General features: G+C 38.8%; 7 protein-coding genes and 2 long non-coding RNA genes across 19 annotated transcripts; 3 read left to right on the forward strand and 6 right to left on the reverse strand.

Annotated features, from left to right (window-relative positions):
* Nucleotides 1-767: 767 nt before the first annotated feature.
* LOC122667506 (myosin-6) lies at nucleotides 768-37,521 on the reverse strand. 4 transcript variants are annotated; one of them, XM_043863786.1, is made up of 39 exons: nucleotides 37,372-37,521; nucleotides 35,625-35,753; nucleotides 35,153-35,296; nucleotides 34,783-34,928; nucleotides 34,532-34,688; nucleotides 34,323-34,381; nucleotides 34,064-34,223; nucleotides 32,967-33,116; nucleotides 32,731-32,867; nucleotides 32,510-32,656; nucleotides 32,282-32,383; nucleotides 29,770-29,827; nucleotides 29,560-29,661; nucleotides 22,034-22,071; nucleotides 21,747-21,873; nucleotides 21,459-21,629; nucleotides 21,226-21,357; nucleotides 21,035-21,144; nucleotides 20,876-20,936; nucleotides 12,173-12,350; nucleotides 11,816-12,021; nucleotides 11,538-11,657; nucleotides 10,935-11,033; nucleotides 6,467-6,679; nucleotides 6,167-6,306; nucleotides 5,793-5,907; nucleotides 5,664-5,708; nucleotides 5,479-5,553; nucleotides 5,185-5,355; nucleotides 4,268-4,411; nucleotides 3,955-4,143; nucleotides 3,427-3,558; nucleotides 3,208-3,278; nucleotides 3,015-3,114; nucleotides 2,133-2,189; nucleotides 1,962-2,018; nucleotides 1,798-1,878; nucleotides 1,617-1,699; nucleotides 768-1,536 (listed from the first exon to the last, which is right to left on the reverse strand). In XM_043863786.1, exons 1-39 carry the CDS (start codon nucleotides 37,372-37,374, stop codon nucleotides 1,422-1,424), a joined length of 4,524 nt encoding a protein of 1,507 aa, XP_043719721.1. In that variant the 5' UTR covers nucleotides 37,375-37,521; the 3' UTR covers nucleotides 768-1,421. The 4 variants fall into 4 exon arrangements, with proteins under 4 accessions (XP_043719721.1, XP_043719720.1, XP_043719718.1 ...); XM_043863785.1 differs by having other exon boundaries at nucleotides 5,479-5,562; XM_043863783.1 differs by having other exon boundaries at nucleotides 5,479-5,574.
* Nucleotides 22,430-23,707, reverse strand: LOC122667507. Its single transcript, XR_006333805.1, has 2 exons — nucleotides 23,515-23,707; nucleotides 22,430-23,030 (listed from the first exon to the last, which is right to left on the reverse strand). It is a non-coding gene; the product is annotated as an uncharacterized LOC122667507 (long non-coding RNA).
* Nucleotides 37,522-46,592: 9,071 nt separating the features above from the next.
* LOC122666789 (FT-interacting protein 3-like) lies at nucleotides 46,593-49,766 on the forward strand. Its single transcript, XM_043862859.1, has one exon. It carries the CDS (start codon nucleotides 46,703-46,705, stop codon nucleotides 49,748-49,750), a length of 3,048 nt encoding a protein of 1,015 aa, XP_043718794.1. The 5' UTR covers nucleotides 46,593-46,702; the 3' UTR covers nucleotides 49,751-49,766.
* Nucleotides 49,767-52,058: 2,292 nt separating this feature from the next.
* On the reverse strand, nucleotides 52,059-61,713 carry LOC122666628 (ribokinase-like). 6 transcript variants are annotated; one of them, XM_043862661.1, is made up of 12 exons: nucleotides 61,621-61,713; nucleotides 61,346-61,435; nucleotides 61,062-61,139; nucleotides 60,729-60,803; nucleotides 59,899-59,951; nucleotides 58,750-58,900; nucleotides 56,019-56,129; nucleotides 55,346-55,472; nucleotides 55,101-55,201; nucleotides 53,652-53,790; nucleotides 52,243-52,295; nucleotides 52,059-52,163 (listed from the first exon to the last, which is right to left on the reverse strand). In XM_043862661.1, exons 1-12 carry the CDS (start codon nucleotides 61,702-61,704, stop codon nucleotides 52,080-52,082), a joined length of 1,146 nt encoding a protein of 381 aa, XP_043718596.1. In that variant the 5' UTR covers nucleotides 61,705-61,713; the 3' UTR covers nucleotides 52,059-52,079. The 6 variants fall into 6 exon arrangements, 3 of the variants coding, with proteins under 3 accessions (XP_043718596.1, XP_043718595.1, XP_043718597.1); XM_043862660.1 differs by having other exon boundaries at nucleotides 55,101-55,204; XR_006333694.1 differs by lacking the exon at nucleotides 52,243-52,295 and having other exon boundaries at nucleotides 53,652-53,809; nucleotides 55,101-55,204.
* Nucleotides 61,714-68,502: 6,789 nt separating this feature from the next.
* LOC122667926 lies at nucleotides 68,503-71,814 on the forward strand. Of its 2 annotated transcripts, XM_043864412.1 has the most exons (3): nucleotides 68,503-68,523; nucleotides 70,998-71,467; nucleotides 71,564-71,814. In XM_043864412.1, exons 2-3 carry the CDS (start codon nucleotides 71,041-71,043, stop codon nucleotides 71,776-71,778), a joined length of 642 nt encoding a protein of 213 aa, XP_043720347.1. In that variant the 5' UTR covers nucleotides 68,503-68,523; nucleotides 70,998-71,040; the 3' UTR covers nucleotides 71,779-71,814. The 2 variants fall into 2 exon arrangements, with proteins under 2 accessions (XP_043720347.1, XP_043720346.1); XM_043864411.1 differs by lacking the exon at nucleotides 68,503-68,523 and having other exon boundaries at nucleotides 70,812-71,467.
* A 2,081-nt stretch (nucleotides 71,815-73,895) lies between these two features.
* On the reverse strand, nucleotides 73,896-82,410 carry LOC122668363 (receptor-like serine/threonine-protein kinase ALE2). Its single transcript, XM_043864943.1, has 9 exons — nucleotides 82,384-82,410; nucleotides 82,133-82,289; nucleotides 81,927-82,040; nucleotides 81,726-81,848; nucleotides 81,231-81,602; nucleotides 80,878-81,135; nucleotides 75,395-75,784; nucleotides 75,075-75,315; nucleotides 73,896-74,847 (listed from the first exon to the last, which is right to left on the reverse strand). Exons 1-9 carry the CDS (start codon nucleotides 82,408-82,410, stop codon nucleotides 74,133-74,135), a joined length of 2,397 nt encoding a protein of 798 aa, XP_043720878.1. The 3' UTR covers nucleotides 73,896-74,132.
* Nucleotides 82,411-82,562: 152 nt separating this feature from the next.
* On the reverse strand, nucleotides 82,563-89,564 carry LOC122667927. The gene is made up of 2 exons (XR_006333877.1): nucleotides 89,094-89,564; nucleotides 82,563-82,625 (listed from the first exon to the last, which is right to left on the reverse strand). It is a non-coding gene; the product is annotated as an uncharacterized LOC122667927 (long non-coding RNA).
* A 6,928-nt stretch (nucleotides 89,565-96,492) lies between these two features.
* On the forward strand, nucleotides 96,493-128,335 carry LOC122669220 (WD repeat-containing protein WDS homolog). Of its 2 annotated transcripts, none has more exons than XM_043865921.1 (4): nucleotides 96,493-97,419; nucleotides 125,107-125,213; nucleotides 126,155-126,785; nucleotides 127,942-128,335. In XM_043865921.1, the coding sequence occupies exons 1-4, from the start codon at nucleotides 96,769-96,771 to the stop codon at nucleotides 128,125-128,127; spliced, it is 1,575 nt and encodes a 524-aa protein (XP_043721856.1). In that variant the 5' UTR covers nucleotides 96,493-96,768; the 3' UTR covers nucleotides 128,128-128,335. The 2 variants fall into 2 exon arrangements, with proteins under 2 accessions (XP_043721856.1, XP_043721855.1); XM_043865920.1 differs by having other exon boundaries at nucleotides 96,494-97,419; nucleotides 125,107-125,208; nucleotides 126,150-126,785.
* A 3,292-nt stretch (nucleotides 128,336-131,627) lies between these two features.
* On the reverse strand, nucleotides 131,628-132,157 carry LOC122669741 (late embryogenesis abundant protein 1-like). The gene is made up of 3 exons (XM_043866582.1): nucleotides 132,104-132,157; nucleotides 131,837-131,971; nucleotides 131,628-131,757 (listed from the first exon to the last, which is right to left on the reverse strand). The coding sequence occupies exons 1-3, from the start codon at nucleotides 132,152-132,154 to the stop codon at nucleotides 131,668-131,670; spliced, it is 276 nt and encodes a 91-aa protein (XP_043722517.1). The 5' UTR covers nucleotides 132,155-132,157; the 3' UTR covers nucleotides 131,628-131,667.
* Between the last annotated feature and the right edge of the window lie 12,022 nt (nucleotides 132,158-144,179).

Raw genomic sequence — 144,179 nt, forward strand, 5'->3', positions numbered from 1 at the left:
GGTGTGTTGCTTGAACCACTTTCGAGAGCTTGGCCATGGCATTCTCTTCCTTTACTTTTGTTTGTGTCTGCTGCCTGCAGGGATATTGTTTTTTGTTATATGAATGATCATGTAGCTAAGAAACTTTTCATAAGTTTAGCAGTTCAAGAAATGTGGCAGAGGGTGTGCTCGGTGGCCTCTGGGGCTGATTTAAATATAAACTCTTTTCTTTCTTAATGCTATTTTCTCTTGTTTCATTGAAAAAACCCAAAAGCATGTAACATCCAAGATCAGGGGAAATATCCAAGTTTTGAGACCCAAGTTTCTCCACCTTCACTACTAGTTTAAACCATCACCCTAGCCTGGAAAGAATCTTTGGGTGTCATCAAATGTCTCATCTGTTCTGCTGAGCAAGGATATGTGGCATGGGACTATTTCCTACGTGCATCTCCACCAAAAAACCCACAATTTAATTAACAAAAATGACCTAATAGTAACTCTGGCAAAATAATTGGATTAAAGCACAACCCACCAACCCCCCCCCACCCCCTTCCAACTGCCAGGCAACTGCACCTCTTTATAATCTCCACATTGGATCTATTCATCTAATCAAACTAATTTATCCCTTCTAAAATCTGTAATGCTGAACATGATCATATTCTAAGCCTTCAATCGTGCAACAGACCAGAGACATCATAATAGAACAGTAAAATAGTTATCATCATTCATAGGAAACAATGGTATGTAATTGCCAGCAAAGAGATCAAAAATCATAAAAGATGGAATAATGATTATTGTTCAACTCAATTGTTTTATTTTTCCATTGATCAATAATAAAGAGCACTAAGTAATGATACATTTCCTTCTACAACTATCACTACACTCAAAATCTCAATTTAGATTGTCTACAAAGGATGCACAGTCATCAATCACCAATGAATTTCCCCTATAAATGTTTTCACCTATTTTCTTGTTGCTTTATACAATGAAAATTGGGAGGGGTCAAGAAGTGAACATCTCCTCCCAGCACAATACAATAACAATATGCTTGCTTTGCCTCCTAAACTCCCTATAAAAGAATGCTAACCACAGGGACCCAAAAATAACATAAAAAGAAGAATAAAAAAACAAACCCCAGAAATTAAAGGAAATGGAGATATGCACTTGACCAAAAAGAAAACCCATCCCTGCCCCTTAACTATACTGAATTACCCTAAGAAATTTTACAAAATCTAAATGGTAAAATAATAATTTTACAACCAGGGCATGGATGCGGAGAAAAATATGATTATACGAAAACATATACGAGGCGGATTTACATCACATGATAGCATCAAGCAGAGGACCGGATGCCTGCTGTCTACCTTCACAAATAATGGACCCTGCCTGTGTCTACCTTGGCAAATTCTGGAACAAGGGAAAAATGATCAACGTTCCAAGCCTTACTCATGTAAAAATTGGAAGGCTGGATTTTCGAGAAGTTCTTCCGCAGGTTTTACATCCAAGAAATCCTTCTCTTGTAAAGTGCTTGACAAGTCATCAACAGAGAAGGGAATACTGCATCCAGAGGAGCATGCATCAGTAGGAGTCCATGGTGCAATATTTTCAGATCAATAAAAGGATGGGAAATTTTTCACCTTGAATTATCATCCAACAAAAAGGAATTGCTAACAGCACTGTGAGAATCCTCTGTCATTAGTACCCTCATACTAGAAATGACCTGCAGCAAAATTATAGTCGCAACTCAGAATTTAGATAGTATTTGACAAGAAAATGCACTCGGATCTTTTAGAAGAGTATTGGCACTCTTGGACTTACATTTGGAGACACGCTGCGAGTGTTATAGTTATCATCCCAGTATAGTGTACAAATTCTATAAAGCTGTTGGACGCTTAAAATCTGAAGACAAGAAGCAATCAATGCCAATGTTGGGGCTGGGAGAAGAGAGAGAAAGAGAGAGAGAGAGAGAGAGAGAGACATACAGTGCAGAGGTCATTAGTAATTTCATCGTATGAAATTCGGGACTTCTGGTGTATAACCTGTAGAAGTTACCAAAAAGAGATGCCAAGTCATATCATATGGCAGAAAGTTCAAACATTTAAAAAGTAAAAGATCCACAAATGATAATTGAGCAAAGAGTAAGACATACATACCAAGAATCCAACAGCTTGCCTTATGTGCTTAAGTTCATCCCAAGATGAGCCCGCATACTGCAATGAAAAGAATAATCAAGTATGAACAATAAAACAACATAACTCAGCCTTATCCCAACTAAATAGGGTCGGCTACATGGGATCCTTTTTCTCCAATCAGCTCTAATCATAGCCCTAAGATTGAAATATGCAACTCTTTAAAATCCATCTAGTCATCCTACCAAAACAATCCAAGTTTTTTTTTTGGGAGGGTGCAAAAACAGACGGAATGCTTTATTATGCAAATCTTTTTCAGCTTTCAAAATCCACCTCGTCATCCTACAAAAATAAAGTTTTTTTTAAGGGGGGGGGTTGCAAAAACAACTCAAGTTTATCAAAGAAAGAGCATATAACTAGGTTTTCCCTATCCAAGTCAAGATTCTTAGTGGGTAATTTCATTTACTCTAGCCAGATATAATTGGATGAAAATGAAAGATGACATCAGTAAAAACTCTGGACAATTGGAATTGGTGACAGATACGAGTCAACACTAGATTGCCAAACATTTTTAAATAAGATACCCTTAGAAAATGAACCCATAATGTTAAATTTGTACCGAAGGCATATGTCAAAGCTATCTTATTTCGTTGGTCATCAACCCTTCATGAAAAAAAAGGGAAACCAAAGGTTCCCTTGGTGAAGATTCTGAATCAATACAAGGTACTGAAAGGCTGAGGTCGATTTTTTATGGTTCAATACCTTGAATTAAATTAGGTTCTTAAAAGGATCTCACATATTTTGGGGATTATCCTCTTTTCCTTTCCTGACAATAATATACTCGCCAACATTGCATATTCTAGGCCATGGCCTGAAAGCTTCACCAATCATATGGATGGAAAGTACCTCTTCTTTTGCTTGGCAACACCATAGCTCCAATTCCGCTAACCCAGCTTTCACATACTCCCCATTACTGAATGTACAACACTCTCGTCGTAGTAGAAGACTGCAGTGGCATAAGCCCACATTCCCATGTCACCATTTAAGCTTATAACCCTAAAAAAAATTTTAAAAATGCTGAAATAGACCACCAACTTACCTGTTAAAGAGTTGTACATTGATATATGAAAAAACTTGAGTATAGATCTTCCGGACAAGGACAGAAGGCACCTGGAAAAAGGAAAGGCATAAAATTTCTGTGCTTGGGAAAATAATATAGTTTCATCCCACCTGATATTTCAAGTAAAAAAGAAAGAATTTTTTTTTTTTGGGGAGGGGGGGGGGGGGGAATGCGTCAACAGGAACAGAAATGACATACAAAGTTCTCTTTCAGTATACTAAGGAGCATATTGAGGGTCTCAATGATGCTCTGCCAATGATTAGCTGGAGAGTTATTGCTCAATGACCGCCCAGATGACCTCAGTACATTCCCCCTTGACGTTCGTGGTGCCTGAAATTTCAAGTTAGCACATAACAAGCATCATAAGTTTAAGATATTTCCATCCCTCATTTATCAGTTGGCTCTTTACACGGAACAACAAAATTATTTCATGAAGAAATGTAGACACTGAGGAGTGCTGTGACATTATTAGAGTGCAATGGAACTTCAGAGACAAAAATCCCACCATCACCAGACTCTCAAGATTCTAAGAAGTGACATAAAGGCAATATTCAAAAACCTACACGTATGTGTTTATCCAAGTCTTAATCATCACTCCCTGGGTTAGTATGTCCCACACTTCCACCCATCAACTCCAAGCAACTACTGAGACAGAATCTACATTGAACTAATATAAATGCATAAGCAGCACTGCAGAAAAGAAAATCACTTGGAAGTTCATCGCACCTGGATACAGAGGGAAAGCAGTGATGACAGATCCTTCTTCACATTGTCTCTAATAATTCCATATATCTTCTCCACATATGCTGTGAGCTGTTGCTTGAAAAGCAATGCTGGATATTTGGCCTCAACTTGGCGTACAACATCCAGCCCACCTACATTAAGGTTGGCCGAAGACGGAGACGAGCGGAATCCCTGAGAAAAATCAATACGACATTCCGTTAGACATGGACCACAAGCTCTGGTAATTTGCATTGCTGGGTAAAATTTGCCCAAAGTCACTAAAGGAAAAAATTAGAAGCAACTTATTAGTTATTACTTGGGTCATCCTCCCAAATAATGATGTAGCAGGGGGAGGTTTCCGGCGTGGAGAACCAGCAGCTTTCAAACTTCTTTGTAGCAAGAACAACAGGGTAGAAGTATTTGACAGCCAATAAGCCATGTGCTCATTGTTATCCTGATTCTGTAACAATGACAATATTTTCAATCAAAAAAGATAAATGACAACCAAGTGAGCCTGTCAATAAAAAAAGAGAAAATAGAAAATTCTATCAAGGAATTTTATAATTCACACATGCAGAACGCATGACGTATTGGAGTTCAAACTTTCAGGAGGAAAAAAGGAGGGGGGGGGGAATAAACAGATGCAGGCACACACCCATAACAGATAGAAGAGAATTCAGCTTTCATAGATAACAGTAAAAAGAAAAACACATACTAACATTAATCAAGAATAAGAAAATGTATAAATACAATTTAGAACTGGCACCGTAATTTAATCATTTTTAACACTTGCACCCAAAAAAAAATATTCAACACTCCTTGGACCTCTGCATAACTCCATGCTAGAGGTATTTTGCTAGAAAACGGTCTGTCCTGTTTCTTTATCATATTCAAAGATATATCATGATAGAATAGATTTTGGACAAAACAAATCTTTCGTATACGTATTTAATAATTATTTCATTGGGTACTCCTAAGTCATTCATGTTAAAAAATATAAATGTAGTAAGCAGTTCAAGACTGGGAAAAAAACCTTCTTTTTTCTTTTTTTTCTTTTTTTTTGGGGGGGGGGGGGGTGAAGGGGGCAATGATTTTAACACAACAATGGAGACATTCTAGGTACACCCCAACCACCAAATACTCTTTTGTTCCAAGCTATATTACATATCGTATTATTCCTCTACTAATAATCTCACGATTGTTCCATCAAAGGGATAATGGATACCAAAGTACCTCGATTGCAGAACCTATCATCTGAATAAGACGATCAAAGACACTGGTCCTTTCAGCTTCGAATGATTTCCAGTGAAGCAGACATTTATATATAGTAAATGCAGCAACTGGCTTCCCTTGACTAAACCCAAGATCTTGCATGACACATTTGATAAGAGCATCAACACTCTCCTGCATCAAAAAAGTATAACACCCAAGGTCAGAATGAATCCACCTATTTACCTAAAGAAGAAAAAGCAACATAAACAATCAAGAAAGATGATGAAGTATATTTCAATTCAAGGAAGCACATACATGCTGTCTTTCAATATGGAACCTCCTCAACTTGTTGTCAGATTCTACTCCCAACTTGTTAGTAGGTGCCGCACTCATTGGTTCCTGCAGCAAAAACTTTTGTTATGATGACTAACATATGGTAGTACACATCAATATGGAACCCAAACCAAAAGACTGATAAAAAGATACAGTTTGTAAATTACATTAGCTCTATGTTCTTCACTCTCATGATGACCATTTTCCAAACTCTGCGAGGACAACATTAAGGTAAACAAATATGGATGAAGAAAAAAAAACAGAATTATACACACACACACAACAACAAGTATTACCTTAATTGTAGGAATTGCTAAATGTTCTGACATCTTTTTTACAGGTGTATTTAACAAGGACTGCTGTCGGAGAATTTGATCCTCATTTTCCAAATCAGAAAGTTTTTCTTCGAGCCTGTGACAATAATGATATGGGAGGAGGGGGAACACATTAATACCAAATAAATAACTAAAGAAAAACAAACACTAAAACTCATATCAATGTCCTTTTGCACTAGGGAAAATTAGTATTATTGACTAAACACAAATTCACCAGGAAAAAATAGAAAGCAAACAATTTATTTTCCACTTTCCATTCAACGTTCATTTCAGTCTAATAGACTCACTTCAAGCTTAATCTAAGTCCAACAGAACAACTCAGTCACTAAAACAACCTTTGCATTGCAGTCTTCAAATTAATAATCTTTGACTCAGCATCCAACGCCTGCTTCAACCTTTCTTCACTAAGCTTGTTTGTTTCTTCATATTTTTTCTCTGTCTCATCAATTTTCTTTTCTAATGTACTCACTAATGCCTGCAATTAGAGAAAGGCAAACAAGATAAAACAACAATACATATGCATAGTCATGTTGCTGCAAATGTTTTACAAGAACTCGCTTGAAAGGCTGCTTTAGCCAATACATGAATTAGCGCCATCAAGCAACAACCATATCCTAGAGTTTCAGAAACATTACCTTGAGTTTTTCATTTTCCTTAGTGAGCCTTTCCAACAAGGCATCATCAACAACCGGGACCTCCTTGATGACAGGGGCTTGCTCTGCAGCCATTTTCGCAGCCTCACATTCTTTCAACAGCTGTGCCTTAGTTTCTTTAAACTGAAGTTGCATCTCTTCCAAAGCAGATTGCAGTTTCACATTTTCTTGAGTCTTAGCTTCCTCCAAGTCAGCCTAGAAAACACACAAGAAATACACAAACTAAGTAAGAAAAATCACTAGTTCCAACATTTAAGTTGAGTCAAGTGGGCAGAGTGTGAAATGCAGTGAGAATGTGAAGAACGCGGTGGTTGGGTATGTAACAAATAGGAAATATTTTTCTGTGTTTTCCAGTTTCCTCTTCTTTTGGGAGCTGGGGATATTAAATGAACTTACATAAGGTACAAGTGATCATGAACTCTAAAGGACCATAAAAGTTGAACACTAGTTTGTATGCAAAATTAATCATGTAAAACAGATATAATTAGCATATCATATTTAGTTTGAATTACCTTGTCCATTTGTGGAGATCAAACCAAGAAATCTTTAGCTCTAGCTGTAAAACCCTATCCTTAATTTTTGGTATCGTTGTTTGGTTGCCTAGCTGCATAAGGGTTTAAAGGCGGCTGTCACCATTGCTCTTTGTTTTTTTCTGATTAATAACTAGGATTTTATTATAAAAGAGGAAAAATGATACTACAACCAAGACCCCTAGGATACAGAAGAACCCCAACCAAGAATAATTACAAGAAAACCCACAAGACCAACGATACAAAGCTTTCCCATACTAATCTGCTAGGAGAATAGAGATCCCCTCATACCATCCACACGTCTGAGCTCCATGACAGGCCACAAGGTCTGAAACCTCATTAGCTGCTATTGACATCCAGCTAAACAAGCAGTTCACCTCAGAAGCGAGAATTTGATGCACCTAATGATGTGCACAAACTCCCCATGGATCCTCAAGGAAGGATACCACCCAAAAAATAATGGTAGCTTTTTCCCTTTCCGCCAACATATTATCAAACCACTCTTACAATTCACAATAGACCCATAATAAGTGAGAGAAGCTCCACTTTTATAGAATTTCCCATATCAATTGGACCCAAATAAGCCTTTAGGACTATGCCCATGCTAGACCTGACAAGTCCATACACTCTGGAAGGACCCAGACTACCCAGAGAAGATCCATCAAAGTTCAGTTTCTCAACCCCTTGAGGAGGATTAATCAAACTCTACTCCTTTCCTTAGGAATACTCAACCAGATGACATCGCTCCAATCGTTGAAGAGGTAAGTAGAGGGGACATCTTTAAATAAAGCATCTGCCATAGTCCAATGCGCCACCGTCACGGCCTCACCTTCACCTTTTCTATGACCACTACATTAGGTGAGAATTCATCCCAAAATAACTTGTCATTTCTTTTCTCCCACAAAGATCATGACACTTCTAGAAGATAAGGATTGAGATCTCGGTTTCGGGGGGACAGGCCCGAAACCGAGATGTGCCGGATCTTGTTTCGAGGTTTCAACACTGGATTTCGTTTCATCCAGGCTTGAAACCGAGACAACTAGGAAATTTCGGTCAGTTTCGACAGAGATTTAGTTCCATGCTAGAAGAGTCACTCTGCAAAGAAATCTCCCCCTAGATCCAAAAGGAGAAAATTGCCATAAACAAATAAGACAGACCACATCTTTGGGAAAATCCCACTCCCGGTTAAACACGAAATAGATGCATTCAAAGAACAGAAGATCAACAGATTCCCCATTCTCCTTACACATATGATAGATGAAAGGTGAAAAACATTTCCCCCTCAACTGGTAGATATTCGCAGTCATGATCTTTTTATGGACAATCTCCCAATCCCAAGGTCCAAGAGACACGAGGATTCCAAATGGATTTATGAGAAAATGGAGCACATGGGTTTCTATGAATCATCAACTCGCACAACACCTGATAAAGGGCTAGAAAACAAGATTTGGAAGTGAAATTGCCAATCGAATTTAGAACTCAAATCATCTTGTCCTGATGGTCATGAGACGTAAAAACCTCCAATAGAGAGTCTAGCAAGGACTGAACCAACCGAACCTCACCCTCTCTAGAACCTCTTCTAAACCCTAGGTTCCAGCTCACCCCACCCGGTTCTACGATAGCACATTGACTCACCACTTTGTTGGTGTCAGAAGTTAATGTGTATAGTCTAGGGAAAGAATTATAAGAGATTGATATCCCCAACAAGAGTCTTCCCAAAACTTCACTTATCCCACACACATCATACCTCATGAACACCAACATCAGGGGAAGAACTCTCATACTTTTCCATAGAGGCCTCAATGTTGCTCTTTCCACCTCATTGGCATCCCATTCATTACTCGATATGCCATAAACGGATGCAATCAATTTAGCACCTGCTAAGAATATATCACAGGAAAAATACCCAGTATGAGTCAGCACACAATTTCAGGGAGAACAGCCCATCCATTCCAAGATTTTAAACACAGCACATCAACCCCTTGATTGCATGACTAACAAGGGAATCTTCAGCGCACAGGAACATCAACAGTAGCAGCGCAACCATTGCTGCACTGCACACTGCAGACTGTAGAAGACTCCAGCAGGGAGAAAAAAAAATCTATTCAGCGCACTACTTGATTATGAGTTCTGAATGAAGAAAGGAAGAGAAAAGGATTACCGAAGAATATTGCTCTGATACCAAGTTACTAAATCAGAGACAATACTGACCAGTAATAGAAACCAGATCCAAGAGGGGAGGATCTGCAGGGAAAAAAGAAAACAAAAGAAGGGAAAAGATTTTCCAGATTGATAGAGTTCTGAACCCCCTACTCGATCTCTAATACTATAAAATTATGTTATCGAAATTCTATCATTACAATGAATGCCCCTGACTAATTATTAATTGCACATAAGTTCCTGTCAATAATTTTTACTTACAAAGAAGCCCCTACGATAAATTCTGAACAGCACCAAAGAAAGATTCTTAATCTCTACATTTCGGATTTCAATACCCCCTTCACCATCGGCATGGCCATGATACCCCATCCAAGAAGGTGACTTCTCCTTTATCTCCCATCTCCCTCAAGAATTTCCTATTCATCTTTTCCATCATGTTAATTGCTCTTTGGCATAGTTCGAGAAAGGCGAGATCTCGCCGAGTTTCTCGGTTATTGGAAAAAACGAGACGAGACCTTAGGCGAGTCCCAAAAGTGTGAGATCTCGCCGAGATCTCGAACCGAGATCTCGTTTTGAACCATTTTTACGAGGCATCTTGTCCATATCTCTCTGAGATCTCGGATCTCGGGTTGACCCATGGAAATGACCCATCTACTATGTATTTACTTACCTAACTCGACATAACTCTTATATGCTTGCTGTGGAGCACTATATGCAACATTACAACAACACTATATCATGGGAAGACTATGTGACACTAGGGGGGACTGAATACTTGATTCAAAGTCATTTTATGTGATGATAGTTGTAACACTGTTAAACAGTTTGATCTATCACTTTAACATTTCTAATTCTTATTTAAGTTGTTTAGCTATTAATTGAATATTTTGCTTGCTTTCTATTACTAAATTATGTGTAGAGTAGGGTATTTTAGTACATCATCGCCTACCAACCTATGGTCCGAAGTGACACTCATATTTGGACTTTGTTTTTGCAAAATCTGATAGTGTCATTGTGTTTAAATGGCCTAAAATAGGCTGAACACCAAGTTTCAAACCCAAACTAGGTCTAAAACCCACCGAGATGAGGCTTCGAGTTGAAAAAAAAAAAATGCACCAACTCTCTGAGATCTCGGCTCGATTCGATTTTTCCCAAAAGCGAGTTGGTTCCGAGATCCGAGTTTTAGAACCTTGCTCTTTCGTTGCCAAGCTGCCTAAGGATTCAAAGGGCATTTAAACACACGGATAAAGAGAAGGCGCGGGGGAGGAGGTTCTTGGTGAATGTACATGTGTATTTAAATAATAGGGATGTGGGAGAAAAAATCATAATATATATCTATTGTAGCCAAAACCTGCTTTCTGATTGTAGGGAATGCAATTAGGAGGTGCTCTCGCCTTTGAACCAGAATCTTAAAATATTTTTGTAAAAAAAAAAAGCACACAACCAAAACCCTGGGAAGAAGACGGATCAAGAAATTCCACTGATACTCTGGGATAATCACTGCTCAGAGACTAGAGATTAACAGGAACAACGCAGGACTCAACAGGACCATGTTCAAACAGAAAATGACTTGAAAACCAATTGATCACCAATACATTACTTTGTCACTGCTATGTTTGGTCAGATAAACAAGGCAAAATTGTAGCATAATATGGTTGTTTCTTTGAAGGGAATTACTAGCGGTAGTCACAATCTTATAGCTATAGAAGAGGGCTAACAAATTAATGAGACATCATAGTGTTCTTAATTAAAATATTTACCCTCATGCGCTTCTCCAGTTGTAACCGCCACGTCAATTCTTCAACTTGCTTTTCCAACTTATTCTTGGCAGCCTGCAGAGCACCAGTTTCCCTTGCCGCCTGCAGACAAAGACATGATAAATCAGATCCAAAATCTACAAGTTAAAAGCCAGGAAAAGGAACACAATGTTTTCACTTCAACAGGCCAAAAATTTCTATCAAGAGGTAGCATTGAGGGAAAAAAATTAACCAGACAGCATTTTCGTAAAGTAATAAGCAACGTTCTTTTCATTTACTTATTATCTTATTCTCTTTTTAGAGGAGTGTTTACACTATTCGTAATAAAATCGCTGAAAATACCAAGCTACTTTGTTAGCCTACAAAAAACTTGAGATTGAAGTACCTAATGAAATGGTATCAATTCTTTATCCTGAACAACTAAAAAGACAACTTACCATATTTCAAGCTAACTAATAAAAATTGGTTGTGTTGTGCCTTATTTGTTTTAGAAAGTTACCAAAATCCAAATGAAAAATTTTAAGGGAATATGAAAACAATAGTGCATACACCTTCAGCAGATAAACTGTAAAGCAGGGATGGAATATAAAGGGAAAAGAAGGTCACCATTTTAAGCTTCTTTAGTTCTCTTCGAGCAACCTTTCCTCTCCAAGCACATTGGGTGGTTATGGAAGCTTTCTTTATCCTCATATACTGTAGACGAGCTAAGTATTGCCGGCATCGACTCTGGACCAAAAGATATATATTAACCAAACTTCTGAATCAGCACAATAACATTAGGAAATGAAAACCTTTAGTGAAACACATAAGCCAAGTACAACAGGATCAGATCTCCTGCCAATACTAGATATGTATAATGCATTCAATAGAAAAAACTGGTTTACCTGGATGGTAATTGCGGCCTTCGTCTGTCGTTGAAAACGAAGTTTATTACGAGCAGCCATCCCACGAATACCGGTTTGAATTGAAATAGCCGACGACTGCAATGATTTGTAAGCTTTCCTAGCAAGATGCATGCGCAAATTTTTCTGGATCCTTAGACATGCAGCTTCTCTCCGCATGTTCTCATAAAGTTGTCGGGCAAGTTCCCCTACAATCAGTACACTACTTAGTTTCTTTACTCCCTCCCAAAAAATAGAATCCATAAGTTGTCTTTCAGGGACAAAAGGGACGAATAACAGACAACAAATTCTAATGAAAGATGCATTTATCTCTGAAAACATATATACTACTTGACACACCTCTGCATGCAGCTTGAATCTGTCTGACAGAACGCCGCAACACAATGAAGCTTTTCCTAGCTAAGTAAGATCGAAGTTTCCTCTGGATAATGCTTGCAGATCTCCCTAAAATCTCAGCCCTACGGGCATCTAGCTCTGGCATCTGGCCAGCCCTAAGAAACACCTTTGTTTTGCCAATCTGCAACATCAAATTAGATCAGTTAACAATTTAACTTCCCTAAAACCTATCCAAGAAATATATATATATATATATATATATATATAAGACACTAAGACACATGCATGTATAGCAGAACCAAAGAATCTTTTCCATTGACCATGTGGTGCATTTCAAGTGACAAAAATGCAATATTCTATATTTCTATCTCTTTTCCTCTCTTCTTGTTTGCTCGCTAAAAAATATTACTAAAAGAAGAAAGAATGGGCATATACCATGAAAGAGATGCTTAACAGAAAGCACCTGAAGTCTGACAAATGGAAAGCAAGAAAATCCAAAGAAAAGCAAATTATACTGATACGGAGCATGCATTCAACACATTCCACTGAATTTAATTGTGCCCGGGAAAACTGAGCTAGATTTGAAGAGTGATGATTGATATAGCCTCCTTGGAAGTCATATCAACTAGTTCTACTTTACTAATTTGAAGCTCAACAATTTGCTAGATCATTTATTGCTGTTGATATATGAAATGGGGTTTCTTTAATAGCTTAAATAAGGGTGCATCTAGTTGAAACCAAAGTGGTGAACTGAGAAATTGTAACCTCCTTTTTATTGCCCCTTGTCTTATTCCCAAAAATTCTTTGTGTCAAGAAAATAAGGGTTCTCAAAATAATTTGAAAATGACTTACCGTTATGTCACTCTCAGGAGCTGTCTTGCACGCTTTTGTATACATATAAAATGACGGGATTTTACCCGCATTGAAAAAATGTGTTATACTAAAAGGACATAAAACTAAGGTTACAACTTATTTTTCACCAACTTTTGTTTTTTTTGTTTTATTTTTACCCCGAATATTACCTGGGACCCAGGCCAGCCCTTAAAATTTTATTAAATTCAAATAAATTGGAAAAAGAATACAAGGGGGACACGTGCCACCTTACCCCAACCCGAAAAACATGTCTCTCAACAACCACTGGGCCCAAACCCATACAAAAAAGAAATAAAGGAAAGACTACAATTTCTGAGAACAGGCAAACCAGTACTGTCTTCCCGCAGAATACGTTGCAGGTCCCCCAGTGGCTGGCTGCCATAGTGGAAAACAATAGGAGCCCTGGTATAGTGGTAACACAAGCTAAGTTGGCAAGCCAATCGGCTGCCCTGTTGCTTTCCCTATAAGCAAAGGATAATAGAGGCCAAGTAGAACGCAACAAAACCATCGACTCATGGAACCAGTACCAACCCCTCCAAAGATTACACCTCTTTTGATTAATCATTAATCGTTCTTACACTGGTAGACGAATCTGAGTTGACCACAAAATCTGAGAGACCCAAATCTTGGCATAGTTTCAAGCCATCTCTTAAAGCTCTCAACTCAGCCACCGAATTAGTGCAATCACCATAAATGCTGGAGAAGGCAGCCACAACACTACCCTCCTTAGCTCTGATAACCCCTCCACCCCCTCCTATGCCAGGATTGCCCTTACAAGCACCATCCACATTGAGCTTAACCGTGGCAAAGGGGGGACACCAATAAATGGGGAGAGGGTGTTTCAACCTGATAGGATGATCCGAAAGGCCCAAGCATTAAAGTATTAACCCTTCTCTGTGAGAGCCCGAGCTCCTAAACTTGGAAGGATACGAAACGTCCTTCACCCAAGCTTTAATGCTCTCAATAACAGAACCAGCAGCCCGCCTTTTTTCTCCATGCCTTCTGTTGTTCCTTTCTTTCCAGAGCTCCCACACTACCAGAGAGGGAAGCAGTCTTGTAATGTAGGCATAGAGACTTTTACCACTCGCCATCCCTAACACAGAAGGATCCGACTCCTGGTATCTTGTGAAGGGATTACACCAATATCAAAGACTTGAGAAAAGAAATCCCAAACCTTCTTCGCAGTGCCTCCAGCTATCAGGCAATGATCTGCTGTAACTCTCCTGGGATTTCTGCAACATTTACATTTAGACGCTAGGGGAATCCCAACAGCCATCAAGGAATCATCAGTGGGAATTTTTCCATTAAGGAGCTGCCAAGTAAAAAAGGCAATCTTCGTGGGCAGAGATTGCTTCCAAACCCATTTAGAATAGGAAACCTCAAGTGATCTACTCCACAATTCATTCCAGGCTGATTTGGTTGAGAACTGACCGTCACTAGAAGGAGTCCAAACCAACACATCATCCCTTTTACCTAAGGCGAAATTGCATCATATGATGCTAAGCCTAACCACATCCAAGTCAATCAGGTCCAGAACGGACTGTTTCCACGAGCCATCCTCCTCCAGAGCATCCTTGACTTGCAAAGCCGTGTCAACCTATAGTGCATTGTCCACGTAGTCAATCAACGGGCCAACCCCTACCCAATTATACAACCAGAAAAAAAATTTGCCAACACCAATCAACCATCTTTACTTGGCAAGGATGATGTCCTTATGCGCCAGAGCGTTTCTCCAAGACTTCGAGCCTATCTCGCTCGAATCAGCCAACACAATATGATTGTTTTTAAGAAATTTAGCCCTGAAGAACCCACTCCACAGAGAATGATCAGGCAGGACCCTCCATAAACCTTTAAGCCTTAAGGAAAGGCCAAAATCCTCCAGAAGCCTAATTCCCAACCCCCCCCCTTCATTTAAAGGCCTGCAAATCTTCTGCCAACTCACTCAATATCTACGCTTCACCCACTCCGAGCTTCCCCATAAGAAATAAGCAAAAATTCCATATATTTGTCCTACGACTGCCTTGGGCGGATCTAAAGTAGCAAGCAAATGGATGGGGATAGAGGATAGCACATGTTTCAAGAGCGTAACACGTCCCCCAGACAACAAAAGCTTACCTTTCCAACCCGCCACCTTGTTCCTTATTTTTCCAACTAAGTCATCAAAGAAACAAATTTTTAATCTTCCAGAATGGAGAGGGGTCCCCAGATAAGTAATTGGGAGTGCCTTTCTAGTGAACCCTGTAACAGATCCCACCATCCGAACTCTAGCCGCAGAGACCTTGTCCCCCAACAAAAAGCAACTCTTTTGTTTATTGACCAATTGACCTAAGAAGCCTTCGTATCGGCTTAGGAAGCTCAAAATTTATTTCAGAGATCACTTCAACCCCTTGATAAAAATAATGGTGTCATCTGCAAACAAACAATGCGAAACACCAGGACACCCTCTGGGAAACTGAAAGTAAGCAGCACGGCCTTCCGCAAAAAGATTTTTAATACCCCTGCTCAGGACCTCTTCTGCCAAAATAAATAGGGCAGGAGATAAGGGGTCCCCTTGTCTCAATCCCCTAGCTGATTTGAAGAACCCTGAAGAGCTGCCTCCCAATACAATAGAGAACCAGCAATTCTCAGTAGTTTTCTGAATTAAGTTAATCCATGCATCAACAAAACCCAACCTTGAAAGGACCAAATAAAGAAACTTCCAAACCAAGCGATCATATGCCTTTGCCATGTCCAGCTTTAGGATCACATTAGCGCCCCTTGTCTTCCTGTTTAAATCCTGAGTGACCTCTTGAACAATAGAAATATTGTCATGGATACACCTGCCCTGAACAAAAGCACCCTGCTCTTCTGCTATCAAGGAAGGCAACAACCTAGCTAACTTAGCCAACCTAGCCAACCTAGCAACAATAACTTTGGCAATAATTTTATAGGCAAAGTTACAGAGGCTAATGGGACGAAAATCAAACATTACCTCGGGGTTGTCCTTTTTAGGAATAAGCACCAGATTAGCTGAGGTGAAGCTTCTAGGGAGAACACCCCCTCCAAAGAAATCTTTAATAGCAGCCCAGACAGGAATCAGTCTTCGCTTAGACTGATAGGCTAGGTCGGGTCCCGAACCGAAACTCAACAGAAGCCGAAGAGGAGTAGAGCTATAAAGCAAGTTTTAAAGATTGTATACAAGGTAGTCAACAAGCAAGCCCCACCTAGTAAGTCGAAGACTCCCTCGCCGTTCCAAAGGTGAATTAGGGACTCATTAGACTAGGCTAGCTACACTCTTTTAGAGCCTTTCCTCAGTCTCTTTCTTTTAGTCTCCTTCTACCTTATCTCTTGTCATTTCAGCAAGCTCTCATCTTCTTCTTCTTTCAATCTTCTTCTTGATTAGTTTGTTCGCCCAACGAAGAAAGTGTCTTAGTTAGTGAATATAAAAGTGTGTCTTTCTGTCTGAGTCTGTTTGCTCTTTAGTGCATTTCTCAGTTCTATTTCATTCTGGATTCAAATCTACTTCACGACAATTCCTAATATATCGTTTTTTTGGAATCATATTAATCTATGAATGAAATTGAATAGCGGATCGCTTAGATATCCAAGATTATGGGAAATCAATCCATTCCTCAATATTATTAATCTTTCTCCTCAATCCAGTGGCCATGCGTGAAGATTTTCGAATTCCCATGTCAACTTAAACAGTCCCGTTGGGGATGGAAAAGATAGAAGAGGAAGATACCAAATCTCAAGAAACTATTAGCCGCGGAAAATTAGCCATAGTTGAAGAAGAGGGTGAGAAATAACTTAGTTTAATCTGGACCAATCTCTACAACCACTCTTCTTTCATCTTCGTCCTATCTCTTCTTTCTCGTCCTCCTCATTCTAACCCAAATCTATTATATTTCTACAAGTAGGCTAAGATAAATAAATAAATATTTTTTTATTTTTTTATAAATTTATTAATAAATAAAGAATTTTTTACATTTATAAATAGGAGATATCCAGATGGGAATGATAAAAAAAAGAGAATAGAATAGAATCGCCGCTGATATTGAAGAATTTTTTAATGTAGGTCTTTTCTTTCCATTCCCATAGTTCTTTTAACCAATCTTGTGACACATCGCTCGGATCTCCATCTCCTCGCCCCCACTTATGAGCAAGGCACTGAAGACGTGGGGTGATCCTTCCCATCCCGCAAGGGAGCCGTGAAATCTTATATTTTTCAATTTCAACTCGTGTGAGAAAAAGCGATGAGGTTAGTGTGAAGCGTGCTCCGAGAGTTTGAAAAATGGTTACATCTCCCTTCTACAAGTTCTCCCAAAGCCTGCGAAGAAACTTACTAAGCGAAGAAAAGCCTTACCCCTATATAAAATAAAAGCGCGCGTTAGAGAAAACCAGAGAAGCCATCAGGCCCCAGAGCAGAAAACTGCCTCCTTTACTTCCTCCAAAGATGGGAAAACCAAGAGAGAAACATTAACTTCCTCCGTCACCACCTAGGGTATATGAGCCAGCAGATCCCCATCAACCAGACAACCTAGGGAGGTGAAAATACCGAGAAATGCTTCACTGCCGCAGCCTGCACCCCTTCCAGATCAGTGATCCACTCTCCCTCCTTAGACTTTATTCTATGAACATCACTCTGCTTACGCCTAATTTTAACAATAGAATTAAAAAAATTTGTGTTCCGATCCCCCTCCTTGAGCCAGGTAACTCTGGATTTGTCTCCAAAAAATTTCCTCTTGCAACAGCACCCCTTGAAGCATTTCCCTGGCCTCCACTAGATTCCCCAAAGACCCAGCACTGGCAAGCTGGTCATAATCCGCCTCCACCCTACTAACTGCATCCTCTGACATTTTGGTGTATATTGCCAAAAACCTCTCTATTCCACGTTCGGAGCGCACTCCAAAGACGTTTCAGCTTCACAAATAAAACTAAGAGAGGCGAATCGAAGATAGGCATCTCCCACTGACTCTTAATAAAACCTTGAAAATTTGGATGCAACAACCACATCTGCTGGAATTTAAAGGGTGAGACGAATTTGTTGCCAGGGTCGGAAACAGCAAACAAGATTGGAGCATGATCCGAGCAAGTTCTATTTAAATGTGTCACCTCAAAACTGGGAAAAGCAGTGACCCAAGCTGATTTACCATAAACCGATCCAGCCTAGCCATGACCTTCCCCGCACCATGCAGCTAATTTGACCAGGTAAACATATTATCAACATACCCCGCATCAATAAGGCCAGCACAGTTCACAAAGTTGCCAAACTCATCCAAAGATAAAGTGCAAGCCGGCCTGCCACCTATCTTCTCCATTGGGGACAAAACAGCATTAAAGTCACCCCTACCTCCCAGGGAAGAGAGGATGACCCAGAGAAACGAATTAAGGCCTCCCACAGCTCCCTCCTCTCAACCACCAAGCAAAGCCCGTGGACAAAAGAAAAATGACACTTTACCTCATTGGCTGCGTAGCATTCCAAAGTGATATACGGGCAATGCTCCTCCACCACTTTTACATGCAAAGAATCCCTCCAAAAAATCCATAACCTCTCCAAAGTAAAAACCGCATCCATGCCAACCCTTCTCATAAATCATAACCACAGCCGCCTTAGAAAGTTGCGCTTTTGACTCCGCAATCGCCACAATGTCCAGTTTATGCAACTTTATCATCGCTTTCAACCGCCTAGAAGTAGGCTTATTTCCAATTCCCCGCGCATTCCAAAATAAGCAATTCATTTGGAACCATTAAAGTTTACATCCACAGGCCCCATTGACCTTGTAATACGCCTCTCGATCCCCCCCCCCTTGGAATGGCGTTTCAGCTTCAATTTCTTTCTCTTGTAAACATGGGCAGCAGTGAAGGAAGCAGACTTGACGGACACCCACTTAGGCAAGGGAACAACCACTGGCCTAGCTCCCCTACCCTCTTCACCCAACCTTGCAAAAGTTCTTCAAAGCCTCTCATCAAGAGAAGCATTAAATGCCTTGAAACTGTCCAGAAGAGCACCACGATCCAACCCAGCAGGATCCAAATCCGTAGTCCTCGAGTCATCACGAACGCAGGGGCGCCCCACCTTGTCACCGAGATACAGCGAAGGAGAACCACCCACTGAAAGCGACCCTGCCGCCACCAAAGCACTACCAATCTCAACAGAATTTTCCACCTCGCAAGAAACCTCAACATCACCTTCCACCTCGACTACAAGAGAGTTCCTCACCACCTGGCCATTAAAAGACGCCGTCTCCACCAGAGAGGCCACAGCAGTACCCTCGCAAGGGACCTCACCTTCATCCTCAACTACATGAGCCTCCTCCACCACATGCTCCACAGGACCAACCATCGCCTTCTCCACCAAAGAGACCACAGCAGCACCCTCATCCACCACAGCCTGAGCCACCACATGCCCTTCCACAGCCTGCCCAATCAAAGCACAACCCCCGACTGCATCCACAACTCCACAACCAGGAACACCAGGTGCAGCAGCACCATCAGAGCCAGCAACCGAAGGCACTCCAAGCACAGACGCCCTCTGGGCAGAAGGCAGCCAACGACCACCTCGTTTCTTTGCAAACAGACCAGACGGAGAGTTTCCCAGCCCTGGCGCAACAGCAGCACCACGCGAAGACCCCTCCCCCGATGGAATAAAAACCCCATCCTTGTTACGGCAACCCTCCACATCACCCACAGCCAAAGTAATGGCCTTCTCCGACCCGAGAGCACCCACCTTCTCGCCTTGTGCAGAAATTCCCCCTCGACCCTTATTCAAACCAGATTTTCTGCAACTCTCTCTGGAGTGCCCAAGCTTCGAGCAAAAATCACAGTAAAAGGGAAGCTGTTCATAGACAACTTTCTGGTAGAAACCATCAGCCCCACATCCAATCCAAACCTTCGAAGGAAGCGAAGAACGAATCAACTTCAACACAGACACGAGCCGCCACGATGCGCGTACAATTGGATGTAGCACCATCAATCTTTAAAACCCTGCCAATTGCACTGGCAATAGAAACCAGAAAATTGCCTTGGTAGAAATTAACTGGCAGACCAGGTAGGGAAATCCAAACTGGGGCAATGGGCGATTCCCAACCCGACACAAAATCAGATGTCCATTTCATGAAACGCAGAACAAACCCCTGGATGTGAATAACTTCCTTCAACCACACCTTAACAAAGTCCGCTTGGACAGCAAACCTGAGTAACACATGCCTCTGATCCAAAGTCGAGATGACGACATCCCCTTGAAGGAAAAGAGTCTTCTGCAAGCATTCCTTGATCAAAAACAGCAAAGGTCTTCCATAGCTGCACTTTGCAATCAAGGAAGAGGCAAAGGAACGTTCCGAGAGCTCCACCTCCTCCCTGGAGAAAAAAACTGCAGGTTCCCCAAAAAATTAAGAAGGTTTTTTTAAACCCACCTCAACAGGTGGCAAGGCAAGAGAGCGAGAGACCACCGAAGCAAAGGAGGCATGACCGACCCCAGCACCAGCAGATCCATGGCGTGGATTAGGGGGGCGATCCTCCCGAGGAGGAGGAATCGCCATCAACAGGTCCCACGAAAACCCTAGCTAACGTGCGCCTCCAGATCCACTAGACGCTAACTTGCGCAATGTCACGCCCGTCGGGAATTGCGAAAAAGATTTAATTATAACGCCCAACCCCCAAAGATTTTTTCACCAACTGTTGTTACGACAAGATTTTTCCCTTTAAATAAATAGCCGTGATTAGCATAACTAGAAATAAAGCTAACTGAACAATTAACTGAGCAGATTCTCATGAAAAGAAACATAACATAAAAGAATTAAGTTGAAGAAAAAAGCTATGATTACCATCTAAATTATTATTAATCGACATTACCTGATAGCCTTTAAGGTCCACCTTCTCCAGCAGCCTCCTAGTAGCAGTAATCTCATCACAGCTACCATGAAATTAATTGAAAGCAGAGTCAACACCTTTGAAGTGTAGACATGGTTATCAAATACTTGCCTCAAATATTAACAAGATTAAACCAGTTACCTGCCATCTAAAACCTGAGGGGCAAGGATGCCAAAACGACTTAGAAACTCAAAAAAAGTTCTTCTAGTAGGATATCCTGCACAACTTATTCTAATTGCTTCCATGACTCCCTGAAATAGGGAAAATGCAGAAAAGATTGTTGGCACTAAAAACAGCCAAAACTAACCAAAGGGGAAAAAGTACAGTCTTACCCCACATCGAAGTTGTTGTAGAACATTACTGTTCTCAAAAATAGCTGGTTTCAAAAGATTATTGGGTTTTACGCAGCGAATATAGTGTGGCTCAGTTGCACTCAGAGTTTCAAGCAAAGATACCAGTTGTTGCTGAATAAATAAATGAAAGATTTAATAACTCAGGAGTCCCATCAAGCAAACATGTATTCATATAACAATCAAATAGTAAGCAAATCATCAATTTATCATACCTTAAATCGTGAACCTATTGATGAGAACTTTGATGATTTGGATGACTCCTCAGCCAAAAGTGGGAACAAACCTGAGACAAATGAACACTTTGAAGCACTCAAAAGTGCCTGATGCTCAGCAACAACATAATCTTTGTTCTTGTCCAGGAACAACTCCGTTTGATAAGTGACCTGAAAAATAAGGGAAAACATCATCCACGGAAGAGATTCATTTTTCGTCTTTTAGGTACAATGCCATGACTTTAAACATATTAACTACAAGGAGCAGAATGAATGCAGCATACTTACATCACCAGCATAATGGCAAATGGTAAAGTCAGACTGGGACAACTTTGGCTTGCTGAAGCGTTTATGGTTTTTGAATGTCTGGTACAGCTTTTGGGCAAATGTCTCATGTGTTGATCTTGGAAACATACTACAAATCATAAACCACAGCTATCTCACCATCTCAAACAACCAAATTATAACATCCTAGTCCACTAACAGTAAAAAATAAATAAATAAATAAAATAAAAATAAAAAGTTAACATATAAATGAAGTACGAAAAATATCAATGCTTCACTGATAAACATACCAAGCCTCATCCAGAAGAGCAATTATGCCACCAGGCTTCTGAAAGCCATAAAAAGGAAATATTAGAAAGGCAAAACCGAAATTCACAACTAATTTCATTGAAACAATTGACCACCATATCAAAAACTAATGCATATTATTAACTAAGAATTTTGTGCAAAACTAAATCAAAATTAATGCACAAAGACAAGGCATATGTACATTATGGTGTTTATAAAAGAGAATAATAATAGAACTAATATATTTTGTTGACAATCTAAGACACCACAAAAGGTATCATCCTACGAAAAACATTTACAAATACCTAGCAAAAACAGATATCTTTCCCTTTTCCTGCATCACTATAATTTTAGTTCATCAAATATCCCAATAGAGATAATCTTCGACAACCTCTTTGAACACGTTTTGAAATACGAAACACTGGTGAGAAGAAAATTCGAGTAGGGGAATGCAAGGGAAGCAAAAAAAAAAAAAAAAAAAAATTCCTACAAAGGTTTGCAAGGAAAGTGTTAAACCATCTCATTTCTTGGTCCAGATGACAATGACGTCTTCACAAAGTTAATTAGAGAGTATTAAGGGATGAGCTTCCAATCTATATTTAGAGCTAAAATTGACTGATCTAACCAAATCAACAGCTAAGAATGAAATTCTCCGCATTCAACAATATACAGAACTTCTCAAAGTTCAACAACAAAACACCAGTGCAGTGACCCTTGTGAAAGGGAATCCAAGTGTAGACACTTGGGATTGGAACAGAAATGAAGAGATCCATGTGGAATTCACATTCACGAAACCATGAGGAGAGAGCAGTATTAAAAGTACTTGTAACACCATGGTATGGAAGGAAACTTGTTAACATTCCTCCTGTTTGCATTTGAGCTTTCATGCTTTCACTCAGAAACCCAGGCCACTCAGGTAAAGCAGAAATATTTAGAATATCTAAGGCAGAATGACTTATTCATACTTGTACTCGGATGAAATTATTCAGTCAAACAAACCTGTTAAGAGTGGTTTAAGGAGACCAAAAAGAGGTCTCGGGATTAGCGTCTGGCGCTGACGCTAATCCCAAGAATCCCAAGTAGTCTCCTTTTTTTGTTTTTTCCTTATTTGCCCCCAACCCTCCTTTATATGTTCTCTCTTTATTCGGTGAGATATTAATGAGATTCTAAGGCTGCGCTGCAGCACTCTTCTTCCTTCTTCTCTTCTTCTTCTTCTTCTTCTCTTCTCTTCTTTGTTATTGCAGGTTACAAAACCAAAGCACTGAATTTCTTCAAGAGCTGCAACTCACCAAAAGCATTGGTTTATCTACTATTTAGTTGAAAGCTTATTCAGAATGACTTATTCATACTTGTACTATCATGCTTTCACTAAGCAAACCAGGCCACTCATGTAAAGCAGTAATCTTTAGGATATCTAAGGCAGAATGACTTGTTCGTACTTGTAATCGGATGAAAATATCTAAAGCAGTAATCTTTAGAATACCTAGAGCACTGAATTTCTTCAAGACCTGCAACTCACCAAAAGCCTTGGTTTATCTACTATTTAGTTGAAAGCTGATTCAAGCAACGTGTAGTGTAGGATTTTCGGCACAAAATGAATCCTTGGAAGATCAAGACTTCCTTACATGGATAAGGATATATGATAGCATTGAGAATGAATATCTCACACCCAGATATCCAGCATTGGAAAATAATAAGGCGGACATTGAATTTCTTAGTGGATATTTAGTACTGCAAATTTAATATGCTATGAAGACTGTTTTGTATACAACTATACATTGACGCTGACCTTCCCTAGCTTTTAGGTGAAATGGTAGTGAACATGATGGTTTTGGGGAATTGAGCTTATATCTATGAAACACCAGCCCAGCTTTATTTATAATAGAATGTTGTGAGGTACAAGTACAATAATGCCTCTAGGGCAACACTAATAAACCCTAATGGACAATTCTACTCTTGTACCCATATTGCAACACTCCCCTTCAAGTTAGTGCATAGGTATCAAACATGCCCAACTTGCTAACAATAGGAATATAACTCTTGATACCAAGCCCCCAGCTAATTGTGTATCTGATGGAACAAATGGAACACAAATAACTCCTTGTTCCAGCACTTCTCCTTGATGAAGTGACTATCAATCTCTACATGCATTGTTCGATCATGTTGAACTGAGTTATGTGCAATGCTGATTGCCGATTTACTACCACAGTATAGATGCACAGGCAGCTCAACTGGAACACATAGATACTGAAGAAGATGAAACCAAAGAAGTTCACATATGCCATGGGCCCTAGCCCGAAATTCAACTTCTGCACTGGACCAAGCAACTACAGCCTGTTTCTTGCTACATCAACGTCGCCAAGTAACAAGGTTGCCACCAACAAAAGTGCAGTACCCTGAGGTAGACCTTCTACCATATGGGCAACTGGCTCAATCCGCAACAATAAGGGCCTCAATATGCAAATGATTGTGAGGAAAGAAAAGGACCCCTTTCCCAAGAGCTGATTTTAAATATCTCAAAATCCTATAGACTGCCTCCAGATGTGTTGAGTGAGGATCATGCATATACTAACTGACCCTACTGACAACAAAAGCTATGTCTTCAAACCAATCTCTGATAGATATATTTGTCAACTGGTTCACCATCCTTGTCCTTGAGATGGGAATTAGGTTCTAAAGGAGTATCTGCTGATTTACAACCCAAAATTCATGTCAGCTTAGACCGAGACGAAACCTTAGGGGAGTTTAAATAATACCAAATTTCGACTGGATTCGACCAGCTTAGACAATATTTCAGAAATTTCGATAGTTTCAACCAAAAAATACCAAGTTTCAACCAATTTCAACCAATTTCAACCAACCCAGTTTTGGTAGTTTCAACCAGCTACAGTAGTTTCAACCAGTTTTGGCCAGCCCATCACATGTCGAGTTTTACCCAAAAAATACCAGGTTTCGACCAGTTTCGACCAAATTTCGATATTTAGCTAGTCGAAACCTAGATCGGCATCGAAATCTTTATCCTTACGAAGAGACAATAGTATAAAAAGAGGGAGACATAGAGTCATATGAAACCACGTTAGAAATGGGATGTTGCGTGCAAGTTTTATGGGGTTTACAAACAGCAATTGGTAAGTTAAGACTAGGGATCACTAGAAGGAGAAGATTCACCAGATGGAGTGGGATCTTTTGAAGAACTTGGATCTGGTAAGGACAATTGGTCAGGTGCAATGGCGATGGTAGCATCAACTTGCTTCTTACATTGAGTACAAATAAAAACTTTTACCGGAGGAGTAGGAGGCTCCCCCTGGACTATGGGTTGCTCCTGTTCTTGTCTAGTCATGCTCTACTCAAGTTGCTCCCCCAGGACTGAAGGTTCCTCCTGTTCCAGACATGTCACACTCTCCTCAAGTTCAATATAAATATCTTCCACCGTAGGCATATCCAGAGAAGCTATTAAGGCACATCTTCCCTTAGAGAAGGCTCCCCTGAAGAGGTGCAGTAGATGGATAATAAGCCCCAGACTCATGAAAAACGACGTCCATGGTGACAAACAACTTCCGTGAGGGAGGTTGATAATATTTATCTCTCTTTCAGAGTGGCAGAATAGTCAAAAAAAAAATACATCGGAGCCCCCTGGGAACAAACTTCTCACACATGATGATTACAAGCAAAGACCACACATCCAAAAACTCTCGGTGGTACAACAAAGGAGGAGGAACCCAAAAGAATCTCAGCGAGATGCCAACACACGGGACGACATCCGGTTGATAAGGTAACTTGCCAAGAGCACTGCATTACTCCAATACTGGGGAGCAACGTTCATGGCAAACATGAGAGAACTGGCCACTTCCAAAAGATGACGATTCTTGTGTTCTGCCACATCATTTTACGCAGGAGTGTCAACATAACTAGTTTGAGGAATAATCCCATGACCAGAAAAATATAGTTGGAATGATCTGTCAATGTACTCCTTGCCATTATCAATGCGAAGGATTTTAACCTTGGGGTCAAATTGAGTCTGAACCATCTTATGAAATGACTGAAAGCATGGGAACACATCGCTCTTGTAACGTAAAAGATAAATCCAAGTAGTTCAGCTAAAACAATCAATGAATGTAACAAACCACCGGTAGCCAAAAATAAACATACAACATTACAACGAGCAAAGCCCCACAAATCAGAATGTATCACACCAAAAGGAACCAAACTTCTATTATCAGAAATAAAATAGACAACACTAGTTTGCTTGGCAAAAATGCAAGCATCACAAAAGAAACTGCTTGGATTACATTGCTTAACTAAATCTAGGAAAAGCTTAGATAATGAGCCTAGAGAAGGGTGACCCAAACAACGATGCCACCTATGTAACTCTGATGATGCAAAAGTAGACGAACCAGGGACAGATGCCACACTGGTCAAAGCTGATGGAGAGCTATCAAGCAAGTATAAACTACCAACCACCTTACCACTACCAATTGTACGTCCAGTTTCCAAATCCTAAAAAATACAATGAGTGGGAAAAAATGTTACTTTATAGTTTAGAACTCTCGTGAGACTACTAATAGAAAGAAGATTATTAGAAAATCTAGGGACATGTAGAACGGAGAAAAGAGACAACACAGAGCATTTAATGGAGCCCTTTCCCAAAATAGAAGAGAAGGAACCATCGGCAACACAAACTTTGTTGTTACCTGACAAGGGGAAATATTGAAAAAAAAAATGATTGGAAGACCCAGTCATATAATCAGTGGCATCTAAGTCGATTAATCCAAGGAATGGATACAACTAAGGCACAATTGCCACCGAAAGAAATACTTGAATGAGCAGGAGATGGATCAGAGATCACTAGCAGGGATGTGGCACAGGCAGCAGATAGCACTGATGAAGAGGAAGGGTCTAGCGACTCTAGCCTGGACATTAGACGACTCAAAGTCAATAACTCCTCCGAAGAGAGGGATGAATCTGTAGGAGCATCACCAGATGTGGAATGATGAGAAGCAGCAGAGTTGGATCGATCATGTCCACGACTGCGGGAATTGGAAGGACGCCCATGCAACTTCCAGCATTTGTCTTGGGTATGGCATTCCTTCCCATAGTAATCACACTTCACAGGTGCTCTATCAAGTGTAGGATGATCACTAGTACCACGAGAAAGACCCCCACGAGATGGAGTACCCGAGCCAGAGTACAGAGCAAACCGTTCCAATGTCACAGATGGAGCATAGCAGTGTGATGACTCTCTTTTGACTGTAACATGGCATAAGCCTGCTTAAGAGATAGGACAGAATCACGATTCAGGACATGAGCCAAATCTAATCAAACTCAATATTAAGGTCAGCGAGAAAGTCATATACGCGAAGCTTGTCCTCCCATTTTTTGAATGCAGTTGCATCTGTATTACAGGTAGCAGCAAAACTACTTTAGAAATCCAACTTTTGCCACATACCTCGTAGGGTAGAGTAGTACTAGGATAAGGACAACTCCTTTTGTTTGGTCTCGTGAATCTGCTTCCGTAGTTCATAATATTGGGCATCATTGGCAACCTGAGAGTAGGTATCCTTGGAGGCCTTCCGCATCTTAGCTGCAATGTCGAGAAGATAACTCCGAGAGATGGTAGGATCCATAGAATTGATGAGATATGACATGACAAGACAGTTGTCTGTATCCCTTTTTTTTTTTCTGAGAAGGACCAGCAACAGAAGGCTTGATAGATTCTCCTATGAAGTAGCCAGAAAAGCCACGGAAACCAATAGCAAGAAAACACGAACGAAACCACATCATGCAGTTTTTTCCATCTAATTTGATAGAGCTAATAGGAAACAAAGGAAAGTCGCGTTGAATGACCCCTTCCTGTCCAGTGGATGCGGTTGGTTGACATGTCAAACATTGTTGCTGAGCAAATATGGTCACAAAAAAAATCCTCCCACATGGAGAAAATAGCCAAAATTTTCAAATATGTGAGAGATTTAGGTCATATCGGTGTAATAGACCCTTGGTGGGAAAAAAAAACTCAACACCAAGTGTGAAGAAAAGAGAAAGGAAACGCGAGAGAGGCAGTGTGAGCGAGAGGTTGAGAGAAAGAGAGAGGGGGACGATGGTTATTGGCAGTAAGACCGAGAAAGGGTGGGCGGTTTAAACCAAGAGAGAGAGTGGAGGCAGTGGTGGTTTTAGAATTTGATCTATAATGGCATTAGGGTTAGGATCCCAAGGTTGATCCTAGCTCTGATACCATGATGGTTTTGGGGAATTGAGCTTATGTCTATGAGACACCAGCCCAGCTTTATTTATAATAGAATGTTGTAAGGAACAAGTACAATAATGCCCCAAGGGAAACACTAATAAACCCTAATGGACAATTCTACCCATGAAACCCATAATACAACAGCTTGCAATTAGGTAGTTTCAGCCCCAAACAAACAAGGAAAGTGCCTCAAAAAATGAGTCCAAAGTCAACAAAGTTATATCAATGCCACTAGATTCCATTCTAGTGAAATCGCATTCATTTAATTTTATAAAACTTCGAACACACATCCAACAACATCCTGTGCTCATTTCAAGTTGATATTTGACCTACGAGATGAATTTAACGTCCTCTATCACATGGATCCACCCACATCCATCCACGTATACCACAAGCCAAGTTATATGTCAAACAAAAACAAGCCAAATCAGCCACAGTGACACATAATATTTCCCATGAGTCATCCATGGCACAGACAAACTTATTCCATTTTCATCCACCCCACATTTGGTAGAATGATATTTGAAGCAATCTGAAGGCCATCAAAATTAGGGCAAAGAGAAAAAAGAGAGGGTCAGTGGGTGTCGTAGAAGCAAAGGGAGGTCAATGGGACCATTTGTAGGCAAGATGATCACAGATTCTAGCAGACAGCTTTGTCCTGTTAAAATTAGATCCATAAAAAATTCCCAAATCTTTGAGGAAGCATGGAGCCCTTGAACAAGAAATGCTCACATCATATGAAGGCAGTCTTCATTACAAAAAGTCTTGCAATTAAAATGAAGGTCTGCGAATGTTAGAGAACTTGCAAACCACAGATGCAGGGCAACTATATCCTACTTCCATCAATATACTTAGATGGATACTAGTTGAAATTAAGTATTGATTTCTTGAATGCATAGTCGTCGCGACACCTAGGAGAACCAAGGCAGTCTAAGTGGGAAAGAATTAAGGCGACACCAGCAAGGCGCCAATCCAGGCAAAGCCACCTGGACACCTTGACAACTATGCTTTAATGAAAAGTACTTGCAATCAAGACAAATACTTGTAAACAAAAACTAATAAGCTTACACATACAAAGTTAATTCACTTTTTCTAGGACAAAATGTCTAAAGAACATTAATTACGCAATGGTCCCACTGGATTTTCATTTAATTATCTAAAAAATCATATTCATTATCTGTTTGCCCCTGCGCTAAAGTGAAATGTACTACCCCAGATAACTGCTGATGCACGTTAAAGGAGTAGGGAGGGAGGGAGGGAGGGAGGGAGGTAGAGGAAAATATAAACCTTTTCAATGAGATCCAGAACATCCTGATTGTCAATGAATTCTATATAACTCCAATCAATTTCCTCTTTTGTGTACTCTTCTTGCTCCATTTTAAAAACATGCTGTCAAAGCAACACATATATGATATATTAACATTAATTCATGCTTAAAGAAAAAATAAATTTTCAAGGCAATGACTAGAGAAAGGATAAAGATTTCTATATAAAAACCTGGTTGAAATGTTGCTGTAGTTTCTCATTTGTCAAATTGATACAGAATTGTTCAAAGCTGCATAGAACCGACCATTGTTTTAGAGATTAATAAGCAATCATCTTCGCCAGACGTCACAATCTAAATACACATTACTCAGAGGTCTCAACCTGTGAATATATTCTTTCTTTAATAAGCAACGTTACACCAACTTATATAGGGTTCAAAAGAGCAGCAACATTAGACTATCTCATATAAGGTTCAAAAGAGCATTTTTCCCCCACTCACGAGAGTGGTGGTGATGCAGTAGCACTTTCGTGGATTGGTCCGAAGTTCGAGTCCATTTGGGAATCCAGACGGAAATGAACAGGATCCAATTTGGGTGGTCTAGTAGGAAATTTTAGGATTTTTATTTATTTCTATTTTGGGATTAACATGTAATCTTTTTTTTTTGGGTAGGTTAAGAACGAGATAGCTAAGTAGGATTTAGTTTCCTAATTGTTTTGAGTTTCCAATATAGAATATGTTTTTATTCCAGTTGGGGGCTGTCTTTTATTTATATGCATGTCCTACTATAGGGATTCAAATTTGAAGAATGAATTGAGTTGGTTTTTTGTTGCAGCCTGTGTGGCCAGAGCTTGAACGACCTCCCCTCTCTCCCCTTCCTTCCCCTGAGAGATCCTTCTCGTCTTCTTCCTTTCCCCCTTTTTCTCCTTGCTTCCTCCCAATACGACATTCCTTTTTCTGTTCTCTATTTCTCATCTGTCCTTGCCATTACCCTTTCCTGCATCTATCGAAAATTTGGTTAGGAACAACTTGTTAGAACTTGGATAACAATCCGTCTGGCCTGAAACTCTGGGACGCAAATCACTACCTCAGGGCGATTCAGTCCATTGGATATCTTTCCCCAAAGTTCCCTCTATATTGTTTTACTGATCAGAAACCAGATCTGGTATCCATTATTCTGCCAGAATCTGTTTCAGAATAGTTTTTAAACAAATCTCCAGCTGCTGGTTCACGGTATTGTGGGCTGGAATCAATAGAGCATTGAGATATTGACCCCTCCCTGAAATTTCGACTCAATACAAGCCTATTTGGTAGAGATCGAACACCAGTCCTACGCTGGTTTACCACTGGTTTCTTCTTGATCTCATGGGGAAGAATATGACTTGGTATTATTGTTTTCAATGCCACCATAATTCTTTTCTTTCCTAGAATACCCTCTTTTTGCACTTAATTCTTGTTCCTATCCTTAGAAGGTTAAGGAATAGGACTCAAACCAGCTAGCAGATCTAACCCAAATTGGGATCAAATGGAGGGGATATTGATAGAAGTTTGTCCTCCAAATATTACTGGAAAACAATGTTATGATTTCAAGTTCCACAGGCTTGAAGTTGCAGCAGAAAAATAGAAACAAAGCCCATTTGACTGTCAGATCAGCAACTTTGATAGCAGCACTTGGGCACTTCAATATAGACTTTAGTAGATGACCTCAGCAGCACTTCTGGTAATCGGATGATCTTAGCTGTGCACTTCTGGGAATCAGATGATCTCAGTTGTGCACTTCTGGGAATCGGACGATCTCACCCTTCTCAGCCACTCTCAGGACAATGCATTGCAAACAGCAACATAACTTTATTCATTAAATCATGGGCTCTCAAGAGCTGATTACAATTTTATATAGCCTAATGGCTGAGACAAAAAATAGAAACTAGACTCTAACTAGAAACTAGAGTCTAACTAGGATTCCCAATTAGGATTACAACTCAAATAGGAAACTAAATAAAAGTCTAATAAAATAAAACCTAACATCAACTCCTCTAAGCCAGTTGTCCAGGTGGGGCCCATATCATTGTTCATGTGAACAGTGTTTTTGCCCTTTTCTTCATGCTTTGATCTACATCACCTTTTCTTTAATTCATGTCCATTCCTTCTTGTCTCTACCTTATTGACCCTTTAAGATTCCATTTCCTCACCAAAATTGCCACCCTCCTTTGCAATCTTTAGTTTATCTACAGAATTGTCATCATTCTTTAATATTTGGTTATTGCACACTTGGGTGGGCCCATAACGAATCCAGACAGGGTATTGTGACCCTGGAATCGCATCAGGTGGACTGAGTAGGTACCATCTTCAAGCATTTTTTAATGAGTTTGCCACTCTCAGACTGAAACTCACATCTTCATGCAGGCATTTGAATTTCTACCACCACAAATGGTGGTGGCCCCTAATTTCGGGGATAGATAAGAAACTCACAATACCACAAAGTCACACTCTATAATGGTCCAAAATTGTTAGCCCAACACTAGATAATTACCTACAGAAACAGTTGTCTACCTAGATATTGATTTACTAACAGAACCTCAAAAACCCATTGGATTGAAAGAAAATGGCATAGTGACTACAGAAGCCCCAATGTCACCAAACACAAGTTAAGATGCCCTTCCATCAAACACAAAGGGTTTTTGTGCAGTTCCCTGCAAAATATTGACCTCTGAACATGATCCAACAAAAAGCATACCGGTTAAGCACCTGTTTGTCTTGAAACTCTCAAATCCATATATATCCAGCACTCCAATTAAGGACTTTGAATTTGGGTCTTGACCAATTGAATTATTGATCTTATTTACAAGCCTGCAGAAAACAAAAGAAAATATGAGAAAGATAAGAGTACAAAAAGACCTGAAAAAGTTATGTCTGATCAGAGTAAATTACAATATTCTCCTCAGAATGACAACTCCTAAAAAGGATCAAACCTACCAGTCAAATAATCTTGAATACACAATCTTCGCCAAAGCATCTCTGCTGAGAGTCGCAGCGGCTGGATCAAGGCATTTAGTTATAGTCTCATCACGAGTCACAATAACACGCTTGCATAAGGAATCTTCAAGAGCCTTTGCATCACACCTAAACAACACGAGCAGATTAGTGCACATCCATGTATGTGATATTAAATAAGCAGACATATTTAGTTCATATACATGAAAAGCTCTGCCGCAGTTCTTAGATGGAACCAAGATTTTTCATCTTTGGGCTCAGATGAATCAGTCTCTTGCCCTTTTTTAAATTCGATATTTCCCAAATGGAGGATTGCAGCCACAACTCGGAAAATGGCATCCTATGAAACAAAAAGGAAAATAAACAAAAAAAATTTTAGAAAAGTCAATATTTTGAGCAACGAAATCTGCCATCAGAATGACTCGTTAAAAATTAGCACCTGTTCTTCAGAGCTAATTCCAACCACTTCCATTGCCCTTCTAGTCGCAAGATATTCCTTTGCATCATCTATTTCATCCAACTCATAGCAATTCGATTGATTCAGATAATGAAATGATCTTAGATTTCCCACTTTGAACTTCTCAACATCCTATCCACAGACAAATGAAACAGAGAGAAAAAAAGATACCACAGTTAGCGGTCCACCTAAAGAGATTGTTATCAATGAAGTCATCTTAAATTCTAGAAAGGAGAGAGAAAGAAACAGCTAGGTGAACTGAAGAAGGATGGAAGTTTCCGTTGTAGCAAAACAATGCCGCCAGGGGAAGTTTTATAATAGAAGACAAAACCTCAACCTGGAATTGCACATCCAACAGCTTTCCCTACTCCATATGCAACAATCTTAAGCCAAGTGTGGTGCCAATGCAAGTAGACCTACTACACAAGGAAGTTGGATTGCATTACATAGTTTTCATGGCATCACCTAGGCTGGAGGCCATGGAACTAAATCTCAGTCAAAACTGACCGAAATCTCCAAGTTGTCTTGGTTTCGAGCCTGGCCAAAATGAAACCCGAGTCAAAACCCAGTGTCAAAACCTCGAAATGAGATCCGGCATGTCTTGGTTTCAGGCCTGACCAAAACCAAGTCCAAAACCGAGACCTCAATCCTTGGTCACCTAGTTGGTTTCACCTTGCGTCCAAGCCCCCCCCCCTCTTCCAACACCTTGGATCGCCTAGATGCCAACTATGATTACAATGCACCAAGACAGGAACCAATACTAGAGAGTGTCAGCAATCAGTGATGGTAAGGTAGCCTCCCTCCATGATCAGTTTCTAAACCCCCAAGTATCTGTGGATTATCGATCCAATTAAGCCACTAGGCCAGAGTACCAATAAATGATAGCTACAGTAACATCTAAATCAATGATCTGAAATGATAGCTATAATAAATTTCTGAGTATTGATTCTGAAGTGATACCAGAAAGGGGGGTAATTGAAAAATATCAAGGTCACAAAAAAGAAATGCCTAAACAAGAATCAAGAACACCTGATTTCTGTATGATGAGATACTGATAAGGGCAGCAAATAGACAATTACCTCAGATGGGGCAGCACACAGCATGTAGAAACAGTGATAATTTCTCTCAGGATCAGACACTTGACAAACACGTGATCGCTCAAGCAAGTAAGTTCTGATGGCAGCTCCAGAAATCCTCCCATGTTGGTCAAACTGAATCTCCACAAACTTGCCAAAACGGCTGCACTTTTCAATAATGTCCATAGTAACAAAATTAAAAGGACTACATGAAATAAATTTTGCACAAAAGATGAAAATTTGCAATACAAGGTCCTCCAACCTTGAGTTATTGTTTCTCACGGTCTTTGCATTGCCAAATGCTTCAAGAACAGGATTGGACTGCCACAAGGGAAAAATTAAGGAACAGAACAGAAATAGACATCATCTGTAGTTTGTCACTGCTAAGCATTCAGATATGATTAAGTCTCAAGGTGAAAAATAAATAAATACTAAGATCCTTTGGGCAATATAAGAATATATGATCGTTACCTCTAATACTTGTTGTTCCACAGTTCGCCCCTCAGAAACAGCTCTCCCTCCCATGTAAGCAAGATAGCGCATAAGCATTTTAGTGCTTTCAGTTTTACCAGCACCACTTTCTCCACTAACTAGAATTGCTTGGCTAATCCCCTCATTAATCATTTGTCTGCATCACAACAATAATGTGCTTTCATTGTGAAGGAAGTAGGAAATCTTCTGCACAACTTATGCCAAACCAAAGGCAAAGTATGGCAGAATACCTGTATGCAGCATCTGCAACAGCAAAGGGATGAGGGCTCAGCTCACCAAAAGCTGCCCCCTTATATTGTTCCATCATATGGCTGTCATACAAATGAGGTAATCTTCTAAACGGGTTCACAGCAATCAATATATTTCCTGTATAAGTCTGCAATAATCATTGTTAAATTAGCTTCAATATCCAGAGTTCAGTCTCACACACACACACAAGGACCACCGAGAATGTTGACACCTATTTAAATGCATTACCAAGAGTACGCACGATTCAGAAGAACATGTACTAGAGTTGGTGTTAAGAAACTCTTTTCACTTAAATAGAACCACTGATCACTAAGCAAATCCTAAATTCACCAATCCTCTGATAATACTTACATAAATTTCATTCATATCATATCTACTTCTTAAGTTTTCAAGCACTCCCGGTTCATGCAAATACGCCAGTTTTGTCATATCATCCACACCACATGGCGGTGCTTCAGCATCTTTGGGGTAGACATTGGATCTATTAACAACAACCTGCAATGAATAAAGCACCCAATGTCCATAAATATGGGTCATAAAGAAGGTGTTTCTGGAACAAACAACTAATGTAACATGGAGAACATTCAAGGTTGAATTCCCATTGATTCACAGAAACCCAAAGCAATAAACACAACTACCAAATTAATAGACTGTTCAGTGGGCCCTTAACAATAACAAACTATACATAGCCATAGGATAGAAAAATCAAATTTATAAAAGATGGACAAAATGCGCAAAACAATCATATTGAGACAACCATCACCGATTTCTAAGGATTTTGATGGACAAACAAAAGCCTTACTGAAACTCTGAAAGCACTCACCATTTTCCCTGACGTGCAGCTGACCTTAATTTCTTCACCATTGACCTCCAAAACTTCTCCGTCTGTCCAAGCTACATCAGGGTCCTCCACCCAAACAAAAGATCCTACAACAATATTGACAGGAGCAGCCTGCAGCCAATGGGGTTGGAAGATTACTAATCGATCAAGTAGAATCACATCTCTTAGAAAGAACAAGCATCAACAAATGCCTTTCAACCGCAAAACAAACATGTGAACCTTGATGCAACCATAATGACATCAAAACATTGAAGGTAAAACCACAATACAAACATGTGAACCTTGATGTAACCGAAATGACATCAAAACATTGAAGGTAGAACCGTTACTTTCAGAACCCAAGGGAGCTGTGTGAAACTTAACAGAAGAGTAGACTACTGCACCTATTGCACAATTAATAATACAGGTACCCTGGCAAGGCTGACGCAACAAGACCAGTATTTTCACGATTCAACTACAGCCATCAATTAGACACATAAGTCATTCAAGTCACATTCATTATGAAAATATATCCATGGAAACAGAATGTTCCAGCTTCTGTAACCATAGAGAATTAACAGAATCAGGTTAAATACATGTTTCTTATTATATGACGTAAGCTCTTCGTCTCTAGTGCAAGTACTTATAGAAATGAACCAGTGTAAGTTGAATATACTGAAATACAAAAGACAGATTGTTTATATACTGTCTGGAAGACAAAATAATCAGAACTATTTAGTATTTACTGAGGTTCCAATTGCTTTTTCCCAATATTTCCCCTCTTTCTTCATGGTATGCAATTGATGGAATGAATAAGCAGGTGAAAATGGGTTTCAAAACCACATTCCATGTCAAACTCATTTAATTGGTTAAATATAGTAGAAGAAATTTCATTCAACCTTGTATACAAGAATTAGTCCCTTCACAATATGAACTGTAAAGCCAGTTGTTAGTTCATGCAGTTTGAAATGAACTAAGCAATCACACCGAATGAGAATTATTTACGCAAGGATAATAGAGATTAAAAAAATACAGCAAACACAAAAATAGAACACTGCCCACGCCAAAAAATCATCTTAGCCAATTCATTTTGAGCAACACTTAAGCAATGGTGACTAAGAAGTACTCTTTAACTTTATTGAGGATCAACAAAAAATGTCATTAGTAAATCAATGAACTTAGCAACTTGATGATAGACTTCACTATTTTCAGATAAACATGTTGAGTTTCTAATGTGCTTCCAAGGTAATTATTTATCATGAACAAAGACCACTAATAAAACCTTTTATTTTCCAAATTACACGCAAGTGTGGTGTTTTCCTCTTTTTTTTTTTTTTTTGGTCTTCTTTTTCACTTTTGGTTGATGAAAGAAGTTCTGATGATATGAACAGTCTCAAAGAGCTTCATTGATGACGAGAAGATAAGTTGATGTCTCCAGCCGTCTCCAAGTATATACACATGGTCATCTTGATAAACAGTAGATTTGCTGGTTTGAAGTTCGGTCATAAAAAGAAACAGCAGTTCATGGAATTAACCATTCCATTTCTTATAGTGGGTACTCCCAAACCTCCCATTTCCGTTTATCAAAAGTAACCTTTCAAGCTTCCCCAAAATCGAGCACAGATCCCAGGATCAGAATCACAAATCGATCACAAAAAATCCCTCCCAATTGTCAGCAAATTACAATAAACCAATGCAAGTGACAAATAATCTCAACAACAAAAAATTCTGAAAATTTGTAAATCCGTACCATTTCCACAGAGCTCGATCCGATCGGAACTTCAGCTGCTTCTCGATCTACCTCAGGATTCCTTTCACGAAGACCATCAAATGCCCTTCAAAAGTCGATTCTATTTCCCCAACACAGCAGCTGAATAGCAGTACCAAGATCCAATCTTTACACCCCCCCCCACCAAAACCACCTTCTTTCCAGCCCTAATCCCTCTCTGCTACACCCTGTTGAATCCAACTACTCTTAATTTCTCTCCGTGTCTTCTCTCCTATTCTGTTCTTCTTCTTCTTCTTCAATGAATTAAAAATATAAAGAATTAAAAAGGGTTTTCTTTTTTGCTTTGAAGGGTTTAATGACAGCAAATGGCGGTGGTGAGGCACTGAGGTAACGTCACATGTGAAGTGTTGCAGAGGCTTCTTTCAAAGAGCCGTGTATTTGTATTTTAGGCTCACAATAACAAAAAACCTTTCAACTCCTTCTTCACCTTTACCTTCACCAGCCCGATTACCGTTAAAACCGGCCTGTGTGAAGAAGATGAAAAAACCCCTCTGCTCTAGCTGCTCTCTCCAAAACCTTTTTCTTTCTCTTTTCTCTTCCTTTCCTTTCCTTCTTTCTGCCCTTTTTTGGGTCCCCCTTTCCTTAACGTCAAGACACACGTTAAAAATGAAACATTAAATTTACTAAACTAACCCCTACGCGCTGGATTCACTCAAATTTTATTTTCTTTCTGTTTTTACTTTAACAACTTGCATATTAAACTCTACCCAAAAAAACTTGCATATTAAACACTTGTTAATTACTGCACTTGTTGTTTAAAATTAAAAGTTAAAACCCCCCACAGCTAAACCCAAAAATTAACTATTGCACTTGTTTAAAACAATGAGAAATTATTTTGTGCAACTCCCCCAATCTCAAGAATTGGATTTAAAGTTCATATCAGAGAGGGGGAGTGTTCTCTGTGAGGGAGCGCAAAGGCCACGTGCATGCGGCAACCAATAAAAGCATGCTCTATGGCTCTAGGGATGGGATCTCTGCCTTTCATGGGGGGTGGGGTGGTCATTTCACCCCACCGTGTGTGGGCATGGCTTGTGTCTCTCCCACCCCCTCCACCCCACTGAGAACACTTTCCCCAAAAAAAGATTCAAATTTACTTTATACCAATTTGAAATTGGTCGAAATCAATTGAAACTTAATAAATAAAAAACAAGAAAAAAGAAAAATTTTCATGGTGGTTCTTGTGATTCAATTCCAATTTTTCTTCATTTGCCAATGTGATTGATCGAATGAAAACCATCTATTACTTAACTGTAAGAAATCAATAGTCGATAAGTAGGAGCTAGAGGTTATAAATGAATCAAACGGTCAAAACCTTGCAAATACTTCCATGTTATAATGAGTGTCTTAGGTATATGATTGCTATAATTTCATCTTTTATCCGTGATTTTTAGTGGGAAAGAGAACGCCACCCAGTCTCACAGGACACGCCACCCTTACGCCCAAATATCTTTGGTGCAAGCTCGTGACAAGACGGTATTATCGTTATTCATCCTATATGTATGGGTATTTCTGGAAATCCACACAGAAATAATAACTAAAATATAATAATTCCTTCTTCATAACGGTAAATCCAAACGGGTCTTTTCTCAGCTTGATAAGCCATGATCTTGGAAAAGCTCAACTCTTGGACGGTCGATATCAATTCATCTCAGTGGGCTCCACAAGTCTACACAAAACGAAACACCATGATTTTCTTAGCTGTCGGAAATACTCACAAGCACGTTCTTGCGAGGGGCAAGTAACATAAGGACATGTGGCAAACGTTAAATTTTCCGTTTTAAAATTAAGAATAAAAAAAAGATAATTGTAGTCTGAAATCACGGCGTCAGATACGGTGCAGTTTGTACCGTTGGATTGACCGCGGAATCAGCGGTTGTGGGTCCGAACGGCTTGAGGGTCACCGCCTTAACCGACTAGTCAACTAGGGTTAGTATAAGGGTTAGAGTTAGGGTTTCAGTTAGACGCGGAACCTTTTATTACTAATCCTCCCCCCCCCCCCCCGGCGTTGACCATTAGTAGAATAGTATAAGTGGAAGGAAGAAAATTCTTTCTCAAGCTTTCCGGATATTTAGGTTAGGTGAAATGGTTAAGCAATTAGGATTAATTCATTATTACACTTGGGTGGTCCATCTTGTCACATTACAAGATGGGCCCTACTAATCGGATGGACACTATGAAATATGAATCTATCCATCATTGATGGTCCTTTGTTCTTCTGATATGGGCCCACTTATTGAGTGGACATGAAGGGTTCTTTCATTGGTTACTCGAGCCCACACCAATAAATTGGACCTTGGACTGAGAACTCTCTATCCCTGGAGATGACTTCTCGCATGGCTCAGGCCCACTTATGTATCGAATTGAACGTGCTCATTTTTACCAGGAGTTGTAGATTCCTCAAGTGGAGAGGTATGTTTGGGAAGAAAGAAATCGAAAATTTTCAACTTTTATCAAGCGGGATTGAGTGTTCACAATGCACAAAAGAATGAAAGAGGAATTAGCTTTATGTCCGGTAAAGTGTGAAGAGAATCAAGAGAGACGTCGCTTGTTAGTGCTCTCTATCTGGAAAATGATTGAAAATTGCGTTCTTATAATATAAATGATGATTTCACCTAATAAAGAAAAATAAATAAATACTACAAATGCTGAAGACAATATGGCCATCAACACTGCTTGGGATTGCTAAAAAAAATACTAATTGGTTGTGTGGTTCCTGCGTTCACACGCATAACCACATGAAATTATCATTCAATTTTTAGTAAAATAAAAAAATCTCATTCTTGCATATCCCCTATGTGTATTCTCATTGGCCCCTACATTGATATAAACGCTATACGACTAGACAACGATCTCTTGCCCAAAAATTAAAGGAAAAGGGGACGGGTGGTATGTTGCATGGGACCTTTGGGTATATCGAGCTTGGGATATATATATTTTTTTGGGGGAGAGGAAAATCTTAATTAACCTAAAATAAAAGACCTCTGATATTATATATTCGTTAAGATATCAAGGTTGAGATCATGTTCTTCCTTCTTCTTTTTTTTTTTGTCTATATGTGATGGTTGAGGTGGGCCATGTGGCATTTGAAGACCCTCTTCATCATTTTGGTCACCAGTTAGGTTTAGGTATCGATGTCGATATCAGGATAATGATCAATTCATCTCAATATTGGACGCCATTGCTATTGATATTGATCAATAATATGGCATAGAGAGAGAACAAAATTGTCAAAACACAATATGGTATCTTATATCTCTAGAAGCAAAACCGTCTTATATTGATACCGATACCAATATATATTGGTCTGGTATCAATACCTAAAACCATGGTCACCACCCTCTTCCTTTTGAAATCTAAATAGGAGAAACACACACACACACAATGAAGCAAAAGAAATATTACATAAGATGAGACAGATTTTTTTTTTTTTTTTTTTTTTCTGACAGAAAGACAAATTTTATTAAGAGAAGAAGTTCAAGGAGAAACTCTTGGCTGAGAGCAAAGACGGATTTACAATGAAAGGAGGAGCTTGAAGCCACCAGACCTTGGATAATTTGAGGTTATAGGCACCTCGAGCAAGGTAGTCTGCAAATGAGTTGGATTGACGATTGATATAACGAAAGTGAGCCGCCTGAAAATTGATTGACAATGAGAGAATCTCGAAGACCAAGCCTTCAGAAATCCAATGGAGGGAAGAAAGAGCGCCATTAAGGACATCAATGGCTGAAGAACAGTCCAAGAAGACGCAAAAATCTGGGGACACCAAGACTTCTTGCAAGAAGAACCCCGTCCCTTATAGCCTCAAGCTCGACTGCTTGAGCAAAGAAGCCCAAACACCATTTACTTTTTGCAAAAAAACAGTAGGAGTTGAAATAGCAAAAAAAAATTCTTCATCGTAGGTGAAGAGAATTTAGCCGTTGTTGCAGTATCATTATTCCATGTGCCCTCTATTATACAAAGTTTGAAATACCCTTTCTATTCCAGAAGTCGTACTCCTATCCAACCATCGGAATGAAGAGATTCTTTCTTCACTATGGATAGAGGAAACATCAACCCTAATGATATTAGTGGGATCTTCCAAAATAATTATAGAATCTACAAACATAGAGAGCATTAACCTGAAAACAGGGGATTGGGGTTGAGTGGATGGTGTTAATTTGATTGTGACATTGATGTTAACCAAAACATTAATGACCTAAATCCTCTTGAGAGTTGAGATTGAATTCAACTCCTACATTTCATTTGAGGCCCAATGGAAAATGATTACAATGAATTGGATGTGTCCTCCTCCAACTAATGTGGTACTGCCAGATCTAACACAATTAATCTACAATAAAGGAGAGGGTTTCTTACAAGGACAGTGGAAAATGGAATCAACACATCTCAACCAATGAGGGGCTGGAAATGAAATCATCCATATAGTGTCACATTGGCCCATATAATCAAAATATGAGAGAAAAATGTTAGTGTGGTTCCCATTGTTTATTATGTGAGGAAGGCATAAAGGAATATGTACAAGGATAGTGTGGCATCTCATTAAAAAAAAAAGAAGGATAGTGTGGCAATACCTTTCCCATAAAATTAATAGTAGAAAACTATAGTATTTTGAAAACCTTTAATTAAATAAAATATAAATAAGGAAAGAAGAATACTACTTGGTCGCGTGGCCCTTGCACAATGAGGGGACGCATAAGGTGACGTTTCCAAAATAGACATTTAAAGTAACATTCAAATATTTGGTAAAATAGCAAATGAGACAAGTGGTATCAGTCAAAATAAAAGGTTTGACATTAGCTCTCATGACCTTAAGTCTTAAGAATTATATAATATACAGAATTAAGATGTGAATTTATTCTGGTTTCAACGGTTCCTAAATGGTCTATTAGTTTTGGAACCGTCGGGAGACAAATAACTTAATTGGTAGATTTGGAACCGGACCAATATGCTATCAGGTGGCTTGGTTTCGACTCCTAGTGGGTCGATTCCGTCCTAAAATTGACACCCTTACCTATATTTCTCCAAATTCCCCCTATGAAAATGAAATACCTCTTTCCTAATTCTCCCACTGAAGCAAACTTTGACATCTTCTTTCCCAATGGCTTTTAAATATGTCTATAATATCTCTTAATGACACATTCTCATTATTTTTTGGATTTTCTTATTGATATCCCTCAAGGCGTCAAATAATTTGTGAAATAATCTTATTATTATTTCACATTTTCTTATTTTTTGGGGATTTCTTATTGATACACATTTGTTAATGAGGATAATAGTATCATTCACATGTATAGTCGAAAAATGTGCAGGACAATGTCACATTTTGATACTGATATAATGATATCACTTCAAATTATATTTGAAAAATAACAACAGTTGCCTAGTGTAGTTGGTGTGTTGTGGTGCCCTTCATGCCCATGTTCACTAGGAGGTCTCAAGTTCGAGTACCTTATCCTCACCCCCCGCTTTAAAGAAAAATATATATTTTGCTAAAAACACTTATAAATGTGTCATTTAGATATATCCTTATTATTAATATATTTTTTTCCACTTCTTTTAAATGTACCTCCAAAGTACTTATTCTTTAATGCCCATGTTTCATTTTATCATCTACATAGACACCCTTAATCTTATGGTGGACATTCTTTAAAATTTCACTGAATTAGTGGGTTAATTAAAGCATCAAATTATTACAGTGCATGGTTAGGCTAAATTAATGTGTAGATAGAAAATGTGCTATAAAGTTGATCATTTCTGGATCACAATACATCGAATACTATGTTTGAATGACACAATTGGCGGAAGCATCAATGATCAATAGGGAAGGGAGCGTGGACCTTTAGTGCGTAGCGGCCAATGGGACCACACGTAGAAGCATCAATAGGGGGTCATTTCACATTTCATGGGTGTGGGGCAGTCATTTCACCCCATGTGTTTGGGCACAAGCAGTATGCTTCACACAAAAACCAATTTTCCCCATTTATTTTACACTAACTAAATTTTCGTGAAAATCTATCAGAATGACTAATACTTGGCCAATATTGTGTTGGCGTAACGATTCATAATAAAGGAAAACTGTTTAAAATTTGATTTTTTAATTTTAAAAAAAAGCAAATTTTCAGAAAATTGAGGGCAAAACCATCTGATACGGGCCAATACAGTCTATCTGTATCCAGAATCGGCCAAAACCAATACTATATCGATCCATTATCATATTTAAAATCATAATCTCACTGGGCTTTGGGTGTGGAAGACCAGGCAGTAGAGAAGTGTACACTCAAGCCCATGAACCCATGAACCCAACCTGGGCAATTTAATACCTAATGATTTGAAGAACTGCACTTAATTACATAAGACGATTTCCTCTTGAGCACATGATTTTAGTGCACGGTATCAGATTGAGTATCGGTCACCTTTAAAACCAATACGATATTCATATAAATTGACACGGAATGGTTCATATCAGACAAGTTTGCACTTAATTTTCCTAAAATATGGGATTTTTTTTTTCTATTTTACCCCCTACTTCATACCATTTCACTAATATCAATGGCTACCAATACTGATAATGATATGGGCAATCCGATACCGATACTTCAATCCATCCTTGAGCAGTCAAATTAGTGCCCCTTAGCATGAATTATATAGCTCCAAAAGCTAACACAAATTGAAACACAACTTTAATAAAGGGAAAATCTTGTTGTAATTGGTTACAATAAGATTGTAATTTTACTTTTTTTTGTCATTTTAGTATAGAGTGTTTTTCTTATTGACACACCTCAATGTGTCAAATAATTTATAATCTTACTTTCTTGCCCTTTTAGTATGACAATTTTTTTCTCAATGTGATCAATAATGTCATTTCATATATATACTTGAAAGAATGTGTCAAGTTCTAAATACACTTGTAGAGGTGTCATTTGACACTCCATTATAGTATATAATATATATAATTCTTTCGATGAGGGTAAATCCTGCTATTTCATATATAAACTGCATTAGATGTTACCAAAAAAAAAAAAATTTGGGTAAGAAGAAAAGCTATTTATTGAAATGTGACCAACACAAGGTGTCTGATTTACATAGAGTCGACAACCAAGAAGTGGAGAGTGGCTTTGAGGTCTCGCACTTACAAGACTAGGCCTTCCTGGCCAAGGAGTCTTCCAAGATGTTAATCCCTGTTGGAATGAAAGAAAAAGAACAATCTCTAAGATGGGTTACAAGAATTTTGATATCATGTAGGACTTTATGCTACTACATTAAATCTCTTTCAACTTATAGTCCTTCGTTATCGTTACCTTTGTGTTAAACACTACATTAAACAACTCTTGGGAATAAATGGAATTTTTTTCGTCTACGGTTCCCTGGTGTCTCTCACAAGAGGAGGATGGACCCCACCTGGGCAGAGTGTTCGATTAGGTGCCCCGGATGGATCCCACCCCCCTCTTGTGAGAGGCACTAAGGAACCACACCGGTCAGGGAATTGTAGACGATAATGATTCGAATAAAGGCCAGGCTAGACTAGGATTTAAAAAACCTTCTTGCAGGGTGGTGTGCCTTTGTGTGAAACTCTGCCTTGCCCTAAGGATGGATGGATGGTGTCTCTTCAATTCATCTCTCAGGTTCTCTCTCCCCGTTTCCCTATTGAGTTCATTTGTCTCTCTTGCATGGTGCCCCTCTATCTCATGCCACCCATTTTGAGAGATGATTTGCCAATCCTTTTTCAACCTCAAGGGTGTAGCTAACGCTTCAAGCAATGAAACCAAAACTCAACAAGGGTTAAGGGACAAAAATGTAAAATTATAATTTCTTAGTTCATCACTTTGGTGACAACAAGTTGTTCCCTTTAATAAATTAGAATAAGTTTAACCTCCCTTCTATTACATATGTGTTACCTTATAAGGTCTTGTGATCTTGATTCAAAAAATTCAGCCGGTTTCTAAGATTTAGACTGATTCCAACTGATTTTTTCAAGGGGCCAGATTCCTTGAATCTAGCAGCCAAGAAGGAGAAGAAAATTACCAACATTTAACAACAATACAGGAATCGGTAGGGGTAGAGAACATCCCATCTCGTTGCCGATTCCACTTCCTGGAACAATGGTTAGGTCCATGGTTTGAGGAATCGGTATCAGATTGGCTGATTCATTCCATCGATACTGATTCTTGACTGATCCCATATTGATGGATTGATACAGATAGGGGTAAAAAAATAAAAAAATAAAATTTTTTTTCAAAGGAAAAAAGTGTAAATTCTGTATCGATACGGATCGATATCGCCCGACACCGATACAGATTACTAAAACCCTGGTTGGGGTCACCCTTTCATCCGAGGAGATGGGTGGTCCCAATGACCCCATATACGAGGTGGTCGAGCATGGAATGGACAAAGCAAGCATTGGCTGGAGGACACAAAAGCCGAAAGCCTTCTACAAATGGGCCTCCAAACAGCTCAACTACGAGACCGAATTTCTTCCTTCTCCTTTACCAATTACCAATGCTTTCACCTGCTGAAATAAAGACCAGCAAGGCGTCAAAGCCAGATCTATGAGATCGATCCCACCTAATAGCCTTTGCAACTTTGGACCATAGAAAATGTTGACCACAAAGAAAGTCAAACCAATCCAACGGTAAATGATCCAGATGCTTCCACATTTTTTTTTGCTTATTGCCTTATTCTATATAGCAACTCAGCTTTGTACTGTAGGATAAAGAGATAGATTGGCCCACCTCAGTGGAAAAGAACATAGTTTGCTCACTTCTTTTGTTTTTGTTTTGGTTTTTTCTTGTTATGTGTTTGATGAGAAACCCGAGAGAATGGCGTCAGGAACTCAGGCCCGTCTCCGTCTTGTAACTGAGGAGTGAGGACCCGATGAGCGCTTCAAATCTAAAACACAGTCCACCCCAACAATAGAATTTGAAAAGAGGAGGGAAGGAACTATCAACTATGGAGGTCAAGTCTCTTTCTTGGTCTCTGTTCCTCCAAAGGGTAGCCTCGAACCAAGAGATGACGTTAACGCAAACAAAATCAAAATTTCCATTCTTTCTTGTTTTTTTTATAAGGAAAGTTTCCATTTACGTCTATAATAAGATTCTGTCCCAGATTCTAGCATGCGCTCCCTCCCAGCCTCCCACTATACTCAAACTCTCTGCTACAATTTCTTTCTCTCTTATAACGCTGTTTCCCCAACCAAACCAAACCAAACGTCTCAGTCTGCTTTTCTCTCTTCCCCTGTTTCCCTCTGGCTGCACCCTTTACTGCATAGAGGAACAACAGAGAGAGCCAGAGAGGGAAGATGAATAGTAAAGAGAAGCTTGTGGTAGAAGTTGTTAGAGCCCGTAACTTGATGCCCAAGGATGGGAAAGGCTCATCGTCGGCGTTCGTGGAGGTGGAGTTTGAGAACCAGAGACAAAGAACCCAAGTGAAACGCAAAGACCTGAATCCTGTTTGGAAAGAGAAGCTTGTTTTTAACGTCAATGATGTTGCAGAACTCCGTTATAGAGCTGTGGAAATTAATGTTTTTAACGAGCGGAAATCCGGTAGCAACCGGAATTTTCTGGGTAAGGTGAGGATTTCTTGTTCTAACATCGTTAGAGAAGTAGAGGAGATTGCACAGCTTTACACGCTTGAGAAGCGGAGTTTGTTCTCTAACGTTCGTGGTGAGATCAGCCTGAAGCTTTACCTCTCAACAAAGGAACAGACTAAGAAGGGTAACGGAAACGAAGCTGCAACTTCTTCTACTTTTGTGAAAAAGCCGAACAATATGCATCTGCAAGCCACATCTGGGTCTTTCACTCTGCAACCACAGCAGCAGCAGCGGCAACAACAGAAACAATTGACGCAGGACAACAAATGGCCACAACCACCCCGGCAGCAATCCAAGCCTGTGGAGCCAAACCCAAGTGAGATTAAGCCGGTCGTCTTCACAACCGGACCCGGACCATCTATCCGCACTTCCAACATTGTCGGTGTTGGTGGCGGTGGCGGTGGCACAGGGGGTTTTAGTTCTTCTGGTTTAAATGAGTTCACACTCAAAGAAACTAGTCCTCATTTGGGAGGAGAACCAACCAAAAAAGATAAGACTAGTTCAACTTATGACCTAGTGGAGCAAATGATGTATCTCTATGTCCGGGTCGTTAAAGGTCGTGTCTTTTCGATCTTTGGTGGTGGTGAAGTAGTTGCAGAGGTGAAGCTTGGGAACTACAGAGGGCTTACTAAAAGGGCGAGCTTGAGTAACCCAGAATGGAATCAAGTCTTCGCTTTCTCCAAGGATTCTATTCAGTCATCCATGGTGGAGATTTTCGTGAAAGAAAATAATAAAGATGATTACTTGGGTCGAATCTGGTTCGATTTAAACGAGGTTCCAAAACGGGTTCCGCCTGATAGTCAATTGGCTCCACAATGGTATCGTATGGAAGACAAGAAAGGGGAGAAAACCAAGGGAGGAGAAGTGATGGTCTCGGTCTGGTTCGGGACACAAACAGACGAAGCATTTGCTGAGGCTTGGCATTCTAAGTCTGCCAATGTGCACTTCGATGGCATCTGTTCTATCAAGTCCAAGGTTTATCTCTCACCGAAGCTTTGGTATCTCCGTGTAACCATCATTGAAGCACAGGACATAGTTCCAGTTGAGAAAGGCTCAACAATGGCAAAGTTCTCAGAGCTTTCAGCCAAAGCCCAAGTGGGAAACCAGGTGTTGAAGACCAGAGTCGCCCCTGCCATGGCTAACCGGACCCTCTCCAACCCATTCTGGAACGAAGACTTGATGTTCGTAGTCGCCGAACCGTTCGAAGACTACCTAATGCTTTCCGTAGAGAACCGAATTGGACCGGGGCGTGATAATATTCTGGGTCGCGTTCTAATCCCTGTAAAGTCAATAGAACGCCGGCTCGGAGACGAACCGACGGTCTCCAAATGGTTCACCCTGGACACGCACTACAACAACATGGGATTGACCGAACCAAAAGTGGTGACCCGGTTTGGTTCACGGATCCATCTTCGTCTTTCTCTCGACGGTGGCTACCATGTGCTGGATGAGTCGACTATGTACAGCAGCGATGTACGGCCGACGGCGAAGCAACTGTGGAAGCCCCAAATTGGTGCCCTTGAGATGGGAATCTTGGGAGCCACTGGTCTGACGTCAATGAAGATCAAGCAAGGCAAAGGAGGCTCCACAGATGCATACTGTGTCGCGAAGTACGGTCAAAAATGGGTTCGTACTCGTACTGTGATTGACAGTTTGGCACCGAAGTGGAACGAGCAGTATTCATGGGAAGTGTTCGACCCCTGCACCATCATCACAATCGGCGTCTTCGACAACTCCCACACCGACAAATCGGCCGGCGCCGGTGTCGGGGCAAGGGACTCTCTTATTGGGAAAATCAGAATCAGGCTATCCACGCTTGAATCTAATCGTGTGTACACGCATTCATATCCACTTCTGATGCTCCACACTTCAGGTGTGAAGAAAATGGGGGAGCTTCACTTGGCGATCAGGTTCACCTGCGCTAACATGGCTAACGTGCTCCATATGTACCCTTTGCCACTGCTGCCTAGAATGCACTATGTGCTTCCCCTGTCGGTGAACCAACTGGAGAGTTTGAGGTATCAGGCGATGAACGTAGTGGCGACCCGGTTGAGCCGGGCGGAACCGCCGCTCGGTAGGGAGGTGGTCGAGTACATGCTCGACCATGGCTCTCATATGTGGAGCATGAGACGCAGTAAGGCCAACTTCTTTCGCATTGTTTCAGTTCTATCGACCGGCATCGCACTGTGGAAATGGGTCGAATCGGTTCGCAATTGGCAGAAACCGGTCCACACGGTCTTGTTTGTGGTCTTCTTCCTTGTGCTCGACATATTTCCTGAACTAATCCTACCCTTCATCTTTCTCTGCTTATCCCTCACGGGGCTCTGGCGATACCCATGGCGGCCTAGGCACCCGCCGCACATGGACACTCGGCTCTCTTGTGCTGAGACGGTGTATGGCGATGAATTGGATGAGGAATTCGATACGTTTCCGACGAGGCGTAGTGCCGACATTGTTCGGGTGAGGTACGACCGGTTGAGAAGTGTGGCTGGGAGGATACAATCGGTGGTTGGTGATTTGGCTACACAAAGTGAACGGTTGCAAGCGTTGTTGAGTTGGAGAGACCCACGAGCAACGGTGTTGTTTATGGTGGTTTGTTTGGTAGTGGCGGTGGGGTTCTATGCGGTGCCGTTTCGAGTGGTGGTTGGTTTTTGGGGGTTGTATGCTTTGAGGCCTCCCAGGTTCAAGAGCAAGTTGCCTTCTCCAGCTCTAAGCTTCTTTAGGAGATTACCTTCAAAGGCTGACACTCTGTTGTAAGTAAAGAATTGAAAAGGGTAGTACTCTGTGGATCAATACTGATGCTGAAGGCCAGAATTTCTTTTTATCTTTCTTATTTGGCTTATAATGTCCACAATGTTAGAAAAGATCTGGTGGTTTTGTGTTAAAGACTGACTTGCACCATATTGACATTCTTAATCCACATATCATGACCTTTGGGTGCTAATCTTTGTAAGATAAAAGAAAAAATTGAATTTCTTGAACTGCATTTTATGGGATCATTTATGTTAGACAAATAAGTAATATTTTCAATTTTGGAATGAAAAGGATGATTGATATTCAATATTATAGGCATCTTCACTCTGATTTGCGGGTTTAACTTGAGGATCTAGGACCCATAAATATGTCTCTCTTCCTTCAAAAAGAGGGAAGTTTTTATACATTCAGTCTCGTTCGATCAAAAATTGGTCTCTTTCTATTTGGATCATTCTTAAACTTATTATTTCTCTTAATTAACAATTGCATATATAATAAAAGTAATAAATCTAACATAAGAAATATGAAAGTAGAATTAAACATATTATATAACCATCATAAAGATTCTAAGCTCAAAAATATTGCTATTGAGTTTGACTATTTAATTAGAAATTGGTTGGAAGACATCGTCAGAAGAAGAATGCGAATAAGGGGCCGCCGCCAGCTAGTGAAAGAGGTAGTCTTTTCATGCCTCGCTGTGTCCGGCGCTACACATGCAGCCTGGGCAGGGTGCTGCACAGGATCCTTTTGGAGAAAAAAACATGTGGAAAAATATTGGCGATACACAATCCTCACCCTTTTGAACTGTTTATCTCCTATCTACCCAAAAAAAAAAAAAAAAAAAAACAACTCTTCATCCCTCTACCACAAAAGAAAAAAACCCTTCATTTCAGTTTTGGAAACTACAAGACACATGTGATATGGATTCTCCCAAAGATATCAAATCTGATATGAAATCTCTTATGTCCTGTTCTCGGAAAATTATCTTCTCTAGATGCCTGCCCAGCCTGGTTCCCCAGTCCTTCTAATAGGGGGTGGGGGTGGGATGGACCCCACCCGGGCAAAGTGTTCGGGCAAGGGTAGGGTGGTCATTGCAACCCCCCCATTGTCGAAAGGTTTTAAAAACTCTCTAATTCTTTATACATGAAGATGTTTGTTTCTTTAATGTGGGTAGGACATTATTTTCTGTATTTGTACTTTTGTATCATGCATGAATCACACTGAGCCATCCTTAGATGGCTAGTTTGCTATGCTGCATTTTATCATGAGACAATGTTCATTTTTATAGTGGTTACTGATTGTTATTATGCTTTCTTCACAGGCCTCTAATTCAGATCAATTTTTTTAAAATTTTTTTATGAAAAGTCTAATTCAGATCATTTGTTCATTCAGAAGTGTAATTTTATCGAATTTGTGCATCATGATAGCCAATGATGGAATTGCATTGAAGCCTTTTCTTCCATACCTTCAAACAACATCTATTAAGTGCTTACAAGATAATGAAGTTGGAGTTTTTTCTTAATTAAGCTATCATGGAAACAGACTGCAGACCATGATTTCAAATTTTTTGTTCCTTCCATTTCTATTTATGATTTTAAAGTGATAATGTTGTGAATGTAAGTTCCAAAAGATCGACCCAAGCAGGGATATTTCTTGTCTAAGCTAGAGTTTCCCATCTAGATTGTAACTGCTTATCCATGCTCGAGCTGTTATAAGGGCCTCGACAATGTATATCAACCATGGTTATAACACAAGGTATCTATATAACCATTAACTAGTGATGGCCATTGAATGAAGAGGTACTTGAACAGTTGGACAGTTTGAAGAAATAGTCTCTGCAATATTTGATGTGGTATTGAACATTTGCTCCTCATGCAAAGGTGAGTGTGAATCTGATTTATCTGTTTAAATTTGAGAAAGACCAGAAATAGAATCTCAAGAACTGACAGCAAAAGAATACCGACGATTAACAAATGGAAGATGAGAATGGGCTACAACAGACGCCATAATCATTCCATAAAGTAGACTTCCTCGTCCTAAATTTTAGGGAGAATGTTCTCTGTGCCGCAGCGCAACCTGCGCTCAGGCACATGGGCAGCCTGTGCAGGGGGGCAGGATGGTCATTGCGCCCACCCCCATGTGCCTGGGCGCAGGCTGCACTGCGGCACAGAGAACAGCGCCCCTAAATTTTCAATAGACAATGCTTAATTACATTACTGTTCCAACAAATGCAAAAACAATTCCAGAAAGTGGCATATCCTTTGGGGGTGCTCAAGTCCGCCGAAAATCCCTGTATTTGATTTACAATACAACCAGCTGATATGTTGGTGCTTTAACATAAAAATGGAGCCAGGCGTGGATCTGTTCGCGTTGGAAAACCACTTCGAGCCCCTAAAGCTCTGCATTTAACTGCTGCCTGCAAAAAATGCCATAGGCACAGGTCAGATAACTTCTTTTTTTGCACAAACTATTTGCACTAGATGGAATATCCTTACCACTTGAGCAGCAAAGGGCAGCATTTTCTCTGGTGGCATATCTGCACAAATAGCTAACAACCAAGACAGAACAGGAATAAGCAAATCCCTATCTATCATCGTCTTCTACCAAGAAAATGCCAAAAGATTGTAAGACTGATTTTTTGAAATGATTGATAAACTAAATGGATCTTCTGAAGAATAGCCAAATTAAGAATGTACAAATTCTTTATGGCACCACAAAAAAAAAAAAAAAAAAAAAAAAATGAAATGCTAAGAGCAACTAGCAAAAACATACTTTTACCCTCAAGCAGTGCTTCCATTAAACATCAAGGAAATAAGGTATCACTACCACTGAAGCTGGACATAGTAAAATAATCATGATGGCCACAGTTAATTGATGGGTAAGAGTCTGAACAATCCTATTTGCTTTTCAAGGTGCTGTAATGTCACTTAGGTTACTTCAGGTCCCAATTTTTTATGCTTTCATACATGCACATGCATTGACAAGACAAAGCTTTATCCATATTATTTGAGGTTGGCCAAACAAATCCTTCTCCAACAATACATTCAATCTAGGGTCATATCTTTATTTAATCATGGGCAAGATTATTTGTCCACAATGCACCTTTTTTGGACAGTGTGGATACAATTCTATCACTCCAATGTGGTGGTAGGCTAGAAGATATCCACATGTTTGGCACATGAACCTCTTTCAAGTGGTGAGTTTCAGTTTTGAATACCCACCCTGAAAATCTCATGTACGGTTCTGTAGAGTCAAGAGTGACAGTAAGGGTGACTTATCTGCCAACTTTTCCAGTATCAACCCCCCCCCCCCCAAAAAAAAAGAAAAAGAAGGAAGAAACTAGTAGTCTCCGCAGGTCAAGAAAACCGTCCCATAATACTGAGATCCAAATCCCCCACCCCCTTCCAAGCCAAAAAAAAAAGTGGAAAAATATCACCCCAGGCATATTTAATGGAAGAGCACTTCGCCAGGCCAGAATAGCCAGATAAAATAAGACAATTTAACAAATTATTGTCCGCTAATTTCTGAGATTTTCTCTACCCAATCTCATTTGCATATGAAATGACAAAACTGAACCTGTATTTAGAATATAAACATCCCCATGAATGTCAAGGTATCAATTATTAATTGTTTGTAAATTTTGAAATGTTTAAAATAAATCTAATACAATTCAAGGTAGTAGTACTAGTTCATAAAATTAAAAAGATATAGCCACATCAATTTAACAAAGATGTCTAAAAGGCTTAGAACAACCCCTTCAATAATTTCCAAAACAGAGTGATCAAGGCTACCCATGAAAAGCTAGAGCAAGAGTGACACACACACACGCGCATGCACCCATGCATACAAACATACACACATCAAGGCAATGAAAAATACATAATAATTACATGTTTTCACTTACCATAAAGAGTTGCTCCGATAAATGCATCTCCAGCACCAGTGGTGTCAATAAGCTCTGAAGCCGGTATCTTCTCAGCTGTTCCCACAAGTAACCTTCCATTCACCTTCCCAATCCCATCTGCTCTCAGCCTCATTACTGACTGCGGGATTCAAGAAAAACTGCAACTTTTTTACATTCCAATAAAACTTAAACAAAGTTATTTCAATTCAACATAAATAGTAGCTAATAAGTTAAAGACTATTCCAATACCATCGCAAATTCTTGGAGTGATCATAGAAAACCAGGCATACCTCAGGACCGGAGCCAACAACATATAATTCTAAAGCTAAAGGCTGCCCATGCAAGCAGATCATCCACATAAGGGACACAAATAAGATAAACAGCCATTCAGCAATTTGAGTTTTGAGTTCATTTTCAAATGGGAGAGGGTTTCCCATGCCAAAAGTGGGGGCGGGGGGATCTACTACCCTACACCAGTCACGGCATGGGTAACGGTTTTGTCCGATAGGGGGCTCACATGTTCAGGGTGGAGAGTGTCAATGCTGAACCCACATTGTCAGGATGTAAAAGGCCGAGGGAAATCCCACACTGTCGGTGTGGGGATCTTTTTCCCTTTTCAATTATACTGTTTCATTCTTCATTTTCCCCTCATCCCAAAATATGTTGTTGATTGAACTTATAAAAGGGGAGGGGACATAGGGCAAGGAGGAGTTCAGTCACCCTTCCAAAGGTTTAACAAGAAGCTTAACTGCACACCAGCAGGTTTCAAAACAGCCAAGAAGCAAAGGTAAATAATAGAATCGAGAAAAAGAAAAAGCCTATCATCAAGTCCACCAAAAACAAAGGAAAAAATTGAACCATAGCTGACCAACCCTCACCAACCAACTATTTAACAATTGACCCACACCCACCGTACCCCATCAGACTAGTCCCTGCAAAACAAAACAGCTGGGATTTCCCTCCTACCTCTCCCACTGGTTCATGATCCTCCTGAGCCCCTGCCTTTTATGCAAGTAGAATTCTTAATCACACCAAATTACTCAAAGGAAATAACCAGTTCCACTTTTTAAACTAAAAAAGTCTGCTGTCCTCCTGTCTGTAAGTAATTAAAAGTGAATTCATGTCCCATGTCAATTCTTATTATCTAGAAGATTTAAAGGGAAAGTTTGCTTATCTAGAAATGTGGGAGTTATCAACCCCTTTTTTCTTTTTCATAAAGAAGATATTAATTGCCTTTCATAAATTTACAACCAACGAATATCAACATATTTAAAACCCATGCTGCAGTTTCAACCATTGCTATATATTGTTGCAGTTTATCAGCAAAACAAAATAGATTTGTTTTAATGAATAGCACCTCAAAAATATGTAGCATCTCTGTGTACCCGAAGATGACAAAAGGAGATAAATAACTGAGTCAAACTTCAAGTTCATTCAACAATTGTATACCTTGGATGGAATACATGTTGGGATAGTATTTTTGCTATCAATTTTCTGCTTCAATAATTCAACCACACTATCCACCTCAATCTCATCCAGCTCAGGAACTTCTGCTGAAGATAATGATCAACTGGTAATTAGAACTGTAAAATACTAAACAAAGTCAACATTTCCAAACTCTCTCAACACCAAAGTTAGGGGATCAGCCTCATCTCTGATGGTCAAAGACCAGGCAAAGGCACAGGCACACTCACCTTCTACACGTCTATCAAGCATTAAGCAGCCATCTACTCCAAGGGTCACAATCACAAATTTGACGTTTGGCAATCTCAGAAGCATGGATACCAGTGCACTTGGAATTGATGGGGCCTTCGTCCATGCCTGCCATAAGACAGAACTGATTGTTAGGTGAAAAATTCTTCAAACTTCAAGACTCCATACAATAGAAGCTTTCCAAATTTATTGTCTTGTGACCAAAGTGAATTTCCAGAACAAAAGACAGTATTAATCAATAATAAAATGCTGATAACCGTTTAGGTATAGACCACAATGCATTAAAAGGATTCAAAAGACTAAGTAAATCAAACAATTTTCAACTAGTGATGCAAATCCAAGATCCAGTTCCTCATCGATTCCAACATTTCTACACAAGAAAAGCATATTAACAATCGAAGATGCCAGCTAGCTCAGCTGGTAAAGTCTCTGGCTAGTCATAGCCAAGAATAGGGGTTGAATCCCTCCTTCACCTTTTGTGCTACATGTTCCTCTCTTCTCTCTCATAATCCCCCGCCAAAACTTACAGGTGCATGTGTTACCCTTCCTTTGATGTATACAAAAATCAATTTTGAGAAAAAAATAAAAATTACAGTTTTATTCAATAATATCATTAACTTGCCTATTCATCCAAAAAAAAAATCATTAACTTGCCTGAGGAAATTTGGCTGAGCATACAACATAATCTGCTAAATACAGAAGATCATCAAATCCTTCCCTGGGCCTTTCAGCATCAATTAAAATAGGAATTTTCCTGTGAGTTGCCTGCACTAGAATATTTCAAGAGATGGAGGCAACTTCCATACAAGATTAAAGTATCGACATCAGTGGAACTATCAACAAGTAAATTAAGAGACATCAGAAGTTGCATGAAAACACATGGATATGCTAGAAAATCTCGATACACATTTGCGTTCTTAGAGGAAAGATATATACTTTCAAATAAGGAGAGGTTTCATACGATGCCAGAATGCAGTTTTGCACCAATAAAGATGGGGTGGGGGGAGGGTGACGAGTGATGAATTGTCCAATAGGGGGTATTTATTGAGGAGAGAGGGTGTGGGGTCCATGGTTAGGATGTGAGAGGGTGTGCACAAGAATCTGCTCATGGCATCGTGTGCTTCCTTTTCCCATACAAATATATAAAGAACTATTTCTTTTACTCACAATGAAATGTATCTGAAATATCTATATATCTATATATATACAGATATAAAACGACAATTTCTTGACGGATTAATACCCAGATAGAAAGTTTATTTAAGTTCAAGAATAAAAAAAATTAACACTTCTATTAATAAAAACTAAGTGCAAACTTCTCATTAAGTTCCCTTTTGTTCATATGCAGTGAATTAATTACAGCGTGCAAACGTGCAAAGCAGATAAACTTTTTGATAAAGGATGACCAATAGATTGGATCAAAGAGGAAAATTACTGAATATATTTTTCCTAATATTTTTTGCATTATTATGAACTTTGTATAGTTTCATAAGTTGCCACATGGAAGGCAATGTTGGACATGGGAGTGTCCGTGTTACAGAGGATCTACACCATTTCATCAATCAAGTTTCAGCAGAATGTGAGTATGAATATGTCTCAAAGCATGGCTCAAAGTTATACAGAACAACAAAAAACACCACCAACCACTAATATGTGATAGTGGAGGTTAGTAGCATTCTCATCATTTTTCACAACTTTGGATGCACTTTTAACCCAAAGAGCATTCTTTCATTCCAGATTGAAGTTTAATTAATAAGATGGGTGAGGATCCTTCATAAAATGGACCATCCAATGTGTGACATACTAAGATATCAAGTTTCACGAACTTTGCAAAGTTTGCTAACCTTCGTGAACATTATCAGGTTCCTTTTTGTTATCAAAAGAACACAATGGAAAAGAGAAATGGTGATGGGAAAAATAATTTCTTTTGAGGGGAATGAAAGCATTCCCTCATATTTCCACACTGAGGCTATGTGGATTCTCTCTTATGGGTTTGGACCTCAGTTGTAGGCAAAGGAAATTTCTCAAGGACAGAATGATGCAAATAGTGATACTTAAACATGAATAATTGTCTACATTGGAGAAAAATTATGCATGCAAAAGTATGGTCTCTCCAATATATTAAAGCTCAGTAGGTATCTTCCAGTTATGATACCACTTAGTGGAAAGGCACTGGGAAAACCAGGGACGAGTTTCTTTAAGGTGTTAAAGATTCCTATCATGCCGGAAGTCAATAATGTGTTCAAGACATGGTAAATAAGGATGCATGGGTTCCTGATCCTTGAATACACTTCCAAGAACTTCAACCCCCAGCTTCAGAAAATTTTAAAGAGTGGGAACAGAATCAATTCTCAGCCTTACTGGGAGTTACTAGAGAAGGCCTCAACTGACAGAAATATGGGAAATAAGAGGGTCGGGAAATGGAATTCAGGAATCCTTACAGTTAAATCCCCACTCAGGTTCTCACAAGTCGAAGGGAATCTGATATTCCTATAAATCAGCTTGGATCAAGGTGAGTTCTACTAAAGTTCCATTCCTAATTTTTAAGGACAATAGCCAAAGGTAAATTTTTGACGGTAGATAACCTGATTGCTAAAGGGTCATTGCCTTCTTAATGTGCATAAATTGCTTTAATGTGTATAATATGCTTGGGAGATGCTGAATTGGAGAACCACCTCCTTATACACTTGTCCTTATGGAGTTGGAAGCATGGACAATCGTATTTGCAATGTTTAGATTGTAGAAGAACCTGGCCTAGGGTAAATACACCATGGACATAAGCTCTTGATGCTGTCACTTGTAGCTTAAGTAGGAGTTAGAAAAAGGAGATGGGTTATACACCTGTAATACTCAACATCTTGTGCACAGGTAATGTGTTCTCTTCATTATTATTATTACCACTATTATTGTTTATAAGTTTGTCATGTTTATGATTAAATGTTGAGAAAAACTCCTTCTGTCCCACAAAGAAACTCCTCTCTTCCATTTTTGCCTATCTATCTCCCTAATTAAGCAATGAACTTTTATGCAGTTTCCTATTTTGTTCACTTACATTGGCTAATGTATTCATTTATCTCAAGAGAGTTTAGATAAGTACCTGAAGGGAAATATTTGAAGAAATGAGAGTTTTTTTTTTTTGGATGAATAAGAAATGAGAGAGTATTTAATGCTTTAACGACGCTTCCTTAAACTTTGGGCTTTTTCAAAGAAGATAGCCACTAATTGCAAGAAAGCATTCCATACTCTCTCCGCCTTTATGATATAAAACATAAAATAAGTTTCAAGGACTCTTAAGGAAGATACTTTCAGGTTTCTATATCCAAAAAACAAGAGGTTTTAACACTATCAAATATCAGATGAGAATGGAACGCTTTCTTGCAATTACCTCTTGTGCAACAATTAAAGCAGTATCTGTAAATCTACCATCAAAGTATACAAATCTTGCTTCATCTAATGCAGATGATAAGCTTGCTTGAGAAAGCTCATCTGGCACCATGGGAGGGTTTCCTGAAGAGAAAATACATGTACGGGTCTTCCTGAAAATGGTAACAAAAATTAATATACCGAGGATGCACAACACATCTTGCAAAACATACAACAGATAAGTGATGTCAAGGATGCACTTGTACATCCTGAGTTACTGTTATTTTTACTACTGCTCATACTGCTTTACCCACCAACTTGCAGGTTCCTGAGTAATTAAATCTGCTCAGTTGGGCCACTATAAATTCATAATATTGGCCCAGAGTTAAAACCAGCTCTGAGGCAATAGTTGTCTGAAAAATTTCTCCTTGTTTCGCATTTACATGTTGTAAGAAGCAATTGAAAATAGTTTGTTGAGAAGACCTTAAAGATAACTATTTTTCTTGTAGCTGCTCTGGTCCGCGACAAAACAGAAGAATTCTTCATTAGAAGATGATCCACATGCTCAGGAGTCAGGTCAAACCATGACAACACAAAAATGGAAAATTCCCTGCCTATTTCTCAAGGTGGGTTGATGAGACGCATTTAGTAGGCCTTGATATGTGCGAAAAAGTGAAAAATACTTCAAGACTGAATTTGGCAAAGTATCACTCTATTGAATTACCTAGTATGTGGAACATTGTATTAATGCCTATGAAAATATTTGCAATTCTCTAAGACATTATGTACTAACCAATAAGAAGACTTAGTAAACCTAAATGATTTGCCTATGTCTAGCAATACTTTATAATAAAAAGGTATAGAAGATAAGATCTTCTAAAAAGAAAAAGGTAGATCATTTAAGATAAAAATTTGCAAGGAATTAAAAAATTAACATATATATATATCAAAAGCTACAAGAATTTTTGGAATGAATAAGGAATTGAAGTGTCCAACACAAAAGATCAAGCTATTAGTTGAAAAGGCCCAACTAGTAAATGAAAGCATCCAAGGTTCCACAGTCTTCCAATGTGTTCCCAGCATAGGGTTCACATCAATCACAATTGATGCTCCCAAATATCTTCTCCCTTTTAAAAAAAAAATAAAAATTGCATACGAACAGATAACTCACGTTTGGCTGTCAACAATGACATAGTTGAATGGTGAATTTCCCTCCTTAGAAACCTTGGAGAGAGAGAGAGGTGCCAACAAAAGAATGATGAAGAAGATTAATAAAATATTGAATAGGAAATTGTAACTGTCACTAGATGCAGAAACAAATGAACTGCTAAAACTCTTGACAGCAATGAATATCAGGGCAGACATAAGATTAAAAGAAAAATAAGTATGTGAACCCTCTTGTCACAAATCAACATAATAAAAGAGTACTTCAAAACTCTTGGATTTACATACGGCTGTAAATGGATAACCGAAAATCCGAATTCGATCCGCATCCGTATCCGTTTAGGGGCATCCGTATTCGATTAGAGATATCAGGAAAAAAATCTGAATACTCCGATAAAAATCCGAATCCGAATACTTAATTATAAAAAATTAAGTAAATAATGATCTTGAGGGTTTTTGAAGATTCAACAGGTTCTAGAATATGAGGAGAAGAGAATCATGATCTAAAACTATGGATTGAGAGTGAATTATATCCACTAGGGGGAGGAAGGTTCGGGTTACACAAGGCAGAGGTGTAAATAGATGGTTGAAAATCCGAATTCGATCCGCATCCGAATCCATCCGAATCCGTTTAGAGGTATCCGTATTCGACCAGGAAATATCCAAATCCGATTACATCCGATCTGTATCCGAGCCGAATCCGATCCGTTTACAGGCCTAGATTTACATAAGTTTCATATTTCAATGTCTGGATCTTATTGATGGAACTTGATTCCTGAAAAAAGTTTCCCAAAATGGTAAAAGGTGACCAAAAAAAATCATGTACAACAAGCTCACCACAAGATAAGAAGTATCTACACCGTCAGCTTTTAGCTCCTCCAGTATAGCTCTCCCTGGAGCATCATCAGCAATCTGGTGATGATAAGCAGAAGCGTAAGGACATGAATTAAAAAACCAAGTAATTTTTCATCAGTTTGAAGAGTAAAAATATCCAAAACTTCAGTATTATCTTCTGTAACATACACACGAAAGATAATCTGGAGAAATGTACTCCAAGATGAAATTATATCTATAACCAAATCACATTTTCTATTAATAAGCAACATACCCAAGTTTGATTCCAACCAAATCAATGAGAAAAGATATTTTCTACTAAAAACAAATTAAGACCTTAGAAATGAGCCTTGGATTGAGACCCAAACGAGATGCACAAGTCAAAGCATTGGCAGCATCGCCACCCCCTTGAACCTACCCAAAAATAAAATAAAAGGGTCATCAATGTAAGACTGTTTATACTGCAAATTGAAAGCATCACCATCGAGTTAGAAGATTTATGAAGAAACCCATTTGCAATTCGAGCGATTGAAGGCATTACAATTTACAAATAGTGTCATATCACCTACATACCCCAGTGGTAAGGTAACTCAGTAAGAGCATTTTATAAGTGAGTTTACCTTCCAGGAGGTGCTGCGAATCTTTTCATTGGGTTTAGGAAAAGCAGCCACCTCTGCCAAGAAATCAATTCCTGCACCGCCGCAACCCACCTGCAAACCACAAAAGGACGGTGGAGGAAAACTGAACTTAAAAGGAATCAAGAAAAGGATAGATGGATAACGCTAAAAAAAGCCGGAGGACGCACGGCACTGGAGAAGGTCGGGTCTTCGTACAGAGTAACAGAAAATAAGCTTATAGGCCGGGAGAGGGGAAGGACTAAGGGAAGGGAACATACAACGATGCGCTTCTCAGGGACTGGAGGAATTGAAGGTGAAGCTGCTTCTGCTGATGCCCAGTACAACGAAGATGACGAGGCCATGTTCCACCACTTCCTGCACTGAAACTCAAGAAGAAGAAGAATAAGAAAAAAGAGGAGTCAAATTGTGGAACGAACGCGTGGTGTTCACATCACATTACATTATTACATTATCATTTTCAGGGCGTTTCAGTAGTGGAGAATGTGTGGTGGGCCTGGTGGCTTGATTAGCTGACGGTTGAAGAAAAAGAAAAAACAAAAAAAAAAAAGAAGACAGGGTCGGGTTCAATTAGAGGCTTCAACCCTGGTCCGGCCCGATCTTGATCTAACCCTGATCCATCGCCAGGGTCAGGGTATCTCAACCCAAGCCTTGTTTGAGCTCAAAACAGGTCTGGGTTGTCGGAGTCAAACTTGCACCTTATAACGGATGCATGCACTTCTCTCTTCCTCTCTTTGCAACTGACCTGTGGATTGCCAGTTATTGATAGTTACTTAATCTTGTTGAATTAATCATTAATGTGCCGTGGAATTATGGCCTTGTCCTTTACCCAAAAAAAAAGGTTATGGCCTTGTTTCTAATTCTGGAACTTAGTTTCTAAATCGGTTCATCCATTCATCTCTCTCAATATCCAACCACTTGATTGGAATCAAACTGCGAGAGATATGAGAGATAGGAGTACTACGAGAAACATAGTTTAGGTAGTAATTTGGAACCATTCTGAGATTTATTTTGTGAATTCTGAAAGGTCTCCTACCGCTGATTTGAGTTCCTACGATTATGCTTGGGGGAAGGATTTTTAAACCTAGTTAGTGTTGAGTTTAATCCATTACCTACATTACCAAGAAATTGAATCACATTCTCGTATAAGAACCATTCTCATATGTTATGGATAGATTCCAAGAGAGTGAGTGGATTCCATATGTGCGCCTAAAGGAATACAAGAATAATTCTCATTGGAGAATATGAACCAACTTCCATTACCAAGTCGAACCATGACATTGTAAAATTGAAAACTTTCTGCTTTTGTAGTGGACTTGAGGTGTGTTCATGAGATGCATTTGTCATGAATAAAAAAGCTTCTTAATAAAATAACACAATGGAACAGGGAAAATAAGAGGATACCATGTGGTGCGATTCAATTGAAGGGGTCCAAATATCTCTTGTCAAGAAAAAAAGGATCCTCATTTCATCTCTTATCAAGAAAAATAAGATCCTCCATTTCATCGCCTAATGTAACTAATTATTTTGAGGATTGTCTCACTGTTATTTCTATTTCTTCTATACCTATTATGGATTTTCCTATTTTGATATGCGTAGGATCCAATTCCAGAGACCTAGATTCTTCTTATTGGGCTTTTTTCATTTTGTTAGATGATAAATTCATTTTGATCATTGCAGGTTATATCAAATCTCATCACGACTTGGAACCCGAACTTTTTTCATGCCGAGAAGATTGGTCTCAAGGTGTAAGAAGTTTGGTGTTCCAACATATTGCTGCCTGGTCTTCTTCCATCTCCAACTCGATCAATATGGCCCTGGCCAGTTATGAAATATTTTTTGGACATTTTGGATCATTCTCAAGTTTTGGAAAAGGATGATTTTTTGTGTACAATCTTACTTTTCTGGGCTTATAAAGCATGTCTCCATAAATCTTCTTTTGTTCATAAACTCAATGTAAATCTTTTGTTGGCTTAATATATTTTCTTTCTTTTTTCATAAAAGAAAAAAAAAATGCCCGTCTCCATAAATCTTCTTTTGTTCATAAACTCAATGTAAATCTTTTGTCGGCTTAATATATTTTCTTTCTTTTTCATAAAAAAAAAAAGAAAAAAAGGAATCCCATAATATTTACTATAGGGTGAGTCTGTTTGTAACCAAGCAGACTTTGTAACCGGACATTATATGCCCTTAAATGTAGTTGATTCCAATTTCAATAGATGGGCAAATAAAGTAATTTCACACTTTTTAAGTATCAGGTTGTTTAAATATGTTAAATCCATTTAGTTATAGGGTAGAATAGGAACTCTGTATACCTAGCCCCTAAATCCCAACTCAATATTGTTTGATCGAATAAACTTGCCGGAGCGATCCCTCCCCTTGGCGACCATGGATTCAGATAAGAAGAATGGATTCTACCAAAAAAAAAAAAGGGTAAGAAGAATTAGAAGAAACATTACCCAAATTATCGTTTGTTTCGATCATCGACTGCCATTTCTTTTCATTCTCTGTTCTACTTTTTCAGAGCTTGTGGTCAAGTTTCTACCTTTGAAGGTCTCAAATCTCACGTTTTTAAAAAAAAAAATTATGTACGCCATTGAGGAGATTGAGTAGTAGCCTATTTTGCTAAAGTGAACAAACGTACAGTTGAGTTGCTAATGCAATGGAACCACCAATGGACGTCTAAAATCCGAATCAGCAACAGCATTGGCCCTCAAGACAGAAAAAAAATGATGATACCCAGTTTGAGGGTCTCGAAGAAATCGACGGAGAGGGCCGAGAATGGGAGAGACCATTGATCTACCGTAGTGGTTGCGTTGTTACTACCGGTGAACCACCACTACCACTGCTAATTAAGTTGAAAGCATGAGCAGAAGAAACATTTAAAATACTAAAATCTTGAGGTTGCTCGCTGTTAATTATGTACGCTAGGTGAAATTGAGTGCTCGCATACTCAAGAATTTGAATCTTTCTAAATGCGAAACCTATTGGAATATTTTTTATTTTTTTTTTTCTGCTTCTCTGGAGCTGTAGAAATTTTAAGCATGAAGAGAAAAGCAGATACATAAATGGGAAAGGGGGATTTCAGTCTATTGATTTTCCCATTTTCTTTTTATGACATATCTTCTCTGCAAGTTTCTGCAAACTTATAGGAAAAATCCACGAATTCATCGATTGTGGAAGCTGTCTAAGTTTGAAATGGAGAGTAACAAAAAAAATTCTCACTGACATCATTCCTTGGGTGGTCTCAACAGTTCCTTCTACAACAGACGCCGTCACGCGATCTCTCTTCAACACCACGGTTGTCAAGGAAGGGGGTAGTTGCAAATGGGGTTGGGGCGGGCAGCAAACAAAGGAGGGGGTGGGACCATGGAGGCAGGGGTTGGTGGAGTTAAGGAAAGGGTGGGAGACAAAGGAGGTGCTGCGTGGAGTTGTACATGGATGGGATGGGAAGAGGGAGCCAACGCCGGAGAGGGAGAGGAAGTTACAAGAAACTAGTACGAATGACGAACCTGCATATTTCGGCTATTACCGGCGAGTCCAGCAAGTTACTTCCTTTCTATGCCGTGTATATGACAATAAAATTACCTTAATGCCCATATAATAGAAACTTGTAACATTTTTTTTCTACCTTCTACCAAAAGAGAAATGACAATTTAATCCCTAATGTGACAAGATCAATAAATGTTTTGATGGGCATAAAAGAGAGGTTACATCTTATGTTGTAACCACCTTGGTTACAAACAGCTTTTCCCTTTACTATATGACAAGTTAGATGAAATCCAAATTTTGTGAACAAATAAGTACAAAATTATTCTACTCATGTTAAGTTTCAGCCAAAAAATAATTGTTTATTCAGTAAAGGGAGAGAGTTTTCTGTCTAGAGCGTGGCTTTTGCGCCAGCACGAGGGCCAATGGGATCACACGTGGAAACATCAGCAAGGGTGAGATTTATGCTTTTCATGGGGCAGGGCAATCATTTCGCGGGGACTGAGTCTGGGCATAGGAACTACACTCCTGGATAGAGTCATTTTCCCTTCGGTAAAATGAACTTAAAAGTCCAGTACGAAAATAAAAAATAGGGCACGAGATCGATGTTTGGTCGTGTAGCATCTGCATCAACACGGGGTCCAATAAGAGTGCATGTAGGGGCATCAACATAGATGCGATTTTTTATTTTATGGAGGACAAGACAATACTTTCATGCATTCTTGTGTCTGGGTGCAAGAGCCACGTGATTAGGTAGCGTTCTTTTTCCTATAAAAATATTGAGTAAATGGTTGAGAACAAATAACTCCATGAAAATTCAAGGGATAACCTGAATACGTGGAGTTATCCTTAGGTGGGAAAAAAGACCCTTTAGGTTTTTCTTATAATTAAAAAGCTTCCCTTTTATGTATGTCTATTTTCCTTATTACCCATAGAAGTTAAATGTCCTTTGTGGCATCATTATGCTTAGTGAAGTGTAACGTTTTCCTATTAGGGAAAAATTCCTACTAGGCGTCCTGATACAAGATCACGTGAAACGATAGCCCTCTCCCCTTAAAATGAAAAATTCCAACCGCTATTGATATCCTACACACGATCTCATTGACCATTTGGCCTCCTCACTTTATGCAGGACCTATGCAACCTGGCGATCTTCTGCCCTAATAGTTATATCTTGTAGGGTAGGGAAGAATGAAAATTGTCAATTTGGAAGGTTCAACTTTCAAAAAAAAAAAAATAGGACAATCAAATTCGTGCTAAAAATCATAACAGGTAAGAAATTTTTAAGTAAAGTCCAAATTTATGTATCCACAATTCTAGAACATGTAAGTTGTTACTTAAGAAGTCATATGGTAAAATTGGTGGAGACCTCGTAACCAATCTCTTGCGTGAGACTTATCTACTAATGAATTCGGCTTGTCTCTTGCGAGCACAGTGCCTAGTGGGTGTCCGATGAGGCATTCAACAGTTGGGCTGCTTTATGTGTGAGAGGATGTATGTCTACATGGGGCCTGACGTGCGCAACAGCCCACTTGGATGCCTCACTGGACACCCGCTGGGAGCTGTGCTTTCAGGAGAGGAGCCCAATCCGAAAAATTATCTCCTTCAGTTTCCTACCGGGCCAGTTTCCCATTGCCTGTAATAAGGAGGTGGACCCCACCCGGGCAGAGTGTTCGAGTAGGGGTAGGGTGGTAATTGTGCCCCCCTCCCCCTCTTATTACAGGCACTGGGGGAACTGGGTCGGACAGAGAATTGGAGGGGATAAAGATCCGCCCAATCCTCTACTGATGGCCCTTAAAGCAAATATCATAAATTTTAGGGAAATTTACACATACCATCCCTGAGTTTGACGAAAGGATATTTTCACCCCCCGTTTTGGAAAATTCTGCGTATCCCCCTGAGGTTTGCAAACGGTAACAAATAAATTCATTCTGTCAGTTTATAACTAACATTGTTAAAAATTAGACTTGAATTGATGGAATTGCCCTTATAAAAATAACCCAAAAAAAAAAAAGAAATGAAAGGATAAAATTACCCTTGCAAGGAAAAAAAAAATCATAAGGGATGAAATAGTTCAAATGTAATTCCAGAACAGAAATTCGATAGAAAGAAATCAAGTGTGCATGCAGTTGAGGGATGAAATTGATAGATTAAAAATTGGGCAATTTGGGTAGGTGCACTTGTAATAACTATGTGGGTTTTCAGTTTTCACTCCCTCTCACTTGTTTCTGTCCATACTTTCTCCAATTATACCCATCTTCCGACCTCCTCTGCTCTCTAATGGACATAGTGTTCTAAGGGTATTGATTGTACTCAGATTGAAATCCACCACTGACTTGGGTATTAGTTTGAATCGTGGCAGGAGAAAAGCTCTGGTTTGGGGCGAATTCGGATTTCACTATAGCCTTTGAATCAGTTTGCTTGTTGGATTCCCGCAGATTCCATGCTTGTTGCTGTCCCTTCAAGGTTTCTACCTGTTTTCATGGAAACCAAAATCAATTAAGAAACTCTAAGACCAAAATTAAATGAAACCCATAAATGGAAAGAAGAGAATAGAGAGAATCAGTATACCATAGAAGATGATGATGTTGCAGAAGTCTGAAACCCAAGCTAAGGTCGTTCTACCTTAGCTTTCTCTTTCTCTTCCTCTTCTTCTTATTCGTCTTCATATCCTTGGTTAGAATCCTCGTCGGTTTCTTCTCGTTTAGATTCTCCGACTGCAAAATCTTTAGTTGAATCGACTTTTCTCCGATAACCCACTTGGGGAAACAGAAACCATTTCCGCCAAATAGGACGAGAATTAGACGACTTAGCTTGAGATTTTTGACTGACTAGTTGCACATAAAAGCCTTACGAATCCACCGAAACCGGCGTTTGCTGGCGGTGGTATTGCTTCAACTGGGATTTCTAGCCCCAGCTAGCTTGGATCTTCGTACTCAAATTTGCCCAATACAGGTGATCATAGGGGAAGAGGGTTCCTGGGTTTTAACAGTCGCAAAAGGACTCTTCTTTCGCACAAACATGGGACTTGAACGAGATCTTCCATTGCTTCTACTCCCCACATTGCTTTGCAGAAACCTTGTTAATGGAGGTGGAAACTTGTTTGCAGAACTTGGACTCGAGATGGGTTTCCAAGAGAGACGCATTTATTATTAATGGAGGCAGAAACTTGTCTGCACGACCTGGACTCTAGATGGGTTTCGAAGAGAGACGCATTTATAAATGTCCAAACCAGAAAGCCTAAAAATATGTAAAAAAGCTGTTGCGATGGAAGTGGAGGTCGTTCTACTCTTCGGCTACTCTCTCAATGGGGGCGCTGGGATGGTTGCAACTTATTTTCCCAATCGATTTTGGGGAAGATGAGTTGCAGGTTTTGGTTGTTTTTTTTTTTTTTTTTTTTCTGATTTCTTCTTAGAAAGGCAATTACGGTCAGTTCAAGTCTAATTTTTAACGGTGTTAGTCATGAATTGACGGAATGAACTTATTTGTTACCGTTTGCAAATTTTAAAGGGTACGCAGAATTTTTCAAAATTGGAGGTAAAATTATCCTTTCGTCAGATCTCAGGGATGGTATGTATAAATTTTCCTAAATTTTAAGATTATAAAAGAATCCTTTAACCTTTGTGTATGTATATAAGTTTGTGACTTGTGGATTATATTTTCCATAAAGAAGAAGTATGGGTTATTGTTCAAGTTGATAAATCAATTCGGCATTAACTAAGCTGAGGTCGATGATCCACTTCCATTTTAATGGTGAAAAGTCATCAGAAAGCTCAGTTTCTGTTTTATTAGAATTGAGGACAGAGTAATTTAAATAAAGATTATTTGTGTGAATATGGACTATTTTTGAAATATATGATTGACCCTCTTTTTCAAATCTCAGTAGTGTTGAATTTTTTGTGGTAGAATCTCAGTAGTGTTGATTGAGAGAGAGAGACAGGGACAGAGAGAGAGAGAGGATGTAAACAATAAAGGGAACTGCAATCTTTATTAGTCTACTCTTTCAAGATAGAGGGTCCTCCTACACAGTACACTCATTACTGTCCTCCTCCCCCCCCCCCCCCCCGTCCCCCCTCTCCCCTCTCTTCTTCAGTGTTAGATTCCAAAACTAATTATTTCACGTCTTTTCCTGCCAAGAATCCAATGCATCTCTCTCTCTCTCTCTCTCAATTCAAGGTAAAGAAACATCTCTGTTTGGTTTGCAGTTCTTTGGTAGGTTGGATGAAACTAAATTTTGATGGACACTTGGACCCACTCTTGGGGGAGGGGGACTTGGTACAACGGTAAAATTGTTCTATTGTGATCAAGTGGTTACAAGTTTAAGTCTAGAAATAATATTTCTCTGCAAAAATAGGGGTAAAATTGCATATATTATGATCCTTCTCAAACCCTGCACTAGGTACGCCATTTTTAGTTAGACCCTTCCGTACAATATTCTTGGTTCATATGTTGAATTTCAATCTAAAACTGAGTTGGTCATAACAAAATAAAATATAGAGAAACTAAAGACTTTAATAGTGTAAAACTAGTACTTTGGTATATGATTGAAAAGGGGATAAGATCCGCACATTGTCTGTGTAGGGATTCTTTCTAATGTTTTCTCATAAAAAGTGAGATTTTTATTTTTTTTCTATCTTAAAAATGTGAAGTCTACATAGATTGATTTTTTTTTTCAGACCACTAATTGATGGTAACGTATAGATTCCTTCCTACACCGACAATGTGGAAAAGAAACCATGTCCCATAGTTGAATTTGAGACTAAACTTTTGTCATTATCCAGATATTCAACACTTAGAATTGCCCCAATTTCTACCCAAAAAAAAACAAAAAAAAAAAGAGAATTGCCCCAATCACTCTTTCTTATGGTAGGCTTGGCAGCAGAATTAAGTACCCTCCTTGTCCACAGATTCTGTGGTGGATGAGCCACCATGAAAACCCATACCAAAAAGTATTCTATTCCTATCTGGTAGCTCTTTGGTTGGCACCAAAAAGGTAGCCCACTGCCCACCTGACCCCATTTTCAATCCAGCTGCTGCCAGACAATACCAGAAATATTACCATGCCTTAACATCATTTTTACCATTTCCTACCAACTTCCCTCTGGCTCAAGTCTTCCCCTTATGCAGAGACACAAGCACACATGCCTTCCCTTGCTGGAGACAAAAACTTTGCATTTTAAGAGGAGAGGGTATTCAATTAAAGGGAAAAAATGTTTTTGGGGAGGTAAAATGACCACCCCACCCCCATGAAAGGTGGAAATCCCACCTCCCGAGATGCTAGTGTGTGCGTGGTCCTTGCGCTCTCCACAAAAAACACTCCAGGTTTTTTTAGGTGTTACATGCCTAATGAAGTATAACGCTTTATTATTTGCCACGTAGCAGTACATGGGTTAGTCCATGTGACAGAAGACCAAGCAAGCATCTCATTGGTACAATTTCAGCTTAAGACCAAGTAGAGGATATGTTATTTTATATTTTATATTTATCTTCATTTGATGACATTTTGGTAAATTTGTTAAAAGTCTGAGCAATTTTACTTGTTTACTTTGGACTAAAAGTTGGCTATTGAGATAATGAGATGTATGAGAGGGGTCTTCTATCACATGGACTTTTTCCTTGTACGATCAAGTGAAGCGTTATACTTCACTAGACATAGTGACAGGAAGAAAACCCTTAATTTTATGCATTATCATGGGTCATAGGTGTGGAACCTACTATGATTTGTTCCATCGTACAGCAAGCGGTGATTCCACATGTGAGGTGTGGATCATTTCAAATCAAATAATGAAACACATCAAACCTTATATCAAAAATATACATACACATGGTACTATGGCGTTGTATACTATGATCTACTGTTCAACTTTAGCCCAGACATCTTTATTTATTGGTTCTTCAGGGCCTCTAGTTGACACTTCCATTAAATATTTTGCAGAGAAGTGCTCATACATGGAGTTATAAGCCCCCCTCTCCCCACTTCTCCCAATGCACAATTTATGGTCCTTCACCCTCCTCCTGTCATCTAATCCAGAAAAAATGAATGACTAGCATCAACCCTCCACCACACTTGCTGTTATCTTCTTTGACTTCACTCAAGAAATGAACCAGAGGAAACAAGATAGAAGAGCTGATATGGGTAGCATTCTAAGCAAGAAGAAGAGCAGCAGCTGCCCTTGTGAGGAGATCGAGTACATGCGTTTAAGGGAGAAGATAAAGCTCTTGCAAGATGAGATTCATGAGATAAAGCATATAAGAGACATGGAATGTCAAACCCACAAGCAACAGGTGAGAATTTCTGCAAGGAAGGAAGCAGAGTGGAAGGGTGAGAGGAAGAAGTTGAGAGATGAGGTGAGGATGTTAAGAAAGGAATTGGTAGCTAAAGATCAGGAGATAGCTGTTAATCAAGGGATGATGGAGGAGGAGAATGGTAAATTTGCAGGGATTAATATTATTGACAAAGAGTACTGGCAATGGCAACTGATGCTGCAGGGGAGTAACGTCTTGGTTGAGCACATGAAGGAAGAACAGGCCCGTCGAGATGAAGCTGTGGAGAAATGGAAGAGACTCTATCTTTCTATCAAAACTGAACTAGACACTCTCATTCACAGAGCTAATCAAGGTCACACCTCTCTCTCTCTCTCTCTCTCTCTCTCTTGGGTTTTCATTTGATTTATTTAGCTTACAATTAATGGTGTTGGGTAATTAAATTTTGTAGGAGATGGACTGTACTTGGGAGAGGAAGAGAACACCATAGGAACACTGAAGAGGGAACTGAAAGGCAAGGAAGAAACAATCAAAGAATTGAAAGCCAGAGTAGCCGCCATGGAGAAGGAAGGAGTGAAAAAGGAAAGGGAGATAGACATACTGAGGCAGAGCCTAAGAATTCTGAGCAGCAGCAGCAGCAAGAGAAAGGGTGACCCATGCAACTAAGGGTCTCTTATTCGAAGCTTGTGCATGTAATCTATATACAATTAGTTTCTAGTTTCAGGATATAAGTGAACACCTGTGGAGAATTCTTAGAGGCATAATAATAAGGCATGAAATCAAGAAACAGAAAAAAGTACAAGTATGTGAAAGATGAACACTCAGTAAACAAAACTCTATTAGATGAAAAAAAAAATGTTTCCTCAAGGGCTTAAAAACTCGAAATCAGGTATGGGATCAATCTTCATCGTTTTCAATTCAAGTCGTCTCGCAGAATCATAATCGGAAAATTAGATTTTGACTCGCCCAATTCGAGTCAAAATATGAAAAAGCTTTGTCAAGAATCATGTAGACTCTCCCAGTATAAAAAATGACCAGACTCAGTCCAAGTTTGTTTGCATCATCAGAGACCCGGTGTTTATGCCCAAGTCACATGAAACTCTTGAATTATTCACCATCTCCACATAATTCAGCTGGAAAAATGCTGGAGAGTGATAGATGTCAGAAAATTCCTTAATGTGACCACCCTTTTTGAGATGCAATGATGATAAAGGAAAGAAGAATGTCTATTGATGTATACATTTACGCTGTCTTTCCCTAACAGTTTGAGCTTTAAGGGTCACAGACATCAACGTAAAGAATACAAATTTCACTGCCAGACGCGAACCCATACTCCTGATTCCACCCAATAGCATCCACAGAAACCCAACTCATTGAGAAACCCACAAACCCAAATGCATGCGTTAGAGAGACCCCAAAACAGAGACAAAATAAGTGGCTTTGGAATTCGGATCTCAGCTGCTAACCAGAGAACTTTTCAGGGTTTTTTCAGAGTTCTTCAGTAGAACTGCGAAGGAAAAAGAAGATGGACAAATGCAGAGTAAGTGCGTACTCTGTCTTTGAGCCAGTGAGCCTCTGTGTGTACTCACTTGTCCAGGTTCACTCTCCAAGATTCCTCTAATTCTAAGCTTTTGTCTCTCACTTTTCAGGGTTTTTCTTGTTATGGTTCTGAACCATAACTTTGAGTTCAAAATCTAGTCTGTGATCCTCCTCTGAATCTAGAAAACCTGTGGAAGATCTTCAAGGGCATGAATAATATTTTTCCAAAACCAAATTGCATGCAACTATTGTTGTTTCCAATTCAATGGCATGGATGGTTACCAAGCAGCAAAATATTTTAGGTGTGGAAGTTAAGATATGCATTATCAGGAATCTTTTAAGTACTCACACACACACACATATGTGTTTGCTTTCAAAGAACAGCAGAGGAAGTTGACAAAGAATCTAATCACCATGAGAGCTTTACACTTTTCCTTCTTTTAATGAATGGATATTCCTGACAAGTTAGTAATATATACTGACTGATGATATTCTGAGAGATAGTTTACCTGAAGCAGCTGAGGAAAATTGTGAAAACTCACGCCACAAGGGCCACCCATCCAATCATGTGACAACATGACCTCTTAGTCTTATAGTTTGATCTCACATTCTGAAGAAGAGAGCTAAAAAAAAAATCCAAAACTATCAATAATGATACAGATGAAGGAGAAAAACCAAAATTTATTGAGCAGTAGTCGCATCCTCTTCTATTTATACTTGATTTTCGGGTGAATTATATGCAACCAATGTTTAAGAAAATTACATTTGGGGTAGACAAGCACAAATGGTGTAAAGGTGTTAACATATGATGACAAAATGATCAAAATTCCCCGAGTTCCTACAAGGTTTAAAAATTTAAGATTGAATCGGAATCGACAATAGCTTCACAAAATTCTGATTAAAATGATCAAATTCCATTCTAATATTTTTTAAATATTTGATTTGGATCATGACCATTCAATTAGCATTTCAAAATGATTCTAATTAAAAGGAACTACCATTTTGTAGTTACAGCACAGCTTCTTATTCATATGGGAGCCATTAATAAATTCTAAATGATTCTAATTAAAAGGAAACAATTCAACCATTATATTTTAAACATTTTTAGACTTGTTCATTTAACATTTTAAATTATAAAGGATTGAACCGGTCCAGTTAATATCGCCGAACAGGTAACCTGTAACCATGAGACACAAGCCATCAGAGCAACAAACAGAATTGCCCTGAAAATTACAGAACTTTACAAAGAAAACAACCACTTACATTTTTTAGCACTCAACTGACATATAATACAGGGAATGTTCAAATTACATTTCTGACATTTGTAGTAATGAATCAAGAATTCTAAAATTAGAAGCCATGGCTCTTATCTCCCCCATGACCAGGGAAACCAACACTACCTACTGCAATACATTAATCAAGCAGTTGGAAAAGCCGGCTCCTTTGGAACTGTACACTTGAAAATAGTGTAGAAAGAAGACTCAAACCCAATACCCGTCACTCCAGACACGCCTTGAAAGAAGTCCCCCATGCTCACTAATACTCCCCCTCCTCAACCTGTAAAAGGCTGGTTTGCTGCGGACTGTTCTCAAGGGACCTGATCTGTTGCTGTGTCTCATTGATGATGGCCCTCCTTCCCCAACGAAACTAGAAGTTGAAAGTGGTCTGTTCTCTATTTCTTCAAGTGAACCTGAACTGTACTCCATTGTAACGAAGGAAGAAGCATAGCCGTATGTCAAGTGAGGAGTAATCCCACCTGCACTCCACCAACTGCTATCAGAAGGGCCCGGGTCTCCATTAAACTCACATTCAGGACCAGACGACTCCTTCAGACTACAGCAATCCACACAGGTCTCATCTGTGTCATTGTAGATGAGCTTCAGAGCCTGCACAACTTCACCCATGAAAGGCCTTTGAGCCACCTCTGGATGTACACAAATTGAAGCTATGGATGCCACCTTTGCCATATCATTGAAGTCATAGTTTCCACGCAAGCAAGGATCCACCAGCTGCTCTAGGCCTTCTCTACTAGTCAGTAGGGACCGGGCCCACGTCACAAGGTTCTCCTGTCCCTCCGGTTGAGACATGTCTACAGGCTTTCTTCCTGAAAGAAGCTCCAGCAGCACAACCCCATAACTATAGACATCACTCTTGACAAGTAGATGCCCCGTCATTGCATATTCAGGAGCAACATACCTGCAGGTTCATGAATTTCCTCTTTATTAAGAAGCCAAAAGAAATATCAATTCCATTCCTCCGAATGTATATCAAACAAAGTTTTTCTTCCTTTCCCTCCCCCCACCCCCAACCCCTTTTTGGGAGAGGGGTTACATAGGACATTGTACATCAGATGTAAAAAAGGTAAGAAGATAACAAGGGACCTAAGAACCCATGTGTAGTTATGTGAGTGGAGTCTCACTTACCCAAAAGTTCCCATAACCCGAGTGGAAATATGTTGACTTCCTTCAGTCGCTTCCCTTGCCATACCAAAATCTGAGACCTTGGGGGTGAAGTCATCTTCCAAGAGAACATTACTGGCCTTAAAATCCCGATGAATGACACGAGGATTAGAATCCTCATGAAGATATGCCAGACCTCTTGCTGCACCAAGGGCAATCTTCATCCGAGCGTCCCAGTCAAGAGGCCCTTTAATCTTGTCAGTACCTAAACCAAACCTACAAATCATTTACAAGACCACACGCAATGCAAAGAGCATTTCCAGAAGGTTATGTAGAGAATATACCATGCAAGTGGGACTCAACATTCCCATTAGGAACAAGCTCGTATACCAAGCAGCGGGTATGATCTTCAATGCATATACCGATCAGTTTGACGAGGTTACGGTGATGCAGTCGACTTAGCATCTCAATTTCTGCAATGAACTCACGGTCTCCATTCTGGCTACCCCTTGTGAGCAACTTAACTGCAACTTCAGTTCCATCTTCCATGTTCCCATGGTAAACACATCCAAATCCCCCTTCACCCAAAATTCTCTTAGAACTGAACTTCTCCGTGGCCTTCTCAAGATCAGCAAGACTAAATGTCTCCACAGAGAGTAGGAAAGTAGCCATGGTGGAAACAAGGGACACTGATGTTGAGCTTACCATACCACTAGATAAAATGGACCTCGTGCCTGCATTGAAAATACCAATTTAGCATGCTCATTTGGTTTATGGAACCAATCAAAATTGGCAGAAAACATGACCAATCAGCCAGTCAGAAATTCAGAGCTTCTGGTTGAACATTGTATGAGGGAAGAAAGATCAAGGTTTTAAGTATCGATATTGGGCAATGTATCGGAAAGGTGACTTGAAGAAACGTCTCGGATATGTATCAGAGAAACACTAAGAGATGTAGACACACTTACAATACGCATAGATACATGTAAAACTAGTTTTTTTAAGCATAATACAAATTGGATAAGTAATAGATAATGATATAAAATCACTAAATATGTCGCTATAAGTCAAGAGAACTCAAATTCCTTTCATAGTGGCATCACAAACTTTTAGCAGAAGACCAATAAAAGTATAAAACATGTTTCTTTTTAATAATTCTACTTTTGATAGTTTTACATATACTACTAGTTATTTTATGTTATAAAAATAACTACGCAAACCTTTTTATTTTCTATTTGATTTCTTCAGAGATGAACACATGGGACATGGTCTATTCTAATTAATCTAAAGAATCAAGGCCTAAAACAGACCAATAGCCCTCAAAACGGTACAGTAAATAACCATCATTGAAGATTCCAAATAGGTGGCTTTTGGAAAAGGATCTATGTAACAATGTATAAACGAATAATAATGTAGAAAGGTAAAATTGTCAACAGACCAAAAACAGTTAAGTTTCTGCTTTCCTGTCTTCCACACGGTTTCGCTCGACGCCGACAGAGGGGTAGATGGAGGAGTTACAGAGGCCAACTCCCGCACACCATAATGACTTGCACATTAATGATGAGTTCTCTCTCCTCCCCCATCTTGATTCAGTGACTCACCATCATGCCTCAACAATTCTGCAGTAGACGAGCTCCCCCACCCCTCCAATGTCTTGATACAGTGGTTATGAATCAACCCTTAATGGCCTTATGGGCCGATATACCATGATACATAAGCATTTCTAGTTTTTTTTTGCGTATCGCCCTTGTAATGTTCACCCAGGACAATATCCGATATATATTGGACCGATATACGTATCAAGACTTAAACCTTGGAAGTTGGAAAAGATATGGTTGTTGTACTAATATTGCTGTGATTTTTCCAATACGTAAAGCAAAACAGATTACTAAGTAAAAAGCACCTATGGAACTGTAGCCTACTTGTCTCTATGATTCTAAATAAATTTTTATAAAAGATTCCCGGGCAGAAAACAAAATCAGACACTGGAAGCAATCTGTTCTTGTTCCAATTACTTTGCAGGACGAACACACAACGCACAGTAGGATCCATATAACAAGAACAGGATGCAGGCAAATACTAGATTATTGGAGGAGACTGTTGGCGGATGAAAAATAATTTAGTCTACAGCTGGAGGGCAACTGGACAAGTCCAAGCAGGTAACAAAGAATACTCAAGACAGAAAATTGGGTACTGACCTACTGCCACTAACTTGAGATTAAGTTGACTAATCTTCCACTACAAGACAGAAAGTCCCCAATTGAGACTAGTTTGATGTCAGAAGGGGTGGACTTCACTGACGGAACAGAAGGATGGCTGAGGACAGAGGAAGAACCACAACCATGCTCAAAAATAGCCCCCAACCTCAGCTTGTCTGCAAGACTTTCAGATAACAAGGGACATCTAAAGTACCATATTCCTGTAGGGATCTGTTTGATTGGATGGAAATGTGAGGAAGTGTATAAAAGTGTTAAAATAGTAATTCCCACTTGCAATTTCCCGTTATTTGGTTGGATGGAAGTATCAATCACGTTTCCATAATTTTCCAAAGGTGCAACAGTTTCCACTTTCCATTACTTTTCCACTTCTATCTTTCCTCTCATAATCAAATGATAGTTGTGACAGGTTAAACTTTATATCATTTCCATCAACCAAAACACTCATTAGAAAATGAAACTTCCCCCATTGTCATTTCTTTTCTTTCTCCCACTCTTCCTCACTTCGGTAATTTCCTTCCCCTTTCTTTCCATTCAACCAGATGCATCCTTGGGGGAAAACCCAAGAACAGCAGAATAAAAGGGTGGGGCAAATATATTTTGTAGAAGACCACAACAACAGCGGACGGTGGACTGTGTCCACCCAGGCAGTGGCGACGTACCAGATGATATGATGTTGATCCTTACAGCAGTACTAGGGATCTTTAGGCAGATCATATCCACAGAACTTCAATTAAGGTTGACTAGGTACTGACACAGGTGGAGAATGACATGGAAGAATGGCAGGAAGGAATCTCAACCATAAACCAAATGGAGTTGGTTGGTACATAGAAGCAGGGAGGGGAGGTGGCAGTCAGAATGTCATTACCAACTTACAAGAGGAAGTACATAATAGTACTATGCTGTTATCATCCCTCAATCCGATCTTTCTCTTGAAACACTAGTGCTTTGATAAAGGCTACCATTTCCTCTACTGTTCACAGCAATATTGAGAGATCATGGTCCTATTTATCCACTTGTACTTTATTATTAACAAAACACACAAAAAAAAATTATAAATAAATCCCATCAACCTTGGTATAGCTTTATTTCTACCCACTACTAATTACCGATTTTCAACCATAGTTGTCAAGGCGTCGCCTAAGCACCGCCTAGGCGTCAAGGCTCTTTCTTGTGTCATAGCGACAGCACGCATTGTTGACACTTCACTGGTTTACATTGATTTATGTTTATTGCTTTGTTTTTTGATAAGTATGCTTATATCATATCCTATATTTTTTTTTATGAGAGAAAGAATGCTACCTGGGCGCATGCAGTGCACTGTCCCTGAGCCCAGACACAGGGCGCGCAAAATGATCGCTGCACCCCCGGGATTTTCCATATTTCCATGGGGGTGAGTCAGTCATTTCGTATGCCCATGTGTCTGGGCGCAAGGGTAGCGCAGCGCACTGCATGCGCACAGGTAGTGTTCTCTTTCCCTTTTTTTATTATATGTTGATTTTTTCATATTAGGTCATTACTAGAATAATTATATCATATTGCATTGATATGGATTCTATTTTTTATATAAGCATAATTATATAAAATTACCATTGCTACATTACATATAATCATATACTGCAAGCCTAGGCAACACTTAGGCAGGTGCCTTGTCACCTAGGCACCCTCTAATGCCTTGGGTCGCCTAGTTGCCTTGACAACTATGCTTTCAACTTTCTTTTTCTACTACTGTAACCTTCTGCCTTTAACTTTACCCTATACTCCCTTTACTAAAAACTTAAGCCTTATTTTGTGAAAATTCCTAGTTGCTTTATTTCGCTAATTGTTGTACTTCACTGTGGGCTTTGATATATCTGAGAGACAACTATCATGTGTTTGATCAACCCCATCAACTGCTTTTAGATTTTCAAAGCCTCCACTAGAAATCAAAATTTCCCCACAGTGGTCAATTATAGAAGAAAAAGACACTTTATCCGGCTCACTTCTCTTGCCAACCTGGTCAAATCCATCTTTCACCCAAGATATACAATCTTTGCTGATGGTTCAAAGAATTGGAAAGATTCCTACTATCTTATGCAGAGAAAGTAATAGTTTACACTAATTATTTTTAAACAAATACCTTTGCCCCATAGCAACAACTCTCTCACAATCCCCAATCCAGAGGATGGTGATGAGCAGTAGTGGGGAAATGAGGGCACAACTCTCAGTACCACGTATGTTTAGAAAAAACATAAGCTTTACCAATCAGTACAATGCAATATGACTTGTAAGAATATCAAAACAACAAAACCAGTAGAAAGGAGAATAAGAAAGAGGAGAAGACAGAGAGGAGGGACAACTACCCACGGTTGAGTTGTGAGCAGAATACCTAAACCGTGGGCTCCTTACTTCTATATTTAATCAACCACAACACAATCCAAGTACAATTAACTTAAGAAGACAATACCCAAAACACCCCTCACTATCACTAACTATTGTTAATAACAAAGAACAAATAATAGAATAAACCAACACAAACCAAGACACACTCAACATGACTGATAACAACTCAACAAAAGATGGACCATACACTACTTATTTTACTTGTAACCTGCATTATTCCGACCACAGCAGCAATCTTTATATGGATCACATTCTGACATAAAATTCTAACTGCCAATCATCTCATATCCAGAAAGACACTCATAAAAGAAGTGCATTCCCCAGTCCCCCACCTTCTCCTGGACCATCCATTGAGGATTTGGGTTCTCTCTCTAGAGCTGAACAGAATGAATGTTTTACCACCATAACCACTCCAAACTATTGCCAAGCTGGCAGATGAAAGCCCTTTCACCTCAGGAATACATCTTTTGAAACTTCACCCATTATGCATTTTGCTAGAATTTTGGAAGGAATCAAACAGTCAGCTTTCCACCTTTTGGTCATCTATTTTCATTATCAATCAAAAGGAATTTATTTCCTTCCCATTACTTTTCCAGTACATGAGACAGATAAAACCTGTGACTGCTGCCCCCTCACATTACATGCCAAATTTTTTTTATTGAGAGGTTAGAGTTAACAGATAGCACCAGCTACTGTCATGGAGAAAGATTTCAGAGGCATAATATTTGCAAGAAATTACACAACCACTTGACTATTATAAGCAAATATACAGATGCATTAAATATTTGGATGACACTTAAAAATGAAAAATGAGTATAAGTACGTAGATGTTCCAGTAATGTTTTTATGCCACTAGTGGCGAAGAAGAACTCTGCCATCCCACCCAAAAACAACTTGGAGACTGCCAGCCTACAAGAAGCCATCCTATCCCAATAGTGCATATTTGGAGCTCAATATGAAATCCTATTTTCTTGCAATGCCTCGCTCCATGCTTATGCACTCTACTCGCTGCCTCCACCACGAGCCCCCCCCCCCCTCGCTTGCTTGATGAATTGATTACCCCCTTTTCATTTGAAAACTGCGAGTTCAACTACCTTTATCAATTGCTTGTTTTCTGATTCTTAAGAAATAATAGAAATCATCACAGGAGCTGTTAAAACAAGTGATTCCTCTTCATAACAAGCTCTACCACTATTAGAAGGTTTAGATAACCATACTTAATATCTTACCGGGTCTTTTAATTATGGAGGATGCTGTTGCGGGACCAGCAAATGTTGATGTCCTTCCAGCTTTCTTGCATTTTAAGAGGATGGAGACCATGCCAAGGCATATCAAGAAGAGCACAAATGCAGACAAAGCAATAATGGCAATGGTTCTAGCATTCATCTTCTGATTCTTGCTACGAATATCTGCCATGATAGGATTTTTATGACCCCCACTTCCAACAGGACCAGGGGAATCCTCCAATGGTGGTGAAGAGGGAAGCCCTGACAATGACATTTTCAGAGAGTACACCAGCACAGGCCCAAAGAAGGATCATCAAAGGAGGAATGGAAAAGGTTAAGGGAGTCAAAGTTATTACCAGGATATCTGATGAATATCACTTCATAATCACCAAAAAGAGTTGCATTTATTGGCACTTTCTTTTGCCAAAATCTGGCATAATTTAGTGCAGCAGTAGTGCTATCAAACTTCTCTCCCAGTGGGACCAAGTTAATGTCTACCACCGTTTTCCCTTGATCTTGAACATCGACACTAGCACCCATTATCTTTACTTGATTTTGTTTCAGATAAGTGCCTGCTGCAACCTCAATCTCTAGCTCTACAACAAGAGGAAAGAATTCATATGGAGTTACACCTAGACGAAGTTCAACTTTCATAGGTAATACACAGCCACAAGGTGAACCAAACGGAGTTGAAGTAAGTGGCTCCACACAAGTGATTTGATCACAACCTGCTACATTCCAATGTCAAAATAATTGCTAATTAAATCAATGATAAATAAAAACCCACAACAATGCAATAATAAAACTAAGACAGCTAAAGAATTTAAACAAGATTTTCAAACAGTCACCACCTGAAACAATAGATGGGGATGGTGCGACAGCAATAGGTTTCTTCTGATGATGATAATGATGATGATGATGATGATGATGATGAGGTCTCAATGACTGACTACTGCCAGGACTGGTAACAGGGCCTGAAAGAGATGGATTAATCATTAATGGACAACTAAAACACAAGGGCATGGAGTGAAGAGTGTGATCACAACCAATACCTCTATATGTTGGAGAAGGAGCAGGTGAAGATGATGGTCTAAAAGAGCGTTCAACTCTCCATAGTTGGGATGGTTTTGGTGAAGCAGACTCCAAGTTTGATTGCAATGATCTGGCTGCAAAAAAAATCCAGAAGCCTCAGATGTTACCTAGAATGGTAGATTTTCAACTTTTCATCCTTATGTTTGAGAAGAAGCTGGAACAACACCTTGAATAGTTTGTATTACAGTCGGTACATGCAAGGAGGATTGCCCTTGGAAAAACAAGAATGAGCCTGAGTTGTCAGGTGAAAGAAAATTAATAGCAAAAGAATGCCACAAACAACAATCAGGATTATTACTATTAAAAAAGAACGACGAAAAAGACTGCACAAGCATACAAGCAGTTAATACAAAGAAAAAGATAACCCATACTATATATCCAAAATGGAGATAATTTGAAAACCCCTGAACTGATTACTAGAATGGTTATAAAGGAAAAATTCATTTATGCTTGCCTAATTTTTTCTATTTTATTTTTACTTTAATATTATAATTATTGTTATTATTATTATTATTATTTTTGTTGTTATTATTATTGTTGTTGTTGTTGTTGTTGTTGTTACTATTTTTATTATTTTTTTGTAATTATTATTATTATCATTAACACTGGTTGATTTGGCAGCAGGGAAGGTGACAAGTTTATATGTAGTAGTGGATACCCTAAAGAAGAAAAAGAATTTATATTAGCATCTTTAAGGGGGGGAAAAAAAGGGAAGCAGGCTCTACCATTTTCTTTAAGGATAAAAAAAAAAGCTGAAGAAATCACCTACTTTCACTTCTAAATGCACCAAAATCACTAATCAAAAGACAGACCTGTCTGACATATGAATTTCCAATTCAACCTCATTCTTCTAGCAACCAACCAGGCAAAGATAGAAACTAAAGACACGAGAATCTTTTAGATTTTTTTCCCCCTTTCAGAAGCAACAATTTATTGAAAAAGATAAAGATGCAAACAAGAGATACAACAACATGATAGAAAAGAAAAAAGACCTAAGACCCCAAGAATCTTAAAGCCTAATAGCATATAAATACCCCTTCAACAAAGGCAATCATCCCCAAAACACAAACATGGTCTCACAATCCCCTGTTTTGCCAAATCATCCACCACATCATTAGCTGCTCTTGGATTCCATTGGAAACTAAGCTGCATAAGTGAAGCCAAAAGTGAATCGGTCTTATGTAGTAGTGCCATGGATCTTCAATTGTGTTTTGCATCCATCAATTCACATAGTAAGAGCAGTGTCACGGATTTTGCTAATTTTCTTTCAATCTAAATAGCAAGTAGCAGTAAATCCATCGGCCACTTAAGTATATACACCTGTAGACCTGCATTACCGGATAACTTAAAAGTCTCTTTGCATCAATTGTCAAATATTGGTCAGCTTTTATTTAAAGCACCCTAACCATTTGACTTGGTAAAATTTCTAATTACCCATAGGTCTGATAGTGGAATCATCTAGTGTAAATCTATCCATAGCAAAGTCTTCACAGTCGGCAGTCAGGGTATTTTCTTTTAGGGAAAAGATCTCAAAGCTGGCAGCTTCAAGAGTCCCCCTCATTGATTTTTAAAATTTTCTTCCCTACATTCTCTCTTCCCATCCTCCCCCCCCCTACTGTAAGAATCGCCCGTCCCACAACCGTGATACATTCCACTTGGGGATTCCTTCCCATGTTGCATGGAGATCCCACCCCCCTCCCCTTCTTATATTTATAAACAAAAAAACCATGGGAAAAAAGAAAACAGTGAAACAATAACCCCCCATGGCATTTGAAAATGTGACACCAGGCCATTCTTTGATTCACTAAAACTAATTGAACTAGTTGCACATGAATAAACGCATTTAATGCCAGGAAAAACTGGCAAGAAGGTTTCTTAAAGTTTTTTGAAGGCCTTCGTTAAGGAATTGTTCATCCCCTTTTCTTTTCACCCAAGCAACATTCACTCTCTTTCTCTGCAAGTGATAAGTATCACCTCCTCCACCCAATATAACATATTAAAATGTCAAAGGAATCTCATAAATATTCCAATAATGATTGGAATTGGTGAAGAGGGAAGAAAGTGTAAGCTAGCTGGCATGCTAATTTGGAATTTTGGATATCTTCAGTCATGTATTTGGGTATGCCAATGTGTGTCAATCCATGGTCCTTTTGACACACGATCTTCAAGCAAGCAAGGAAACAGGAACTTATAATGAGATGTTGATTGTGGATAGGATTGCACAATATAGTCTGCCAACTTATTATCTATTGGTGGCTTGGGGTCACAAACTGAGGCAACCAATACGATCTGTTTGGGGTAAAGTTAGGGAGGGGGGGAATGAGGTATAGTAGTAAAAATCAATGTATGGAATTAGAATTGCCCATGCAATGGTTAAGAATGAGGCAGTTGGAGTGAACTGTGTTTCATTGCAGGTTCTCAAGGCCAATTATCGGTAGGACAACTTGGCCAGATAATTGGGAAAAAGTATGCAAGGATGCTGTCTCTAAGGTTCCAGTAGTGAAATGATCGATTTAAATGCTTTAGGCTGTGGGTGATGGCCATAGTTGTCAAGGCAGCAGTCTAGGCGGTTTTGTTGGGGCCTAGGCGACCTCCGCCTTATTGCAAGGCGCCTTGCACTAGTTTTTATTGGTATCGAACCAGGTATTGGCCTTATTTATGCCAAATATCATTTAAGTAAATGTTTTATATTTGGTATTTCATTTACTTAAGATATTATTCATAAGTAAGCAAATACCCCCTATTTAAATCCAATAACAATAGTTAAAAAATCAATTCCAAAAGGATAAAAAGTCAACCCCCCCCCCCCCACTTCAAGAACAAAAACTGGATTTTCGACGATAAGTAAAATTTTCAATTTTCTAATGTTGGGGTTTTTCTCAAATCTAAAAATTCTATAAATCTTAATATGGTAAAACATTGTTAAAAACCAAAAGTGCGATAAAATATTCATTTGTTTTGATATCTAAAAAAATATTTTCATTTAGAGCGATTTTGATAGCATTCGCGCATACCATATAAGGTTTGACCGTGTAGAAAACCTAGGATCTGTAACCAGTAACTCTAGAGAGAAGAAAAGAGAGAAGAGAAGATGGAAGTTGTAAAATACTTGAATGAATTAATTGATAGCTAAGCCTCTCTATTTATAATAGAGGGAAAATTACAAATAGACTAAACAAGGCGATGTGAGACTAAAACCCACATAGCCGACATAAACTAATAAATAAACTAACCCCAAAAGGACCAGAATACCCCCACGGTATTCTGGATTACATATTCCAATACTCCCTCTCAAGCTGGATTGTACAAATAAGAGAAGAAGGAAAATCCGGCTTGAACTAAATAAAAAAAATAACTCCATAATAATGCTAACACTCCCCTCAAGTTGGCGCATACAAGGTACTAATGCCCAACTTGAACAAAATGGGAAAAAAAATAAGTTGCAACAGAATCTAGTTTGACATATGAATGCAGCTCCCAAATAAACCTTCAAGAACTTGAAAAATTAGATTTTCAAAACTTGGACAGACATGATCAGCAAACCAGGACTGGAATGTCTTCCAAAAAGGGCAGCTTTCAACAACCTTCAATAGCTATCCAGTGATGAATCTCTGGTTGTCATAGTGACATAGAATCTTGAAGGGAAATAACTAGAGCAGCAAGCAGCGAAAAACAAACTGAATCAAACAGCAGAAAAAATACCGTATCAACCCAACTGAAAATCCTCAAATAGACAACAACCATATATCTTCAATACTCTTCAATACTTCAATCTCCCCAACCCAACTGAAAATCCTTAAATAGGCAACAACCAAATATCTTCAATACTCTTCAATACTTTAATCTCCCCCTTACGGCAAACTCAACCCAATAACAAAGGATACCCAATAGCAATGGTGGAGAAAACTGATCTTCTATGTTTTGGACCAATGTTCCTGCATGTTCTGCGTTCTGTAATGTCTGCAGGTGTATTGTACATAATCCCCCCCTCACGTGTAGTACACGTGGACATAACAGAGATGATGTAAGAGATAGGGCAAAAACATAATATTCCAAACTTTTCCAAGAGGTGCTAAGGGTAATGAAAAAGGAAGAAATGGCAAATTAGAGAATACCATTATCGTCCAAAGTGATTATGGGTATATGCCAAAGGTATGGGATATGAAGGGAATTAGAATTATTGAAAGGGAACGGTGTTGGAAAAAAAAAAGGATGGCATGGCTGTAATTCGGTGGAAATCCATTTTTAAATACCAACCAAGCCAAAGGGCAAACTGGTAATAAACCAGAATTTTCAAGGGTCAATTGGGTAGTCAAATAGGTAAATGTATTAAAAGATAATGGCAGTTTCGTAAATAACCAGAATTTTGTAAGGGGTTTTGGTAAACAAAAAGCAATGGGATGCAATTGGTAAAATAATGGCTATGGAGAGTGGCTATTTGGTAAATAACCAAAGTTTTCAAGGGTTACTAGGTAAGACAAAGAACCAAGGATATGAAAGGGGTTAATAATTATTGACCATGGGTATACTTGGAAGCAAAGTTGAGGTAAGGGACATGGGGAATAAAAGGCAAGGATAGGGGTATTTATGGTAACTAAATAAAAGGGAAACTAAAAGCAAATAACGTGATTGTCTTCAACCCATGGACAGTCACGCCACCAGCTAGAAGAATGGGATGGCAACTACTCATCTGATAACCAAGGGAAACCAGGGGAACAGTCCCAACAGAATACGGCGAACCTGGAAGAATCATAAGAGCAGATCCCATGTATCCAGAAATCAAGACCATACAACCAGCGGTAACCTTCGACTTCGATTGCGGAAAGATAACCAGTAGCAAATCGCAAGCAGCAAATCCACAATATATCAAGCTTCTTCTGAGATCGAACAAGCAGAGTATCGATTCAGGTAGCAACCCAAACCACAATGTTGCTACACAAAAACCAGAAATTGACTAGGGTTTGACATCCAAGGAAAACAGCAGCAATCGAAACAGCAAATAGATTGCAACTTGCAATAGCAGCAGCGGAATAGAACAGCAAATAAATATCGATGGAGCACAAACCAACCAGTAGCAGAATCGATTTCAACGATAGACATGTATGATACCAGCAGTAGAGATTTGAACAAAATAGCAGCAGATAAATTGATGGAGTTCGATTCACTTATGGTATTTGGAATCACAAGATAGCAACCACAGGATTTTTATCAACCAGTAGTACTGATAGCAGTAGCAGCAGTAGAAAAGACCCAGAAATCTTCCACAGCAGATTCGACACAACAGCAAATAATCTTCCCTCGTCTAGAAAATTGCAAGGCGGTAGAAGAACCCCTTGTTCTTCAGGGGCAATCCTTTCGACTTATCGAAAGGAAACCACCTTTCGAAACCAAATCCATCTTTGATGATAGCAGCAACTAGAAATCGATAGAGTAACAGACGACAGCGAAGCATAAACAATAGTGGTAATGATTGATTTTCATCAAATACTCATCTTCAGTATATGAAACCCATACAAAACTCGAAACCTAAAAAAGACTCTCAAACCGGCAACTGGTTAGTGCTCTGATACCATGTAGAAAACCTAGGATCTGTAACCAGTAACTCTAGAGAGAAGAAAAGAGAGAAGAGAAGATGGAAGTTGTAAAATACTTGAATGAATTAATTGATAGCTAAGCCCCTCTATTTATAATAGAGGGAAAATTACAAATAGACTAAACAAGGCGATGTGGGACTAAAACCCACATATCCGACATAAACTAATAACATAATAAATAAACTAACCCCAAAAGGACCAGAATACCCCCACGGTATTCTGGATTACATATTCCAACAGACCGGAACATAACTTCTTCAATATAAATCAAATTTAAGCAATTTTGGACTTGTTGGAAAGCTGGTTTTATGCTCTACCTAATACTAAAAGTCTCATGTAAAAATAAAATCATTTGACTAATCAAACTTCTTAGAGAACAATAACATTTCTCTAAATCGAGAACAATTTAATTACTTATAGATAAGATCATATTTTCTAAGAACAATATAAACCAAATGTAAGATTGATTGTTTCAAACTTCCAATAGCTTGCTTCTTCGGTTATGTTGTCTTCCAGTTCTATGTTGATTTTTGATGACTTGATGTGGCTTAATATTGATTTTTATGACTTGATGTGACTTAATGTGGCTTAATGTTGATTTTTGATGACTTGAGAAAGCTTAATGTTGATTTTTTATGATATAAGGTATATATTGTAGCATACTAAAATATTGTGGCATACTAAATAATATTAGAAAAGGGGGGAAATAAAAAATAACACTTGGGGGCGCCTTGGTCGCCTAGGCGACACCCAGGCAGGCGCCTTGTCGCCTAAGCGCTTAGACACCACTCCTACGCCTTGGGTCGTTTTGCCGCCTTGACAACTATGGTAATGGCCCTAAAGAAGTTCAGATTATAGCATTGCAATACATAGCAAAAGAGTTTTGTCACCAAATCCATTATTAGTAATGGAGAAACATCATTTCTGGACCAAGTGGACACAGGTCAATTAATGCAATAAAGCAAGAACTAACAAACTTGTTAGCATCTAGGGACAGACATTTCTGGGAAGGCATAGAAGAGAATGAGGACAGTCATCACCCACTATCTCAAGTTGCATTAGTAAAGTTGGTGCACTTCTAACTTCATGTTGCACATTCCTATTTCACCTAATTGAACTTTTTAACAAGATGCTCACCAACCAGGCTATAAACAAATCATTCAACGTGAAGAACTAATAATTCTAAATCAGAACACAGCAGCTGGCTTGCAGTTGTTTTTTGGCCAAACACCAACACTTATCAAAAGCGGAAATAGCGCATAATAGGCACAACAAACTGTAAGGACCTAAGCTCTACCCATGTGGAATGCACTTCTTGCATTTCAACTACATCAACGATACCCAATTTGGTTCTTTTCTACTTGTAAAGAAAGTTCCCAAAAGCAAATTCTATAGCTAACTCGGGAAATAGTAAATGGCCAATTACTGTTTAGAAACAGGTCAATAGAGAAACTGCTGAAGACTTTTTTTTTTTAAAAAAAAAAAGGATTTTTAACAATAAAGTTAGCAAAACAAGCACATCAGCAACCGTACCGGAACCAGAGGAAACCAAATTGAAAAGAGGAAGCAGAAGCATCATCAGTAACAGCATCTTCCTTTCCCAAATTCGAATTCATATCAGAGGAACCCACAGAGCTTAAATTCAAATGCGACAAACGGGTAGTCAAGACAGCCCAAGAAGTCCGTGTAAAACCCATTCCATTGACCCAAACCTTCATCCACCTCAGCCTTCAAGCTGAACGATTGCATGACGCCAACGACCACAGAGCTACTGAAAAAGCGTGTGGTCATGAAATCCTGGCTCTAATAGAACAATGCCGGTGAGCTTGCAGATCCATGAAACATGGGCGAGCTTCCAGAAAGGATTTTTAGGTCTAGTTCTGGTGAGACGAGCAGATACAGTGTGTAAGACAAAAAGCGACAGAGACAGAGAGAAAAGCAATAGATCTTGATAAAGTACCATGAAGCAAACGAGTGAGAGTAAGAACAAAATCTTTGGAGAAAATGAGACTTAACTATTAAGTACTAACCTGCAAAGCTAGAGGGTACAGAGAACGAACGAGCGAGAGAGAGAGAGAGAATCTGTGAGCTAACCAGAGAGGGTCTGAAGGCAAAAAAGCTACCACATTTCTTCTCTCTGGTACTGCTCAGTGCTCAGTGCTGGCTTTGAGTTGATTTTGCAAATAGGTTCCTTAATTTTAGCATTTTATCCAAAAGGCCCTGCCTTTTTTTGTTTTTCTGGAATAATTTATTTTCTTTTTAATTTCTCTAGGAGGAGAAACGGAGCGCCACAATCAAAGCCAAACGAGACCAAAGATTTTGCTTTTTTGCTTTTTTTTTTATTTATTGTTTTTTAATTTGGCATTTGCTCAACGTGGTCAAAAAGATTCAAGATTTTTAAAATAAGAACAAAAGTGAGCCAATAATTCACAAGGGAAACACCCTGAATCTCTGATAAAGAAACTCGTGGGCCCAATTTACATTCACGTTCGAAGAAGAGGAACCGTTTGAGATGTCACGTGTGACCTACTCTTTTTGTGGGAAAGAGCTGGGCATCCGGCCCCGTGTAGTGGGTGGTGTGTCTAGCTCTCTCTTTTCTTTTTTGAAATGACGCTTGGGTCTCCGTAATGTCTCGTCTTGCATTTATATTGGTGTCACCCACTAACATACGATGGCATATTGGTGATGTTTCTATTCCTCTTCCTGCGTAAAATAATTTGGGCTTTTGTCAAATGTCCCCTTAAAAATGCCCATTTGTCTAAATATCTCTTCACAATTTTTCTAATTGTAAATTTTTTTCTATTTTCAAAACAATATAGCACTTTAGTCTCTATCGTTAATTTGAAACATTAGATGTTAGTTTCAGGGTATCTAATGATCAAAATACCCTCATCTTCTCCCATGACTTAGGGTTTGAAACTGAAAATCAAACCCTAAACCATTTGGAGAAGATGAACCCTAAAATCAAACCTCCAAAATGGTTTTAGGGTTTGATTTTCAGTTTGGAGGTTTGGATCCCTCGATCAAATTCGAAGAATATAGTAATCGAGTTGAATTCCTAACCGTATTGAGATTTCAGATTTGAGAGCCCTTCTCCGCCTTAGTTGTCTACCACTCTACGCAGCTTCATTTGCTTGGGTGGCAGGGAATAGAGTCTATAAAAAGCTCTGGGCCTCTCTGACTGCAACTCTGCTATTCCTCTCTGCAATACCCGGGCTGCGGTGGCTTTTGCTTTTTCGAAATTCTTTTCATCAAATGCACTTGCAAGTATTGCTTGAAAGAGCATGAGAACATTCAGTCTAAACAATGGGATATGAAATTAAGAAAAGGAAGACTAATTAAATACTTTGGTAATTGAAAGCATGAGTTTTTGGATGAAGGAGCTCAGTATGGAAACTCTCCAAGCCTAAGAAATACTGATTAATAATGATGAGTGATTCATTAAATGCATGTGAAAACCTGATCATGAAGTGATTTAAGTGTCTTGATTTGATCATTTAGTTAAACTGAATGATTATGAAAATTTCCTTAGAAGTTTCACTTATATGCTATTTGCTTGTTCAGGGATCTGAGTTGGACTTTGGTGTGTTTTCTGGTCTTGAAGGTGTGGAAAAGCTAGACCCGAGAATCTATGAGATTGCCCTGGAAAAAAATGGAAAAATTACATTTTGATTACGGATTGCCAGAGAGATGGATTAGAAGCAAAGGAGAGCTAAGAATTGAACATCCCTGCAAGTTCATGGCCTTCAATTGCAGTTGAGGGTTCATGGCAGCTTGGTGACAGTAAGGTAATTAAATAGAGCATTTGTTCTTGGAATCTAAGAATTATGAAATTTGAAAAACTAGACCGCCTCAACTATTACTTCATTTCCTCTATGTAGAATTCAAACCATTTGGAGGTTTGATTTTCAGTTTTGGAGGTTTGATTTTAGGGTTCATCTTCTCCAAATGGTTTAGGGTTTGATTTTCAGTTTCAAACCCTACACCGTTTGAAGAAGATGAGGGTATTTTGGTCATTAGATATCCTGAAACTAACATTTAACGTTTCAAATTAACGACAGGGACCAATGTGCTATATTGTTTTGAAAGTAGGGAGAGTTTACAATTAAAAAAATTGTAAGGGGGCATTTGGACAAATGAGCATTTTCAGGGGGCATTTGACAAAAACCCAAATAATTTTTGGGTGAGAAAACACATCCTTGGCCTCTAGAGTCTGCATGCGCGCACAAGCCAATGGAATTGAACACATAAGCATCGACCTGGGTGGGATTTTCAATTTTCCATGGGACAGGGTGGTACTTTCCATGGGGTAGGGCGGTTCTGTGTCTTGGCGTCGGAACCATGCAACCAGGTACCGTTCTTTTACCTATAAATTTTTTTTATGAAATATGTAAGATGTAGTTAAATATTGTTTACATTATAATCATCATATATAATCTTTGAACTTTTTGCATATAAGATATGATCATCATGTGACTAACATTTTCATTACAAAAAATGCTTCATATTATCGAGTTGATCGATTGTCAATTTTGTCAAATATGTGGTAAAATCGGCATGATAAAAAGTTTGTTGTAACTAACTATCGTTACATCAAACAAGACTTTTATTTTAACATGTAATATCATTTTTGCACCTTACAGTAAGAAGAATTATCCCTAGATATAGAAAGAAATGTAATCTATTTGGTTACAAATGTAATGAACTGTGGTTACAAAGAGCAAAACCCTAATTAAAATGACAATAATATACCCTTTTAGATGGCTTTCTCATGGACCATAGTAATTAGTTGATTCAAGTCGCCAAACAACAGGAGAACATGGATCTCTGTTTGAGGCTCCAATCTTTGCTTCCTGTATTTAGAGGATTAAGATGTTTATAACAAAGCAAATAATATAACGTGTAATTTTTTTTTTTTGAAGAAAGAAAAGAAAAGCACTTAAGAAAGAAGAGAAAACATATGGTCACATACATTCATATAAACATCATGCCTCCAACCTCAAACCCATGCCTCCTAAGCAAGGTATCCTACCACATTATAAAATTATTACATTATAAGGGGTATTATTCAAAATGGATAGACACATCTCTAAAATAGAATTCCTTACAAATAGCTCAGTCCATAAATCCAAATCCCAACAGCCTAAAATCTTTTGGTGAAATGACAAAGATAAAAAAAAAGATGACACAAAGTTTCACATTCTCGACCACAAAAAACACATATATCATATTCAATATCCCACTCATCCAATTTGGATTTATAAGGGACCCTATTATCAAGTATCATTTTCGACTTAACAATTTTGAATTTAGAGTGAACTTTTAATTTTCAAAAGAATTTCTGCCATTTGTCATTATTGACTGATCCTTGAACTATAGGAACCAACCTAGAATTTCTCAAAATGGTAGAAACAATCACTCTAATAGAAAGTTTACCAAATTTAGATGCAACACAAAACCACTGAACTGAACAAGGATATTAGAGTATATAAACTTTAACAAACATAAACCAAATGCAAAGGCACTAGATTATTGAGAAGAGAAACATTTCATCCCCTATTCAAAACAAAATCTTGAATTTTATTAAAGAAAGGGTGTTTAACACAAGATCATGGCAAATAAAGCTCATGAAGTATAGGGATCCACGAATCCTCCCCAAAACTGGTAATAACGCTATTGGCAACACGAATACAAACTAACTATTTCAGTAAAAGTAAAACGCTGACAATACTATTCTAAGTCCAAGACCCTTTCTTTTAAAGACTTGACAGAATCATCCAATAAGAATTTATTAGAATAATATTTATCTCCCATTGAAAGCTGGCCATAAACATTTTTTATCAGTTAATGGCCTCCAAGCAAGTTTAACTATTCATGGGGGCATGTCCTTGGCTTTTTAAACTCTCTTTATTGTGTAATAACTTTAAACAATTTGGTATTAAAATTGATGAAAATGAGGTGGCTAGGTTAGTTAAGTTTTTAGCTCTTCAGGACAAGGTTAAAAGTCTGACTTTGCAAGGAGAAGATGATGTTATATTTGTTCTTATATATATCTTAGTAATTAATTTATCTTTTCCTTCTTTCATAAACAAAAAACCATCAGAGAAACTCTAGTGTTTGCGAATAAAATTACTTAAATATGTAGAGAAACACAAAGACATACACTGAAAATAACAAAATCACCAAAAGAGTAATTGGGCATAAATATAATTTAGAGGTGAAAGTTTTCTACTACCAATGGAGTAGGGTTCACTCATAATCTCAGGGTTATAATTACTTTGCCTCCTATTATACGAAATTGATCATGCCCTCCCCACTATTCCCGATGCCCCCAAACTCAATCCTAACTCAAATTCAGTGTATATTGCCTTCAATGCTTTTATGACTTTCCAACTCTGAAGACACTCATGTTTGTTGATAGCATGCCACAATCCCAACTTCTTCTAGGTTTTTAGTTTTCTCTTCCATTTGTTTTTTTTTTTTTTTAAGATTATGTTTGGAAGTCAATAATAGAGAATAAAAGAAAAAATGTATTGCACCAAGATATGTCTATCTCTTTTCAAATTCATTTTTTTTTTCTTTTCTTTTCTTGCCACCCAAACATTTGTATTCCCTCTCCTACACTCTATTTAAAGAGTAAAACAATTTATGGGTCCCAGTGTTGTGCGTCCATCGTGATCCATAAAAACTAGAAATCCATGAGAACCTAAGCCCACTACACATTGATTCCATTTGGATTACTTGGATCTTATCTATAAGAGGGACATGTATCTATTTATGGGAGAATGGTCTCTCTGCCGCAGTGCAAGCTGCGCCCAGACACATGGGCCTGCCACTCAGGGGGCAAGGTGGTCATTACACCCACCCCCATGTGCCTGGGCGCAGCCTGCATTGCGGCCTAGAGAACAACGCCCCTTTATTTATTTATTTGGTGAAAATAAGAGGGACATGTATCAACATTAAAGGGAAGAGGTGGAGTATGTGGAGGACAACTTTTAGATTAGATTAAGTGTTGTCATCTTGTAGGGCCAGATAACGAAGTTTCCATCTTATGGGCCCGCATATAAAAAGTATCAATCTTTTTTTCCCCTAACCAAAGTAAATTCCTTCACAAAAATGCAAAATTAGGGGGAGCGTTAACCTAAAAGTGAGTTAAGTAAATGCAGAGAGAGAGAATATCACATTGGTGATTGCAACTGAGCCTGATATATTGAGGTATATCATGGATCCGTATCGATCCAATCTTGATATTGTCCGATCGTATTTTACATATCTATACGATTGAGTCCTTGGATTTTCGAAGTAATGTACAAAAAAGTGCTTCGAATCATTGTTATTTGACTCGGATCTGTATCATTGGAATGGTATGGACCAAGGGTAAAAATGTAAAACCATAAAAAAAACCCGATTTTTTAAAGAACATCAGGGGTAAAAACTTTTTGATTAATCAGATCTGTATCGGTTTCAGGATTAAATCCATGATCCATGATATCAGAATTTAATCTAGACGAAAAGAACGCTACCTGGTCGAATAGTCAACGCGACTCCAGCGTCTAGATACAAAAAAGGTGCAAAAGTACTATACTACCTACACGAAAAGGCAAAAATCTTGTCCAAAGCGATGATTGCATGCACTCTTAGGTCAGCACATGTGTAGGCTCTAAAGGCATAGACAACGATCTCTTTCTCTTTAATTTATGATCATGGAAGAGAGAGAATCTCAAGGATATGAGAGATTGAGAGGAGGTGCAAAAGCATCCATTTTGCTTCATTAATTTACACCTACAACCTTTATTTTACAACTATAACCTTTTTATACATCAAGAAAAAATCCACCACTTATACTTTCACTATTCTTGAGGGTTTTCTATAACAATAACAACAATAAAGTCAGCCTTATCTCAACTTAATGGAGTTGATTACATTGATTAAAAAAACATGGACATTATTGACAAATGAAAAGTGACAAATGCAAAGAAAAAAGAAAGATAATAGTAAGATGAACGATACACAACCTATCAAGTCAGGAGATTTTTAATTAAATGGGATCTGCAATTTGGATCCTTACCCTTCAATAGGCTTTATCCGAAGTCATACTTGGCACAAAACCTAAACTATACATGCATGTCCTTCCTCACATCTCCTATGGTCATTTTAAACCTCCCCTACCTCTTTTAACTCCTTCGATCGTGATCATATCACTCCTCCTTATTAGACGTCCCTTGACCTTTGTAGAACATGACCATACCACCTCAAACGACTCCCTCAAAGCTTATCATTTAAGGTTCTTTTAGAACCTATAAAATTATTGTAGTTTTCAACCAATGAAACGGTCGTTTAAGTAAGATATTCTCTTCTAGCCGTGGGATTGGTATCCAACTATCCACAGCCAAGGCACTCTCAACTAAAAATCCGTTACTTACAGTATTTTACCCAATAAGGAAAAAGATCATTACTTTTGAATATTTCTTTTGTAGGACACGATGAAGTAGACTACACTCCATATCCAATGTTTCATCTTTGAGAACCTTGGATCAGAATCTTTCATTTCTGTTTCAAAAACCGGTGATCTACATACATGAGCTACGCTCTACCATATCACTACTTTCCTAATAAAGAAGATTCTAAAATGATGACTTTTGGTTGGGGTCTATGGATTTTTCTGTACACCCCGAGTCTTGCCCACAGTAACTCAACGCGCTACTGCACTGACCTCGGCTTTGAATCTATCACTTTTTATCACTTCTTCTCCCTTTGATTTCTGCGAATCCATTCCTTTTTTAAACCTTCCAAGCATCCGAAATTCCTAAATTTTTTGTTATATTCTTATTCTGTTCTTCATCTCTCTGCGGTTGTTGAGAATTTTATCGTTTCGGATTATTCTCTCCAAAACTTCTATCTTTGTCTGGGATTGAATTTGTAGATTTTCTTCTTCAGTTTTTTTTGTAATTATTCTCTTATATATTTTTTAGGTATTGGACCTTCATTCTGTGTTCTTCTTTTGCTTTACATCGATTTTGGAAAAGTTTTGGATTCAGTTTTTCTTTTTTGTGTGTTCTTCACCTGCCACTCTGGGTGGGTCGGCGCAAAATCGTGTTTTCTTCCCAAGCATAAGTTTCCATGGCTGTCGTCAGAGGGAAATACGGGAGATTTTGAGCTTAACGAGGAAAAGAGGTCAATCAAGTTTTGCAAAACTGTCCGAAAGTCGATGCCAATGGAGAATTCACCTCTGCTGCTCGGTCCTAAAGGTCTAATTAAGAAACACGAATTTGTTAGAGTTATTATTCAATGTCTTTACTCACTGGGCTATAAAAAGTCAGCATCTCAATTGGAATCTGAATCTGGAATTTCTTACAAATCATCGGAATTCATGTTGCTGGAATCCCAAATCCTTAATGCGAATTGGAATGACTGTATCACCACTCTTGTTGCACTTGAGGATTTGGTAGAAGAAATTCGAGCTTCAGCTTCCTTCTTAATCTTCAGGCAGTGTATCCTGGAGTGCTTGAACCGTGGAGACGACTTCTCAGCTTTGGCTCTTCTTAGAAAACACATTTCTGCATTGGGAGCAGACAGTGATAAAGTTTACAAGCTCGTGTCTAGTATCATTTCGTCAGAGATGGAGTTGGGTAGCATGGATGATAGTCATATTAGAGAATCGAGATGGAGGTTGTTGGATGAGTTGGAGAGGTTGCTTCCTCCACCAATTGCAGTGCCTGAGAGAAGATTGGAACAGTTGGTTGAGATGACGCTTACTGCTCAGATGGATTCTTGTATCTACCACAACTCGTCTGATGCAATTTCACTGTATGAGGACCATTGCTGTGGCCGTGATCAAGTCCCTACTGAGACTGTGCAGGTGGGCTTTAATCTTCTCCTACTCTTCTTTTTGGTGTTTCCTGAGAGTAACTAGAAGTGTATAGCTTTTAGAATATTCTTTGCAGTAAACTGTCAAACTTTCAAAACGCACTGATATAATTTGGGGTAGATGGTGTATCGATTAATTGGATGGGCGATGGTAAGTGTTTATTGGTAAATTTCTGGGTATAGTGTTTATTTCGTGAAAAATGATTTGATATTAAAAATGAAGGGAATTAACAAGAGAGGGTTTGTGGAGGCCCCAACAACAAAGAGTCTTCAAAATAGTGGCAAAAACAATTTTGGCAGCAGTAGAAGTACTAAATTTCTGGCTCAGTAATCTCTATCTCTACATGTAACACTTTATTTTTAGATTTATTTAGAGTCAATACATTCTAGTGCATTTTATGTTTGTAGATGATGGCTCTAATCTCGCTTTTCTAACTAGTAAGGTAAGTTGTATAAATTATGTGAAATAAAGGAGTAGGTTCCATGTACCCTGCCACCTACCCCCTCTCCCCAACAAAAGGGTGGGGGGGGGGGAGGAGAGAATAAAAAAAGACAAAGCTTAGAGATAATCTATGCCAGCTTATAATCTCTGCTATACAAAAACTGTTTGTCCACAGCAAAGGATGAATCATGGACTATGCCCCTGGTCCTTGCGGAGTTGTAAAGGGAAAAAGTATTTGTAACTAGGAAAGAAGAAAGCAGTTGATCACAGAAAGATCACTATAGTTAAGAGTATATTTGATAAACTTACGTTGAGCAGGAGGAAGTTCGAAAGTGATAGCTTGAGTGAGATCTTAAAGGACAACGGATTGGTTATAATTTTATTGTTCCCAATAGAAATATGTAACTACATGTTCATTGTCCTGTTCAACATTGGATATCACCTTTTAAGATGTAATACCCGTACGTAGACTCATCTGTTGTGCATTCTTTCTGGCTCGCAAATATTTGAATATGCCATTTTGGAAAGTTGTGTGGCTAGGCACCAACTTTAGAAGAGAACTGAATTGGAGAGCGCATTCATGTTGAGAGTGGATATAAGGACAAAATTATGCATGCCAATGATCATATTACCATAAGACTTTAATCAAGGGATAAGAATCAAGGTTCTCCACAAAAATCAACATCTATTTAAAATACATGATATATATGCTGAATACAGCATACAGTAATGAGCTGAGCTTTTGTCTGGTTGAACTAGCTCACCCATGGTATTAAGTATTGGGATCTGATAGGTGAATTGGCCAATCTAGATCGGGATCAATATCCAGAATCTAGATTTTCTGCCCGTGATCCATCCATTAAAGGTCAACAACAACAACAACTACAACTCAGCCTTATCTCAACTAAATGGGATCGGCTACATGGATCCTTTCAAAACAAAGTAGGGAAAACTGAGGTCCTCACAAAGGGAAAGGAAAGTAAGAGGAATGTAGAATAAAAATAAAGAAATGAGATAAGAAAAGAGAGAAATGGAAAATGGAAGTAAGAGGAAAGAGGTTAGCCCAGAAAAACAGGAAAACCTCAGCTACATAGTGTTGACAACGTGGATCCTTGCCCTCCAATAGACTCTATCTGAGGTCATGCTTGGCACAGGACCTAGACCATGCATGTCATTCTTCACAACCTCTCCTATGGTCATTTTAGGCCTGCCCCTAGCCTTTTGAGCTCCTTCAATCGGGATCAGATCACTCCTACTTACTGGGGCGTCCCCAACATGGTTCGTAATCTCGGATCAGATCGGCCGATATTGGTCGAGGCCGATACAGAGATTTGACCGATCCGGAAAGGTTTTAGTGGATCATTCCCTGGATCGGCTGATCCGATACTTGTCGTTTTTTGGGTTTTAAAACCCATATTTTTTCTTAGTCCCGAGCCTTTCAAGCTGTGATTCATAGATTTGGGGTTTCAAATCCATGAGAAAAGGGGGGATCTTACCCTTTTTGACCAGGGAATGGATTAAGGGAATATTTCATTCCATTTAAACATTGATTTGCTTAAGATGGTTATGGTTTTAAAACCATAGTACTATATCTCGCGATATATCGGTATCTCGGGCCTACCGAGATATCCGAAATATCCGAAATTTGGCGAAATTTCACCAAAATGTTGCATTTTTCTGCAATATTTTGGGAGTCCATCTCGGTAGGTATTTGGCCATATCTAGGCCTGATACTTCATGGACACCCTTATTTAAGCTAAATAAACACATTGAAACCTTCATATTGCAAAAAAAATAAACTCAAAGTGGTGTTTTGGGTTTGCACCCTTGATCGACTGTATATGGTCGGACCCTGTTGTATAAAATAGTTAAATACATATTGTTTAAGTACTAAAAGACATAATAAGAAATTTAAACAAAGTAATAAAACAAAAATAAAGTCAAATGTAGCCTTTAGTTTAAACTTTAAAGTTTAAACTCATAAAGTCATAAGTGCATAAGTCATAACTCATAAACTTCATAATAGTCAATAGTTCAATACTCAATACACAAAGTATTTCTACGAAATGTACCGAAATGTACCGAAATACACTACTCAATACACAGTATTTCTACAAAATATACTGAAATATACCGAAATTTAAACTTTTTTCATTTCGGAAGCCCATCTCGTCTCGGTAGTGTAGAAATTACCGAAATTTACGGCGATATATCGCAAAATTTTGTACCATGTTTAAAACCCAAATTTTCATGTTCTTCTTCTTCCCGAGTCTTTCACGCTGTTATTTAGAGATTTAGCCTCAAATCTGTGAGTGAAAAGGGGGGATCTTACCATTTTGGTCTAGGAATCTATTATGGGAAGTTTTCATTCCTTGAAAACATTAATTCGATCCCACAAAACCTGGAGTTTTTTAGATAATGGCAGTAGTGGGTGAGGTTGAGGAAGTAGAAAAGATAAACTCAACCTTAAAAATAAGATTAGAGAAGTGATTGCCGTTTTTTCAGCCTTCTTTTTTTATTTTCTTAATTTTTTAATATTTTTATGACCAATAAAAAAACTGATCTACGATAAAACCTGGAATTTAGTCATTTTTGGCCGATCTAAGATGATTTTGACCAATCTGGATTGGTATCGGTCCTGACCGATCCTGAGATTAGGAACCTTGGTCCCCAGGCCTCCGTTGAACATGGCCATACCACCTCAGACGACATTCTCGGAGCGTGTTGCTGATTGGGGCAACTCCCACCTCAGCTCAAATAAGTTCGTTCCTCACTATATCCTTCCTAGTTTTGCCGCACATCCATCTTAACATCCTCATCTCTGCAACACCTAACTTCGCTATATGAAACTTCTTTACTGCCCATCATTTCGCCCCATACATCATAACTGGTCGGACAACAATTCTGTAGAACTTTCCTTTAAGCTTTGAAGGAATATGTCGGTCATACAATACTTCGGTTGCTCCTCTCCACTTCATCCGTCCCACTTTAATTCTCTGTGAAGCATCATCATCTATGTCACGTTCTTTGTTTATGGTTAACCCCAGATATCTAAAATAATCACTTGGTGGTATCTCTCTCTCCTCAATTTTCACCATGTCATTATCCATCATAAAGTTACACCTCATATACCACGTCTCTGATCTACTAAACTTAAAGCCTCTTGTTTCCAAGGAACTAAGGGCGATCTCCACATAACTAACTTAGCGTTAATCCCTACTTTTGTCTCATCCACCAAAACAATATCATCGGCAAAGGGCATACACCACGGGACCTTGTCTTGGATGTTCTTGATTAATTCATCCATGATAAGCGTAAACAAATAAGGGCTTAGGGCTGATCCTTGATGTAACCCAACCGTAATTGGGAATTCCTTGCCCTGGCCTCCCATAGATCTCACATTAGTCACCACACTCTCATACATATTTTTAATTACTATTTACTCGACACCCCTCTCTTCGCAAGAACATGCCGGACTCTGTCATAGGCTTTCTCCAAGTTAATAAAGACCGTATGGAGATCCTTCTTGCTAGCTCTACATCTTTCCATGAGCCTCAGTAGGTAGATAGCTTCTGTCGTGGATCTATCTGGCATAAAACCAAATTGATTCTTCGAGATATAAGTCTGTCTTCTCACACGGGCTTCAATAACCTTCTCCCAAAGTTTCATAGTATGACTCATTAGTTTTATGCTTCTATAGTTATTGTAGCTCTGAATATCACCCTTATTTTTGTAGATCGGAATTACAATGCTTCTCCTCCATTCATCTGGTATTTTCCTTATGTTCATAATCTTGCTAAATAACTTGGTTAACCAATATACCCCACAAACTCCTAGGGCCTTCCATACTTCTCTTGAGGTCTCGTCCGGGCCTGGTGTCTTGCCTACTTTCATCTTTCTTAAGGCTTCTTTAACTTCCCCCACACCAACCTTTCGTACATACCTATGATGTGTGGTGTGTTGATGAATAGTGCAATCATCCGGTTCAGTCATACTCGAACTATTTCCATTTAGTAGTTCACAAATATACTCATCCCATCTCCTTATATTGTCGTCATCTCTTACCAACACTCTTCCATCCGCCCCTTTTATACATCTCATCTAGTCGAAATCTCTACTCTTCCTTTCTTTCATTTTATCCATTTGCTAAAGGCCAATACCACCAATCTTCCTAAGAATATCAGGTGGAATCAAGCTGAATCAGGATCGGAAGCGTCCAATCTGATCTGTGATACCGAGTTTTAAAACCTTGATGTCATCTCATTGACCACTCTAATGACCTTGTGTAACTTGGTTTATCATTGGCTTAATGGCTTTTGGGAAGTGGTGGAGGTGATTATACACTTTAGTTGGTCATTCAGCCCAACAATACGGAAGATTTTGAGTGACGGGCTTGTGGATGAGGCCTATATGAACATCTTACTAATTGCTGAACTTCCATGCAGTACAGCTCTGTTGGAAAATGTGCTATTATTCTTTTTGGTCTCCTTGTAAGTTAGGATTTTGATGGTATATCATCTTTGAATGTCAAAACTACTGTCTTCGTGTTGGAGATTAAAGAAAGAGAAGCTGATGTACAGCCCCTGTACTTTTTGTATCTCCTTTAGGCCTTTTATGTGTCTTTTAAAGTGAGTCATCTCTTTCAATTTTTTGTTAGTGAAAATAATTTTAGAAGTGTGTTGGCTGACACAATGCTTATGGAAATTTGGATGCCAAGCCTGACCAGATCAGGCAAGTCTTAATTTTTAAAGTGCTAATATCTTTTAGAGTTTGAACAAAGTTACATGATTCAGACAAAGATGGAAGTGTAGTGCCAGCTAGTGTCTAGGAAATGGAATCTAAGTTGCAACATAAACTACAAGGAATTAAAAATTTTGAATTCAACCTTAATTTAAGTCCTGATTGAAATCTATTCAAATTTAGTAATCATTTGGTAAAGTCATCGAATTTAGGTCAATGTTATTTTATGTATGAACCATAGTTGTCAAGGAGACTAGGTGACCCAAGGCGTTGGAGGGGTGACAAGGCGCCCGCTGAAGCGTTGCCTAGGTGCCCTAGGCATGCAATATTTGACTAGCGTTGCCTAGGTGTCCTAGGCATGTAATATCTGACTGTAATATTGAAATGATAAGTTTATATAATTATGCTTATATGCAACATAGAAGCCATATCGATGCAATATATATACTTATGCTAGTAATACACTAAAAGAAGTTACCCAAAAAAAAAAAACCCTAATAGAAAAAATCAACATATAATAAACAAAGTATTGGATTTAATATAAGAATATTCATCAAAAAACAAAGCAAAAAAACATAAATGAATGTAAACTTGTGAAGTGTCAACAAGGCATATTGTTGCCTTGGACCCAAGAAAGAGCCTGGACGCCTAGGCGGTGCCTAGGTGACGCCTTGACAACTAAGGTACGAATCACCATCTATGAAGGATCCCATGTGCAGTCATTTAAAGTAGTAGTTTCATGAAGTGTTGCAGACATTAAACATTAAAAAGTTCATTCTAGGCAAATATAGTTGCTGAACAATGACAGCCATAGTTATTAATTAACACATCTAAAGCACCGGTTGTTACAGCCAATAAATGCAAACATAGAACTGTGGTACTGATATATAATTTAATTTTAAGAAGTGTCATGGCAAAACTTATCATAAGGAGGGGGGGGGGCATTTCACTGTTCTGAAATTACTTGTACCGGTACTGGCCTTTTCTAACGAGAAGGAATCACCGCGCTTGTACAGGCCCCTTAGGGGCGGGTCTTTCCCTTTATATACCAAAGCATATGCGGAGGTACCACCTCCGGTAGTGTAGCTAAGGTAGTACCATAGGTAAAGGCTGGATGGAAGCTGAGAATCGATGCCCATTCCCATGTCCATCAACAATACAGACAAACAGTTCTTTTTAATCAATAATGATTTTATTATGAAAACAAAGAATGGGGAAAATGATATGTAGAAAACCTAGGACCTATAATCAGTAACTTGAGAGAGAAGAAAAGATGAGGAAGAAGAGAGAACTGTTCACCTTATCAGTCTCCCTCATAATGCTTGTATTTATAATCTCAAATTACAATAGAAAGGGGAACTCCTAATCAGATTAGGAATTCCTAATCATGATAGGATTCCAAGTTACAATTGGAAAAGAACTAGAACTAACAACTTAAACTGAAACTAAGACTAACAACTCACAGTAGAATTAGGACTTGACATAATTAGAAACTAGGACTCCAACTAGGACTAGGAAATAGAAGATACACATATCAACCAAATCACTGTTCACGTGAACAGTACTTCAATACTCCCCCTCAAGCTGGATTATACAAATAAGTAAAGAAAGAAGATCCAGCTTGAACTAAAAGGAACAAAAATAACTCCAAAATAATGCAAACACTCCCCCTCAAGTTGGCGCATACAAGGTATCAATGCCCAACTTGAATAAAATGAGAAGAAACTAAGTTGCAGCAGAATCCAGCTTGACAGATGAATGTAGCTCCCAAATAAACCTTCAAGAACTTGAAATAATTGATCTTCAAAACCTGGACAGACAATATCAACAAACCGGGACTAGAATTTCTTCTAAAAAAAGGCAGCTTTTAACGATCTTCAATAGCTAACTAGTGATGAATCTCAGGTTGTCATAATGACATAAAATTTTGAAGTTAAATAACTAAAGTAGCAAGTAGCGGAAACGAGCTGAATTAGGCAGTGGAAAAACACTTTATCAACCCAACTGAAAGTCCTCAAATAGGCAACAACCAAATATCTTCAATACTCTTCAATACTTCAATCTCCCCCTTACGGCAAACTCAACCCAATAACGAAGGATACCCAATGGCAATGGTGGAGAAAACTGATCTTCTATGTTTTGCACCAATGTTCCTGCAAGTTCTGTGTTCTGCAATGTCTGCAGGTATACTGTACATAATCCCCCCCTCACGTGTAGTACACGTGGATATAACAGAGATGATGTAAGAGATAGGGCAAAAACATAATATTCCAGATTTTTCCAAGAGGTGCTAAGGGTAATGGAAAAGGAAGAAATGACAAATTAGAGAATACCATTAACTTCCAAAGGGGTTATGGGTATGTGCCAAATGTATGGGATATGAAGGGAATTAGAATTATTGAAAGGGAATGGTGTTGGAAACTAAGGATGGCATGACTGTAATTTGGTGGAATTCCACTTTTTAAATACAAACCAAGCCAAAGGGCAAACTGGTAATAAACCAGAATTTTCAAGGGTCAATTGGGTAGTCAAATAGGGGAATGTATTAAATTAATGGCAGTTCCGTAAATAACCAGTATTTTGCAAGGGGAATGGCAGAATTGTAAATAACACAATTAAAAAAGGGATGGCATAGTTGTAATTTAGATGAAATCTGATTACAAATACCACCCAAGGCAAAAGGGTAATATTGGAATGAACAGTAATATAAGGACAGAGGTAGATAAGAGAAGATGATAAGGGCATAAAGGGAAACTTAAGGAATAAAATACAGTAACTAATAAAAGAACCAAGTCTCTTGAGTCACGCAACTAGAGAAAAGTAAGAAAACACATTCTTGATAAATCCTGGACCAAAGGATATGGCAACACGTGACATGGGAAACCAACTCATAAAAGGAAAGAATTGATCGCAAAAGGCAAAGAGTTTTGACCGTCTTCTACCTCTTGACAGTCACGGCTTTGAACTAGTGGAAACAAAGGGGAAACAGAGAGGCAGTAACCAAAGGACCCATTGATGAAGGTTGTCTTCAAACTTCGAACCAGCAGCCGACGGATCTGGTTCAGATACGGTAGATCGAGATGGATCAAGATGCAGCAGGTCTTCTACTTTTTCGATCAGCAAACAAAAGCAGGTCCTTCAATCTCCTCTGATAGCGAAAGCAACCCACAGCATCAAATCGATTTAGCAAGTAGAAAACCAGAATTTAATTTCACAAAGAAACCTTCGATAGCAATCGAAGTAAACAACAACAGCGACAATTGATGAATCGATCCAAATAAAATTTCCCACAGCAATAATCAACCCTGGAAACCAGAAATTGAAGAACACCTTCTTCTCTGTTCACTAGCTTCTCAGGAGGAGAGGACCTAGTCGAACCGAGAAACCTTCGTCTTCGAACCGACGGTACGGTAAAGTAGGGAAGAGTAGTAGTCCAAAGGGAAGAAGAAAACCACAGCTGCTGCAAACACCATACAACCAGAGCACCAAACACCGCAACCAACTCAGCAGGAAATCAATATTTAAATCAGCAGGACTTTGTTCTTCTAAAGAGGACAGCACTTTCAACGAACAGAGGTTCTTCAGATGTTGGTTCGATTCACACAACAGCAGTCATCTTCTCCAACAGAATCATTCCATGATAACAAAAAATAAAAGGGTAGTAATAGCAGCCCCATCCCCAGACAAAGAACACAGCCAGTAGAAAATTGCAGGTGGATGTCCTTCTTCTTCCACCTTTGAACCAGTCCTCAAAAAGGAACAGCGGCAAGCAACCGACACATAAACAAGGCTTCGAACTTTTAATCGACAGCCATAGCAACAAAAATCAAACAAAAAACTGAATATCTATAAACATGCAGCAGCGGTGACGGTGGCTGCTCACCACACCAGAGACCTTACACGACTCTCAAACTGGCAAGATGATAATAACCCAGGGTAACTTCAGACCATGAGCTTTGATACCATGTAGAAAACCTAGGACCTGCAACCAGTAACTTGAGAGAGAAGAAAAGATGAGGGAGAAGAGAGAACTGTTCAACTTATTAGTCTCCCTCATAATGCTTGTATTTATAATCACAAATTACAATAGAAAGGGAAACTCCTAATCAGATTAGGAATTCCTAATCATGATAGGATTCCAAGTTACAATAGGAAAAGAACTAGAACTAACAACTCAAATTGAAACTAAGACTAACAACTCACAGTAGAATTAGGACTTGACATAATTAGAAACTAGGACTAGGAAAATAGAAGATACACATATCAACCAAATCACTGTTCACGTGAACAGTGTCACATGAACAGTACTTCAACATGATACAACCCTCACAATGGGGATAGAAGGCACCAAAGCCACTCTGAAGCTGAGTAGAAAACATAAATGAAACGTAAAATACTAAAAGTCATAATGCTGAAAAACAAAAAGTTCACTGTTTACTCAAATTTTAGGGAATCCAAAATGTAATGCAACTAATATTTGCGCACTAGTCAGTAGTGTTAGAGTTTCACAGTCTAAAATAAATAATTCTGCCAGTTGAAAGGCAGGGAGTACATTTTAGGGTTTTGTTCGTGTTTAGGGTTTAACATAAAAGTACCTTAGGAGATTTGGTATAAAGAATAAGGGAGAAAGAATGCCTCCTGGTTGTATGCTGTGGCGTGTACCTGCGCCCAGACACAGCCAGGCACGAATTGAAATTTGGGCAGAATTAAGGTGTAAAATAAAAGAAAGTTAGTTTCTAATATAAATAAAACGATGCAGATCAAATCGATGGAAGATGATCTGCTGAATAAATAACTGAGATAGAGTCCAAGACAACTTTAAAAAAAACTATCCTATGTATCCAACCTACATTATTACAATACATCCAACTGACAAAGTATAAAGCAAAGGCCCAAAATAAAAATCAAACCACATTCAATGATGGTGATCATGCTCTTTCATTTATTCCCCTTGTTTGAAAAAAAACGCCCTCAAGTTTTGTATAACGGGAGGATATTCAATGCACGATCAACATCCAGCCTCATTGACCTAGTAAAATTGACGATCAAACCATGATCCAACAGTATGAAATCAGTGACAAGGAGTTCATTGTCAAAGATGCAACTTGGAAGCACAAAATCAATTGGAACCATTTTATGTTCTTCCACCAGTTGATCTTCAACAATCAATGGTGCCACCTCGTCCTCTATCATTGGTGGCTCGTTTTCTTGTTGTTCCACCCATTGCTCAACGACTGAGATCAGTTTATTGAAGGAAAATTCCATACAATCGGATGTGACTAGAAATTTGTTATTCCTTGTATTGTTGCTGAGTCTCTTCGAGGTTCACTTCAATCTTTGCCAAGTTCTTTTGCATGGCTTGAAGTTTTTGGCGGATAGCAAACAAGAGAGTAGGATCCATGGTATCTATGGCCAGGTATGGCTTTGATACCAAGTTGATGCATATCAAATCGATGGAAGATTGTCTACTGGTGGTGTGTTTCAGATCTAAAAATCAGAGAAGGAAGGTGGAGATCGATGAGAAGAAAGTATAGAGAAGAAGATAGAGAGAAGAAAAGAAGAGAGAATCTGTTAGCAATGGTGTCGTAAGAATGAGGGAGAAAAGACAATTGTTGGAGGGGGGGGGGAGAGGATGAAAAGATAGATAAGACAGGAGATCATGGGGGGAGAGAGAAAGGTGAAATGTGGCTAGGGAAAGAGGATGGAGAAGAGAGAGGGGAGAAAGAGGGGAGAGAGAGGAGATCATGGGGAGAGACAGAGAGATAACAATCTCTTTCAAACAAACTGATTCAATCCATTACTCAAATTGTGGGTGAGGGCTAACCTCTTATATGTATTTATAAACAGAAAAAAGGCTTAAATAGAAGTCTAACTAACCTAAGGTTCCTACTTAACTCAACAATTAAATAATAAAGGAAATAACAATCGAAAAAAGATCTAAACATATCCTCCCAGCCGTAGGCTAAAAAAGGTGATTCTTAATTGACTTAAATACTTATTTAATAAAAAAATTAAAGATCAACTAAAAAATGAAAACTTCTCCCTATTCAAGACTTAAAAGGAAGGCTCCTAAACTGAATAATTAACTGAGATAGATTTCAAAATAACTTAAAAAAATATCCTATGTATCTAACCTACATTATTACCATACATCTAAGTTACAAAGTATAAATCAAAGGTGCAAAATAAAAGATCAAACCACATCCAAGGATGGCGATCATGCTCTTGTATTAGAAAAACTGAAGGGCCTAAACTGTAAAAATTTGGTAATGATATTTTGTGTCATGCTACAGAAATTGATTGATTGGTTGGTATCAGAGATGCCAACCTTAACTGTTGGTATGTCCTGGCTTTAGGAGAATGCACAACTTGAGTTCTGCTATGCTGTGTAAAAGGCTGTTGATGTTTGGAAACAAACCCCAAAGCTTATAGAAGAAAATAATTAAGCATAATTATGGCCTGTTGATGTTTGGGAAAGTTTTCTATTCCTATCCAGCCATGGGTGGGGTTCTGATAGGTTACGAGGCCTTTAGAATCCTTTAAATAGAGATCCAAACTCCTGATTGGCAATGAAGTCTGGTCAAATTTTGGAAAGGTCTTTGATGCTGGGATCAGCTGCTGATGTCCTTCCTTTGAAATCTATTAGTTGTCATCATAATGTTGCACTGGTGACAAACTATCTAGCTAGCCTTATATGGTAGCCAGGTCAGTTGGCAATGATTGAGAAATTAACTCTATACACAATTCTTAAATTTGGTTGCGGTACTAGAACTGATGCCTCACTTGATAACCATTGGATCTGGTACTTCTTAAAATTCAAAATGTTTTCCATCAAATCACAGTATGAAGCCTTATTTAGACATAAGCTCTGTGTAATTTGTTTGGGTGAAGGGTGTCCCATGATAGGTGGTTGCCTATTTGGACAAGATCCTCATTTTAAATCATTTAATTTTAAAAGCCTTCATCATCCCAAATGCTTGTTACAAGTGTTTATCAGCTGGGGATTCTGTGTTGCCATTAATCAATTGTCAGTTCACTTTGAAGTCTGGTGGGAATATGGGATATCTTTGGTTTTTGTCATTTTGTGAGATATCCAGTGTCGTGCTGAAGGATTTTAAGGCTTCTATTAAAGTGTGGAGATGTGCTGGCCTGGATAGGGGGGGTAAATGATTCTGGTCGTGTTGGACTGGTGGCAATCCAAGAGGGGGGTGAATTGGGTAATGCAGTATTCTAATATTTTTGCTAACTTTAAACTCTACCCAAAACTTATCCCAATGATGAGTGTAAGTGATGTAGTGCAAATCATCCAAACAGGCCCCTAATTAGTTCTTTTGGTTTAAGTTATAACCAGCCCAGCCAAGCCCCTTCTGGCCATCGACTTAAGTTATAGTCAGGCCCATATTTGGGTCCATATATTGGTTATACTCAAGCCCATCTTCAAGCCCATGTTCTGCTCCTATATAGCCATAGACTAGCAGCTGGAGAAGGAGATATTTTTGACAGATTTTGTGGGTCCCAGACCCTTGTGTGGAGGAGGTTTTCTAGAGGATCATTAAGTGGTTTGTAAACGGGATCCTTCTCTGCCTGCGTTTGCTGCCAGTCCCAAGCCCGGATAAAGGAGGAGGGTTGGTGTGTCACTGGAAAACCCCAGCCTTGGTGTGTCAGGTCGGCAGCCGGCACTGGAAAAAACCCTAGCTGTTGAAGTACTGTTTATGTGACACTGTTCACGTGAACAGTGATTTGGTTGATATGTGTATCTTCTATTTTCCTAGTCCTAGTTGGAGTCCTAGTTTCTAATTATGTTAAGTCCTAATTCTACTGTGAGTTGTTGGTCTTAGTTTCAGTTTGAGTTGTTAGTTCGAGTTCTTTTCCTATTGTAACTTGGAATCCTATCATGATTAGGAATTCCTAATCTGATTAGAAGTTCCCCTTTCTATTGTAATTTGAGATTATAAATACAAGCATTATGAGGGAGACTGATAAGTTAAACATTTCTCTCCTCTTCCTCATCTTCTTCTCTTTCTCTTTTCTTCTCTCTAGAGTTATTGGTTACAGGTCCTAGGTTTTCTACATGGTATCAGAGCTATAACCAGTTGCCGTTTTGAGAGTCGTCTTGGGTTTCCGGTTGAAGAAGGAAACCCTAGTTCAAAGAAGGAAAACTAGGGTTTTGTATGCGTTTCAATGAAGGTTTTTTATGAAAAATTATACTTGTGATTGTGAAAACGTTGTTCTGCTGATTTGATGATCGAAGATTTATATGGTCTATCTATTACTGCTTCAATATTTGGGTATCGGTTTGTTGCTACTGCTGAAGATCATATTTGAACTAGGTTTTCTCGTTTCTATCGGAGGCTACACGAACAATGTCGAATTGAACAAAGATGTTGATGTTGAATCTGCAGCTAAGGGTTTCTCCACCTCGATTCCCCATTTGATTAGTGCCTATCTTTCCTTGATTTCCACTGTGGGTTCTGGTTTCTGAAAGGAAGAAGACTTCACGTTAGTTCTGGTTTTCTTTCTTGTTTCTGATTACAAGAAAGTATTAGCTGTTGGTTTGCTACATGCGCCTCTGATTTGCACTTGTTATACTACCATGATTTGCTGATCGATTGAACTGCTTTGCTGTCTCGCCTTCTTTCTCCATCAAGTATTTGCTTGTTCATCAATATCTCAGCTGTGCTAGCTGATTGATGCTGCGTTGTCTCAACTGGTATCGATTGTTGCTGCTATCTCTGCTGCCGATTGTTGATTGTTGTCCGCTATAAGAAGAGAGCCTACTCCCGCAAGAGTCGTGGTTTCACAGCCTTGTTGGTAACGCTGCCTCTGTTTTGTGAGGAAGTAGACTTCCTCTTCATCGTGACTTCCCTCTTTTTGCTAGTCATGGTATTTATCTTTAAACTGTTTTTAATATTGTTTCTCTAAACTACCCTTCCACTTAAAGTCCATCTACGGTATCTCCTTTAGTCATATCTTTATCTACTTTATGTGTTTCCGTATATACCCCTTCCTTTGTGGCTAAGTCTTCTTTGTCATTATTTTATAATTCATTCCAGATTTACCCTTTTGCCTTAGCTTGTGCTAAAATTGGATTTCACCTTAATTACGACTGTGCCATTCCCCTATTTATTTACCCAAGAGCCTCTTGAAAATTTTGATTATTTACCAAATTGCCACTCTCCATAACCATCATTTTGCTTATTGCAATCCATTGTTTTTTGATTACCAAAAAACCCTTGCAAAATTCTGGTTATTTACGGCACTGCCATTACCTGTTTAATACATTCTCCTATTTGACTACCCAATTGACCCTTGAAAATTCTGGTTTATTATTAGTTTGCCCTTTGGCTTGGATTGTATTTAAAAGTGGATTTTTACCAAATTACAGCCATGCCATCCTTTTTTTCCAGCACCGTTCCCTTTCAATAATTCTAATTCCCTTCATATCCCATACCTTTGGCATATACCTATAACCGCTTTGGAAGTTAATGGTATTCTCCAATTTTGCCATTCCTTCCTTTTTAATTACCCTTAGCACCTCTTGGAAAATTCTGGTATATTATGTTTTTGCCCTATCTCTTACATCATCTCTGTTATGTCCACGTGTACTACACGTGGGGGGAGATTATGTACAATACACCTGCAGACATTGCAGAACGCAGAACTTTCAGGAACATTGGTGCAAAACATAGAAGATCAGTTTTCTCCACTATTGCCATTGGGTATCCTTCGTTATTGGGTTGAGTTTGCCGTAAGGGGGAGATTGAAGTATTGAAATATTGAAGATATTTTGTTATTGCCTATTTGAGGACTTTCGATTGGGTTGATACAGTTTTTTTCTGCTACCTGATTCAGTTTATTTTCGCTACTTGTTGCTCTAGTTATTTCACTTCAAGATTCTATGTCACTATGACAATTTGAGATTCATTACTGGATAGCTATTGAAGATCGTTGAAAGCTGTCTTTTTTGGAAGACATTCCATTACCGGTTTGCTGATCATGTATGTCCAAGTTTTGAAGATCTATTTTTTCAAGTTCTTGAAGGTTTATTTGGGAGCTGCATTCATATGTCAACCTGGATTCTGCTGCACCTTAGTTTTTTCCCATTTTGTTCAAGTTGGGCATTAGTACCTTGTATGCGCCAACTTAAGGGGGAGTGTTAGCATTATTATGGAGTTCTTTTTTTCCTTTTAGTTCAAGCTGGATCTTCTTTCTTTACTTATTTGTATAATCCAGCTTGAGGGGGAGTGTTGAAGTACTGTTCATGTGACACTGTTTACGTGAACAGTGATTTGGTTGATATGTGTATCTTCTATTTTCCTAGTCTTAGTTGGAGTCCTAGTTTCTAATTATGTCAAGTCCTAATTCTACTCTGAGTTGTTGGTCTTAGTTTCAATTTGAGTTGTTAGTTCTAGTTCTTTTCCTATTGTAACTTGGAATCCTATCATGATTAGGAGTTCCCCTTTCTATTGTAATTTCCCCTCTATTATAAATAGAGGGCCTTACCTATCAATTGAATAATTCAAGCATTACAATCAATTCTTCTTCCATCTTCTCTTCTCTCTCAAGTTACTGGTTACAGGTCCTAGGTCTTCTCTCTCGTAAGGTTGAAGTCGATGAGCGGCCGCTGCCGCTGCCACTGGTTCCTCTTCTTCCTTGGTTTCCGTTGCAGTTTGGAGCCTTGAGGTTGAAGACGATGGGTTCTCCATACTCACTGTTCATTCTCCCTTATTAACCTCTTTGGTATTTAATGCTCCTATTACCCTTCCTTAATTATTACCCATCCATTTCATGTCTATTTACATCTTGCCATTAAGTTTTTCTCCTTCCAAGTCTGTCCCCCATTTATAAATCTAATTCCCTACATGACCCATTACTTTCTTATTTACCAAGGGACCCTTGCAAAATTCTGGTTATTTATGGAACTGCCATTCTTTTTTGATACATTCCCCTATTTGACTACCCAATTGACCCTTAAAATTCTGGTTTATTACCAGTTTGCCATTTGGCTTGGTTTGTATTTAAAAGTGGATTTCCACCAAATTACAGCCATGCCATCCTTTTTTCCAACACCGTTCCCTTTCAATAATTCTAATTCCCTTCATATCCCCTACATTTGGCCTATTCTCATAACCCCTTTGGAAGTTAATGGTTTCTCTAAGTTATCATTTCTTCCTTTTCCATTACCCTTAGCACCTCTTGGACAATTCTGGAATATTATGTTTTTGCCCTATCTCTTACATCATCTCTGTTATGTCCACGTGTACTACGCGTGAGGGGGAGATTATGTACAATACACCTGTAGACATTGCAGAACGCAGAACTTGCAGGATCATTGGTGCAGAACATAGAAGATCAGTTTTCTCCAACATTGCCATTGGGTATCCTTCGTTATTGGGTTGAGTTTGCCGTAAGGGGGAGATTGAAGTATTGAAGAGTATTGAAGATATTTGGTTGTTGCCTATTTGAGGACTTTCAGTTGGGTTGATACAGTATTTTTTCCGCTCGCTGATTCGGTTTTTTTTGGAAGACATTCCAGTCCCGGTTTGCTGATCATGTCTGTCCAAGTTTTGAAGATCTATTTTTTCAAGTTCTTGAAGGTTTATTTGGGAGCTGCATTCATATGTCAACCTGGATTCTGCTGCACCTTAGTTTTTTTTTTCCATTTTGTTCAAGTTGGGCATTAATACCTTGTATGCGTCAACTTGAGGGGGAGTGTTAGCATTATTTGGAGTTCTTTTTTCTTTAGTTCAAGCTGGATCTTCTTTCCTTACTTATTTGTATAATCCAGCTTGAGGGGGAGTGTTGAAGTACTGTTCATGTGACACTGTTCACATGAACAATGATTTGATTGATATGTGTATCTTCTATTTTCCTAGTCCTAGTTGGAGTCCTAGTTTCTAATTATGTTAAGTCCTAATTCTACTGTGAGTTGTTAGTTCGAGTTCTTTTCCTATTGTAACTTGGAATCCTATCATGATTAGGAATTCCTAATCTGATTAGAAGTTCCCCTTTCTATTGTAATTTGAGATTATAAATACAAGCATTATGAGGGAGACTGATAAGTTAAACGTTTCTCTCCTCTTCCTCATCTTCTTCTCTTTCTCTTTTCTTCTCTCTAGAGTTATTGGTTACAGGTCCTAGGTTTTCTACACTAGCTAAACCCTTTTTACATGGATTCTAGAACCTTATATTATCAACTATATGCTAGGGCATTCCCCGCCTAAATAAGCGACGCACTACTCTATAACCCGGGTGTAGTAAATAGTGAGCAATGGTTTTCTAGGGTGTCCACTGTAAGCGACACGCTGTTGGCGCCTAGATGCGGTAACAAGTAGGCAAGGGTTCTCGCACCATGGACAAGTGCGGGTAAAGAAGCTAGTCCAAAAACATAGGATTAGGTTAGCATCATAGTTGTCATGGCATATAGGCGAGGCTCCAAAATCAAGGCAACACCAACAAGACGCTCAAGTCGACCAAGGCGCCTGGACGCCTAGGCGACGCATTGACAACTATGGTTAGCATCTTCGAACATTGGATCTTAAATGGATAAGAGTCTAGAATTGATAGATGTTAAGAGGAGAAGAAGGATTAAACATAGTTTGTAATCAGGAGACTAGATGGAAGGGTAAAAAAGCTAAGGAGTTGGATGCTTTAAACTTTATTATATTGGGGATAAAAATAATAGAAGTGGAGTGGGCATAGTAGTGGATAAAGATTTAAAGAATGATGTGGTGGATGTTAACAAATTTGGAGATAAGATTATATCCATCAAGTTTGTGTTGGAGAAAGAGGTTGTCAATATAATTAGTGCTTACGCACGGATTATTATCCCCTCCAATTCTGACACCCCTCCAATTCCTCCAATTCTTCTCCAGATGATCGCCACATGGCCAAAACTAATCTTACGGTCTATTTTAAAATTCACTTTTTGCTTTTCCCGAAAAAAAAAAATAAAATCACTTTACATGACTTTGTCTTCTCTTTCCCGTTATTCTCTCTCTCTCCTCTCTACCTCTGCAACTTGCGTGCGAGAGGGACGAGAGCCTGCTGGAGTTCAAAATCGGACCATTTTTCACCGAGAAACTACTCGATCCACGAATAACTTCTCCGAGAGATAATTAAATCAGTCACACAATGAAACAAGTATGCAATTCTTAAGCACATTTTACAAACTGCAAGGACAATCAGTACGAGAGCATAAACTGCAAGATGGAATTGGGGATCTGATGCAGGTTCATCATAGATATTGGCTTATTTCTTTAGAATTAGGCCTAGGGTTGGGTTATATACATGTTGGGCCTTTGTTCCCAAGGGTTTTCTATGTATTAGGCCACTTTAATGAGCCTAAACTAGGGGTACATAGGTTGCATACGGGATTAGCCCAATACTTAGTTTATTTTTATGTTTTCTAATTGAACCGGTTCAAATTGGTTGCATCCAATTGGTTCAATTTAAGTGATCATGTGACTTGGTTAAGTGGTCATGTGATGTAAGTTGGGTTGGATTAGGACTCTATAAGTCCAGCTATGTTTTGAGTCTATTTCCTTTAGTATTTTAGTTTCCTAGTCATTTTAAATTACCTAATAGGTTAGGGATAGGGTTAGGCCATTCCTTTTTAGTGTCTAAGTCTATTTTTGAGTCTTCTATATAAGTTTGTAAGGGAGGCCAGCATTATACACGAATTTGATTAATGAAAAAAGCTTTTGCTTGTTGGCTGCCATTGGTGCTGCTCCTGTGCTCCTTGTGAGTGTGCATCCTTGTGGTTCTATCAAGGTGGAAAGGGACTGGTGGAATCCGGTTGACTCCTTAAGCCGTGATGGCTGGGAGGATCTTCTTCAAATTCGAAGGTGGCTTTATCCTTCACAACTGTTGAAGCTTGCTGCTAGTAGAATCTCCAGTAAGTTTGACGCCAAAATTCTTCTTCTAATCCTCTAATCCATTCCCCCAATTGATCCCCTTTATTTTTGGTTTGAATCCCATAAACCCTAACTCCATTAAAACCCAAAACTTGCAACTCAATTCTGTCCAGAATTGCAGAATTTCAAAACTCATCCAAACCCTAACCTTTTTATACCATATTGACCCCCTAGACCTGCTGCCCATTAATACCCTATAAACCCCATTCCCAAATTCCCATCCTAAACCCTAATTTTGCCCTAATCAGCCCCAAACAGCAGGCTTGACCAGACCTTGTTTTTACTTGGCTCCTTAATCCTATTCTAGGACTACATTATGAACATGGCAATCCGGTGCTGCCTCAACCAGCCGATCCTATGGTAGCCATGCTAGAAATGTTCCGAAAATTCACTGCAGATCAGAAGGCCACAACTGATGCAATCTTGACTCGATTGCAACACTTGGAAGGGCAGAGAATCCCTCCTGATAGGGACAGCAATCTGCCCATAGAAGAGGACAGGTACCAACCCCATTCTGTGATACAGAGGCTGCCTGACAGAGATAGGAGCCCCAGAGATGACTACATGGGTTATCGAGATGGACACATAGGTCACAGGGACAGATTCAGGACTGACCGAGATGACAGGGATGATAGAGATTATTATAGAGATCGTCAGGACAGACCTAGATATGCCCGTGAACCTTCTCGGAAACACAGAGATCATCACCGAGGCTACAGAGACAGAGATTGAGAAGACCGGGACAGAGATAGAGGTCGACAGCCCACTGTTGAAGAGTATACGAGGTCCTACTTCACTGGAGACCAGGGTAATAATCGACGACATACAGGCAACCAAAAGGTGAAGCTTAAGCTGAAAGAATTCGATGGTAACTCTGACCCCCAGGTGTTTTATGATTGGCTTGCTGCAATAGAAGACTATTTCGATTGGTATGATCTATCTAAAGAAGGGAAAATGAAGTTAATCCGTGCTAAGATTGTCGGAGCTGCACGTGAGTGGTGGAGAACTGCTGAAAGAGAGATGGACTTCAACGGTACTGCACCCCGCACTTGGGAAGACATGAAATATGACCTGAGTAGGCAATACTTACCAAGGCACTTCAGGTCTCAGATGCAGGATAAATTCAACTCCCTTCGCCAAGGAACCATGACTGTAACTGAGTACATGAGGCAATTCAATGCTCTTTCTTCTCGCACTGGCATTAGGGAGGAGGGCATTCAAATGCTTTCCAGGTTCAGATTGGGACTATCAAGTGAGATCAACAGGACAATTGGAGTGGTTGATGTTGTAGATGTTCGAGATTGTTTTGAGAAGGCCTTTAAAGCAGAGGAGCTATTAACTTCATGTAAACAGCCGGGTTCTACTTCCAAGCCGGCCTACATCAACACTAGCACCTCAAAACAAGGTTCCTCTATTGGCAACACTTCTCGTCCTGCTGTTCCCCCACGTGTGGATGACAAGGGCAAGACTCCTATGGGCCGAAATGACCCCTTTACTTGCTATTACTGTCAAGACAAGGGACATATTGCTAGGGACTGCCCACATAAGAAGAAGCCTCTCAACGTGGCTGAAAAAGAAGAAGTTCAAGGTGAAGATGAAGACCAAGGCGGCATTCACATTCATGCACTTCCCCCTGACGATGATGAACATTATTTTGATGATGAAGATGTACACGGTGTTCATGTAATTCGTCAAGAGGCTGCTGTCCAGCCAGCACTGCACTCTTCTTCATCCTCCAAAGAGCTGCTGTCCGCATACAAGAATGCACCATCCGCTGAAGATGAACTCAAGCAACTCGACCCTGATTTGGAAGACCATTTTGTGATCTCCAACCATTCATTGGGGATGAATGCTTTCAAGACAGGGAGAGTTGATGCAGCTCCAAGAAGGAAGAAGAAGAAGAGCAGCCTTGACTAGGCTGAATTTCATTGGAGCCTTTTAGAGTTTTTTTAGTTTTTGTAGGAAGGGCAAAACAGTCTTTTTATTATGTTTTATTTCTCTTAGTTCCCCTCCACGATTTTAGAGGGATAGGTATTTTAATTGTTTGTTGTTTTAAACTTATACTCCCATTCAGAGTATAAGTCTATTTCTGTTTTATGCTTTATTATTAGGACTCAGATTAGGACTGTCCACTCCTAGTCTGACTAGGACTTGCTTTAGATTGATTATTTGTAAGGCCTTTGGCCCCCCTTTATTATTATAAATAGTAGAATCGTGGGAGGCTCCCCCACAACAGATTTGAATTTAAAAATAGTGTTTTTCGTGGCTGCTTGCTGCTCCTTGCTCTCCAAGAATCCTTGTGGGCTTATCAAGGTGGAAGGGTAGGTGGAATCCTGCGACTCCTTACGCCGTGACGGCTGGGAGGGTCTTTCTTCGAAGGAGATTTCATCCTTCATCCCGCAATTTACTGCCGGTGGAATCCTATAGTAAGTTGAGATTTAAATTTCTATTTTTAGTTTCCTTCCCTCCCCCATTCGATCTCCCTTTAATTTCTGTCTTTTCTCATAAACCCTAGAACATCTAAGTTCTGACCAGCCCTACCCTTTTACCCAAATCCCCTCCAATTTCAGGCATGACATCCTTGCCATAACCCTCACACTCGATCCAGCTTTGAGGCTAATCTGATTAGTCTAAACCCTAATTCCCCATTGCTCCTCACAAACCCCAAAACCCTAAATTTCCAGGTTTCCCTCTTCTGACCAGCAAAACCCCCCCATATCAGGATCGAATTTCCCTCCCATACATCTGAACACTCGACCTTGGTTCCAGCCCTTAAATCCCATTAAAAACCTAGATTTTAGTTGTTTTCTTATTTACAAAACCCAAAACCCTAACCCTAATTTCTGCAGGAATTCAAAACTGTTTCAAATCCAGATATTTTTATATCATAATGACCCCCTAAACCTGCAGAATAAAACCATATAAACCCCATTCCCAAATTCCCATTCTAAACCCTAATTTTGCCCTAATCAGCCCCAAACAGCAGGCTTGACCAGACCTTGTTTTTATCTGGCTCCTAGTAGGATTATCTCCTATTCTAGGACTACATTAGGATCCCAATTATATTGGAGAATAGGGTGTTAAAACTCAACTGAAATTCTTTTTAAACCATCAAAGCTCGAGAATAGGGTGTTTAAACTCCCAAACTGGAAATGCTCACCTCACAGATTTTGTGAGCCTCATGAGCCCTAAAGCCCAACCACCCTCTATTTTATGGGACTCCCAATGTCTAGTATCCAGTTTTCCATGTTTGAATAGGGCAGTGACATTCAAAGTGAATGGAAAAGAAGTGAGAAGGAAATGGAGGTGGTCGTTAGTCGTAACCAGACCAGCAACCATCGATGAGAAGAAATTTCCAACTTTTTTCTGAACTTTCAAGGCAGCACCTGGAGAACTATGATTCTTTTTCATGTAAAAATCTCCAAGGTTTCCTTCTCGTAGGGTTGGGTGATTTGAAGAGATTGGGGTAGAAATCTGTCTTTTGTTCTTCTGCTCCCTATTGCTGTCAAATATAAACTAGAATGTTTTGTTAATTTTTCTCTCTACTCAATCCAGTTATGATGTGTGCATTGGGCCACATCCACTGATGGATAAAATTATGGGACTTGTTCTGTTTCTTCTTTGCTGGTTAGGAGTTAGAATTTATATCTTATAATATTGCATTGTAAGAGATAATCCCCTAAAAAAAACAGAACTGTAGAAGGGGGAGATTGTTTTGTGTTGCAGAAGATCATAAAAATAAAAATGATTTAAAGGAGAACAGAGCTCGTCAGAAAAATTCCCCTCTTTTTTTAAATCAAAGATTAGGTTGCTCACTCCTCAACCCCAAAATCACCATCAGAGCACCAGAACAGAACCTCAAAACCCACCCCTTCATCGCCTTCTATCAATCCCAAACCAAAGTTCCTAACAAAAACAACCCTAAAACTCCGCAAGCCAAATCGGTCTAAGGTTTCCTGTTATTACTGAACAAAATCATCAAAGCGCAAACACCCAACAATCGGAAAATCGCAAATTTAACCCTCCATCTCCTCTTTCCCCATCCCTCAAATCCTCCCCCTCGCAAGGTTGCAGGTCTAGAGAGGAAAGAGAGGTCCGATTTTGAAGAGGCTTTCACCGAGAAACTACGATCTGAGAGGAAAGCGCACACAGGTTGCAGATTTAGAGAGGAGGGAGGAATGGTCCGATTTTGAACTCCGGCAGGCTCTCGTCCCTCTCGCACGCAAGTTGTAGAGGTAGGTAGAGAGGAGAGAGAGAACAGTGGGAAGAAAAGTGATTTTTGGGAAAGGGAAGCAAAAAGTGAATCTTAAAATGGACCTTAGGATTAGTTTTGGCCACGTGGCGACCATCGGGAGAGGAATTGGAAGAGTTGGAGGGGTGTCAGAATTGGAGGAGATAAAAATCCGCTTACGCACCCCAAGTAGGATTGGATGAAAGTAGTAAGTTACAATTTTGGGAACACATGGATTAATTTAGCGCAAGGTTTTAGTTAGGGAGAAAAAATTATTATAGGGGGTGATCTGAATGGACATGTTGGGAGCGATTGTAGAGGCTAGGAAGGTGTACATGTAGTATAAGTTTTGGGGAGAGGAATGAGGAGGGGACCTTAGTTTTAGATTTTTGTGTGGATTATGATTTATCCATTATAAACACTTACTTTGAAAAGAGAGGAGCATTTAGTTACCTTCAAAAGTAGGCATCATAGTAGCCGAATAGATTTCTGTATAACTAGATTGTCCGACAGATTGTTATGTAAGGACTGTAAGGTTATACTAAGGGAGAGCCTAACCACACAATATAGATTAATGGTCATAGATATGTGCCTCATTATGCAGAATCGTAAGAGTAGTGAGCCTATTTGCCCTAGGATAAGGTGGTAGAGCTTAAAAGGAGATACCTTGAAATCATTTACTGATAAAGTGGTTAAATAAGGAAAGTGGGACTTTGAGGGAGACAATAATACGATGTGGAACGAGATCACTCCATGTATTATGAAGGTTTCTGAAGATGTCCTAGGAGAATCGAAAAGAAAACGTCATTCCTTTAGGGAGACTTGGTGGTGGGATGATGAGGTTCAAGCAACCATTAAGACTGTAACTATAACAGAACTTAGAAACCAGTAACCGATAGGAGGAGAAAGAAGGAAGAGAAGGCTGCTAGAAAGTCTAACAACCGGTAGCACTAGCCTCCCTCTCTACCACTCTATATATAGATCAACCAATTACATGAGAACAGCCTAGAAGGCTGAGATTTTCCTAATCAGAATAGGAAAGTGAAGAACAAGCAATCTATCTAGAATCTAAGGCTGTATTTGGTATGCATTCTAGGTTGATTTTGCATTCTTGGGCGATAAAAACAACTATTTTTATCATCTCAGAATCCGAAATCAACTTAGAATGCATTCCAAGAATGTATACCAAACACTGCCTAAGTATCCTAGAACCATTAGAAAACAAACCAATGGACTCAACCCACGATAGAGGGACTCCCCCTATCGTGGTGTACATAAAACACCCACGACTTAACAAAGACTAAGAAAGCTAGTTTTAAGACATGGTAAAGGACTAAGGATGTACCGAATTTGAAAAGGTATAAATTTGTCACGAATGAAGCTAATAAGATTGTGGGAAAAGCAAGGGCGAAGAAATATGAAGAACTTTATAACAATCTAAGCACAAAGGAAAGGGAAAAAGCTATCTATAAGATGGCTAAAATGAAGAAAAGGAAGAGTATAGATCTTGACCATGTTAGACGGTATTAAAAGTGAAGATGGTAAAGTGCTAATAAGGAATGAGGACATTAAAGAGAGATGGGAAGATTATTTCTACAGCCTAGATGAAGACATTTCGAGTAATAGTGTCCTGGAAAATTGTATCACCCATCAAAACACCACATGTCGTAGGTATATACAAAAAATTAGGGTGTCTGAAGTAAAAACAGCTTTGAGGAGGATGAAAGTAGGCAAGGCATAAGGCCTAGATGAGGTCCCAATAGAAGTGTGGAAGAGCTTAGGAATTTGTGGTTTATGTTGGCTGAACAAACTGTTTAATAAGATTATAAGCACTAAGAAAATGCCAGATAAATGGAGGAGAAGCATTGTGGTTTCGATTTACAAAAATAAAGGTGATATTTAGAGCTGCAATATCTATAGAGGCATAAAACTAATGAGTCATACAATGAAATTATGGGAGGGGGTTATTTAAACACACCTGAGACAAGAAACTACTATTATGGGGAACCAATTTTATTTTATGCCAAGAAGATCCATGTCAGAAGCTATTTACTTACTTAGGAGACTCATGGAAAGATTTAGAGATTGCAAGAAGGATCTCCATTTGGTCTTTATTGGCCTTATGACAAAGTCCCTAGAGAGTTAATCTTGGCAAGTTCTAGAGAAGAGAGGTGTTTCAAGGAAATATATGGACATAGTTAAAGATATGTATGATGGTGTGATGACTAATGTAAGGACTATTGGTGGTCAAGGTAATGAATTTTCAATTACAATTGGGTTACATCAAGGATCAGCTTTAAGCCCTTATTTGTTTGTGTTTGTCATGGATGATATAATTAGAGACATTCAAGATGAGGTTCCCTGGTGTATGTATTTTGCTAATATTGTTTGATGGATGAGACAAAAGCAGAGATTAATGCCAAGTTGGAGTTATGGAGTCAACCTTGGAATCAAAAGGTTTTAAGATATGTAGAATGAAGACAGAGTGTTTATTGTAATTTTAGTTACACTAGGACGGATAACGAGGTGGTGAAAATTGATGAGAGGAGATTCCACAAAGTGATTATTTTAGGTATCTGGGATCAAATAAATCAATCATAAATAAAGAAGGGAATATAGAGGATGAAGTTTTAAAGAGAACTAAAATAGGATGGATGAAGTGGAGAGGTGCCACTAGAGTATTGTATGATCGATGTATTCCTTTAAAACTTATAAAGGAAAATTTTATGGGACAATCATACGACCAGCTATGATGTATGGTGCGGAAAGAAGCATTATGTAGATAGACTGAGTGTAGCGAAGATGAGGATGTGTGACAAAACTAGGAAGGATAAAGTAAGGAATGATCATATTAGAGCTGATTTGGGAGTAACTCCGATTCATGATAAGTTACAAGAGAGTCATTTTAGGTGGCATAGCCATGTGCAACGGAGGCCTTTGGATGCTCCAATATGGAGGAGTGATTTGATTCCATAGTTGTCAAGGCATCGCTTAGGTGACCGCCTTGGTATCCAGATGCCTTGACAACTACTGTCATCTTGGTCGCCTAGACGGGCGTTTTGGCCACCTTTTTGGTGTCGCCTTGCATCCAGCCCCCCCTTCAACGCCTTGGTTCGCCTAGATACCGTGACAACTATGTTTGATTCAGATTGAAGGAGCTAAAAGAGCTAGGGGCAGATCTAAAATAACCCTAGGGGAAGTGATGAGGAAAGACATGCATAGTTTAGGCTTTGTATCAAGTATGACCTCGAATAGAGCTTGATTTGAGGGCAAGGATCCATGTAACCGACCCCATTTAGTTGGCATAAAGTGAGTTGTTGTATTTTTAAAACTTGATTTGTTTTGGGTTCGTGCTGGGGTGTGTGTGTTTACCTTTCACTGCCTATTTTTGAGAAGATGGGAGGGGGGGGGGGGTTCACTCTTACTGCTTCTCTTGAGCAAAAGGGGCTTTGCCGATCTCTAGTTTGTTAAATAATAGTCATTGTTAATTTAAAGTTTGTGCAGGTGATGAATCTACAAAAAAAAGCTATTAAATTTTGACAGCAGATATGGCAGTTAAATTTTGACGACAGTAGTTTTGGTAATCCAGGGTCAGCTGGGATAGGGGGGCAGTTTTTTTTTTTTTTTTTTCCGGGTCCCATTGGAAGCAGAGATGCCAACACTGCTGAAGTCAAAGCTGTCATTCTAGGACTTCTAATTTTTGGAACACGACTTTGGAATCATCTCATCATTGAGGGGGACTAGTCTTTAGTGATACGTGGCTATCCATCTACCTATTCTGACTGCCCTAGGAAGCTAGTTCTTCTGATTAGGCAAGCCAGAGCTTTTTGTAACCAGGAGAATAGCTCATTTCTTTGCAACCTAGAACCACTTTTTTCTTAGTAGATGCTCTAGCTCGTGAAGGGGTTGGGGGAGAGTATACATATGGAGGGCCATATCCAATTATGCAGGTAATAGAGTCCTAGTAGGGTGAGTTCTGTAGAGGGCCCAGGATGGGCAATTTTTGGATTTGATACGTTGTTGTGAGCTTTTGTACATCTCACAAAAGATGTACAACTCTCTTTTGGATTCTAGTGCAATATAATTTTGTTAATTCATCCCCCTCCCCCCCCCCCCCCCAAAAAAAAAAAAAAAAAAAAAAAAAAGACTTTTGCCAAGGAGAGAAGCTGAGAACCTCATATGTGGTGCAAGCCCAACAGACCTCAATGGATCTAAGCTTCTTAGGCTGCACCTTAAGCCTCATGTCTTTTTCATGGCCATGGTAGGAGTTGGTCATCTAATTTAGTCATATTTTATTACCATATCATTAAATATATGCAGCATATGGTCTGATATTTCTCATTGCTGCAGATCTTATACCAACATGACAATGAAGTTTGGTTTGTGCAATTTTCAAATAATGGGGAATATTTAGCATCATCATCAAGTGATTGCACGGCTATCATATGGAAGGTATGGAACAAATCTGATATCTTATGGCAATATGCGCTAAACAAGGAGTAAAAACATTTTCTTGCTCTCTCTTCTCTCTATCACTTTCTTCCTCCTCCTTTGGGTGCTTTGCTTATCCAAGGATGTTAGTGGGTGAAGATAGGATTGTCCAAACTTACATTATTAACCATCAATACTCACTAAATTTACCTCATTAGCAAATTTGGCATCTTTGAAGGACTATGTCTAATGTTGCCTTTTCGGTGTAACATAAGAATTTTAACATGTAATAGAAGAAAATAGGCTTTAGTATGTCTGCAATTAGCCCTTGCTTCCAAAGCTTAACCTACTTCCATCTCCATGTGATGCCATTCTGATTTCAATCTCTGTATACCAATTTAGTAAATTGTCATCCTTGAATAATTTCTAACATTGCCTTTTTCCGTATCATGTTCAAAGATCAATCTATTATGTTAAACCTGCTTCCATCTCCATGTGATGTCATACCATGTAATGCTTCCATTTTCTTGTTATGATTTGGGGTATTAAGTAACACTCATGAACCTTGAGCTTGTGAGCTGACATCTTTAAAGTGCCACGTTTCATATTTTCTTATTCCTTGTATTTGTAGGACATTTTCTTATAGATTTTTCACGTGCCCATTCCCATAGATGTTGTGTAGGATACATGTGTGGTCATGTCCTGATGCAACTTGGACATGGCTATGCACATGCCCTATGTTACATGGGTTCAGGTACATAGGATGTGGAAGATTGTAACAGAATATTCACAATCAGCTAGCTCCCAAACTTGCTCTTCTTTCCATGTTATGCCAATGCAGGTTAGGCTTGACTACATTATCCCTCCACATGGGAGACTAGGAGAGGTCAACTAGCTGAGAATAGAAATACGCTTTGCACAGACACTGAAATCCTGAATATTTTGTGGGATTATTCTGCCAGGTATTGGAAGAAGGTGGCATATCATTGAAACACACTCTGCGCAGCCACCAAAATCCTGTTTCTTTTGTGGCATGGAGCCCTGATGACACAATGTTGCTGACATGCGGCAATGGAGAAGTGCTCAAGCTATGGGATGTGGAGACAGGCACATGTAAGCATACATTTGGTGAACGGAGCCCCATTGTGAGCTCATGTGCATGGTTTCCTGACTCAAAGCGGGTGGTTTGTGGCAGCTCTGATCCTGACAAGTGCATCTACATGTGGGATCTTGAAGGCAATGAGCTTGAGGCATGGAGAGGGACAAGGGTACCCAAGGTCTTGGACCTTGCTGTGACACCAGATGGTCAACATCTGATCAGTGTCTTTTCTGAGAAAGAAATCCGGATATATAACTTCAAGACAAAATCTGAGCAGATCATTGCAGAGGAGCACACTATTACATCTCTTTCAGTTTCCAGAGATAGTGAACTTCTGATAGTCAATCTTAACAGCCAAGAGATCCATATGTGGGATGTTGCTAGGACATCGGACAAGCCATTGAAGTATATGGGTCACAAGCAAGGGAGGTATGTGATCCGGTCTTGCTTTGGTGGGTCAAATTGCAGGTTCATCGCCAGTGGTAGTGAGAATTCACAGGTAACCTCTGCTTTGAGACTCTTTAATTTTAGCATTGTATTTGATGATATCTACATTAAGAGAAAGGAGGTCTCTTGTACAATTTAATTTGTGAGGTGTAGGAACTTCTTCTCAATCTTAGCTTTTCTAAATAGTAAAAACCCCAAAAAATGAAAAGAAAAATGATTTTTTTTTGCTTTTTTGGGCTTCATCTGCTTATTTGCTTTGCTGCGGATATCTTGGGAGGCAGGCATCCTATATGATTTGAACATTAGATCTTTCAAGCATCCATCTTCCCCCCCCCCCCCCCCCCCCCCCCCCCCTCTCTCCTCCTCGCATCAGCCTCTTCTTTTTGACAACCTACTGAACTTATATTGCTAAGCCTTAGGTGGTTGTTGAGAGACATGGTTTTATTTTGCTTATGTTTCATTTACATGTATTAATATTGTCCCTGTATGGAATGTTGCTGAAACATACAGAATGATGCATAGATATGTAGTTATTTATGCATGCATTGTAAGATTATTGGTTTATGCGTTTTTATGCATATTAAGGTTACTATTTTATTCGTGTTGTGTTGCTGAGACGGAGATGTAGTTATTTATTCATCATGTTAAGATTGCCAGTTTGTTCAGTGTTCAGCATGCAATATGATCCGTAGAGTTATTTGTGCAGCTTCCATGTACCATGTGGGTGTGACTCATTGCTCATGTATTCTTGAGTGTGTACTGATGTAGTCAGTTTGGTGATGGAACAACCGTAGTAGCAAATTAGTTCCTTGGAGTGTTTGGGCTGGGGATTGCAGATTTCTTCCTCCCCCCCCCCCACCACAAAAAGCAAAAAAAGAAAAAAAAAGAAAGACTTTTTTCCATCTTATCTTGTGAGGAAGTCTGGGGGGAACTGGAGAAGTAGAAATTCAAAATCGAGTGCCTTCTAGATTCCTTTGAATTAGAAGAAGTTTTTTTACCAGAACTCTCAAATAAATATGTCATTGACTTTGAAAATCAGATATTATGTAGAATGGTACAACTGCACTGGTCTGGATTCCATTTACTCGATTCCATGTGTATATCTCGGCTAAATGCAGGATTTTCATTTCACCTTGATATTTGTATCATCTATGCATGCCTCGGTGCATTTGTTGACCTTTATAGTTCTAAGTACATGTCAATGGCAGGTTTACATCTGGAGCCGGAAAAGCAGCAAGCCAATCGAGATATTATCAGGCCATTCATCAACCGTAAATTGTGTTAGCTGGAACCCAGTAAGGCCTCAAATGTTGGCATCGGCTAGTGATGATCAGACCATCCGGATATGGGGACCAAGCAGAAAGAAGGAAAACATTGAGATATCAGAGACATGAAACAGAACCCATTTCATGAACCACAGCTGTGTAGATAGTGTAACGATTTTTGAGTAGGGTCTTGCTAGTCTTTTTTTGTTTCTGACTCGTTCCATCATGGCATATTCTTTCATGTACTTGTAAATTTTAGGTTTCCTCCTTTCCGTCCCAAATTTTGATATGGTTTTGTAAATCCTGTTTCTATTTTAGTGACCTGGCCCATTTTTCAGGGTCTTCCTTTCTATTTTGAATATGCTGATATGTATGTTTCATGTTTTATTGAAAGATGCTTTCAATCTAATAAAATTGCATCCCGGACCCATTAACATATTTCTTTGAAAAAGTATGACCAAGTGATGGGGGATACAGTAAAGTTTGTCAACCAATTGATTCTGGATTTACATTCAAGCCCTGCAAGTTCAAGTCAAAAGCTTTTATGGTTTTCAACTCTAGAAGCTTTGGGTTGCCAGAATGGACCAAAATAACTACAACAAAGCCAAAAATATATATAGTGAAAGAAAGGAAGTCAGTATTCAGTGGTTCTGATCTGGTTTGCCCCTCACATTCGAGAGAGAAACTTGAAAAGCTTGTTTTTCCACTTACAAACATGGTTGGAAAATCAGGTTTTCTAGCTTGACTCGTCTTCTAGAAAAACCTGGTGACTTAGCCTTGTCAAACCCAATCAAGGTGAGTCACATTTTTCTTATTTTTTTAATGCAATAATATGTATAAAATAGTACAGAAAAAATATGGGAAACTAGAAAAGTTAAAAAAAAAAAGAAAAAAGAATCACATTTCAATGCATTTACATTGAACAAGAGAGGGGAGTCAAGGAGTTGAGGGTTTCTTACTATTTCAGAATACAGATTTAGTATTTTACTCAACTCAATTTCTAAGTGACTCGGCTTCATAGTTTTTTAAAAATGACTAAACTTGCCAAGTCTGTGCTGGCTTCAATAAAAATATTGGGTCTTATTTGACTCGAACGATTAATGACCGAGTCTCGTCAATTTTTACCTTGACCTAGCCTACACGACTTTTAACCCTTTCCAAAATTTAGACTCGACTTGGTCCATTCAAAACCCGGTTTTCCAACTATGTTTACAAATGACAAGCCCAGTTAAAAGTATCCCCAAAAAGCTAATTCCAAGGGACTTGAATTGAGCCATGCTTGTTGGTGGCACCTCAGTCCAGGTTATTTTATAGCATAAGGCATCGATTTCGGAGTGGAATTCAGATCCTAACGGGAGTCATTTTGGATTTTCTTAATTAGGAATTTGTTCAGAGGATAACAAAGATGGCTACGGCCGAAGGGAGGAGCTTTTTAAAGATGGAAAACTTCTGCTGCAGCTATTGTAAATGAGGGATCATGAAGGAAAATGAAGCCATGGTTGAAACTAATCTCTCACTAGAGAAGAAGTGGGTTTCAAAATAGGTTCTAGATCCAAAATCTATTCCAAGAATACATATCAAACACAGTCTTAAGTCCCATTCCTTAGATAGATCTAGTGTGAATGTGATTGATGTTGGGATTTTATTCCTTCTCATATTCAGAGATTATCTATAAGGGGATATCTCCCGTTTGTAATTCCTTTATAAGTAATAAAATTGTTTCTTGAGAAAATTACGGTTCACAAATTTCATTGCAGTTAAGTTGGATATTTTTTTATTATTATTTAAGATTCCTCTTGAACTCGTAGTACAATTCTATAGAATTCATTTTTTTACACCTCAATCATTTTTTACTTGCTGAAACGCTTGGTCATAGGTTCAAGTCCTGGAAACAGTCTCTCTGGAAATAGGGGTAAGGTTGCGTACATTTGACCCTCCCTAGACCTTGCTAAACGCGGGATCTTTATCACCCCCAGTACTAGGGGCGATAATTTTCCGCTAAACACGGGAGCCTTGTGCATTGGGGTTGCTTTGTAGGCAATCTAAATTTTCTTATTTTGCTTCTATAAAAAAATTATCTTTTTTTTTGTACATCTATTTTTCACTTTGAAAATGTTTCATAATATCAAATTTGGAAATAAAACCCTATTGAAGAAAATGTAGGATATTTGATATCTCATGATGGTGGGTTGGGGCAAAATTAGTATTTAAAATATGGTAAAAGACTGGGTATGTTAGCGGTATACTGTACGTTGACACCCTATGTGTCTCTCTCTCTTCCTCCCTATGACAAGTAAGGAGTAATTTCAAAAGAGGGGAAGAGAGAGATAGACACATAGGGTGTTAGCATACAGTATACTATTAGCATACCCATCCCTCTCCCTTTAAATTTTTTTAAGGTGAAAAATAGTAGTAGAAAGAATGGCATCCAAGTGGAATGAATGAGAGATGTAAATAGAAGAATTGTGACATTGAATTAATTGTATAAAATTGTAATGAAAATTCACCAGACACTTGAGAAACTTATAATGAAAGAAGGGGAAAAGGAAGCATGTGCCACCTTAGTGCTTATTCTAATATATCATTCTTACATAATAAAGAATGGAACCCACACTAACACACTCTCATATTCTAACTATGTTGGTCACCATTCTCTAAACCTCAATATTGGTGTGTACTGTGATGATTCTTTCTTTTCACTGGCATCATGAGAAACCCTTCCTCATAAAAAAATTAACAGTCCGGCTAGCCACGAGGGAATAAGAGGGGGAAAATAGTTCAACTAAATTCATTGAGGTTTGATCGAAACGAAATCATTTTTAATATTTATTCTCATTTGATCAATGCAAATGTCTCTATATTAGAGGACGGCAATATATTGTAAGCCAATATAGTTTTTTTAACTGATGACAAGAAAATAATTTATAAATTTGCTGCCTTATATAACTTCTTACATATATTAGCATTCCAACTTTTTGAATCATACCTAATAAGAAATCTTATTTTTGCTTTATTTTAATTTTAATAAAAAAAATAATCCAGTCAAATGATGGCTTTGCTGTCCTCATTAATGCTAACTTCTTCATTGATCAAGATACCTCTATTTTTTTTTTAATTTTATTTGGCAATATGTGATTGTCAATAAATGAAAAATGAAAAAAACCCATAATAAGACAGAAATTATGATGACACAATGATTAATTTATGTATCTATCTCTCTTCAAATTAAAAAAAAATATATATATGTTTTCTTTTCTTTTTTATCAATTTCTCGCCAAACAAACACAATATGAGGCATATTAAATAAGAAGAAAGAAAAGATAAGCACAAGAAATAATTAAAATAAAACATATTATATAAATTATTAAAGCTTTATTACAAAAACTCCCACTGGGTTCTTTATGAAAGAACTCACATAATGAAAGAATTCATCATCCTCCAATTTGAGGAGAAATAGCAAAACCCCTACTACAAAATAAGGAAAAACAAAAAAGGGCAAAACAAGAATACAGTAGAGCTCCTCATCTGCCCTTATTACAACCTCTCTTCCTCTTTCATTACTTAATACTAAACAATTAATTGTCTATAAATACCAAAACCAGACATAAAACAGAGAGAGACAGACAGAGATATGAAAAGGAAGTGAGGGAGGGAATCAATCTTCTTTTTTCACTTCTTGTTGCTGTTGTCACCCACTCCAAGTGTGTTCTTCACACTATCCACAGCTCCCTGTGCCATATTCATCATTTGCTCCCCTTTCTACACCATCACCAACAACAACAATTAGGGCCTCATAAGAGAGAGAGAGAGAGAGAGAGAGAGAGAGATTAAACCAAACCTGCTGAAGGAAGCCGGCACTCTCGTCCTTTTTTTGTTGGGCAGTGTCTCTGGTTTGCTGAGTCGCATCAGCCATCTTGTCTCCTGCAGCGTTTGTGGTGTCTTTAGCAGATTGAAGCCAATCTTCCGCAATGGCCTGCCCAATCAAAGCAGAGGAAGACGAAGAAATGTAATAAGGTCAAAATTACAAGGGCAAAATCGTCATACCAGAAATAAAACACAGGAAGGGCAATAGAGGAATTTAAAAAAAAAAAATAGCTCCACTCACCTGTCCTTGGCCACGGCTTTCACCAGCACGGAATTGTTGCTTAGAATCCATGATTTCCTTGACTGAAGAGTTTAAACAAACAAAACACTTTTTGGGTTTTCTTGTTGTTGAAGTGTTTGTGAAGAAGCTCTTTGAATGTTGATGTAAGATCAACTGTGGAGGGGATTATATATAGGTCAATTGGACCGACCTATCAGTGACAAGTGGATATTTGTACGGTTATAGTTAAGAGACACGTGTCAGTTATTTGGTGGATATGAAACACGTGTCAGTCATGTGGTGGATATGAGATGTGATAAAGATTAGTCATTGACGAGCGAGTATTTGTTTGACCTTTAATGGAGGAGATACACTCGGTCAACGTAATACGTATATGGAAACTGTTGACCAGTCTATAATATCAAGGGTTGGAACATTTTCCTTGGATCCAATGGGCTGGGCCCACTTGGCATCATTTAGGATTGTTTGGGCTTTAGATAATTGATTGAACAAATTAATAAAAAAAAAAAAAAAAAAAAAAAAACTTCAAGGATAGGAGATGGATACTCTGTTGTATTTAACCTGGTTAGAGTTTAGTATCTATAATCGATTTGGGAATATGTACTTTTTCCAGGAGCGTGACCCCTATGCCAGTGTGGGGTCAATGGGAGCACACGTAGAAGCATCAATAGGGACAGGATTCCGCCCTTCATGGGGGCGGGGCAATCATTTCGCCTCATCCTATGTTTGGGTGCATGACAACGCTTCAGACACTTTTTTCCTAATTGATAGTTCAACATTAAGAATCATGCTTATATTCAATTACAAATTGGATAAAGTTTTTCTTCATCGCAAATGTAAGATCATTGTTACTCCCCAATTAGTTGAAGGTCCGAAGTATCCTTCATTTCATTATAAATTAATTCCATCGGTGAGAGAATTCTTCATTTATTGTGGCTTGAGGAAAATTTGGTCCTCATTTACAAATTTAGACCTTGTTGGATAAGACAAGGATACACGTATAGGATTGTGAATAGTAATTTGGATAAAATAATGTTAATCCTAAACCAAATCCAACATGTTTCATGCCCTAAATACAAGTGGGTTTGCCAAAGACAAACTCAAATGCAAATTCTCATCAAAATTGAGACTTTTGTTGTAATTTTAACTTTATTCAAAGGGAGAGCATTCTTTATGGGGGAGCACAGGGCCACGCGTGCATGGCAGAGAGCACATGTTGGGCAGAATTTTCGTCATTCATGGAGTGGAGTGGTTATTTCGCCCCCGCCCATCCCCAACAACTATGTCTGAGCGTGGCCTGTGCCTCCAAAGAACATTTTTCCTTATACAAATATCAATGTCACCATTGAGCTAGCCATTTTTTCCTGGCTCAATATAAATTTAAAGAACTTTCTCAAACAGTGAACTACTTTTGGTTTTAGTACCTCAGGGTAAGGGCTTAGGATGGATCATTATCCTCTCAGTTCCCTGCCCAGTACAAACGTACAGTTGTCCGGTTTCTTTCATAAGGGGTGGAAATGAGGACCTAACCCCCTACCTGGGTGTGATTAAGTTGTCATTTCCACTCCCTATGAGAGGAACCAGACAATCGGACGGGGCAGGGAACTTGATGGGAAAAAAATTCAGCTTAGGATAACCTTTTGTCCTTGTTTTTTGCTTTTTTGTCTCCATTGCTCGGAACAATTTAAAATTGACACGGTTCATTGAATCTGATGTAGAAGTGTAAGTTTTCTTAATGGGATTTTTTGATCGACACCTCATGTTAAATGATTTGTAATCCTAGGCTGTGGTTGGTATGCAATCCGAGAATGCGAAATCGACCTAGAATGCATACCAAACACAGCTTTATTTTTTGTATTTTTAATATACTAAATTTCTTTTTATTTTTCACAAGTTCTTGAAACATGTATTATATAAGGAATATAGTTCTCTGGACCGGGGGTGCAAGGTGTGCCTCGACACATGGGGGGGTGGGGGTGGCGAAATGACCAGAATGCCCAAAATCCCACCCTGGTCCCTCCCCATGTGTGTGGGTGCAGCGTGCTCTCAGATGCACTCCCGGACAAAGAACGTGCACCTATAATATAATGATAAATTTTGAGAATACATAATGACAAACCAGTTTCAAATTATATTGTAATCCCCTTTTTATCCCGACTTGAAAAAAACTTTTGAGCATATGACAATGTGCAATCAAAAGAAAGCCGCATATTCTAAATATACCTATAGAGGTGTCATCTTGACATGATGGCAGAGAGGGATCCAAATCGAAAATTTCCACCCTCAAATCAATGACCATATAGTTTAGGGTTTATGAAAATTAACTGCAAGGGTTTTAAGAATTGCCTCTTTACAAAAGCTCCTTGCAGAGATGAATGTGCGCACTCCGATCAACCCTTGATAGAGACGAACGTGGTGGAATCCTTCACCTCACTCTAAGGTTGAAACCCTAGCACTCACTCACAATAATGTGTGAGAGAGAGAGTCAAACTAATCAAAACAAACAACAATATTTACTTATGGATACAATTCAATCCAGTAAATATAAATTATTTACTCACAAGTACACCCTAATTTGGATATAAAAATTAAACTCCCAATTGGATAGAATTAATTAGGACTTAATTCCTCCACTTAATAATTCCCCATTACGGATCTAAAGGCATTGAATAAATTACTATCCCATCTTAATTAGTCTGTCGAAACAATTTATTCAGAGAATCTGGATTGTTGATTGAACAATAAAACTTTTCTAAAACTTTTAGATATAATTACTAATGAATAATAACATATTAAATCATTTGCAACAATTTGCTAAATCACCATCGAGTTCGGAATTTCGTCCAATCACAATCAAATATATCTCATAAGATATTCATCATATTCGGGAAGTGGCTTCTATCGATTCATTAACAGACAGGCATTGTGAATCCAACCTACTAATATAGAGCCTGTGGAGGCATCAACCATTACTATACTAAAACGCACAATGTCTGTCTGGTACTACAACAAGGACTTCTTAGGTCTAAGGACGAAATAATCTATCACAAAGAACTTTGCTTCATAAATTATTGACAATAACTCATACAAGGTTCTACCAAAAAAACAAAAAACTCAAACAATCATGTTCGATACGCACCTATATTTGTGTCTAGAATCGCCATCGCATGAAGACACAATACATCAACGTGGTTCATCCAAGGTGGGCTATGTCCACGGTCAAGTGATAAGATGAGCTTCAACTATTCCGATGAAGAAAATTAAAAATCCTCAACCCCTATATATAGCGTCTCATGCAGTACAGTATAGAGAAACCCTAATCTCCAAAAGTACAAAATCGTCCCTAGTATAAAAGACTCCTAAACCGCTGATATTAGAGAAGAATCAACAATACTTTTTAACTTAAGGAGAGATTAGGCTTCACCAATCACAATATGGACCTCCCTGTATATGAATCATGAAGCTAGCACTCCCTTCCGTGCCCCCGTTAACTTAGCCTGAAAAATGGCAATGCATCTGGGCAACTTCCCCACCCCCCCCCCCCTCCTAAAAAATATTACCATTGAGATCTATCTGTTCAGTTCTTTTTTTATGAACAAAATAAAAGTCTAAGGCCACATGCTTGATATTATGTACGAGAGAGAGAAGCCTAATGTTGTATTGATGGTTAAGTTTGGAGCTTTTAGGATCTTGATATCGATTTATAAAAGTAATGAGAGTGTTTCTTGTCTGGGAGCATACGCTACACCAATAGGAAACACCCATTCGTAGCACCCCTTTTTGGTATATAATTTTAAGAGGGGGGGGGGGGGGGGACAAGGAGGTCATTTACATAGGGAAGGAGAGAGATATACACGAGTCTGGAGCGTAGGTTGCATTCTTGGAAAGAGAACGTTTTCCCTTTTGATAAAACGTGAATATAAGATGGGAAATAGGACTCTGTTCGGAAGTGTGGTTTCCCAGACATAGGATGAGGCCAAATGATCACCCTGCCCCCATGAAAGGCGAAAATCTCACCCCTATTGATGCTTCTGTGCATGCTCCTACTGACCCTATCCCATGCTGGCATAGGGCCATGCTCCCGGACTGAAAACCTCTGCCCATATAAGATACTGCAAAGCCACTATAAAAAACCTACTAATTACCCGAAAATGGATTTTGGTTTATTAACTTATCCATTTAAAAGTATAGCATGGGCACATAATTAGCAGGGTCTTTGGACATTTTTGTTGCAATGATTGGCGAAAAATGTAAAAAGAGTATGCAAGTGAGGGTCTATCATATAGCAAGGATTGTTTAGAGCATTTTAGCAATACACATCTTTATTTTTAGGGAAATTTACGAAACACCCCCTGAAAATAGGTCGAAACTTGGATCACTCCTTGAAATTTGAAAATACTCAAATCACCCCCTGGAATAGAGCCCAATACTCAGATTCAACCCTACCGTTAGTGGTCCACCGTTAAACGATGAAGTCAGCCACTTAAATAATTTTTAAAACCCTAAACTACCCTTGTATAATGTAAAGTTACAATATTACCCTTGCAGAGAAAACCCCCCAAAGTCTAATGTTTTCTTCTTCGTTCTTCACTCTCTTCCCAAATGACCTGCAACTCCAAAACTGAAGTTCGCCGGACTGAAGAAAGACAACGAATTTCCTCTTCTTCCTATTTGCTTTTCTTCTTCTTTTTCCACCAGCACCACCATCATCGCCACCACTGCAGCCGTCGATCCTCTTCCACCGCCATGGCTGCCACCAATCAAACCCTCTTCGCAGCAACAACATAAGAGCTTTTTTTGATCTGCCATCCAACCCCTCACCCCAGCTACTGTACATCACCACAGTCCCGCCATCATCCACCGCAATCACCCACCGCCAAAAAAAATGCAGCGGCTCTACTCTAATTCGTATTAGCATCATCGTCCAACAAGGGTTTGAGGTTAAAACTTAAGAAAATCTAAGAAGTTCCATGCAATTGCCGGTGAAGATGTGAAACCCACAAACAACCAAACAATTAAAAAAAAGAGTTAAAAAACGAAAGTGGAACAGAGTAAATAATATTTCCTCTTTTCATTCAGATGAAGCTTTTCAATGGATTAGTGGGTTTGTGGATCAGCAGTGCTTTGTGAATTATTTACCGCATCCCTTAGTTTCTTGCAGGAAGCAAGCTTCTAACATGATTGCAAGTGATTTTCCCCCTGAACCACATATTTCCTCTTTTCGTTTCCCCCATCTTGGAAAAGCAGAGTAGAGTGAAAGGCTCAATTTGTATAGTATGCAGATGGGGATTCAATTAGTAACAACAGGAAGGTTTTTGGGTTTTATTATAGATCCGACTCTGGATTTATTTTTTTATATTGTAGTTTTTATCGATTACACCTAATTTTTTTTTTTTTGTTTTTAGCCCTTTCCTGTCTTTTAGCCCTAGAAGAAGAAGAAACGCAGAGAGGAAGAAGAGGAGATCTGTGTTTAAAGGTTTCTTTTCAGCTTCTCTTTGCGGGGTTATTGAAACCCTAAGTAAAGAGAAGCAGCGGCAGCAGCGGCGGTGGTGGTGGCGGTGCTGCCAGCGGAGTTGCTGGGAAGGGGTGGGGTATCTTAGGTTGAAGATGAAGGAAAGGGCAGTATTGTAAATTTAATTCTAATGATTTAGTATAAGGGTAAAATAGCCTTTTTACACTAATAACTAACAGCAGACTAACACTGTTAGTGTAGAGGGGTGATCCGAGTTTCGACCCATTTTCAGGGGGTGTTTCGTAAATTTCCCTTATTTCTATGTTTTTTTTGATAATTTGATTAAATAAAAGATTAGATAAGTAATTTGGTAAATCAAAAGTCAAAACCCATTTTTGAATTATTTAATAATTTTCTCAAAAAAATTGTCTAATTTGGATGATTTGATTGAAGAAGCTAAAAAATGATATGTGATATGTATGACTGGAAATTGCTCTCTTCTCTATAGGCCAAAATGTTGATCAATTCTGGATTGTTACCGCGGTAACAATTCTACAATTGTGTACAAAGTTAATTTTTCTGATGCAGGGATGATGGTATTACACCTATCTCATGGAGCCGTGGCTTTCCAAAAAGCATGTTGAAGAAAAAAGGGATGTCAATCACTTGAAAGTCAAACACAAAACTATTAGGCCCAACAATAAGATCTATCGTGAGGACTCCCAAGTATTACTACTACTACTACTACATAGTACTTAGCCTTGGACTCCTTGTGTAGATGGTGTAAGGTTCATTAAATCAAATCCTAGAAATTTGATTGACTTTAGTGATCCCAGCGTGTACACCTTCTAGCACAAGTGGTAGCCTTAAGGCCTAGATCTGAGTAAGTCTCCGCCTGCCCGTTAAGGGTGTCAAAACCTAGCCCGAGCTATTAAGACTGACCGAAATGATAGAAAAAATCTGAGATCAAACTGAACCGATCCTTATTGGATTGGTTTTGCACTGGGGTATGACAGGATCAACTGAAAATCAAACCGCACCGGACCGACTGATAATAAATCGAATGAAATCGATAAAAAAAAATAATGAGTATAAGGTTATGAATAATTGAATTGATTTCAATATTAGTGAGCAAATTTATGGTTGTAAGGGAAATTGTTACAAATTAATGAGTATGAAGTTATAAAAATATGGAAATTGATTTGTAACAATGTTTCTTCCATTGATCTCCTTTTTATGTGTGGGGCTAATGAAATATTTTAGGGTAAAGTACACGTACCCCTTGTAATGCACCCAATATTCCTCGTATCCCCCTAAGCTTCTGATAAGTCCACGTACCACCCCTCAAGATTCCATGTACCACCCCTGCTTTATCCCCCTAATGCCATTTAAGTCCACACCAAGTGTTAAATGTTAAAAAATGATCAAACTATCATTTCTTCTATCTTTTTTAAAATTTAAAAAGACTTAATTGCCCTGACCTATTTGCTAAAATTTAAAAATACCAAAATACCCTCATCTTCCCCAAATCATTATCTTCTTTTACATACCCGATACCACCACCACCCACCATTAACACCATCACCACCGTGAAGCCCCACCTCCAGCACCACCGCCACCCACCACCATTAATACCACCAGCCATCTTCTTCCCCATATCGTTTCTCCAAAACATGAAACCCTAAACCCATTTTAGGATTTCAAAACCCCACTACCGCCTTTAGCAGCGGCCAAACCAGAGGGTCGGAAAATTTTCTTATCTAAACATGGTACGAATACGATTACCCAAAAACACAAAAGTACTTGGAACATTTTTCACCAATCTAAGCATTAATCGGCATATAATACCTCAAATCCAATTTGGTGGGCGTTAATGGTATCCATTTATTCCAATCTTCCAAGAAACCAAATTTCCAATCCCATTTCACATCTTCACCTGCAAAAGACTTAAAAGTCTCTCCTCTCTCTCCTCTCTTATTGCTTTCTATTTCTTAGTTATTATCCATCTTCAAAGCTCGCAGAGTTGCAGGCTTCATGGTTGAAGAAAAAACAGTTTCTGTATGTTGTTGAATTTATGATCTCTCACCTCTCATAAGTCTTCTTCAATCAAAATTTATGGATATCTTAGCTGCAGAGCTGAATTTGCTGTCTTAATCTCCAATTCCAACACCAGTACAAGCTCCATCTCCACCTACTCTGCCCACAAACCCAAGAAGAAGAATCACAGAGAAGAAACCCTCAAGATCCAACAATTCGAGTACAGTGACCTTGAAGAAGCCACCAATGGTTTCTCAGCGCAGAAACTATTGGGTAGAGGCAGCCATGGTTGCGTTTATAAGGGCATCCTTCGCAGCGGCCATCTTGTCGCCGTCAAGAAATCCTCCAGAGGCGGCGTCGGCGTCATTTCTCGTGCTACATCCTCTGCCGACAGCAACAGCAACGAAGTGGACAATGAGATTGATATCCTCTCCAAAGTCCACGGTCCTCGACTCATGAACTTATTGGGGTTCACGAACGATTCAAGAGATCGTCTTCTTGTTGTCGAATTCATGAGTAATGGAACCCTTTACGAAGTTCTTCACAACAGTTCTCGACCCCCCAATTGGGGTCGAAGAATCAGACTAGCCCTTCAGACTACTGAGGCTATTGATACTCTTCACTCCTCCATTCCTCCTGTAATTCACAGAGACATCAAGTGTGCAAATGTGTTGATTGATCGGAATTTCAATGTGAGATTGGGCGATTTCGGGCTTGTGTTGCGTTGCCACGTTGACAATTTCCGGCTCCGGTCAACACCGCCAGCGGAAGATGATGATTTGGTGGTGGTGGTGGGTATGTAAAAGAAGATGATGATTTTGGGAAGATGAGGGCATTTTGGTCTTTTTAAATTTTAGCAAATAGTTCAGGGCAATTAGGTCTTTTCAAATTTTAGAAAAGATAGAAGAAATGGTAGTTTGGTCATCTTTTAGAATTTAATACCTGTGGAATTAAATGGCATTAGGGGGGTAAAGTAGGGGTGGTACGTGGAATATTGAGGGAGTGGTACGTGGACTTATCAGAAGCTTAGGGGGGTACGAGGAATATTGGGTGCATTACAGGGGGTACGTGTAGTTTACCCAATATTTTATGTAGTTGAAAAGAGAAAGAGAAGAAAATACGCACAAACTGAACCCAACTTGTTTTAAAAAACCCGATACCGAACCAAATCCAAACCGCTATCAATCCGTTCTCATAAATCAAAATTGACATGAAACCAAACCGCACCGAAACTGAAACCGAGCCGAAATCAAAAAGTCCTTATTGATTCGATTTCAGTTTCCCTAAAAGCCACTCCGAAACCGAAAAAACCAAACCGACCGATTGACACCCCTACACCAGTAATGGGAGAGGAAGCCCATCAACATAGGTAAGCGTTGTAATGTCTTGCGATGTCAGTGAAGAGTCTTCTAATCTTTGGGAAAGGGAGATTGGATTGTCATCATGTTCCCGGCCTCTCCGAGGATCACTTGACTTCCCTTCCTCGTTAACTCATGGAAACAATATCATACCTTTACTGGCTCATTACGTATACTTCACTTGCTCCCTCCGCTCCTCTACGTTCGCATCACATACTCTGAAGAAGAGATCAGTTTTCGTCAAACCTTGGGCTGTATTTTGTAGCCAATTTATGGGCTAACACCTAGGGATGTAAACAGATCGGATTCGGCTCAGATAGTGCTATATCCGCATCCGCATCAGATTAGCTTTCGGACGGATTCGGATAGTGCTAAACGGATACGGACACGGATATGAATCGGATATTTTATCCGTTTACATGTATAACTTTTCGGATAGCTATAGCCTATCCGCATCCGTATCTGTTTAGCTTTCGGATGGATTCGGATAGTGCTAAATAGATACGGACACGGAAATGGATTTCGGCTATTCATTTACATCCCTACTAACACCTTTCTCAGGAGAGGTGTGTTGAGCTTGACAGCACATATAAAGAAGGCTAAAATTGGAAACTGCTTACGACCATATAAAACCTTTTGTGAAGAACAATTAATCAAAAGTCACTGGATTACTCAGATAACATGACTCTTAACATATATTTTAGCCATTTTGCCATCAATGAACTGAGTTTAGTGTACAACTTTGATGGTGATTTTGGGTTTAGACCATCTTGGTTGGGAGTAGTTAATGAAAAAAGCCATATGCCCTATGGGTCTCAAACAGAAACGATTGGTTCGATTTGGTTTCGATCGAATTTTTTTTTCTCGTTTGATTTTAATATACAATAGGTCAGATTGAAACCAGAAGTATAGGTAGGTGATGGAAGGACACTGTTTTAGATAGTTTTGTAATACCCATCTTTATTTTTGGGTAATTTAGTTAAAGGAGAGCATTCTTTGTGGGGGACCGTGGCCCCTATGCATACACGGGGCCAATGAGAGCACACATGGAAGGTTCATGTGGGGAGGGATTTTTGCCTTTCATGAGGGCGGGATGGTCATTTTACTCCCTAATGTGTCTGGACATGGGCGGTACACTCCCTCATAGAAAATTTGTTCTCTTTTAAATTAACTAAAAGATTGAGTGAATAATTTGATAAATCAAAATCCATTTTTGTGTAATCTTACGATTTTTTCTAAATTATATCATTTTATATGTATACTTAAAAATATGCAAAGCAATATTAGATTTGTTTCTGACATAATAAATATCACTTTCAAATAAATTAAAAAAAAAATTTATCCTTCACTTTTGTTTTTTGAACAAAACACTATCATGATTTATTACTCAAAATGTCCCTAGAAAAAATTCCAGAGAAAAAAAGGAAGTACAATGGAAAGAGAAAGAGGGGGGGGAGGAGATTAACAACCAAACATTAGAAAGAAATAAATTCGAAACTCTTATAGCAAAATAATGAGCTTCAGAATTAAGCTTGCGATGAAAATAACAAAACAAAACAAAACAGAGAAAAACTAATAAACAAGAGACTTAATATCCTCTACTAGAGCTCATGTAACCCAATCGACCGAACTAGAAGAGAAAGCGATCGAGTGTTGGAATCCCCAACGTTGAGCAAGTAGGAGACTGTCGCATAAAGCTTCAGCTTCCATATTTGACGGAGAATGGCCAAAACGAGCAGTACTCTGCGCAACTAAGAAATGCCCAACAGTACTCCTTATTACCACTCCACGACTACCACCATGATAGGAAGAAGATTATAATACACTATCTGTAAATATAAAATGGTAGAAATCTGGTGGCATAGGAGAGATGGTAATAGTAGAAAGGGGTAAATCTGTAAGGGTATTTATGTAATATCCTTTCATATGTTTTAATATAATCCTACTTGTATTAATGCCCAGGCTGTGAGGGACAATCTAGTAGTTAGCCCATCTGACCTAAACCCTAATTTTCTTATAATTATTAGATTGCCCCTCACAGCCTGGACATTAATACAAGTAGAATTATATTAGAACATATGAAGGAATATTACATAAATACCCTTACAATCTCCTCCTATGTTCTACATATATCCATCACATATGTATAGAAACCATTGTTCAATCAATAATTGAATCAAAATAAATTGAATAAATTGAATATCAATAATCCAATAAATCAAATAAGCAATATGTAAACTTCAAGAAACAAAACTAGGGTTTTAGATCAAAACTAAACCCAATAATAAATCCGAAGTTCCACATGCAAGTGGCTAAACCAAAAGAAATAATCAAAAGGAAAAAGTCCTTGCAATCCATGTGACTTTACTCATCAAGTAAGTCATCCTCATCGAGATTCAGATTCAACCGTTCTCCTCCATCTTCGTCATTCTCTGTAATTTGTCAAATATGAATTTCATAAGATAATATAAATTTCATAAGATAATATGAATTCAATCATTTGCTCAATAGTATCTAGTTCAACAATAAGAACTTAGTACATTTTATATATGACTGAAGGTAAATAAAAAATAATAAGCATCATCATCAAGTTTCTTTACAAGAACTCGATCCAATATAGTCTCTATCACAAGGACCATACCATGTTTCCATTTGGAATATTATGTTCGTCATATCAGTCATAGATTTATGTTGTATCATCAAATTTGGAATGGTACACCGTACTATGAAAGATATGTTATCAAATTTGGAATGACATAAAGACTAGCACAATATCATTGAAACATATCAAACAATTTTCATATTCCTTTGTGGAATAACAAAGTAAGGAAACTTCACATGAAAATCTGCTACACCATCAAATTTGGCATGGTTTCACAAACCCCCATACTTAGTAATCTAACTAAGTTATCTGAAACATGTAAACTGTCCCGAATGCTTACCAAGGCTAGATGAGATTCGAATAATTCAAAATAATACTGGGTTAGGTTAAGACCTGACTAAATGGTCTTTAACCCCATCTCCCCTATAGTTTTGAATGTTCGATCTTTGTTCAATCCCTTTGTAAGGGCATCTGTCATATTATCTTTCGATCTCACATCAATCAAAGTGATAATCTCTTGTTCTGTTCGATAATTCAGCATGACCTGTTTCAGCCGGATGTGTCTCCTCTTACCATTAAAGAGTGAGTTATTCACTATCGTCTTTGTTGCTTGACTATCACAGAATA

Source organism: Telopea speciosissima, chromosome 7 (genome assembly GCF_018873765.1).
Source record: "Telopea speciosissima isolate NSW1024214 ecotype Mountain lineage chromosome 7, Tspe_v1, whole genome shotgun sequence".
In the NCBI taxonomy this organism is placed as follows: Eukaryota; Viridiplantae; Streptophyta; class Magnoliopsida; order Proteales; family Proteaceae; genus Telopea; species Telopea speciosissima.

Excerpts from the sequence above, each read along its gene's own strand:
- LOC122669741 (XM_043866582.1), bottom strand. The coding sequence starts at position 132,154 with ATGGATTCTAAGCAACAATTCCGTGCTGGTGAAAGCCGTGGCCAAGGA. Across the intron at positions 131,972-132,103 it reads AAAGCCGTGGCCAAGGACAG|GCCATTGCGGAAGATTGGCT; the intron begins GTGAGTGGAGCT and ends TTGATTGGGCAG. Across the intron at positions 131,758-131,836 it reads GTGCCGGCTTCCTTCAGCAG|AAAGGGGAGCAAATGATGAA; the intron begins GTTTGGTTTAAT and ends GTGATGGTGTAG.
- LOC122667926 (XM_043864411.1), top strand. The coding sequence starts at position 70,948 with ATGAACCAGAGGAAACAAGATAGAAGAGCTGATATGGGTAGCATTCTA. Across the intron at positions 71,468-71,563 it reads CATTCACAGAGCTAATCAAG|GAGATGGACTGTACTTGGGA; the intron begins GTCACACCTCTC and ends TAAATTTTGTAG.
- LOC122668363 (XM_043864943.1), bottom strand. The coding sequence starts at position 82,410 with ATGAATTTTTCCTTTATAACCATTCTA. Across the intron at positions 82,041-82,132 it reads TGTAATACAAACTATTCAAG|CCAGATCATTGCAATCAAAC; the intron begins GTGTTGTTCCAG and ends TTTTTTTTGCAG. Across the intron at positions 75,316-75,394 it reads TGTTGAGTCCCACTTGCATG|GTACTGACAAGATTAAAGGG; the intron begins GTATATTCTCTA and ends GGTTTGGTTTAG.
- LOC122666789 (XM_043862859.1), top strand. The coding sequence starts at position 46,703 with ATGAATAGTAAAGAGAAGCTTGTGGTAGAAGTTGTTAGAGCCCGTAAC.
- LOC122669220 (XM_043865921.1), top strand. The coding sequence starts at position 96,769 with ATGCCAATGGAGAATTCACCTCTGCTGCTCGGTCCTAAAGGTCTAATT. Across the intron at positions 97,420-125,106 it reads TCCCTACTGAGACTGTGCAG|ATCTTATACCAACATGACAA; the intron begins GTGGGCTTTAAT and ends TCATTGCTGCAG. Across the intron at positions 126,786-127,941 it reads GTGGTAGTGAGAATTCACAG|GTTTACATCTGGAGCCGGAA; the intron begins GTAACCTCTGCT and ends TGTCAATGGCAG.
- LOC122666628 (XM_043862660.1), bottom strand. The coding sequence starts at position 61,704 with ATGGCCTCGTCATCTTCGTTGTACTGGGCATCAGCAGAAGCAGCTTCA. Across the intron at positions 59,952-60,728 it reads TAGATACTTCTTATCTTGTG|GTTTCTAAGGAGGGAAATTC; the intron begins GTGAGCTTGTTG and ends TCTCTCTCCAAG. Across the intron at positions 52,296-53,651 it reads TATCGGAGCAACTCTTTATG|CTATTTGTGCAGATATGCCA; the intron begins GTAAGTGAAAAC and ends CTTGGTTGTTAG.
- LOC122667506 (XM_043863783.1), bottom strand. Across the intron at positions 29,662-29,769 it reads TACAGCAACATTTCAACCAG|CATGTTTTTAAAATGGAGCA; the intron begins GTTTTTATATAG and ends TTGCTTTGACAG. Across the intron at positions 5,356-5,478 it reads TCCATATTGAAAGACAGCAT|GAGAGTGTTGATGCTCTTAT; the intron begins GTATGTGCTTCC and ends TTTTTGATGCAG.